Below are 144,179 nucleotides of genomic sequence, written 5' to 3'. Positions count from 1 at the left end.
CCTCTGTTTGGCATTCAAACCCTTTCAAAACCTAGCCCTCCACTACCTTTTCAATCTTCTTACCTCTTATTCCCCGTTATGAATGTTTCAGTCCAGTGACGCTGGACTCTGCTATTCCAAGAACACTCTATCTCTCAGCTCCTGGTATTTTCCCTGGCTGTCCACTACGCCTGAAATGCTCTACCTCCCCATTTCTACCTTTTGGCTTCCTCGGCTCTGTTCAAGTCCCAGTTAAAATCCCATCTTCTGCAAGAAACCTTTTCTAATCCACTTGATTCTAGTGCTTTCCCTTAATTATTTCCTATTTCTCCCACATGTAGAATTTTTATACATATGTGTTTGTTTGTTGTCTTCCCATTTGATTGTGAGCTACTTAAGGGTGGGAGCTATTTTTTTTTTTTGCCTCTTTTTGTATCCCTAGTGTTTAGCATAGTGCCTGGCACTTAGGAGATCCTTAATAAACGTTTATTTATTGATTGCCCTAGTCTATTAAATTGGCCTTCTAAATGATCTCTCTGCCTCAAGTTCCTCCCTGCCCCAATCCATCTTCCACACAGGTGCCAAACTTATTTTCCTAAAGTCCAGGTCTGACTACTCCTACCTCCATTCATTAGTTTCTTCTGATTCTCTATTATGTCTATGATCAAATATAAACTACTCCACTTGGCAGCTGAAGTCCTTTAAAAACTGTACCTATCTTATTTTACCAGCTTTCTTATGCATCACTTCCTTCCACACAATATGGTCAAGTCAGATTGGCCTTCTCACTATTGCTCACATATATGACTCTCTTTGAACCGGCTGCTCCCTAAGACTAGAATGTTTTCCCTCCTGGAATCCCAGGTTTTCTTTGCTCAAGTGCCTCCTTCTGCATGTGGCTTCTCCTACTCCCCCAGCTGAAGTACCTTCCCCTTAGAGATGACTTTGTATACATATACCTTTTCCGTATATTGATCAAGTTGTATCACCAGATGACCTTACTCTCCCTAAAAAGTGAAATTTAGTGAATATCACCACCAAACAACAACAGTGCATATGTGTGTATGTATGTGTATATAGATATACATACATATATTATATATATATACTACTTAGGGGTAGGGGTATGTGTGTATATATATGTGTATGTATGTATGTATGTATGTGTGTGTGTGTGTGTGTGTGTGTGTGTGTGTGTGTGTATGTTACTTGATGTCAGGAACCACGTTGTTTTTATCTTTGTGTTCCCACTTTGTTGATTGGTTGTTTGGTTGTTTGGCTGGTGATGGATTGGTTGAAAGAGAAGGGGGTAATACATGGCAGGGTGGCCCACATGTTGGCATTGGCTTGATGAACTGTTTCAGCCAACCAAAGTATATTAAGATCAAGACTGAGGTGAACTTGTTTTTCATATTATTTAATCTACTTGCTGCTTCTATTATGCACTGCAAAGTCTTCGAGGTCTTTAAGAGATGTGCAAAAATCATAGGCTGAGTGTGCTGTCACAATCAGACATACCTGGTTCATTCTTTTGATTGTATATTTAAGTATTTAAGCAGGTCATTAAGGGAGATAGTCAGGGATAGTCTATAGTCTGCAGTAGGTCATAAAACTAAGGAATCATTGTAGGCCATTTGCTGCTTTTTATGGAAAAAGTGGAGAAAGGGGGTAACATATAAGATATAAAATACAGTTTTTAACATATCGATTCTTTACTGGTCTCAATGAGCCCCCAGACATTCCACCTTCTTTTCCAAATGCCATTTCACATTTTGAGCAAAGAGATAGTATTTGGCATACATGATGGAGGATGGCTCAGACCAATTCAGCATTCTAGACAAGATCCTAGGAATAGATAAGGATATATACCAAGGACAGACCACTAGACCCTGCTCAGTATATCTTAAAATACCAAATTCACAAATCCTCAAAAAACTGTATACTCATTGCTCCCAACATAATCTGATATCCATATTGGCCATACCATGTAGGAGAAACCATCTTCCACTTCCCACCTTTCCATATCTTGACCAAATTGTATCACTAGATAGACCTAGCGGTCAAATTTAGTGAATATCAATACTAATACCAATGGGTCCATCAGGTTAAGTAGGGGATACTAGACCACAAAGGTAACCACATTCAGAATTATATAGTTATGTCAGAAATGCAATTCTCTGGCTTGCCTTCTCTACTGATCTGGCCTGTTGGAATTAATACCTCCAGAATTAGATTTATTGCATTATCATATAACCTATAGTAGAGCAACTTCTCTGCCTTAACCATAATAAAAATATCACAATAGTCCCAACTTTGAGGAATGAGGGTGGGGGGATGTAAGAGAGAGGCAGTCTGCTTCAGAATCCAACTGGGGGTTATGAATGGAAATGATACAGAGCTTTTTTTTTTTTTTACAGCAGTATTAGGAGCTAAATGTCATCTTTTCCAAATCCCACATAAGAGCTAGATTCTGTCCATTGCCTTCTCCTTCTCAACCAGTTCACAGAATTACTGAGAATAGTGGTTTATGTTCAGGATGAGTATTTCATAATATTTTCCCACTCTAACTTCATAGAAGTTTGGTCTCGGGTTACTTCACTGATCCAGACCAAAGTGGGTGCTCATCAATTATTTCAATTACCATTAGGGCAGCACAGATTTTATTGAATACTCTCCCTGGACTAGAACTGAGTCCATAAAGATCACAGAAGAGCCCATGTCAATCATAGCTCAGATCTGCTGTATCCCTGGGTCTGACAATTCAATCTTAGATGTCAGAAATAAATAGGATATGGGAAAAAAAATAATGTGAAGTTTAGTGGGTTTGTGATAAGTAGGAAGTACTCTTTGCCATACACCTGGCAATGGTGGCAAGCAGATCATTTCATGGATGGCTCCCTACCTGGGTACAATTCCTGGGTGGTAGGAGCATTATGAGCCCAATACTTCTTAGACGACATTGGCTCCTTCTTCCCCACAATTCAACAGGCTCTTGACAGACTCCACCACAAAGTTGACCTGAGCAAAGACAAGAAAACGTGTACACATTGCTTCAATAGTGTAGGAAGGTTGACAACCACATCCAACTAGGATAGTTCATGGTGAATGAGTGGGACCATTTCATCCAAAAATCAGTCCATCAGAACAGATCCTCTAGCAACTCCAATGGAAATGTTAATTCTTGAGCACCTCGGATCTAAGGAAGAAAGCATTTCCTTGGGCTTCTAAAAATCCCTTTACAGATTTCCAACAGAAAGACATTTTCTATTAAGTAAACAGCCAATAAGCAGATAGCTTATCAAACTTGGAACGATGCAACAAAAGCCACCTTGACCCAAGCCATGTAGAGTCCCTAAGAGTGGAAGCCCGTGAATAACTAGTAATGAGCCAGGAAACCTGGAGGCTGTCTACTCACCTGGTAAAAGAAGCTGGGGGATCACAGAGCTACTAGTGGGTATAGTCTCCCCAGGTACAGTGAATTGCTGTGATAGCTCTGAGGTCTTTGGAGTCCTCTACTGGAGATGAAAGTCATTATAGATTAGCAAACAGCTTCCCCCATGGTCAAGCCATGACTTGGGGAAAAGAGTTTACACACCTATCATATAATACTTAGGTATTCCCCACTCCACCCTTCAAGAGATTAGAACAATCAACTGACCTAAGGAAAACCCTGGGAATCTGGGAAAAGAGGGGCAGTTTCCAAACTGGAAGTGTAAACCAGAAATCAAACTGTGTCAGGAACTGGAGTTTTTCAGCAACACAAAAGTCCAAGGGATGGAGGCTGAACCAACAAACTAGGGAACTGGGGAAAGGTTAAGTAAATGGAGGCTAGAACACATATTTGAAACCCTACAGAAATGAAGAAGCATGCTACTAGATGTGCAGGCAGCATGATTGTTTTTCTGACATATTTTGCCTTTCTGAGGCTCCCAGAGGTTTTGACCTTTTAGGGATGTAGCATACATTTCCTGCTCCCACATTTTTTCAAGGTGTGAGCATGGATGGCCTATGGATACTCCTGGTATACACCCTGAATCAGTCACATCAGAAAAACTGTTGGCCCAAATACCCTTTTTCCTCTAAGTCACCATCTTTCACTTGTCAGACTCCTGACACTGGATCCCTGAAGTTTTGAAATATTCATATGGTTTGACCCTAACTTTCTAGTGGGCATTCAGTGCAGTATAAGGTCTATTAGCAATATGTTCTAGAATTTACATGAGCCAATTTTGCTGGGAGCCAAGTTTTATGTATTTTCTTTCTACCTCTCCATACTACTCAGATCTTGGCTTACAGGGCATGGTACAGTGGGAAAAAAGTGATGGATTTGTTTATGGTCTGCAAGCTGGGGTTTAAATTCTGTTTCGGCCACTTTTGCTGTATTTGTAAATTTGAATAAAATCATTTAACATCTTTACATCTCAGTTTCCCCATCTGTAAAATTGGGGACCTCTCAGGTCCCTTCTAGCTCTAGATCTATAGTCCTATTTCTGTATAAACTGTTGATAATATGGGATAGAAAATTAAAAGCCATTCCATTTATGAACAGGGATTCTTAGAACTTTAGTTTCTTTTAAAAAAAATTGGTGTTAACATGCTGAAGTGAAGAGTAAGTATTCAAATATTTCTACTGGAAGATGGCAATGCAAACTGAAAAACAAAGAGTTCAAATAGTTGTCTACTCTAAGGCATACCCCAGTGTAATTAATAGCTACAGAAAAAAACCTCCTAATGTTAAGTTCAATGTGCTCTCCACAAGCCTGTGTTCCCTCTGAAAAGTCCTAATGTACTTTTTCTTTCTCATGCACTGCACATCTTTCTTGTGTTCATTGGAATTCTAAATCATGTCAGTCCTATCACATGTAAAACATCTGATCTTCAGATCTCAGCCCCTCCAGCTGCTCTGAACTTTTCCTGGTAACTGTGACATTACATACAGCAGCTCTTTTGGTACAATTGTGAATAATTCTCCTGGAAATCCCTCCATAGACTAAATGCCAAGTTTAAAGCTCTAATCCCCAGAGCTCAGTTCAGAGCAAGTATATTCATCTGTAAAAAGCATGTTTTGTAATTGCTGCAGGTTTTGTTCTTCCAAGTGCCTTGTTCAACTTGAGGAAACACATTTTGGTGGTACCCTTAGCTAATCCAAGGCTGGGATATTCTGTTTATTCAGCCACCTATGAAAACAAGCATCTCACCTTGGTGAAATAATTGAATACTAAATCGCTTTAAATATGTTCTATGCAAAGTGAGGCATTATGAAAGTGTGGGGTCAGGTATGGTTCTAATAAAGGATATTGGCTTCTTCCAAGAGGCTTGCTTACAAATTTGATATATGTCCTCATGTTCCACAGCAAGGCTTCTCAATTCTGGAAATCACTCTAGCACATTCCCTATATCTCAAGTGGCAGTGACCTTATAATTTTTTTTTTCAAACACTGAGTTGAGCCCAGTGCAGGGATTTCATGATTATGCCAAGATGCCTGTGTGAGGAGCAAAGCTGCCCAATTTTAAATATCTCTTTGAGGGTGAAAGCAGCTGTGATCTGCATCAATCAATCAAGAAACGTTTCATAAACATCTACTATGTTTCAGGTACTGTGATAGGCACTGCGGAGAGACAAAAAATGAACAGTCCCTCCCCTTAAACAGATGACATTCTGTTTGGAAGACAATATGACCAAATATAGGTAGCACCATCCATCTCCTTCCACCCCCACCCCATTACTTTCTGGGCTACTTTACCAACTCTGTGCTCTCAAGTTTACAAGTTGAGTCCCTAGGGACACTCTGTGTTTTCAAAGGTATACTGTCTGCAGTCACTTTTCTAAAAGTAAAGCTCACACACTTCTACCAGAGGACTTGACACTGACTGAGTCAGTCAGTAGAGTCAATTTGTTCATAGCAAAGGCATTTACTAAGATAGTATAATTAAAAAAAATAGTAACTTCACAAGATTCCCCTTTAGAAACGTGGGATATATCTCCCACAAATACACATAACATTTATGGGTAGAAAGCTCAATAGTAATGAGTAACACGAGTAACCAAGACAACTCACAACTGTGGTACTACAAGGCACTGATGTTCTTTTTCACCTAGTAGAATCCTTAAAGCTCCCTTACAAAAAAAAAATATATATATATACACGAAAGAAAAAGAAAATTATTACAAGGGAACCAGGGCTGGGTGAGGGGAAGCAATAGCAGCTGTGGGGCTCAGGAAAGGCTTCATGTAAAAGGTGGGGCTTAAGCTGAGCTTTGAAGAAAACTGCAGATTTAAAAGGTGGAGATAAGAAGGAGTACATTCCTGGCATGCCTCAGCAAAGGCGTGAGGATGGAAGATGGAGTGCTGTGTGTGAAGAGCAGCAAGTCCAGATTGGCTGTACATGGAATAATATATAACAAGACTGGAAGGGTAAGCTATATGGACAGAGGGAGATGCCTTCCTTCATCTCCTGCTCCTTTCCCCTGAATCCTTCCCTTCATTTCCATCCGTTAGCATGACAATGTCCAAAAGGGATGAACCATGTACTTTTAAAAATAAATTTCATTTTAAGGATGTTCTTTGTTTGAGTACTTCCTTTAGTATAAATAAATAGTATTACCTTCAAAATTCCTAGCAGTACTGATTCAGCCCATAAATTCAATCCTGATGCAACACAAAGAAGGGGAAGAAGAAAACTACCTTCTTGTTGGTACATCTACAACGTGAGCAAGAGAGGCACAATCACCAAAAAAAAAGTCATGAAGGGGATAAATCCAAATACCAAAATGTGGTTCCATGGCCCAGTTTGGGAATGAAAACTCTAGAACAGAATGGCCAGAAGAGATCAACTAGTCCAATGCTCTCACTTTTCAAATCGGGAAACTAAGGCCCCAAAAGGATACTGTGACTTGTCCAAGGTCACACAAGTAGTTCATTTCACTGGTCACCAGTTCTTGAGTTGTTCAAAGATAAAGTAAAGAGTGCCCAGGAAACTCTCCATTATTCAGCACATCACCCAAGGAAATGGAGTAATTTCAGCTAATATGTGTGGTTTCAATTCTAAATATAGCCTCTTTATTTCTCAGTGAATTGAGCTCTTAGTGATCAGCATCTCCTATAAATTCTATAAAGGGAGATGTAGTACTCTGATTGCCAATGAATGTTCTCGATTAAAAACTTATGGGAAGGATATCATGGTAAAATGGAAGGTGGTTAAAAAAAGTTAGGGCTCCTTGGGGAAAAGAGAACATCTGTCTCTTTTCCTATATCAACCACGGCAAGGGTAGGAAAAAAATGAAAGGATGTGAAAGGTTAGAATACTGGAGACATGGTTTCTAGATCAACTCTGTTTTGATTGTCTCATTTCCTATCTTTCTCATTCTCCAAGAAGGAGTGATTCTCTTTTAATGTCTTCTATCATATGCACAGATATAATACAATAACCTGAAAAAATTAAGGTATACAGTGCTCAAAGGATTCAAAGACCCTTTTGTTTTAAATCTGAAATCTGCAGGGAAAAAAAAGGTGATATAAGTTTGACAGTGAAGTTCAGAGAGTGGACTTCTAAGTAGAATTCTAAGATTAGAGTAACACAAGGTGACAAACTCTATCCAATCCAAAATCATCAATGCCCCAAAAAAGAGTTTAGAAAAGAAGAAAATTTGATAAAGGAAACACAAAGATGGTTAGTAGAGTGGAAAAGGCCTGGACGTGGAGTCAGAACACTTGGGTTCAAATTCCAACTTTATCTCTTAATCTCTCTGGGCCTTAATTCTCTCATCTATAAAATGAAAGAATAGAAGTAGATGTCCCTTTCATGTCTACATAGATCTATGACCTTATGTATAGGTATTCATAAAGGTGATATGGTTATTTTAATCAGACATATTAGACAGGCAAATTATAAGCTGTATATGAAACCAAAATTCATATATACTTTAAATTTCTGTGCTTCACTATCACCACTATCTTTTGTGATTCAGCATTAGATTCTGCTTTCAGAAGTGTGTTGTGTGCCACTGAGGAATTTTATAAGCTATATTCTTGATCCTGACAATCCCTGGGATCTTCTGAAGAATGTCAATTTGATGAGAAGGCAATGATTTTAAAGTCTTACCACAACTCTAATGGAGTTAATAAAGCTTCACAAGGACTCTATAAGCAATTTGTTTACACAATATTTTGGCATACTTGAAGGGTCTGTGGTTTTTGTCAGTGAGAGAAATGAGAATTCCCTCCACCGCCAGCACATCATGAACTAGCTATAACTTAGGAGAAATATCCTAGGAATTGAGGCATTCAGAAGTTAATTGATTTGCTCATGGTTACATAGCTAATAAGTATCAGAGGCAGTATTTGAATCTAGATCTTTCTGATTACACTCTTTTCATCATGCACACTGCCTCTATATTTTAGTATGTTATTAATAAAAGTTGTAAAGAAGGTGCCAACCTGTATTAGTAGAGGATGTGTCCTCATCTGGAAATTCCTTATATAAATCAAATCACAGGTCAGTTCCTAACCCTGTTCATACTAATAAAAATAATATTCACTAAACAAACTTAAGGTAGGCAGTAACCAGTCTCATTCATGATAGATGCCCCTCTTGGCTCTGAAGGTAACCGAGTATATGAGTAAAAAGTTAATACCTATCACCGAGGAAAACATAAGTATTTATCTAATAAGGTCCCTCAATGGAAAGTTTGTCTTTTTTTGTCTTTGATGCAGTTATAAAATAATTGCAAAGTACGACATAGATCTGAAGATATTCAAATATCTATAGTCACTGCCCTTTAATTGTAGTACTCACTGCCTATGCTTCTTTGTACTCCTCATAATTATACAAATATAAGAAGGAGCTGTGATTTTGTTAGCAGAAAAAAACTCCTGGGTTGGAAATATCCTTCGCCCAGCAGAACACAACCAGCCTATGACTTCTATGCTCCTTTCTCAGGGATTTCAATGATTTGTCCAAGGACACAGGACAAGTGTCAGAGGAAAGACTTGAACGCCTAGCACTCCATCCACTGTACCACATTGCCTTTCTTTTTCTTTATACAACACTTTTCCTTCACTCAAGACTTTCTTAGAGTAAAATATGGTAATAATGCATAGCTCACTTTATGATCCCTATAACAAAGAACCCTATGAGATATGGAGTACATGTATTGTTACCCTTATGCTACAGATGGATAAACTAAGTCTCACAGAGGCTGAAGTCATTTGCCCAAGGGCATACAGATAGTAAATTGCAGAGCCATAATGAGAATCCAAATATCCTGATTCCAAGTCTGGTGTTCTTTGACTATCTTTTTGTACCCCCAGCACTTGGCACAGTGCCTGGCACATAGTGTTTAATAAATTTGTATTGATTGACATTAATTGACTTTTCTTTTTATACATCTATCCTGTCTTCCAATATAGACTGAAAGCTCTCTGAGGGAAGGAATACAGTAAAGCATGCTGAGAGATTGCATTCTATAGCGGAAATGGGTAGGGTTGTAAAGTCAGAGTACCAATCTCAAATTCCAACTCTACTGCACACTATCTGGAGATAGTTTGGGACCTCGGACAAGTTATTTAAGCCATCTTAGCTTCTTCATCTGTAAATGAGGGAGTTAGACGAGATGGTTTCCAAGGTCCCTTCCACATGTAGAAATGAAGTCTTTGAGTCAGGAGTTCTCAACCTTTTTCTTGTCCTGGCCCCTTTTGGCAGCCTGGCGAAACCTCTCTGATCCCTACTCAGAATGTTTTTAAATGCATAAAATGCACAGAATGACAAAGGAAATAAATAATGTTAAAATAACAGTTGTAAATATATGTTTAAAAACATATTCATAGACTCTAGATGCTGGCTAGGTGGCTCAGTGGATAAAGCTCTGGCCCTGGAGTCAGGTAAACTTCAGTCCATATATGGCCTCAGTTGGTTACTTGCTATGTGACCCTGGGCAAGTCACTTAACTCTGTTTGTCTCAGTTTCCTTGTTTGTAAAATGAGCTGGTGAAAGAAACAGTAAACCACTTTAGTATCTTTGCCAAGAAAACCCCAAATGGGGTCACAAAGGGCTGGACACAACTGAAACAACTGAACAACAATAACAACAGACTCTAATTAAGAACTCTTGATCCATGATTCATGAGCCTATGACTTTGAACACATCACCTAACTTCTCTGGGCTTCAATCTGGTCATCTCTAAATGAAGGAGTAGAACTAAATGATCTCTGAGGTCCCTTCCAGCTTGAAATCTATCACTGATGAATAAATGTTTGTTTCTGGCAGTGTTCTTTCTGGACATGTCTAGTTATGGCCAGATAGCTAACATGGAAATCTGCTGGCCTCCTCTTGTAAAAATACTCCCTTTTTAATGGGGCCATGGAGTGAGTCAGAGTCACTTTTGTCTGCTTCAGGAGATGTGTCGATTAAATGGCCACCTCCTGGCTGATTATCATTATGTTGTACCTGGGAGGAAAGTGTCCTTCACTTAATCTATTGTGGAACCTTTTCCATTACAACTCATTAAAATTTTCCATGGTCACTAGCTTAGAAACACAGCACCCTCATGAAACACTACTTTTTTGTTCATATAGATCTTAAAGGTTTATAAATCACTTTACATGTCATTTCATTTCATCTTTACAGCAATCCTGTGAAGTAGGTACTATTATTATCTCCATTTTATACACAAGGAAACTGAGGCTGAAAGGTGAAATGATTTGCCCACACAAAGCTAAGAAAATTTCTGAGACAGGATTTAAACTCGTCTTCTTAACTCTGAGCCCAACATTTTATCTACTATGCCACCTAGCTGCCACACTATATAATTAGTAATTGCTGTTGTTGGTTAAAATTTTAAAAAAAATAAAAATAGTCAAATAATTATATATCATATTTTCTAAGGATATTCTTAAACAATATAACAAAAAGCAATGTATAGTATCTTTCTCAAGTTCCAAACCCCATTTAAACATTAGACACATAGTTTCTCTCAAATTGAAAGCCTAGCAAACAAGACAAAACAATAAATGAAGAGATTTTAAAAGCTGAATATAATATGAAGTTCTAGTAGTAGATAGAAGTAAAACCCTACTGTCAGGAAGACCTGAGTCTATATCTTGCCTCTGATACATACTAGCTGCATGGCCATGAGCAAATCACTTAATCTCTCAGTGTCCCAGGCAACTCTTTTACTATAAATTACAAAAAAAAAAAAGTCTGCACCAGTGGATGGACTTTCCGCACTGAAAGTTCCCTGTACCAATGAAATCACAGGTTGAGAGGACAAAAAAAAATTTAGTTCTCTAGATAAGCCATGCTAAGTATATAGTCTATTTCTAGATCCTGTTTTGTTTTTGGCTTTCTAGTAGTATTAGGTCTACCTTATGCCTATGTGATACCTTAAAAAGATTTAAGACATTTGACTGTCTCTAAAGACAATGGTGTTTAATAAATGACTTAAAAGACAATGCCCACATATGGTGATTTCCCATTCACTGAATTTTTTCCATGAGGAGGGTGTTATTGGTCTAATTTACCATATAGCACTGCAGGTCTAGTTCTCAAAATTTCTGGAACATGTATTAGGTAGTTAGATTATTCCAGTAAATTTCAAAAAACTATGGTCCAGAACTGGTTCTCTAAAGAAGTGCTTGCTGCTTTTTCAAACCTGCTCCACACCCCACCAAGTAACTTTGAAGTTTACACAGGTCATGATAAAATGAATAAAAAGGAAAAAGAAATTAGTTGACAAAAGCACTTTGTGTAATTCTGTTCAAACGCTTATCCATCTAGCAACTTCAGATGTTTTTGTGCCCTGTACAAAAGTCTTTTGTTAAGTTTCCAACTCTTGAGCTAACAGTCATGACTCCACTCAAGTCTTAAAATTATAAACCAATATGCCATCTGTTGATATGACTCTAAACAATAAGGCGTTGCCTTGTGTAGAACCTGGCATTCATATGCATAAATGCAGGAAAAGTAGGACTTTTGCATTCATATTTAATGTTCAACAGGGTGGTTGGATTGGGTTTTGTTTTGTTTTGTTCTGGTATAGACTTCTGAACACATTCATAATGCAGTTTGCTTAATATGTTACAAAATCCTTATTCCAAGACACTTATACCCAACTGAAAGATGGAATAGCAAGTCAGTTGAAAAATCCTTATCTTTATTAGCACATACTCCAAATGCAAACAGTGTAGAGTTCATTTTGCTAACCTCTGAAACCAAGCTCAACTTCTCACAGCCAATATTATTCCACTTAAGGGTGGAATTTTTTAAACTAGGAACTATTTCATCTAATTTTGTATTCACAGCACACAATAAATCTGTTGTTTGCTGGGTCAGAACTCCACTACACCCAGATTCCTCAGACTTATTCATTATGATATAGCTGGAAGCAAAGCTGTTCATACTCTAGTGAGGGTCAAACCAGTCATTGGAAGGTTTCATCAAGTTAAGCAATTTAAATTGTTAGTTTATACTCTAAAACCAAGAACAGGATTCAAAACACCTCAACTGTAAGTACAAAATCTAGTATACTGGAGAGTTTCAATATTCAGGTTCAAATCCTGGCTCTGCTCCATAAGTAGAATGAAACTATGGAACTTTTAGTTAAGTTGCTTAACCTTTTGGGGCTTCAGTGTCCATATCTGTAAACTGAAGGAGTTGATCAAGATGACCTTCAAAGTTCCTTTTTGCTCTAAATCTTTGATGCCAAATTACAATTCAGTGTTCGGAAGGATCCTTAATTTCATCAGTATGGGCTCTTGTTTCACTGAGGCAACTCATACTCCCTCTACCAATCAAGCAACAAATATTTATTTAGCACCTCTAATGAAGTAGACACTGGTTTCTCTGATTCCATTCAAGCTCCATTTAAGATCTCTCCTTCTACAAGAAGCCTTTTCATGAACCCCTGTAATTCTAGTACCCACTCTTTGTTGATTGTTCAAGTTTATCCTGCACATAGCTTGGTTATAAAAAGTTATTTGTGTTGTCTCCCCCATTAGACTGTAACCTACTTGAGAGCACTGTCTGTCTTTTAGTTTTCTTTGTTGCTGAGGATACAAAAATGAACATGAAATAGTACCTGTCTTCAAGAAGATTACAGTCTAGTTGAGGTAGACAGCACATAGATATCTAGATAAGTACAACCTCTAATGGCCACCCCCTCTACCTCATATACTCAGATTGAGTCCTTAGGGATATGGCAGGCTCAAGGCACATGGATCCATACTCCTAAAACCATGGCTGACAAGCTCCCACTGATAAGCTCACCTTTGATAGCCAGCAAATAGACACAATTTGCTCACAACAAAAGCATTTATTCAGAAGGCATTATAAGAATGATCATAGCAAAACATTTCCCTCATAAACCTGAGATGTTCTCCTATAATCATGCACAGCGTTAGTGGAAAGAGCAGGCACACACTCAGAATATACTATTAGAGAAGCATATACTTATGGGACGCATATGGCCAAGGCCCTCATACTTCCAGCACTGGAAGACCCCAGTGTCCTTTGCCTTCTGTTGGTGTTACCAGACTGCTTGTGTTAGCATCTATTTAGTTTTTCCACTTACAATGTGGTACAATATGCTCATGCCAGCCATGTGCTTCTCCAGTAAGATTTGTGTAATATTTGACTTCAATTTTTTGGAGCCTATGGTGTTCCATTACTCAGAACCCTACAACAACATCACTACAAGAACATTGATTTTAAAATATCTGGAGGCGGGTAGTATGATTCATCATTAGTCCTTTGGGATTGTCTTGGATTGTTGTACTGCTGAGAATAGCTAAGTCATTCACAATTCTTCATTGAACAATATTGTTGTTACTGTGTGCAATGTTCCCCTGATTGTGTTCACTTCACTATGCATCAGTTCATGTAAGTCTTTCCAGGTTTTTCTGAAATCATTCTACTTGTCATGTCTTATAACACAATCATATTCCATTACAATCATATACCACAGCTTGTTTAGCCATTCCCCAGTTGATGGGCATCCCTTCAATTTCCAATTCTTAGCCTCCTCAAAATGAACTGCTATAAATATTTTTGTACAGATAAATGACTAATATGGAAATGTTTTACATAATTGCATATATATAACCTATATCTGATTGCTCACCATCTCAGGAAGGGGGGAAAGAAGGAAGGAGGGAGGGACAGATTTTGGAACTCAAAACTTTAAATAAAAACGTTATAAAATTGAAAAAAAATACAACATGGTAACAGAAAAAAAAATATCAACCTTTGTTTCTGGGAGAAGTTTGGGTCAGTCAGTCAACAAAGAAGATGACATTATTAAGCACTTTTTAAGTGCCAGACATTGTACTAAGCTCTGGAAATACAAAGAAAAACAAAAACACAGTTCCTGCCCTCAAGCTAGTCACATTTTAATATGCAAAACATTTGACACATATATGTTTACAATATAAATGGAAGGCAATCTCAGAGTTGAGGTTACTAGCAATGGAAGGAACCTGGAAAGGCCTCCTGTAGGACAACGTAATTTCCTAAAGGCAATCTAGCCCACTCTTCTCCTGTTCAGTTCTTGGCACAATTCACTGTCCATTAGCATTGTTTGTCCCATATACGTATACAGACAAACTGTGGATTGTCCATACAACTAACTATATCATAGTCTAGATATTAAGTATTCTTCATACATAGTCTTCCTTATATTGATTATTTAGGTTCAGTTCAAGTCACTTCAATAATCATTTAAGTACCTACTATGTGCTGGCCACTAGAGATACAAAGACAAAAATGAAACAGCCTCTGCTCTAAAGAAGCTTACATTCTTGTTGTTGTTGCTTCTGCATGTATGTACACATACATACATTTTTGTATGCAGTCAGTGAGGGAATTTGTTTTGCTCAACTTTGCATATTTGTTACAAGGAATTTTTTTTCTTTTCTCTTTTTTTTTTCCAATGGAGTGGGACTTAAGAGGGAGAGAAAATGGATTTCAATTGATTTATTTTTATTTTTAAATAGAAATATGGGTAGGTATAAATGTGGAATTTGCATACACTTTCAAATGTGGTCATTAGGTTCTTAGTTTTACCTAGTTGTTTGACTTTGTTACAAGAGAACTCTGATAGATGGGAATAGTCAGTAAAAGTTTGTAATGTAAAAACAAAATATATTAATATGACTTTAAAAAAGAGAAATAAAATATTTTGGAGGAAACACACAGGTTTATGTAAGAAGGGAGAGTAAAAGAGGAAGTTATCAGTTCTGTTCCAGACAAATTAAATCTGAGACATTGACAGGACATCCATGTGAAGATATTTTCCAGGCTAAACAATCCCCAGTTGCTTCAGAACCGAATCTCATCATCCTCATAGTCTTCCCTTGGACTCTTTTTTGTCATTGTAACCCTTGACTCAAAAGGTTGCCTCAATTGTATAAGACTTCCTGTACTCATTGGTGGACACTGATTATTCAGTGCCCTGAGCCTGAGTGAGGGATGGGTAGAGTTGGTGAGAATGAGAGGGATGAGAGATTCCAACTATTCTGGCTTTTAGTATTGAGAAAAAAGATATGTGATTCCAACCTCTCTTCAGGTCCATGAAAAGAGAAGGACTCTGGGAAGAAGCAGACACGTAGAAAAGCTGGCAATTACTATCATGTCCCTAACTCTAGCTTACTACACTAGGGATTTGGGGTAATTTCCCCCTGGTTGAAATCGAAGACTCTTTCCCTTGGGATAGCTCAGGGAAATGCTCATTGGAAGGCCTCCTTCACTTTGTTTTGACTGGCATATATACTCTCCCATGTATATTTTCTGATTTTTGTTTCTTGGGGGCTTGGGGGGGTTTTTTGGTGAGGCAATGGGGTTAAGTGACTTGCCCAAGGTCAAGCTAGCTGATTTTTGTTTTGCTAGCAACTTGGATAAATGGGTTTATTTGCTATTTGCTATATGTAATCATTGTAGAACTGACATTTGGTGGGAAGTCAAGCCTTGTTAGATAAATAGACAGACAGACAGACCAATAGATAGATAGATAGATAGATAGATAGATAGATAGATAGATAGATAGATATAGATAGATAGGTAGGTAGATAGATAGATAGATAGATAGATAGATAGATAGATAGATAGATAGATAGGTAGATAGGTAGATAGATAGATAGATAGATAGGATAATTATTCTTGTTAAATAATAGTGATCAGGAGCTTAGCTTGAATCTAAAAATTACTTCCTCTAGACAAATATCATTTTAGCTACTTACCTCTTCTTCTCTGAAGATAGCAGAGGGGCTAGCCTCTGGCCCCAACCTCATGCTTCCCCTCTCAAAGTATTCCTTGGAGAAGGGTTAGGGGAGACTAAGGAGATATTTATTCTTGCCTCCCTGGGCCACATCTAGACAGAACCATGTGAATACACAAAACCTACATGGGCAAAAATAACAGTATCTCGAAGCCACCATACCATATATTATTCTAAAGGGGGATGCCCAGAAGCAATTACAGAAATCTACTCAAGTTTAACACTGTGTTCTATACATTATCCTCCTTCCCTTTCCCCCAAGGTTGGTTATATCATGTATTCATATTGATCTTGGAGTTAACTAAAACCCCCATTTCAAAATGTAATGCCATCAAGTTAAGTAAATTTCATCTTATGTTCATATAAATTTTTTTAAAAATGAAATTGAACTGTTAAATGCATGTCATTAGTCTCAGCCTAACATTTCTGCTGAGTCAATATAATTTTGATTCTTGACTTTCTGATCCAACTATTACCTAATTTTCTCAGTTTTGTGTAATCAGCAAATTTGATAAGCTCATACTCATCCAAGTCACTGATGAAAATGTTGAACTGGAAAGAGCCAACTGGAAAAGGAATCGACACTTTTCAGCAGGGTGATAGATACATTAATCAACACTGAAATATAGTTGTTCAGTCAATAAGAAATCACCTTACTATACTGTTACTCTCATTTCTCCACTTAAGCCATATGGATATCATGAGATAATTCTGCAAATATCTTGGTGAAATCAAGATTATGCTGTGTCTCTGGCATTCCTCTACCTGCTCTGAAAAAGATACTCAAAAGGAATGAAAGGCACTAAAAAATAAGTTACTCATTATGTAGTAATAAATAATGTAACCATAACCAAAACCGAAAGAAATAAAGGTTAGAAAGACTTATTCTTTGTAAACTAATGCTGGCTACCAGAGCTCACCCATTTGGGGAGATAGCCTAATATAGCAGAAAGAGTGCTAGAATTGGAGAAAGAGGATCTGGTTCAAATTTTATCCCCACTTCTTGCTAGTTGTATGCAAGTCATCTCACCCGCCTATGCCTCAGTTTCTTCAACTTTAAAATGAGGAAAGGGATAGATTGATGATCTCCAAGGACCCTCCCAACTCCAAATCTGTGATCCTTTTCTGAGTGGTCACAAAATAATAAATTGATCAGTAAGCATTTATTATATGCCTATTATTACCAGGTACTACGCTATGTTTAGGAGTAGAAACCCAAAGACTGTGACATTTCCTGCTTTCAAGAAGTTTACATTCTAACAGAAAAGCCAACAAGAACATATGTAAGTAGACACAGGAAAAAAAAAATATATATATATATACATATATAAAGTGAATAAATAGAAGATGGCAGTTAGAAGGTGGGAGTTGGGGTGTTAGAAGTTGTGGAAATCAGGAAAGGCTTCATGTGGAAGGTGTTGCTTGAGTTTCATCTTGAAGGAAGAAAAAAAATTCTGTAAAAAAGAGTGCATCCCAGGCATGGGGAATAGTTAGTACAATGGCATAAAGATAGGAGATGTATTCCTATATATGAGAAAGGGAGAGGAGACCAGTTTGGCTGGATCACAGAGTGAGGGAAAGGGAATAATATATAATGAAACTGAAAGATAGGTTGGGGTTAGATTGTAAAGTGCTTTAACAGCTAAATAGATATGTTTATGTTTGATCCTAGAGATAACAGGGAATCACTGAAGTGTATTGAATAAGTAAGGGACATGAGTAGATCTATGCTTAAGGAAAATCACCTTGGCAATTGTGTGGAGGATGGACTGGAGTGGGCCACTGATTTAATTATTACTTCTAGAATTTTGGTAGGCATTGATATGAAAGAGTAGAGAGAGTGGGAATGTTGGGAAAACAATATGCTGGAGAAGATGGGAAGGGATGAGATCAGGAGCAATCAGAAAAGCCACTTTATCATCACAGATTAGAGAGAAGGAAAAGATAATGAGGGATGTGAAATGAGGAAGAAGGGAAAAGAAGTTCTTGTCAAATGGCCTCGATTTTTTTTCACTGACATTAGACAAAGCCCTCAGCTGAGAGAGGGGAAGTAGGGGTAGAGTGGGAGGCTTGATGAGAAAAAAAGGTATGGAATAACTGTTGTGATGAGTGGGGTTATGAATCAATTAGGAATGAGAAGTACCTCTCTCTGCTTCAGTTTCTTCATCTATAAAACAAGGGGGTTGAATTCCATGGCCACTAAGGTCCCTTTAAGCTCTCAATCTATGGTGTTATAACATTATGATTGCCTTCCTGAAGTGAGTGCCCAGTTGAAATTAGCTAGCTTAAACTTATTGTTCAATCTTTTGTTGAGTTTCTCACATTTTGAAATACCATCATATTCCAGAGTTATTTTAGTTTTCAATTTGCCTGTACTTGTTCTTTTCATTTATTTTTCTTGACTTATTACTGTAGCTAATACCTCTGAGTTATTTTGAATGATAATGGTCGGGGTGTACTTCTTTGCTCCAAAATTGAAGTATATATTTTATTGATGGCTTTTTCTGTATCTACCAAAATAATCAAATGGATTTCACTATTTTAATTATTGATATAATTTATTAAGTGAATTATTTTCCAAATGGTGAATGATCATTTCATTTTTAGTTTAAGTTCAATTTAGGTGTAATGAATAATTTTTCATCTTGTTATATTCTACTTAGCAATATTTTTGTATCAATGCTCATTAATAAAATTGGTCTATAATTCTTTTTCTTTGCCTTATACTTCCTAGTTCAAGTAGAAGGATCAAATTTGTTCTATAGAAAGAACAGTACAGAATATTACTATATTCTATTTTGGAAATAAGTTTACATAGTGTAGGGATTATTTGTTCTATAAATATGTTTGTGGAATTCACACATGAATCCGGTCTTTGTGGATTTTTTTTTTGTATTATGTGGCTGTTCATTAATGATCTGTTCAATTTCTTGTCCTGAAATTGGTTTATTTACACAATTTTCTATTTTATCAATCTGAGTATCATAGATTTATCAATATTCACCTATTTCATTTAAATGTTCAAGTTTACTGGCATATAGCTGGGCATAATAGTTTCTGCTAATTTATTTAGCAAAAGAATTGGACTATTTAGCATGAGATTCTTCATCTCCCTTACTCCATAAAACCCCTATAAATTTTAAGTGATCCTCTTCTTTACTGCTATCAGTGAAAAAAGGGCACCATTATCCTTGCCAAAGCCAATCCCTTTACTTATTCCCTACATCCCTTCTTACCTTCTCCTCCTCTATGAGTTTTACCCATTGACCATATTCTTTGTGTGTCTGTTGTTTCTCTGTCTCTCCTCTTTCTTTCTCTAATATCCTAGATTTTTCTCTTTCTCTCCCATGTGTTGATAGTTATTAATTATTGTCAATTCTACCCATGCACCACATTTTTTGCTGTTAATCTATTTTCTCCACTCATGTGGTGATAATCATCTTTTCACCTATAGCCCATAATAGCTTCCTAATCGGTCTATCTTCTTATAATTTCTCCTAATCTGTTCTTCACAAAGCTGCCAAAAATAATCTACCAAAGGTAAAGCTCTATTGTCCTATAAGAAATGATGAAAGGGATGGTTTCAGAAAAAACAAACCTGGGAAGATATACGAATTTATGAAAAGTGAAGTGAGCAGAAGTAGGAGAAGAGTCTACACAAAAATAGCAATATTGCAAACAATAATCTACTGTGAGCAACTTGGCTCCTCTGAACACATAATGATACATGATAATTCCAAAGGTTTCATTTTTTAAAATCCCATCCACCTCCAGAGAGAGAACTGATGGACTATGAGTATAGATTGAAACATATTTTTCTTTATTTATTTTTCTTGCTTTGTCTCAATGAGGTTAATGAGAAAATGTTTTGCATGACTTCATATGTATCATGGGTATTGTATTTCTTGCCTTCTCAATGGGTGGGGAAGAAAGGGGAGGGAGGGAGGGAATTTGGATCTGAAAAAAAAAATTAAGAGATTTTTTTTTAAATAAAAAAACAAAAATGCAGATCTGGTAATAACAAGCAAATAAACAAACACAAAATTTTCAGTGGTTCTTTGTGGTTTCTAGGGAGTCTTAACCAGGAGTCCATGAATTTGGTTGGGTTTTTTTTATTTTAATAATTGTTTTTCAATATAATTGGTTTCCTTTGCAATCCTTTGAATTTTTATGCATTTTAAAACATTATTCTGAGGAGTACCTAAGTTTCACCAGAGTGCCAAAGAAATCTATGACACAAAAAAGTCTAAGGAATTTATATATTATACAGGAGCAGGGATTCTTAGCCTACAAAGATAATTAAAAGCAAGATAGGCTCATTTCATACTATATGAAATTTCATACTACATGAAAACTAGACCTCTATCTCTCAGAATCAGTGTCTTCCTTCATGGCTCAACATGTCAATCTTAACTTCTCTAAAAAGTGTTAACTTCCCCTTCAGTTGGTCCTTTTAGCCTTCTCAAGTTAGCTTCTTTTATATGTATGTGTGTAGACACATAGTTGAGACTCCACAAGGCATGGACAAGAAGCCAACTGCACTGCTCAAGTCTAGCATCCAGGGAAGCTACCTCAGCTCTTATGGGATTCATTTCTTCAAAGACATAATCAGCTTAGCTAACATAGCTCAGATTTTACCTTCTAGACTAACTCAGGCCCTGAGCCATAAACATCAGATCCTAACGTCCATTTTCAAAACCAGAAACTGGACCCCAGCTCTTAGAGATGATTTGACTAAGTCTGTATCAGTGAAGGTGTGAGCCCCAGGAAAAGTTACCACATCCCCTATAGCTAGCGAACACCCAACTCTTATTATTTCAAACCCAATGATAGTGAATTCCTGAATTTCCTATACTAAGATGACCTGTTTCTCTTGCCACCACTTCCCATTCCTATGCCCATCTGCCTCTGACATATTCCTCCCATGTCTCAATCCATCCCTACTTTCCAGCCATCACACCCTCTAGAATCCCCATTTGACCATTAATGAATATTCCTTCTTAAACCTCTTCCCCTCTTGATCTTTCCTCCACTACTATTAGCTAACAACCTCTCCTTCTGTGAGGTTCACACGATCTAGATATATCCCCTGATTCAGTTCTGGGTAGCAGTTTCTCTACCAAGTCAAGGTCATTCTCCCTCCTTTCTCAAGGAGTTCAGAAGCTGACTAATGGCCTGATTCTGGCTTGCCCAGTCCCTGCCTTTATATGACTGAACCTCAACATATACATTGGTGTTCACATAAACATCCTGGCTTCTCAATTCCTCAATATACTCAATTACTACTATTCCACATAATCTCAGCTAAAAATAGTCCTTCCATTCCTTGGTACTGATTTAGGTCTTCTATCCTCTTCTGTCTTCACTTTCCTTCCTTCCCAATTATGATGATACAGTTAATCAGCTTGAGGTTACCCCTCCTTTACTCTTGAAGTCCTTGTCCCCTTGTCTTGTCCTGGTTCATACTTTGCCAAAAGTTGACCCTGGCTGGCAAAAATGATGAAAGGGGTGGCTTCAGAGAAATCTGGGAAGATATATATGAACTGATATAAAAGGAACAGAACTAGAAGAGCCATCTATATAATGGCCATACTATTATAAAGAAAAAGAACTTTGAAAGACTTTAGAACTCTGATTAATGCAATAACAAACCATTATTCCAAAGGCACAAAGATGAAGCCTGCTACTCACCTCCTGCCAGAGAGGTGATGGATGTAAAATATAGAATTAAGCATACATCTTTGGACATGACCTAAATAAAAAATTTGTTTTGCTTGACTGGGCATACTCATTATGATTATTTTCTTTTTTTCTTTTTTATATCTAAAATTGTTCAATGTGAGGTAATTGGAGGGAGAAAAAAATGCATGCTTGAATATTAAAGATAAATAAAATCAACATAGTCTGGTGAATAAAAAACAACAACAACTCTGGATCACTTTGACTCTATGACTCTTTTCCTCACACTGATGAAATGCTGAACAGTGCTAGAATATGTCCTATAACTATCTTGACAGGGCCCCCTATGAATTCATGTTATCTAATTTCATTTGAGCTTGTAGAGTGCTATCCTTGTATTTCTCTCTAACTGATTCACAGAATATTATAGCATAAAATGTTTAATTATTGCTTATTTCTTGAGAGTTTTGATTTCTCCCCTAATTTTCATCCTTGGTTTTTTCAAATTTTGCATTACTCTTTCAAACCATTCTGTCATTTTTGGTTTTGTCTGTGTTGCTATTGTTCTGCTTTCATTTGGGGGAATTCCATCCATCTTATTGCCTTGCTTTCCCTTTCAATAAATAAGTTTGTTTTCTTTCCTTTATTCCATACTATTTATTTATTTGTTTGTTTGTTTGTTTATTTATTCTTTAGGCAATTGGGGTTAACTGACTTGCCCAGGGTCACAAAGCTAGTAAGTTTCAAGTGTTTGGTCTGAGGCCGGATTTGAACTCAGGTCCTCCTGACTTCAGGGCTGGTGCTCTATCCACTGCACCACCTACTGCCTCCCACACTATTTATTGTGTTGTATTCTTTTCTAGATTGTTTATTTTTCCTAATCCATCTAACTCTCAGTTTAAATGAATGGAGATTGTTATAACTAATCTTTCTCTCAGCTTTCACATAAGCTGCTTCTTTTCTTTTGTTTCAGATAATGCTGTATCATGGTACATACTGTTGGGTTCCTCCTACATAAACTGGTGGCCACTTTCTCTTCCTTGACCTTGTCTCTGGGGCTGGGCAATTTCATTGAACTCACATTAAAGTGTGGATTAGTCTAGTATGGTGGTATCTGGCTTAATCAATGTGGTGTGCAGGGCAGAGCCAAGATGTCACAATGAAGGCTGAAGCTCAGTTAACTATCCCAGAATTTCCTTCCAAAGAATTTTAAAATAAAAACCTCCAATTGAATTCTCAAGTGGCAGAGCTAAGAAAAGGTCAGAGTGAAACATTTTTCCAGCTCAAGACAACTTAGGAGGTTGGCAGGAGAGTTGGGAGCTGATACAGAATACAGTCAGCAACACCAGTAGTGAGCCCTGGAAGTGCCTGTGACAGTGGCAGCAGTAGCAGCAGCTGCGGGAACTTTCAGAGCAGAGAGAGTAAGGGGGGGAGGGAGTGGACAACTGTTCAGAAAGAAATTACAGGGGACCCTTTCCACTGGGTGCAGGACCCAGTTGCATTGCCCAGGGTGAAGAGGAGCACCAGTGCTTGCCACTGCAGGGGAGCAGATCCTTGTCACGAGTCCAGCCTGGAAAAGAGCACAGACCCTCACAAGAAAGCAAGGGTCCTGGTAGGGTCGAAAGAAGCATTAGTATTAACTGCTTCAGGGGAGCAGGAGCTTTTCCTGTGTAAATACCAGTGGCTGGCTAGGAAAGGAGCGAACATATCTCTCCTTGAATCACACCACCTTAGAAGAACCAAAACCTTATAGACCCCACTTTGAACTAGCCTGAAAACAGCAGCACAAAAATCCTGAAGCTTGGGACAGTGTCCCCTCCACCTTGGCAGCAAAACCTAACTTTATTTAATATAAAGTTAAAAGTTAAGAAATAGTCTGGGGGAAATGAATAAACAACAAAAAATAATCTGAACACAAAATCTACTATGAAGAAAGGGAAGATCAAGATACAAACTTAGAAGAAGATGACATTCATGTCAAAACAACTGTAAGCAGTCTTAAAGGAAAAAAATAGTAAATTGGACACAACATCATCAAGAATTCATGGAAGAGATCAAAAAGAATTTTAAAAATCAGATAAGAGAGAAAGAGGAAAAATTAGGAAAAGAAATGAGATTGATGCAAGAAAATTATGAAAAGAGAGCCAACAGCCTAGTAAGAGGCACAAAAATACTGAAGAAATTAACATCTTCAAAAGCAGAATTGAACAAATGATAAAAGAGGTACAAAAATTCACTGAAGAAAATAACTGCTTAAAAAGCAGAATTAGCCAGATGGAAAAAAGAGGAACAAAAGCTCACTGAATAAAATAATTCCTTAAAAATTAGAATTAAGCAACCAGAAGCTAACAACTCCATGAGACATCAAGAAACAATCAAACAAAGCCAAAAATAGAAGAAAACATAAAATATCTCTTCAGAAAAACGACTTAGAAAATAGATCAAGGAGAGATTCTTTTTTTAATTTTATTATTATTTTTTTTAGGCAATTGGGGTTTAGTGACTTTCCCAGGGTTACACAGCTAGTAAGTGTCAAGTGTTTGGTCTGAGGCCAGATTTGAATTCAGGTCCTCTTGAATCCAAGTCTGGTGTGCTATCCACTGTGCCATCTGATTGCCCCAAAAGATTCTTTAAGAATAAAAGAAAAATGTAAAACATCTCATCAGAAAAATAACTTAGAAAATAGATCAAGGAGCGATTCTTTAAGAATTATTGGCCTACCAGAAACTCATGCTGGAAAAAAGAAGAGCCTAGACATCATATTTCAAAAAATTATCAAAGAAAACTACCTCAATATATCATAGATGCAAAGAATAAAATAGAAATTGAAAGACTGCAATGATCACCTCCTGAAAGAGATCTCAAAATTTAAAAATCCCAGGAATATTATAACCAATTCACAGCTCCCAGGTCAAGGAAAAAATATTGAAAGCAGCCAGAAACAATTCAAATATCCTGGAGCCATACTTGGAATCACACAAGATTTATCAACTTCCATGTTAAAGGAGCAGAGGGCTTGGAATAAGATATTTCAGAAGGCAAAGGAGCTAAGATTACAACCAAGAACAACCTACCAAGCAAAACTGAGTACAATCATCCAGGGAGGAAAATGGACATATAATGAAATAAAGAACTTTCAAGCATTCCTGATGAAAAGACCAGAGCTGAATAAACAATTTGACATTCAAATTTAAGACCCTAGAGAAGCATAAAATGGTAAACATGAAAGAAAAATCATAAGGGAATTATTATGGTTAAACTATTTACATTCCTAAATGGGATGATGATACTTGTAACTGCTAAGAACTTTATCATTATTAAGGCAGTTAGAAGGAATATAAGTAGACAAAGGGCACAGACATAAGCTAAGATGGGATTATCTAAAAAAATTAAGGGGTGAGAAAAAGGGATGTATTGTAAGAAGGGGAAAGGGAAAGGAAGAATGGGGAAAATTATTTCACATAAAAGAAGCATGTAAGGAAGAGCTTTTACAGTGAAGGGGAAAATGGGGGGATACAGGTGGTAAATGATTGAACCTCACTCTCATTGAAATTAGTTCAAAGAGAGAATAACATACACACTTGGTTATAGAAATCTATCTTACCCAACAGAGAAGAAGGAGAGGAAGGGGATAAGAGAAGGTGGAAGCTGATAGAAGGGAGGGAAGATAAATGGAGGCAGTGGGAAGAAGTGAAACAGACTTTTGAGGAGTGACTGGGTAAAATGAGAAAATGAGAGAGTGAGAAAGAGAGAGAGAGAGAGAGAGAGAGAGAGAGAGAAGGGGGGAAATAGGATGGAAAGAAATACACAATTAGTAATATAACTGTGGATGTGAATGAGATGAATTTACTCATAAAATGGAAAAAGATAGAAGAATAGAAACCAGAATGCAACAGTATGTTGTTTACAAGAAACATACTTGAAAGAGAAAGCCACACATTGAGTAAAAATAAGAGACTAGAACAGAATCTATTATGCTTCAGATGAAGTAAAAAAAAAAAAGGCAGGGGCAGCTATCATGTCTCAGACAAAGCAAAAGCAAAGATAGACTTAATTAAAAGAGATAAGCAGAGAAACTACATTTTGCTAAAATATACCATTTATAATAAAGTAATATCAATACTAAACATAAATGCATCAAATGACATAGCATTCAAATTTTTAAGGGGAAAATGAAGTTAGTTACAGAAGGAAATGTACAGTAAAAGTATACTAGTGAAAGACTTCAACTTTCCCTTCTCAGGACTAAATAGGTCTAACCATAAAATAAATAAGAAGTTAAGGAGATGAATAGAATTTTAGAAAAGTTAGATACAATAGACCTGTGGAGAAGACTGATTGGGAATAGAAAGGAATATGCCTTTTTTCTCAGTTGTACATGGTATTTTCACAAAAAATTGGTATTAGGACATAAAAATCTCATAAATGCTGAAAAGCAGAAATATTAAATGCATCCTTTTCCGATTGTAATGGGATAAAAATTATATTCAATAAAGGGCTGTGGTAGCAAAGATTAAACGTTAATTGGAAACTAAGCAATCTAATTCTAAAGAATGCGTGGATCAAAGAACAAATCACAGAAATAATAAATAATTTTATTGAAGAGAAGGAGAACAATAAGACAACATACCAATATTTGTGGGATGTTGAAAAAGCAGTACTTAAGGTAATTTTATATCTCTAAAATTTTACATCAATGAAATAGAGAGGAGCAGATCAATAGATTGGGTACACAATTGGAAAAAAAACTAGAAAAAAATTTTAAATCCCCAATTAAACACCAAATTGGAAATCCTGAAAATCAAAGGAGATATTAATAAAATTGAATGTAAAAAAAACCCCACTGAACTAATAAACAAAAGCAGGAGCTAGTTTTATGAGGAAAACAAAAACAAGCAATAAAATAGATAGATAGACCACTGGTTAATTTGATTTAAAAAAAGAAAGAAGAAAACAAAATTAGCAGTATCAAAACTGAAAAGGGTAAATGTACCACCAATGAAGATAAAATCAAAACAATTATAAAGAGTCATTTTGCCCAATTATATGCCAATAAATTTGACAATCTAAATGAGATAGATATTTACAAAAATATAAATATAAATTGTCCAGATTAACAGAAAAAGAAATCAAATTTTTAAAATAATCTTAGAAAAAAAATTGAACTAGCCATCAATGAGCTAACTCCCTAAGAAAAATCCCCAGAACAAAATGCATTCACAAGTGAATTCTACCAAACATTTAAAAACCAAGTAATTCCAATACTGTATAAATTATTTAGGAAAATAGACAAAGGAGTCTACCAAATTCCTTTTATCACATACACAGATACACGGTGCTGATACCTGAAACAGAAGAGCAAAAACAAAGAAAGAAAAATGTAGACCAATTTCCCTAATGAATATTGATGCAAAAAATTTTAAACATAATACTGGCAAGGAGATTATAGCAATATATCACAAATGTCATACACTATGACCAGGTGGGATTTATACCAGGAATGCAAGGTTGGTTCAATATTAAAAAAAAAATCAGCATAATTAACCATATCAATAACAGCAACAACAAAAATCATATGATAATATCAATGGATTTAGAAAAAGCCTTTGACAATATACAATACGAATTCCTATTAAAAACACTAGAAAGTATAGGCATCAATAGAACCTTTTTAAAAATGATAAGTAATATCTAAGACCAGCAGCAAGCATTACCTATAATTAGGTTAGACTTGAAAACTTCCCACAAAGATCAGGAATGAAGCGCAGATGTCCATTATCAATCACTATTATTCACTATTGTACTAAAAATATTAGCTATAAGGGGCAGTTAGGTGGTGCAATTGATAGATCACTGGCCCTGGAGTCAGGAAGAGTTAAGTTCAAATCTGGCCTCAGACATTTGCTAGCTGTGTGACCCTAGACAAGTCACTTAACCCCAATTGCCTCCACCCACACACAAAAAGAAACAGCTACCGCAATAAGACAAGGAAGAAAGAGATACTGAAGGAATAAAAATAGGCAATGAGGAAACAAAAGTATCACTCTTTCCAGATGATATGATAAAATGCATAGAGAACCCTAGAGAATCAACTAAAGAACTAGTAGAAACAATTGACAACTTCAGCAAAATTACAGGATACAAACTAAACCCACAGAAATCATCAACACTTCTACATAGTACCAACAAAACCTAGCAGCAAGAGACAGAAGGAGAAATTCCATTTAAAATAACTGCAGACAACATAAAATACTTGGGAGTCTACCTGCCAAGACAAACTCAGGAACTATATGAACAAATAAAAACAGTTCTAAACAATTAATTATTCATGGGTAAGCTGAGCCAATGCAATAAAAATAACAATTCTACTTAAGTTAATTTACTTATTTAGTGCCATACCAATAAAATTACCAAAGAATTATTTTATAGAGAGAGAAAAAAATAATAAAGTTCATCTGAAAGAACCAAAGGTAAAGAATATCAAGGGAATTAATGTGAAAAACATTAGAAGGAAGGCAGCATAACAGTACTAGATTTAAAACTATATTATAAAGCAGTAATTATCCAAAAAAAACTGGCATTGACTAAGAAATAGAGTGGTGGATCAGTGGAATAGATTAGGTACACAATACACAGTAGTAAATGACCTTAGTAATCTAGTGTTTGATAAACCCACAGATGCAAACTTTTGATGTAAGAAGTCACTATTGACAAAAATTTCAAGGAAAACTGGAAAGCAGTTTGTCAGAAACTAGGCGTGGGTGAACATCTCACACCGTATATAAAGATAAGGTCAAAATGGATAAATGATTTAGATGTAAAGGGTGATATTATAAGCAAATTGGGGAGCACAGAAAATTTTATCTGTCAGAGAAGATTTATGATCAAACAAGAGATAGAGAGCACCACAACACGTAAAATGGATAATTTTTATTGTATTAAATTAAAAAGGGTTTACACAAAGCCAATGCAGTTGATTAGAAAGAAAACAGAGTTCAGGGAGCCAAGATGGCGGAGTGAAAAGGTAGTTGCTCTCACTCTCCCCTATCAACCTCTGAAAACCCAGAAAATATCACCCCAGACAAAAACCCTGGAACAGCTGAACCAGAAGAAAGACGGGGAGCAGCAGTACAGCAGCCCAGCAAACGGCTCTCCCAGTGCCTGAGCAAAAATCAGGGAGGCAGAACTACAAGGGGCCCCAGGCAGATAAGTCCCCTTCAATGTTCATCTGAAAGGAGCTGAAGAAAGCAACCTAAAGTCTTCCTAAAGCCCAGGCCTTGCTGGTTCCAGCCCAACACCAAGTGAGCTGTCAGAGACCTGCAGCCTCCAATTGTGAAGAAATCCTGAATCCCAGGTGGTAGAGCAGGCAAACACCAACACCTGGACCTTCCAGTGCCCAGTGGGGGGGGGGGGGAAAGAGGGCAACCGGTGGAAACCAGCTCAGAAAACCACCAGGTGGCACAGCACTCTACCACAAAGGAATCTCCCAGTGCATTAGCAGAAACGAGGGAGACAACACTGCAGGGGACCCCAGGCTGATAAACACCCTGCAGCACCCATCTAAAAAGAGCTGAAGAAAGCTAAAGGAAAGGAAAAACAGGCAACCTAGAATTGCCTGAAAATTCCAGCCTTGCTGATTCCAGCCCAACACGAGGTAAGTTGCCAGAAACCTACAGCCTCCAATTGCCAACTTAAGAGGCCCCAGCACACAAAGCCAGTGACCAAGACCTAGGCTCCCAACACAAGAAGCTTGGGTCAGTGCCCTCTGTTCCCCAGCAGGAGAGCTCAATCTCTTTAAAGGCCAGGGAATAAAGAAACACCATGAGTAAAAAGAAACATACCATAGATTCATATTATGAGAAGAGTGAAGATCAAGACAGAAATTCTGAAGAGGACAACATTGTCAACAAACCCACATCTGCAACATCAAAAGGAAATGTGAACTGGTCTGAAGCCCAAAAAGCCTTCTTAGAAGAGCTCAAGATGGAGTCTAATAGTCAAATGAGAGAGGTAGAAGAGTCCTTCAAAAATACAATTGGCCAATTGGAAAAAAAGTACACTGAAGAAAACAAGTCCCTAAAAAACAGTACACTGAAGAAAACAAATCCCTTAAAAATACAATTGGCCAATTGAAGAAGGAAGTACAAAAACTAACAGAAGAGTACACTGAGAAACAAGTCCCAAAAAAACACAATTGGCCAATTGAAGAAGGAAGTACAAAAACTAACAGAAGAGGGGCAGCCAGGTGGCGCAGTGGATAGAGCACCAGCCCTGAAGTCAGGAAGACCTGAGTTCAAATCTGGTCTCAGACCAAACACTTGACACTAGCTGTGTGAACCTGGGCAAGTCACTTAACTTCAATTGCCTAATCAAAAAAATACTAACAGAAGAAAACAATCTGTTAAAAACTAGAATTGGACAAATGGAAACTGATGTCTCTATGAGAGAGCAAGAATCAGTCAAACAGAAACAAAAAAATGAAAAAATAGATGAAAACAAAATACCTCATTGTAAAACAACCGACCTGGAAAATCATCAGGAGAGACAATTTAAAAATTATTGGACTACCTGAAAATCATGATGAAAAAAAGAGCCTGGACAGTATCTTTCAGGAAATCATAAAGGAAAACTGCCCGAAGTCCTAGAACCAGAAGGGAAAAATTAACCATAGAAAGAATCACTATCACCACCTGAAAGAGATCCCAAATTGACAACCAAGGAATATAATAGCAAAATTCCAAAATTACCAGATGAAAGAGAAGGTGCTGCAAGCAGCCAGAAAGAAACAATTTAAATATCATGGAACCACAGTCAGGATTACACAGGACCTTGCAGCTTCTACATTAAAAGACGCAGGGCATGGAACATGATATTCCTAAGGCAAAGGAGCTTGGAATGCAGCCAAGGATCAATTACCCAGCAAAAAAGCATCATTTTTCAAGGGAGGAGTGGATATTCAACAAAATAGGAGACTTCCAAACTTTCCTGATAAAAAGACCAGAGCTCAACAAAAAATTTGATCTTCAAGTACAGGACTCAAGAAGGACTTAAAAAGGTAAATGGGACAGAAGATACAATATGTTGTTAATAAGGGGGGGCTGTTTAAACCCCTACAAGGGAATATGACACTTGCAACCCTTGAGAACTGTATTGTTATTACACCTTGTTAAAGGAGTATACATAAAGAGGGTGGATATTAGTTGACTTTGATGTAATGATAAAAAAAAATCTAATCAAGTGGGTTAAATGGATCCAAATAAGTGGATCAATCTGATCTTAGAAAATGTACTGAGAAAGGAGGAGGCAGACAAGGGTAAATTACATTACAGGAAAAGACACAAAATCCTATTACAGCAGAGGGAAAGAAGGAGGGGAGCATTGTTTGAACCTTACTCTCATCAGATTTGGCTCAAGAAGGGCATAACATAATCAGTTAGGTATAGAAATCTAACTTGCCCTATAGGCAGTAGGAGGGAAAAGGGGAAAGAAAAGGGAGGGAAAAAAAAGGGGGAAAGAAGGGAGGGAAAAGCAGTAAGACTAAAGGGGAAGAAAAGGGAAAGGGATAATAAAAGGGAAGGGACTGAAGGAGGCTGGTCAAAAGCAAAACACTAGTGAAGGGGGAAAGGAAAAAGGAGAAAGAAAAGCATAAAGGGGGAAAGGATGGAGAAAAAGACACAGATAGTAATCATAACTGTGAATGTGAATGGGATGAACTCTCCCAAAAAGGAAACAATTGCAGAATGGATTAAAAACCATAATCCTACAATATGTTGTTTACAGGAAACACATTTGAAAAAGAGTGACACATACAGGGTAAAGGTAAAAGGCTGGAGCAGAATATATTATGTCAGCTGAAGAAAAAAGCAGGGTAGCAATCCTGATCTCAGACAAAGCAAAAGCAAAAATAGATCTAATCAAAAGAGATAAGGAAGGAAACTACATCCTGCTAAAAGGCACCATAGACAATGAAGTAATATCATTACTAAACATATATGCACCAAATGGTATAGCATCCAAATTCTTAGAGAAATTCAGGGAGTTACAGGAAGAAATAGACAGCAAAACTATACTAGTGGGGGACCTGAACCTCCCCCTCTGCACTAGATAAATCTAACCACAAAATAAACAAGAAAGAAGTTAAGGAGGTGAATAGAACATTAGAAAAGTTAGGTATGATAGACCTCTGGAGAAAACTGAATGGGGATAGAAAGGAATATACTTTTTTCTCGCAGTACATGGCACATACACAAAAATTGACCATGTACTAGGGCATAAAAACCTCACAATCCAATGCAGAAAGGCAGAAATATTAAATGCATCCTTTTCAGATCATGATGCAATAAAAATTATATGTAATAAAGGGCCATGGAAAGATAGACTAAAAAATAATTGGAAACTAAATAATCTAATCCTAAAAAACGATTGGGTCAAACAACAAATCATAGAAACAATCAATAATTTCATTCAAGAGAATGACAATAATGAGACAACATACCAAAACTATGGGATGCAGCGAAAGCAGTTCTTAGGGGAAGTTTTATATCTCTAAATGCTTGCATAAATAAAATAGAAAAAGAAGAGATTAATGAATTGGGCATACAACTAAAAAAACTAGAAAAAGAACAAATTAAAAATCCTCAACTAAACACCAAATTAGAAATATTGAAAACCAAAGGAAAAATTAATAAAATTGAAATTAAGAAAACTATTGAACTAATAAATAAAACTAAGAGCTGGTTTTATGAAAAAACCAATAAAATAGAAAACCTTTGGTTAATTTAATTAAAAAAAAGAAAGAAGAAAACCAAATTACTAGTATCAAGAATGAAAAGGGTGAAGCTACCACCAAGGAAGAGGAAATTAAAACAATAATTAGGAATTATTTTGCCCAACTATATGCCAACAAATTTGACAATCTTAGTGAAATGGATACATATTTACAAAAATATAAATTGCCCAGATTAACCGAAGAGGAAGTAAAATACTTAAATAACCCCATCTCAGAAAAAGAAATTGAACAAGCCATTGATGAACTCCCTAGGAAAAAATCTCCAGGGCCAGATGGATTTACATGCAATTCTATCAAACATTTAAAGAACAATTAATTCCAATACTATATAGACTATTTGGGAAAATAGGTGAAGAAGGAGTCTTACCAAATTCTTTTTATGATACAAATATGGTGTTGATACCTAAACCAGGAAGAGTCAAAATAGAGAAAGAAAATTATAGACCAATTTCTCTAATGAATATAGATGCAAAAATTTTAAACAAAATACTAGCAATAGATTGCAGCAACTTATCACAAGAATAATACACTATGACCAGGTAGGATTTATACCAGGAATGCAGGGTTGGTTCAATATTAGGAAAACTATCAGCATCATTGAGCATATCAACACAAAACCAACAGAAACCACATGATCATCTCAATAGATGCAGAAAAAGCTTTTGATAAAATACAACACCCATTCCTATTAAAAACACTAGAAAGCATAGGTATAAATGGAGTCTTCCTTAATAAAAAAATAATATATCTATATCTAAAACCTTCAGCAAGCATTATATGTAATGGGGACAGGCTAGAAGCATTTCCAATAAGATCGGGGGTGAAACAAGGATGTCCATTATCACCACTGTTATTCAATATTGTACTGGAAACTTAGCTTTAGCAATAAGAGAAGAAAAAGAAATTGAAGGCATTAGAATAGGCAAAGAAGAAACAAAGCTATCACTCTTTGCAGATGACATGATGATATACTTAGAGAATCCTAGAGAATCAAGTAAAAAACTACTTGAAATAATAAACAACTTTAGCAAAGTTGCAGGCTATAAAATAAACCCACATAAATCATCAGCATTTCTATATATTACCAACAAAGCCCAACAGCAAGAGATAGAAAGAGAAATCCCATTTAAACTTACTGTAGACATTATAAAATATTTAGGAGTCTACCTCCAAACAAACCCAGGAACTCTATGAACACAATTACAAAACACTTTTCACACAAATAAAATCAGATCTAAATAATTGGAAAAACATCAGTTGCTCATGGGTAGGCCGAGCTAATATAATAAAAATGACAATCCTACCTAAGCTAATTTACTTATTCAGTGCCATACCAATCAAACTACCAAAAAATTATTTTATAGAGTTAGAAAAAAATAATAACAAGATTCATTTGGAAGAACAAAAGGTCCAGAATATCAAAGGAACTAATAAAAAAATGCAGGGGAAGATGGCCTAGCAATTCCAGATCTTAAACTGTATTATAAAGCAGCAATCATCAAAACTGGTTGGTACTGGTTAAGAAATAGGAGGTGGATCAGTGGAATAGGTTAAATATGCAAGACACAGTAGTCAATGACTCAATAGATCTATTATTTGATAAACCCAAAGACCCCAGCTTCTGGGATAAGAACCCAGTCTTTGAAAAAAACTGCTGGGAAAACTGGAAAAGAGTATGGTAGAAATTAGACATAGACCCAAATTTCACACCATATACCAAAATAAAGTCAAAATGGGTTCATAACTTAGATATAAAGGTTGATACTATAAGTAAACTGGGAGAACAAGGAATAGTTTACCTATCCGATCTATGGAGAACAGAAAAATTCATGACCAAACAGGAGATAGAGAACATTATGAAAAGAAAAATGGGCAATTTTAATTACATTAAATTGAAAAGGTTTTGCACAAACAAAGCCAATGCAGCTAAGACTAAAAGGAAGATAGAAAATTGGGAAAGAATTTTTACAACCAGTCTCTCTGATAAAGGCCTCATTTCTAAAATATATAGAGAATTAAGACAAATTTATAAGAATACAAGCCATTCCCCAATTGATAAATGGTCAAAGGATATAAACAGGCAGTTCTCAGATGAAGAAATTAAAGCCATCTATAGTCATATGAAAAAATGCTCTAAATCGTTATTGATTAGAGAAATGCAAATCAAAACAATGCTGAGATACCACACCATACCTACCAGATTGGGCAACAAGACAAAACAGGAAAATGATAAATGTTGGAGAAGATGTGGGAAAATTGGAACACTAATGCATTGTTGGTGGAGTTGTGAAATGATCCAACCATTTTGGAGAACAATTTTGGAACTGTGCCCAAAGGGCTATAAAAATGTGCATACCCTTTGATCCAGGGCTATATCCCAAAGAGATGACACAAAGGGAAAAGGACCCACATATACAAAAATATTCGTAGCAGCTTTTTTTGTGGTGGCAAAGAATTGGAAATTGAGAGGATGCCCATCAATTGGGGAATGGCTGAGCAAGTTGTGGTATAGGAATGCAATGGAATACTATTGTGCTATAAGAAATGATGAACAGGCTGACTTCAAAAAAACCTGGAAAAACTTATATGGTCTGATGCTAAGTGAAGTGAGCAGAACCAAGAGGATTTTGTACACAATAACAGCCACGTTGTGCGATGACTAATATTGTTAAACTTAACCCTTCTCAGCATTACAAGGATCTAAGACATCTCCAGGGGCCTCATGATAGAAAATGCTATTCCCATCCAAAGAAAAAACTATGGAAGTTGAATCGCTATCATTTTTTTCTCCTTCTATTGAGTTTTGTTTCCTCTTTCTGATGGTTCCTCCCATTGGTTTTAATTTTTACTTAAAACTTCACCAATGTGAAAATATATAGGAATGTAAATGTATAGCCTATATCAGATTGTGCACCATCTTGGGGAGGGTAGAGGGGAGGAAGGGGGAGAAAAATTTTAAACTCAAAAGCATATGGAAGTGATTGTTGATAAATCAAAATAAATAAATAAAATTTTAAAAAATGGGAAAAAAGGAAAAGAAAGAAAACAGGAAAGGGGGAAAATTTTTTATTGCATGTTTCTTTGATAAAGGTCTCATTTCTTAAATATATAGAGAATTGAGTCAAATTTATAAAAAAAAATGAGTCATTCCTCAGTCGATAAATGGCCAAAGTACATGAACAGGTAGTTTTCAGATGAAGAAATTAAAGCTATCTATAGTAATATAAAAATGATCTAAATTATTATTGATTAGAGAAATGCTAATTAAAATAACTCTTTAATACCACCTCACATTTATCAGAATGGCTAATATATATGGCTAATAACAGAAAAGGAAAATGACAAATGCTGAAGGGAATGTGGAAAAATTGGGACAGTGTTGCATTGTTGATGGAATTGTGAACTAACTCGTCCAACCATTCTGGAGAACAATTTGGAACTATGCCCAAATAGCAATAAAACTGTGCATACTCTTTGACCCAGTAATACTATTACTAGGTCTACATCTCCAAAAGATCAAAGGAAAAGGAAAAGAACCTATAAGTACAAAAATATTAAACACAGTTCTTTTTGGTGGTGGCAAAGTTTTAGAAATTGAGAGAATGCATATCAATTGGAGAATGGTTGAACAGATTGTGGTATATGATTGCGATGGAATTTTTTTGCAATTTAGTCATTTTTCAGTTGTGTCTAACTCTTCCTGACCACATTTAGAGCTTTCTTGGCAAAGATGCTGGATGGTTTGCCATTTCTTTCTCCAGCTCATTTTATAGATGGGGAAACTGAGGCAAATAGGGTTAACTGACTTGCCCAGGGTTACACAGCTAGTAAGTGTCTGAGCCCAGATTTGAACTCATGAAGATGAGTCTTCCTGACTCCAGGTCACCACTCTAACCACCACACCATCTAGCTGCTCTAGTGATGGAATACTCTTGTGCTATAAAAAATGATGAACAGAATGGTTTCAGAAAAACTTGGGAAGACATATGAATTCATGCAAAGTAAGTGAGCAGAACCAGAACATTGTACACATTAACAGCAATATTGTATAATAATTAATTGTGAATTATGTAGCTAATCTGATCATTACCATGATCTAAGACAGTTCCAAAAGACTTATGATGAAAAATGCTATTCACCTCCAGAGAAAGAACTGATAAAATCTGAGTGCAGATTGAACTTTTTTTAACTTTATTTTTCTTGAAGTTTTTTTTTTACCATATGGCTAATATGGAAATACATTTTACATGATTTCAAATGTATAATTGATATCACATTTCTTGCCTTCTCAATGAATGGGGGAGGTGTGGGAAGGAGGGAAAGAATTCAGAACTTAAATTTTTTTTTAAGGCAGATAAAAATAAATATTTAAAAAAAAAAGCAATAAAAAAAGAATCCTTAAAACATTATTTTGTTGTGGAAACTCCTTGATGAAATGACTCTCACTGCTACACCTGGGCTTACAACCTCTCCATCAGTCTTAAAGACAGTCTTCTATACGGTATAGTTTTATAACTTTCTCTGTATTACTGAGCCTATCTTTCCAGTTGCTTGTTTTCTCAGTCATGAGGGCTAGGCTAATTCAATGTTTTCTTCTCATTTATAGGGAAAAAGAACTGTAAGGATGGGTCACTGTTGATGGCAAACTTCGAACAGATTTGCAAATGCAGCTACAGAAAGGTCAAAGGATGACAGATAAGATGGTTTCAAGAAATCATAAGAGCAGATAGGAGTATTGTTAGCAATGTGGTCATCTGCTTTTGCTTTGTTTTGTTTTTCAGTAGGAATTTACTAATAAAGAAATGCTCTTGTATCCTTTTTTTTATTTTTAATATTAAAGTCACACATCCACTTTGAATTTATCATGAAATATGATGTAACATATTGGTCTAAGACTAATTTTTGCCACATTGCTTTTCATTTTTCCCAGTAGTTCTTATTAAATAGTGAGTTCTTTCCTAAGCAATTTGTTTTCAAGTCTATCAAATGCTAGGGCATAGTTTCATTATTTTTTATTTTCCTAATTTACTCCTGTGATCAAACTTCTTTATTCTTAACCAATACCAAATAGTTTTGATGACTGCTAACTTATAGTTTGAATTCTGGAAGTATTATTCTCCTTTCATTTCTGTATTTTGTCCTTATTTCCTTTGATAATCTAGATCTTCTGTTCTTCCAATAAATTTGTTATTATTTTTAACCAAGCTCTGTAAAGTATACCTTTGATAGTGTGATTGGCATGGCATTAAAGTAATGAATTAACTTTGGTAGTATTGTTATTTTTATTCTATTGGCATAGTCCAGCCATGAGCACTGAATATTCCTCCAGTTATTTGAGTCATTCTTAATTGCTTTATGAAACACTTTGTAATTGAATATCTATATCTATATATCTATATATATATATAGATATATATCTATATATATAGATATATATCTATACATATATATCTATATATATAGATATATATAGATATATATATTATGTGTTTTGGCACATACACTGCCAAATATCATATCTTAAAGCTATTTTAAATGAGATTTCCCTATTATCACCTCTTATGATTCATTGACATAAAGTATTGAGTTTTTAGGGTTTATTTTTTAGTCTGAAATTTTGCTGAAGCTACTGTCTCAACTAGTATCTCTGAGAGTTTATTAAAATTCTGTAAGTAAGCCATCATGTCAGCAGCAAATGGGAATAGTTTTAACTCTTCCTTGTTGCCTCTCTTTACATCTTTAGATTCTCTTGTATTCTTGCTATTGCTAACATTTGTAGAACTACTTCAAAACAAAATCATACAAAGACTGGCATGCTTGCTTTACTCTTGCATTTATTAGGAAATCTTCTAGTATATTTCCATTGTATATGATGTTTGCTTCTGTTTTTAGGTAGAACATTTTTTATGTTAACAAAGATCTTTCTTTGTCTGTACAAAGTGTTAACAAAAGTCAGTGTAGTTCCAAGCTATTAAAGCTTTGTACTTTTTTGTTCCTTATAAGCAACAGATTGTGGGGTTTCGTTTTTTAATCTAATCTCATTTTATTTTATTGGATTATGTAATGCATTCACACTTAAAGTTATTAGAGTTGTCTAAAAATTTTTTTTTGATGATTTTTGGTTTTCTTTCCTCTTTGCTTATATTTTCTTCCTCTGATTATTTTTAATTAACCCACTTTAAAGCAATCCTATACTTAACAGACTCTATTTCCTTTTCCCTTCCTCCCACCTTCCCATTCTGTCAATCCTTTCCTAATTTTTGGAGTTTTACTTATTGATGTCTTTTCCTTTCTTCCTTTTATTTAGTTATCTAATTCTTCCCCGTTTTCCCCCTCCTAGTTAAGTGATTTAAATAAAAATTTCCCATTCTACACTTCTCTTCTTTTTTTCTACACCTTTTTCTGAAGATTTCTTTACCTTGTTCTAAATCTCTATTTTTAACTTTTATTCTTTGATTCAAGGTTGTTGTACTCATTTATTCCTTCTTTAATGTCTTTGCTTTCCTCATGGAATTAATTCTCCTGACTTCTAATGTGCCAAGTTTGAGTTCCTTCTTCTAAACAATTTCTACATTATTTTCTTATGGATTTTGTTCCCTCATTCCCTCCTCTTTTTATCAGTTGTGCTTCTCTCCTAGAAGTATCAGATTCTGAGGGAGGTAATGAGGATGGAATCATTGCTCCATGGTAGAAAGATCCCTGTGTCCTAAATGGTGTGGTCCAATTCTACCTCCTGCTTTCCTTATGATCATTTTTGTTTCTCATTTGCAATACAATCTCTTCCCTCATTTTATGCTTTCCTACTCTTATGGATGCCAATTATCTCCCAACAGTGATGATATCCCCTTCTCCTGAGGCAGGGCGTTGTCCATGGTGTCACAACATTCCCCTAAAGGAAGTAGTCTCCCTGTGCACCAACTTCCCTGTAATTTAGACCCATTATAAGGTCCTCATCTCCCATTACAGAATATATCTCTCCCTTCATGGGACTGTTCTTTAGTGGCACCCTCTCCACAATTAAATCAAGATTTCTCCCTTTCTCCATTCTAATCCTTCCCCTTTGCCACCTCACCAGTTCTGCTGCGTCTCCTTTTCTAGCTCAGAGACTACAGGAGTTATTTTCCTATTCTTTACCACACATTCCCCTCTGTCCTCTATTTCCCCTCTCCCATTTTGTCTCAGATTACAGGGTTTGGCCCAGGCACAGGTTCCCCACCCTGGCCCAGGGTTTAGGCCATTTCAGACCAGGTCCAACATCACTTCTCTTATTTCTTCAAGTTCTACTTTCATCTTTATCCCTTTGTGTTCTTTTAAAAAGAATAACCCCACAAGTAGCTTTCCCTTTCTAGGCTTTTTTTTTCTTTGAAGAGTCTCTAGAGATGGGGTAATTTTATTACTTTTGTTTTCCTTGTGTGTTTCTGTGGTTTAGGATATTTGCACGTAGGATAATATGCTTAGTCTATTTTTTTCTAGGAGCACTTCAACTGCCTTTCTTTCACTGAAGTCCATTTTTTTTTTCCCATTGATGATTGGCCTCAGAATTATAGGGAATATTGTCTTGGTTTGCTCCTTTGACTTTTGCAGTTACTGGTTGGTGAAGAATAAACTTATGTTAATTGAATTTCCTTTACTTTATATCTGAAGGATGCTTGCACAATTTTTTGTCCTTGGAATTGTTAAATTTACCCAGTTTCTCAGAAATGGAAACATAGGGTTCTCCTTTTCTGTTCCCACCCCCATGTAACCTGTGGATTGCGGTTTAATTGGTGATTTATTTTTATATTCAGAAGTTCTGGACGGTTTTGTTTTGGGTTTTTTTTTTTGCATTATAGCATTTAGGTTTTGACTCCTCATGTTCTTTGTGAGACCTATGATCCTGAAGTTGTCTTTATATATACTATCTTTGAGATCTATGTGTTTTACTTGCCTAGAAATCGTGTTTATTGTTATTACTTGTTGCTTTTCCTCTTCTAGATTGTCCACCACTTCAATGCATTTGTATTCTCAATCTGTTGTTTTCTAGTCTCTTTGGACTTGCCGCTGTAGATTCAAGTTTTTCTATTCACTAATTATTTCATGTCTGCTATACAGAACATAAATCCTACTATTTATTCTAATCTAAATTTTTCTCTCAAAGTTCTGGTTAGTCTCTTAAACCATTCTGGAGAATATTGCTATGGTTCTACGCTCACTTGGAAATCTACAATATTGTTTTATTGGGTATTTGTTCTATTTCCTTTGTCTTGCAATATTTTAGAAATACTTGCAATCTTTTAAATGTTCTGGCAGTCTTTTTTCCCTTTTAAGTATCTTCCCTACTGATTTATCACCTTGTGCTCTAGGTTCTTAACTGAATTTTCTTCCTCTTCAAATAATCGGTATTTTTAATATTTTTGCCTTATGTTGCCATCACTCACTTTACCACTCCTCTTTTGTTGGTGGATTTACTCCTTGAGGCTGAACCTAAAAGCTGCCTCAACCTCTTCTCCATATTGGAGAATTCACTTTTCTTCATCCTCAATCCCTGCTTCAATTAATTTCTGGGTAGAACTGATCTCAGCTACATATTGGTCCCTTTCCTTAAATGCCTCCACGTACAAAGCTCACTTGCTAGACCTCTCCCCTATTAACCTCAATTCTTTAGTTCTTTAGCTGGGTTGAGTCCATTTTGCTGTTTTCCATAAGTTTGGGGATATTCTTAACAGTTTCTACCATCTTGGAATTCCTTGGTATAAGAGTACTACAGGCTGGACAAAGCCATCCATCTCAGGCAGAAAGTGGTTCTGGCCTTCTATATTTTCCCTTTCTCCACAGGTGAATGGGCAAAATTGAGGTCTGCTGATTATTCCAAAACAATGCTGGGATAAGGGCAAGAGTGGTATGTGCAAGCAAAGACAATAGCAGTTGGGAAAGTTTTGAGTTGGTTTCAGATCCCAGGCTGGTGGGTAGAGTTACTTTCCTTTACAGATTAAGGTGGCTGGTGGAGGACAGCTGCTCCTCTCTCAGCTCTGCTCCCGACTCTCTGGATTCCTTCACCATGCCACAGCAGCCTGGAATATCCTTCCATCCCCATAGTCTTTTCCTCTGACTGGTGAGCTCATTCTTGAATTTCCATTTAAGTGCCCAAGTCAGCCATGCTTAGTCCTTCAGTCCTCTCCCAGTTCCACTCCTGACTCAGGACTTCACCAGGTCCTCAGGAAGATGCCTAATCCTCTTCACTCCCACTGCCTTTAAAGCTCTTTTTCAGGTGGTGTCTTCAGCTATTTGAATATAATCTCCCTGAGGGCAGGGGAAGTCTTTTTTTGCTTTAAAGTCTTTGAGCCAGCATTTATCATAGTACTTGGCACAGTGTTAAGTACTTCACAAAATATCTATCAATCTATTGCCATTATGAGGACTTCCTTCCTTATCAATGAAGTGGCAATTTTTAATCTTAGAAAATTGTCCTGTCACTGAGTGGGCCCAGTGACTTCCTCAAAGTCATACAACCACTATGTTTCAGAGGTAGGACTCAAATCTAGGTTTTCCTGACTCCAATGCTGGCTTCCTATCCACTACACCATGCCGCTTCTCATAAACTATATAATTATTATTCCAAACTGAATAAGGACTCTAATAAAATAAGAGGATATAAAAATTTCTTAAGCTCATTTCGTCTTTTAGCTAGAAGGAAAATTTGCATTTTACAACACAAGCAGCAACCAGGTATGGCACACAAGCCAAACATGCTTTTAATATTCATGGTACTCTTCACAAGATGAACTAGTTTTTTTGTGGCAGCATTCCCCTCATCCCCACCCCAGAACTCACACAGAAAATCACCCATTTACAATGCCTGTGTTGTGGTTTCTCCTGTGCTGCTTTATCTTAACCCTGTCCTCCTCTACCTGCTCATCCACCAAAACTCAGGAAGTTTTGTAATAGAAATGTTGACAATCCTCATTCACACTGGCACAAATGGAAACCCCAAATCTCCAACCTTTCCACACAGGAAACAAGCAAAAATTTGCTTACCTTCTTTTGTATTTAGTTTAAGCTGTTTCCTGATAAAAGTATTACTTCCTTTTATTTGTGTTCAGGTTAAGTTTTTCAAGCTTTCAGGGACTCCTGGTTCTACCACATGATGAACAAATTTGTGGTCACACTAACTATATATTCCTAATTTTGAGGTTTCAAGCACTATCTTACTAAGTATAAATTCTAGTAAGAGGAAATAGAATTCACTTTATTTTTTATAACTTACCTACAAGCATAGAAAATGATACTTTGAATAGGTAATCACCTGAAAAACTATCTTATTTATCATTCTTAATGCATGGTAATACCAATTTATAAATACAGTTAGTATTTCTCAGAGAAAAAACTTAATAAAAATACTCAACACACTGGTGTGAATCAAGATTTAACTTTTTATTGAACTGCTTTACATATTTACTGTGTTTCTGTGTGTTTGAGGGTAGTTTTTTTTTGTTTGTTTGTTTTTGGTATAGCAGAACATGAAATTATTAGTGAGTTGTAGCTACATTTCTTTCCAAAACAAGTTAATTCTAACAAAGTGTGTTATTTAGTCCATTCTTCCATGTATGTATGACTTCTGTAGTTTCTTCCTTTTTACTTAGTCCAGAATCTTGACCAAGATGGCAAAATTTTTTAAATTAAACCTATTTAAATTCAGACAAAGAAAACAGTCTATAATAAGGCTAACAAACATTGTTTTTTAGATATAAATTTGTTCAGATGAACCAGGCACAGAAAAGTTTGTATACACAATATGCAAAGCCATTTATCAACCCTCTTCCAAACTAGTCATCTTATACATCCATAATTAAACATTCATTCTGGAAATTTTTAACACATAGAGAAACTGATAATCTCTCAGACTTCAAAAAGGCTTAAAAGGCAGTGGGGCTCCCAACTGCACTGGAGAACCGTAATTATTTTAACTTCAGCTATGTGAGATAGTATTTCTCCTTCTTCCTTTCCACTGTGTTCAAAGCTTTAAATAACAGTGAAGAACAAGCTACTGCAGGGCAACCTAGAATATTCTCAGGGAAAACAGGTGCTGTGGTGAAGCATTAGTATCCAAAACCTCAGCTTCATTACTTAATGTACCCCTGTATGTGGCCATCATCAAACTTTGCACATTAGTAGATTGAGAGATAGTTAGGGTCCCTATTTCAAACATATCAATTTTGTGGTAAAAATAAGCATACCAAGAAACATTTGGCAAATTTTTCTAAACTAATAATCACAAATTCTCAAATGGAAGATTTTTAATGTGTTACTTTTTATATTTTCATTACTTATCCTTTCCTTTACTTGCAAATTTGACTTAAAGTAAATAATTCTACTTAAACTTAACATGGTTAACTGTTTACCATACATTTTTTTCTGAATTACTAAAAACACAATTCTGAAATCTCCTTTTGATTATGCATTATACTTAAAATCACTGCTATGGACAAATTAAATTCTTCTCTTATTACAGGATGAACTGTTGATGTTATGAGAATTCTTTCCCTCAGCCTATTTTCTACTATAAAGGTTAAGTGTATGAAGTATGCATATCTAATCTGTGATAGATCAGTATCCATGCTTGTTCCACATAGGTACGGCAACTGGTCCCTGAGGCGCCCTTTCAACAATGACGAACTCATCAGGGTTGCCATATGCCTCATAGTGGATCAACAAGTCTTGTATTGCACGTTCCTCAACCTAAACAGGAAAAAAAGGGGAAAAAATTAAATTCTTAAGCTAAAGATTGTAGAGATCAAGTAGAAAGATAGATATTGCTAACTCTGTAATAATGACTTTTTAAAAAATGGGAGTGCTAAAACAAACTTTAGCCTATAAGCTTTTTGAGGACCAGCTGTATCTAGTTTGTCTCTTTTCTTCATATTACCTTGCATATAACAATCACTTGGTGAATTAAGTTGAAACTGCTTTTGTTAGAGAAAAAGAAAAACTTCCTCACAATTTAAAGTTTCTAAATTATATATTCCAAATGCCCTCCCATTAATATTTACACTAGGGGACCATTTAGTTTTGTTCTTATGTGTTTTTAACACTTCTAATCTGGCAGATTGATCTAAGGGACTGCTTCTGCCTACAAAATAATAATTTCCTGAAGAGTTAATGGTAAGCTTTGAGTTGTTCCCTCACCTGGATCAGGGCCAATGGTTTTTCTCGAATCCTGTTAAGAGCTGCCTCTTGCTGCAGCTCTTCTTCCACAATAGCTGCAAAAGTGACAGGAGCATTCACAGGAGGGGCAGTCAGTGATGAGGACAGCCAAGGACTACAAGAGAAAAACTGTCGTGAATTTTCATTTATCATTCAAAGCAAAGTCATAAAATAGTTCTTCAGGGACAGGCAATTTGACACAGATCTTACAGCCAGGGAAACCTGAGTTCAAGTCCTCCACCTGACACATACTGCTTGTGTGACCCTGGGGAACTGACTTAACCTCTCAGTGCATTTGAGAATTCTAAGACTCTAAGCTATAATGAAGGTGCTAATGACCTAAACTGGAAAAGGGAGTTTTCACATCCAGTATTTCCCAATACCAATGAAATCACAGGTCATAATAGTGATGATGATGATGATGATGATAACAAAAGCAGCTAGTGTTTACATAGCATTCTAAGGTTTGCAGGGCAGCTAGGGGGTGCAATGGATACAGAGTGCCAGGCCCAGAATCAGGAAGACTCATCTTTGTGAGTTCAAACCTGGCCTCAGATACTCAGATAGCTATGTGATCCTGAGCAAGTCACTTAACCCTGTTTACCTCAGTTCCTCATCTGTAAGATGAATTGGAGAAGGAAATGACAAACTACTCCAATATCTTTGCCAAGAAAATCCCAAATGGGGTAATGAACAATCAGACACAATTGAAAAACAACTGAACTAAGGCTTGTAAAGCAAACAGGTCCAGCCCCTAGCCTCATGTTATATACTACTCTTTATCAGTGTTTTATTAATACTAATACATTTTAGCTATTTTCACAAAATAAACAAGTTGGCACAGAATTTTTTTTAAACAGCTTTAAAAGTGATGAGGTAGGAGACAGGAAAAAGGAGGACTAAGTGGCGACTATCATTCTATTCATGACTAAATAGGAATGGGATACAAGGGTATCAGCCAGGAACAGGAACTTAAGAGAAATCATGAAACGAGACAGTATTCCTCAAGTCATACAATTGCCTTTTTTCATCCCCTCCTTCTATTAAAACCCCTTTGCTATGGTTAGTTAGCATCCCAACTTTGGAGGATCTAAAAAAGCAGTTAGAACCAGTTAATTCAACCTTACTTTGGACTCTCTAGCAGTGGCAAATCTGAAGTATGGTCACTTTCTGGTCCTGGGTTACTTCGTGTTGAATACCTACGAAACAAATACCAAAAGCAATTATAAAAATAATCTGGCACTGAATACTGACAAATAATTAGTAGAAATTCTAAGTCAACGAGAAAGGGAACAGATCACTAAAATAAGCTCCAGAGAATCAAAGATCTATAGTTAAAATATTATGTATTCCACCCTCTCATTTCATAAAGAAACAGAAGCTCGATATATTAAATAGAATGACATGTCTAATATACAGTTATGTACATAACAACTACCAGTGAGATGCGCTTTATACTATACAATCCTGATTTCTCACTGAAATCTGAGTGAGAAAGCCAACAAAAGAACATATGTACATTCATGTCACCTATAAATGTAAAATTATTATCGAAGGCCCTGTAGAAAACAATTATAGTCTTAAAGCACTGAAAGGTACTGAAAATCAGAAAATTTTTTTTGTTTTCTTATTAATACTATTCATACGCATAGTAATATATTACATTTCTATTTCATTGTCTCATCATGTGATGAAGAGACACTTAGTTCTTAGCATCATAGATATGGGACTGGAAGAGACCTTCAAGGTCATTTGGCACAACTTCTTCATTTTACAGATGAGAAAATTAAGGCCCCAAAAAGTTAAATGACTTGTTTATGATCACATAGGTACTAAGTGGTAGAGAATCTTCTGCCTCCAAATGTTTTTTCTTTTGCACTAAACTGCTACCAAGATAATAACCAAAGAAATGAAAGCTATGGCAGGTTCTTTAATAATGATAATGATGCTAATAATATTAATAGCAAGTATTTACATCACTTTCAGGTTTACAAAGCATTTTATATAATTTATTTCATTTGTTCCTCACAATAATCTTGGGAGGTAGGTGCTATTATTATCTTCCTTTTGCAGCAGACAGAAGTTAAGTTACATGCTCAATGATTTAACCAGTAAGTGTCTGAGACCGGATTTGAACTTAAATCTTCCTGACTCTAAAGTCCCATCCTCCACCCACTGCACCACTTAGCTGCTTCCAACTGGAAATGTTTCCAAGTACAAGTATAGTAAAGCACTGTGTGTCTGTTCTTTGAGGACCAACCTAAGTTCAGAAAAATTCATTACCATCAGGTAACTTTTTAAAAACCATCTATTAATTCTGAGATAGAGGGGATGCAGCCTATATTAATAGAGAGAACACCCACCCTGATGAAATCACAAGTCTTTAAAAGCAATGAAATTATTCACAAGGCTACTTTTATTTCAGTGATCTGGTATGTCCTCCATTGACTCAGATCACAATCCTTTCACGCTCTCTCATCTGGTTTTGCTCATGTTTCCTAAGTTCTCTATATAGTATGGTTTCAGTAATATTCTATTTTCAATATGTTGTTGTTCAGTTGTGCCTAATTCTTTGTGATCCTATTTGAGGTTTTCCTGGCAAAGATATTGAAGTGGTTTGAGATTTCCTTCTCCAGCTCATTTTACAGATGAAGAAACTGAGGTAAACAGGGTTAAGTATTTGCCCAGGATCACATAGCCTGAGGCCAGATTTGAAGTATGGAAAAGAAGTCCTCCTGACACCAGGCCTTGCACTCTTATCCACTATACCACCTACTGTCCCATTCTCAATATAGTAGTTTAAATAGGATGGTTTCCCAACCCTATTTACTTTTTAGTCATGTTCCAGTTTGTCTATGTCCCTACTAAGATATAGAGAATCAAAATTAATTCAGTATACCAGAAGTGATCTGACCAGTGCAGAAGCAGAAGGGACTGCCATTTCCCTTCCTCTGGATACACACACACACACACACGCACACGCACGCACGCACACACATATAACTACACCACATTCTGGACCCACTGAATAAAAAGGTCAACTAAAACCTTAGGTTTTTTTTTTAAATAAAATACTGTTGGGTCACTTTCCTACCACATGAGACCACTGCCAACTAATGCCACTGGTTATCAGTTAATCTGCCAAAATGGTATGTTACTCTCAAAGGGATACTAGAATGTTACCAAACCAATTATAATTACCTAAAAAGTCCAACCACTAGCTTAGCTAAAAGGCAGAAAAGTTCACTGCAAAAAGGTTGCCCACTCAAAGAATTTTTTTTCCAAAATCCTGGAAACTATCTACTCAGGCACAAAGTTTAAAATCAACATTTATTAAATCTTGGGTCTTTTAGAACATTGAAGTAATATGAATCATTATGCTTAGGATCTAATATTAATAAAAATAGTTGCCTCAAATGCTGATAATCTCCTTAAAGTTCTAGTCTTTTAAAAACAAAAGTCAAAAAAAAAGAAAGGTTAATAGACAAAATTTTAAAGTACATAACCCGGTTTTTCTTCAAATTGATTCACACTGTAATAAAACTTAAGGCCTAGATTTTAGAAATTAGCAACTAATTAACTATAAACAAAGAAATTAGAACTGGTATAATCAAATGACTTTTTACTTTTTCCTCTCTAGTGGCCATTACTAATTAGAAACTCAAAAATCATTATGTTCTCTCAGAGATTGTAAAAATGAGTGTCAATTCAAGTGTGTGTGGGGGGGCATATAAGTTAGTAAATAGCCTGAGGCAGAAATGCATAACTGTTTTTACTAAAAGTTTAAGCATGATTCCATATTTTATAGACATGAAAAATTAAGATATATATTACATCTATCAAGTAGATTCTAAGCTGAAGAATATCTTAACATAAATGTCAGATAGAAAAACTTGTGCAAATGAGAGTGCTGAAGGTTTCATAAAGTTTTATAAACTAAAAATTTATAAGAATAAACAGAGGTCGCAAATGACTCTAAAATACACAAGAACACAGTGCTATTCTTAAAACTATTTACTAGTCTTGAAAAAGCATGTTTTCTACAATGATCAGGAATTCAGGTCATTTGTGGAATTTCCTGAGATGCCTTTTAAAAAGGGAAAAAATGAATTCTATTATTTATTATGTTACCTCATTTTCAACTAATCACCCACTACTTCCCTGCTCAAACCCTCTACACTTCAGCCTGAATGATTTACTCCCTTGTCAACCAAATATGCCATAAGCATTTCTTTATCCATGCTTTTTCTTTTTGCTGACCTGGAATACTTTCCAGCCTCCTCTCCATTTCTTTAAGTCATTCTCTTTCTTTTCAGCCCAAATGAATTACCTATAAAACAATCATCTGGCAGCACTTACCACATGACCTTTGGGCTATCTTTGGTATCACTGCCATATAATTAAATACAAGGTCTGCACTCAATAATTTTTAATTTATGTTTTAAGTATTGTAGTGATATTTAACTTATTTATGTTTTCTTTTCCCAGACAATAAATGCTTTTAGAATAAGGATCCTCGATTATACTTTTTTTGGTACATTTTATAGGGTTCTAGCACAATATTTTGCACACAGCAAGTATTCAAAAAATATTTCTTAAATGCGTCAGTATTCTATTTCACATATTAAGGTCATGATTAAGGTCACATTAAGGTCAATTAGACCCATTTTTGTCAATATGCTGTTGTTCAATTGTGTCTGACTCTTCACGACCCCCCCATCAGTTTTCTTGGCAAAGATACTGGACTTCTCCAGCTCATTTTACAGAAGAGAAAACTGAGGCAATAGGGTTAAGTGACTTGCCCAGGGTCACACAGCTAGCAAGTGTCTGAAGCCAGATTTGAACTCATGAAGAAGAGTCTTCCTGACTCTAGGCCTGGCACTCTATGCACTGAACCATCTAATTGCTCCCTCTGTCAATATATTTGACGAAATAAAAGAAAACAAAACAAAATAATCCAGCCTGTATTTTAATAATATTCTTCCTGCTATTCCTGCATCTATGTATACCATACAGCTGTTTAAAACAACTCACAGTTATTGAATACCCAACAGATATGTAATATTGTATTAGGTTCTACTACAACAGCACAGAGTATAAAATTATTTTCTAAAGTTGGAAAAGCTATTAAATAAGTATTCATGTAAAAGTAAATAATAAGTAGCCTTAAAACTATAGTATATTCTAGTTATCAATTATAGAACAAGTATTCTGTCCCAGTTCCATTTAAATTAAAATTCTTGGGTGTAATGTTATTTATTCAATTAAGAAAACGTCCAGGGATAGTATTTAAAACAATATAAACGTTTAAGCCAAAGTAAAATATAAACAGTAATTTATATGCGACATTAAAATCTGTTCTGAGAAATACAATATTCACCATAAGCCATCATGAAAGCTTATTTCTTATATCAGCAATGCAATTCTAACATTAAAAAGCATGAATTTTTTGGTGCATAAACAATATAACACAGAGAAACCATTTTCCTTGCACTGGATGGGATCACACAGTTTTAAATGCAATTCGATTATGTCTGAGACACTTGTGGTAAAGTATGAGGAGGGATGAGAGACGTGGGGAGATCCAAAAGAAATCAGACCTAAATATTTAAAATCTTAAAGAATTAAAAGCTTTAAGTTTTTTAGGGGTTTTTTTGCCTAAAAGAGAGGAAACTAAAGTTAAGTGCACCTTTCACAGAGTAAACACTCAAGTGTTTACTGATTTGATTGTACCATGACTACTAAATGGTTATTATATTCATTTATAACTCTAAGAGTTCTCCATTTTAAGAAAGATTTAAGTGATATGTAAGAAAGTATTAGGTGAAATTTGTACAACATTAATAATACATTACAGAAGAAGCAAAATTTCACTTCCCCAGAAGTCTCTAAAAAACAAAAAAGTAAAATAGAGCTATGGCATTATGAGTGGATTTGATGACTTCTAGAGGTCCTTCCAGATGCAAGGGATATAGTGGACATGAAATCAAAGTAATTTGGCTTCTCTGAGCCTCAGTTTCCTCATTCATAAAGATCTAGGTGGCCTCTAAGGTCCCTAGAGCTAGAACTTAATAAATGCACACATTTTATTAACAAGCTCAAGAACTCTCAATATTTCAAGTCATTGTTAAAAAAAAAAAGTTTCTCCATAGCATAAAATGGACATACTATCAGCTATGCAAGCAAAATATTTATTTGAGGGCACCTGAGATTTCAAAAATAGATAAACATTATGGCTTAAGATACTTTAGTGAACCTAATCAACAATCACTTATTAAGAGTCTTTGTGTCAAGCACTAAGGATATAAAGACAAAAATAAAACAATCTCTATCCCTCAAAAGCACTGAGGAGACAACAGGTACAACATACCATATAAGTATATACAAAATAAATCCAAGATAATTTGTGGGGGCACACACTAACAAACAGAGAGATCAAGAGAAACCCCCTGTAAGAGGGGGCAGTTAAGCCATGCTTTAAAGGAAACTGGAAATTCTAAGAAAGCTAAGCATGAAGTTCCTTTGATGCATGGCAGATACCCTCTACAAAAGCACAAAGATGGGAGATGAAGTCTCCTGAGTGAGAAACAGCAAGAAAGCCCGTTTAACTGAAAAGCAAAATACGTGAGAGGGAGTAATGCATAATAAAGGCTAGAAAGGTATGTTGGACCCACATTTTAAATACCAAATAGAGGAGCTTACATTATGTTTGTTCAACTATGCTTTTTGGAAGACATAATTTGAAAGACAAATATTAAAATGTTCTATTTACTTGGACAACCAATAAAACTCAGCCTTCAACAGCTGTGCTTCGAAAACTAGCCACTTCAGTGCTTCTCTAGGATTCGGTTTTCTCATTGTAAAATAAATACGTCAGAATATATGTTGTCTGAGGTCCCTTCTAGTTTGAAATATTATAAATATGAATAAGACTGGATTACTAAAATATCTTCTATTTATTACAAATGTTACCTATGTGTCAAAACAAAGCTGTATTCTATTGTACTCTACTATGGGAAAACTTGACTAGAAATGTTACTTTTGACTATAGAGACGTTATCCTTCTACATATATTCATTCTTTAAAACTTCACACATGAAATGTCTGAAGACAAAATTCAACAGTGAGAATGAGGAGGGAAAAAAGAAAACAGTTGAGGATTGTTTTCAGACAGAATTTTCTTAAAAATTAGCAGGAAAATGTTCATTTTTAGAAGAATAGGCTCATCTCACTCTCAAATATAACATTTTCAAAGACGTGAAAGCTCTTTAAAATACTGCAGAAGACAGAAAAAAATTCCTGAGTGGAAAATGCAAATCATTATTCTATTACCTTACAGACTTTAAAGCTTGAGAATCTTCAATTCCTTTAAAGCAAACTTTTTTGACGTGATTTCTTGGCGTGTGATTTGTAACAGATTTTTTTTCTTCGAGTAAAAGATCCCGGAATGACTTGGATGAAGTTGAATTGAGAGATGTCCTATGAGAGAAGGTACATCAATATGTTTAATGTTTAAAACTGCTTCAGTGAAAACACAGGGGATTATGTTTCAACAATATGCAGAATGTGAACATTCATGTTAATAATGAAATTTCATAGTTATGTGTTTTTTAAAAGGTGATTCAGTGATCTTGTATTAAATAATTAATTCAAAGGAATATCATAATTTCTAAAAAGTCAGTGAGTCAGTAAGCATTTTATTAAACACCTACTAAGTTCTAGGTACTGGGGTCACAAAGAAATGAAAAAAAAAAAGAGAGCTAAACATCATATTTAGGGATATAAAAGGATTAGGAGACCAAATGTAAAGAAAAACTAAAGCAATAGGAAAGCTATTCAGCAAAATCTCCAGTAAGTCTGAATTCAGTATTTGTATAACTCTGTCTTTGGAAGAAGGGGGAAAAAAGATTTTTATGACTAAAGTCAGGAACAAATGAATATAAGCAACAAGAGCCAAAGACTACAGCAGATGCATTTTGATAAGTTATTTCACCACAATGAAGATGTGTAAGCAGATAATCACATACATGCATGCACATGTCATATGTGCATATATTATATAGAATTACATATATAACTTATGTATACACATATATAGCCAATACAGCCTTTCATTTTTTCCTTTGCTGTCTTATTTTTTTTTTGTTTCTCAAAATATACATTTGTCAAGTTCTATAAAATACACTTTTGATAGTTTGGTATAGCATTAAAATTGTAAACTGGGTTTGGTAATACTGTCTTCAATACTTTTTAAAAGCATTAGTATGCCTTTTGAAAGGGACTGAAATAGTACCGAATAAGTGATGTTTACAATGACTTTAAGTTATCAAGAGTCAACTTACATTCAGTATATTCTGTACAAGAAGTCAGATATATACATTTTTAAAATAATTTTCATGAAGAGCAGTTATAATTTAGAAAACTACTATAAAAAATGAATCACTCTAAGAGTTCCACATAAGTCAATTTTATTGTAGTTATCAGCATTTATCAAATACAAAAAACCAACTTCTATTTATCTAACAAGCACTTCATTTTATCAACGAGGGTACGAAAAGTTTTGAGTTCACAGACAGTATTTAAACAAAAAAACTAACTTACTTTGCCTGAAAGGAAAGCGACCGTGTATTTATAGGAAAATCTGAAGTGATGAAAGGAACTGATTACGACCAGTTTACCCTCTCATTTCCTCAGACCTATACTAAAGAAATTCTTTACTGCTCTGCACGTGTGCTGGATTGATATTCTGTATAACTTAGTTACATAGTTATAACCTTAGTTATAACCTTCTCTACTCTATATTTCTTAGTATTATCTACCTTCTTGTCCTTTCTTAGAGCCCCTTGCTATACAGGATGTCCCTAAAGTCTTAGTGAAGTTTTACATAAGCTTAAAGAGGCACTAAGACTTTAGGGACACTTCATATAGTCAAAAATGAAGAGACTACAAATGCAGAATGCGTTCTATGATAATTTCAGCTTTTTTTTTACTAGAATTTTTATTTAGGAGACAGAATAAAAAGTTACCTAAATAAAGAGCATTTTATAAATGTTAACCACATAAATACCTAAAACGTGAAATTCATACTTTGAAGAAACCAGTCATGATGGACTAAGTCATGAACTAAGGTTAAATTCATAAAGTACTTGAAAAGTTTTACAAAAGAAATCCTCTGAAGTACCAATTCCCTTTTGATTAGTTTTATGATTAAGTGAAAGTGAGGCATGGATTTCCACCTAATTCCAACATAATCGCCAAACCACACACCCACATAAGAAAAAAATATAAAAGAGGTAAAAGTAAGAAAAATAATGAAAATGATAATAAGCTATACTTGTCTTGTACATTATCATTTAAGTACACTGAGTCAATATGTGATCAACAGTCAAGTCACATCACACTTTCATTGAATAAAGAAAGCCTTTAAAGAACATATGGCATTTCAGGAGGTCTTTGAAGGAAAAATAACCAGCTCCATGGTAAGTACTAAGAAGGTTGCCCTAAACAAAGAGAATTGAATCTATGAAAATCCAGTGTTTAAACAGCGAAGAACTGAAATGATTTGTCTGAAAGGCTTAGAACTAGATTTGTCAACTGATACAAAAATGTGTTTGGCTCTTTATTCTTAAATTGTCCTCTTTCTTAAGTAGTCTGGGACAGCCTGATCAATAGCTCTGAAACCATGAATTTAGATAATAGTTCACAGTTATCCAAAGCTTTAAGGTTTATAAAGCATTTTACATACATTATTTTACTTGATTCCCAAAACAACCCTGGTAGATAGGCAGTATTACAGATAGATGAGACACAAAGTACTTTGAAGAGACTGTGTAGATAATACTATTTTTGAAGCAGTTTGTGGAAAAAAAAGGTTTAGTAGTTGTTTTAGATTGATGAGACATTGTTTAAGTGAAGGCATAATGATTAATGAAAAGAGAAAACAATGCACCTTAATAAGTAAAATGCAGGCTGACATGCAGCTTATAAGGACTTCTCTATCCCATTTTAAAGTCCTTTTTTCTAGTGTCCAAAAAAAAAATATTACAAAACTATTTCTCACCTAAGATATCTAATCTATCCTGATATTCTATTAATGAGTTGAAGAGTTCAGAAGCCCAAACAGGATTAAGTAGGCAACCAGATGTCCTAGCTTTTGGTTAAAGTTCTTACACAAAAAAAAGAAGGAAAGGTGGCCAAAAAGCCAAATCTGACAATTTGATCACAGATAGAAGCATGTGTGCCAGCTCCAGCTACCAACTAAGTCTGACCTCCAAAATTATAGGTACATAATAGATTATATATTTCCAATCTGTTCCTTTAAATACCAATGGCCCTTACTCTTGCTACTCAGTTTCAACTACCCTTTTCTTTGCTACTAACAGAAAAGAACAACTGCTGCCAGCCTGTGAATCAGGAAATTTTATTTCTGAACATGTAATTTTTCCTCTGCATTTCTTTTTCTACTGTGAAATCTGGGTATCTTAATTAATAAACAATGTGGAAATTATTGCTTGTCTACGCTTTAAATGCTCTGTTTAAAAAACAATCTAAAAACCCCTAAGGAAAACGTAGAACATTATCCTAATATCTGGGGAGTGATAAGATCTCTTAAAGTACATCTGATACAAATTTTATCTGCCTCCAAAGAACCTAACTTTACTTTTATGTTATCCTTAAATCTTCACAGACAAAACAAACAAACAAAAACAAAAAACTGGAAGTTTCTTTTGGCAGAAAAAGATAAGCAGGGTGTAAAGCATACTGTGTCTTTAGTTAATCAGGAGTAAGTGCCAGTAGTTTCTCCACCCTTTTGGCAAATATCACTGCCAGTAAAGCTGCTGAATTTCCAAGACAAGTGTCTCATTTCCATGGAGTACAAAAATTTCATAGCTGTGTGCATAAAAGACTCTATTGCCAAATTTCTCCTAACGGTATTTTGGGGATTTGTGGTCAATGATGATATTGCTCTTTACTTTTATATAGAACTACTCTTGGTAGTCTCAAATTAATAAGAGAACACAATACATGTTTGCAATACTCACAAAATGCCTCAAATCTCACTAGTGGTCTCTAAGAGTTATCTATAAATTACCTTACTCTCCCCATTTTAGGTACTCCTGCACTTAGCTGTCAAAGTAATCTTCCTAAAGGATACGTCTAACCATGTCATCCTCTTAATTCAATATATTACAGTGGTTCTCTATTACCTCCAGGATTAAATATAAGATCCTGCTTGGCTTTTAAAGCCCTTCAATAAGCTGGTCTTCTCATGTTTAACTCCTCAGCATACACTCTGCAATCCAGTAACACTGATCTTGCTGTTCCTCACAAGACACTCCATCTCCTAACTGAACATTTTCACTGGCTGTCTCACATGTTTAGAATTCTTTCTCTCCTCCTGTCTCCTCACTTTCTTAACTTTTCACATCTCAGCTAAAATCTCATCTTCATCCCAGGGCCTTTCTCTTGAGATAATCTCCAATTTATTGTGTATGCAAGTTTGTGTGTGTGTGTGTGTGTGTGTGTATGCATGCGCGGCATGTGTGTGTATTATTTGTATATATTTGTTTGCATGCATGCTGTCTTCTCCATTAGATTGTGAGCTCTTTGAAAGCTGGGATTGTTTTTGCCTTTCTTTGTAATCCCTGAACTTAGCACATGACCTATAGTAGGTGCTAAGTAATAATTGTTGTCTTGACTTAAGAAATAAATGTTAAGTTAGTTCAATTTTTCTTTCATCAATCATGAAAGCATTCTCACTGATACTTTACTTTTCTAACTCTTGGGCTACCACTATTTTCCATCTTAGCAGCCAAAGGAACTTTATGGAAGAACATTTATAGGCATGTGTAACCATACAAAAATTAAAAAGAACTCCATTCCCTAGCAAAAGTGGCACTAGAATTTTCACTTAGACAAAAAGGCTAGATATAAAAAAAATGACAAATTCCACAATGATAGATAATACAGAAGAACATCTTGAAAGAATACCGTTTCCTCTTTTAAAAAAAGGTATTTATATCTTAAATACCAACTTGTAAGAATAAAAGAGAGATGTCAAGCTCACTGCTCCCAATGTTGCTCTATTCAGATTAAAATGTAATTGGAAACAGTTAACAAAATACATAAAATATAACACAGAAAATATTAATTTGTGGTTTTCCAAAATAAATAAAAACCTACCTTAGTATATATCACAACACACATTACTTTTTAAACTAAAACATCAAAATAGTTGGACATTTATCTTCTACATAGATGCAAAATAACTCAGAATACTTCAGTGTGGTAACCATTAACTTTTATTCCATGGCATGGTACCTGGCACACAGTGTGTACTTAATAAAGCCCATTCATTTATTCACTTAAAAAATCCTGCTGAAGCAACAATCATCAACAATAGTTGGTACTGATTTAAAAATTGAGAAGTATGTGAGTGGAACAGAATAAGCAAGGAAGAATCAGAAATAATTAAACTCAATAACCCAGTGTTTGACAAATTCACAAACACAAATTATATAGGAAAGAATTTTCTTATAAACTACTGGAAAAACTGGGAAGCTATCTGGCAGAAATCAGACCCAGTCCAATCAGCATCTTATACCACATTCCACAGTAAATTCAAAATGGATGTGACCTGAATATTTAAGATCATATAACCATAAAAAAGTTAGAAAAGAAACCGATCATATATCTTTCACAGTTATGAGCAGGAGATGAATTCTCAACCAAATAATGAATACAGATAATTACAAAAGATAAAATGTTTAAGTTTGATTATGAAACTGAAAAGCTTTTGCATACACAAAATTAACATATCAAGGACAAGAGAAGTATTCAATTGGGGAAAAAAAAACTTTGTTTCAATTAATTGGTAAGAATTTGATATCCAAAATATGTAAGCAACAAGCTGAAATATCTAAGGCCAAAAACCATTCCCCAATAGGTCAAAGGATATGAGTAGTTCTCAAGAGAATTATAAACTATTAACAAGAATATGAAAGAATGCTCCAAATCACTAATAAGAGAAATGCAAATTAAAACAACCTTGAGGTTTCACTTCACCACTAGCAAACTGGCAAATAACAAAAGACAGAACTAGTCAGTGTTGGAGGTTTTGTGGAGAGACAGGCACACTAGAACATTGATATGCCATTCATTTTTGCAAATAAAGTAATTAAAATATCCATACCCTTTGACCCAGTATGAGGCATATACCCCAGGAAGTTCAATGACAAAAAGAAAGGCTCCCTATATATACTAAAAGCTTTTTAACAGCAGTTTCTGTTAAAAAGTTCTGGGAATGAAGTAGATGTCTCATCAACTGAGGAACGGCAAAATCAGTTGTGGTACATGAAGGTAACAAAATATTGCTATAAGAAGTGATGAATAGTATGAATACAGAGAAGCAAGAAAAGACTGATCATGGAATGAAGTAAAGTAAGCAGAACCAAGAAAACAATATACCAAGTGATTCCAACAATATCAAGAAGTGCACACCAACAGAAATTAAATGTTGGGAAATTATCAACAAGAAGCTTGGTTCCAAAGATACAATAAGACATCTCTCCTCATTCTTCTCAAAAATAGGAGTTCAAGTTCACAGGTATAAAACATTGACTACAAGGTCAGATTTTTTCAGTGTATTGATTAGTTTTCTTGAATTTTTCTCTCCATCCATCCATCCATCCATCCATCCATCCATCTCTTTCCTTCCTTCTCTGTACCCTTCCTTCCTTCAGGAAGGTAGGTGGTACAGTGGATAGTGTACTAACAACAGAGTCAGGAAGAACTGATTCAAATCCAGCCTCTGACACTTGACATGTGATCCTGGGCAAGTCACTTACCTGCTGTTTGCCTCAGTTTCGTGGGGATGTATCATGAAGACAATAACAGCTACTTCCTAAGGCTGTTGTATAGATAATTTTTGTAAAGAACTTTGCGCATCTTAAAGCATTATATACATTTTATATGTGTGTATATACATACACATAGTATATATATTTTTTACACACACACATAATATGTATACACACACAGGTAAAATGTAGACTATGTAAAACCCAAAACTATCAACAAAAATCTATTAAAAAAATTAAAAACTCACATATATGTGAGAAATTATTATTAATAACCAATATCTTGGGGAGATTCAGAGCTCCTCCCCTTCTTCCAAAGTCCTGACTTTAAGTCCAGTTTTTGCAAGGAATTTAATTAATCTAGAGTGGGAAAGCCCATTATGTTCTACTCAGGCCTGCATGGGGTATACAATCTTTGAACTGATAGCCTAAAGTTATGGGTGGTCTAGTATAGAGATACTTTCCCTATCCAAGACATATTCAGCCCTTTATTTTAATATAGCCCACCTCCAATCATGTTAACCAATTAGATGTGATTGCTGTTTGATGGACCACCTACTGTTTTGAAGGGCATATAAAAACTGAGTGGGCTGCCATGATTGTCTTTCGTCTAAGAGGCACAGCCAAACGACCACTGTTTATTAATAACCTGCTGGCCTTATTAATAAAATGATTAAATTACTCAGAATCTATGTCCCTTGAACCTTTTCAAACATCACATGCGAAAACACAGTAGTGTATTAAATTTACACATCCTTCTGAATCTGATTAAAATGCTAACATTAAGGTAATTAAACCCCATTGTTTGATGTTTATACAACTTGCCCCCAAACCAATTTTCTAGTTTATTATAAATTACTCCTCTTTTGAAGCCCTTTATTTCAATCCAACTGGGCTTCCTGATGTTCTTCACTCATGACATATCATCTCTCCCATGTCTGAAACAGCCTCTTCATCAACAACTCTTAGAATCTCTCATTTCCTTCAAAGGCCAGTTCAAATACCACTTGCTTAGGAGCAGCTACTTCACCTCCATTACTTTAAAATCTATTTGGTTTATGCTTAAAATGTGTGCATATTGTCTCTTCCTTTACAATAAAGGGCAGAGACTGCTTCATTTTTGTCTTAATTTCCCCAGAACCTAGCACAATGGCTAACACACAGTAGGTACTTAATAAGTGCTTACTAATTGGACTCCAACTCCCATCACTAGAAGTTTTCAAATCTCTACTGACAAAATAAAACACATATAAAATTACTAATCTCCTTAATTATCTATTTTTTGAAAACTGAAAATATAGAGGATGAATTTCAATCATAGTGACATACTAACATACGAAAAGATTAAAATAGTATAACTTAATAAACACTATTTAAATAAATGAGAAAACTGCCTTGCAAAAAGATATATAGAAGTGCTTATTTTAATGTAAAAGAACATACCAGGCATTCTCTGGTTTTGTGGCTTTTGCAGATGTAGAAGGAGTGGTCACAACTGTAGTTTCCACATTATTCATTCCTGGGTTGCTCTCCTTGGCAGCCATGGCAATCATTTTTCTTTGCTTTTGAGAAAGCTTAATCCCATGAGAAGTGGTTTTGCTACAAATCAAATCAAATGCCACAAAAAAAAAGTTATTTCTGATATTTAAAAGAGGCTGAACAGGATCACTAGAATTCTAGTCTAGTTTGGCAAGATTTTACTGATGTAAAATTAAAATGCCGAAGATACAGTGAAGATAAAAATATTCTAGAGGATTAAAAAGTAACTATATAGGATCTCTATTACTAATTCTTCTATACCTTTAGATATGAAGGTGATTTGCTATTCACAATCATTGAATCTTTAGTATCTCTGATTAAACAAATTAAAATGCTGATTTTAAAGGAAAGGTATATGTTATATTAATCAGGATATGGACTAAAACCATCAACTCAACTCAGTCAAGACAGCATACAAAAACAGCCACGAGGAAATCATTTCATATATGCTGAATAACTTAGAATAAGCTACAGAATAAAGGTCAGAAAAAGGAAAAGACAAACCAGCTGATCTTCCTAACTTTGACTGATTCAAATTTGATTGATAACAAATATGTTAGAATTCTCATTTTCTACACTATAAAGCATACGAAGGAAAATAACAGCTGAACTGTTAATCAAATGACTAAATAAAGAAGGCTAAAGATCACAGTAACTAGATGCAGCCAATTACATTAATATTATGACCACATTTAAAAAAAGAAAAAAACTACTTTGATTTTCTTAAAGAGAGCACTGCAAATAGGTAGAGTTCTGGGCTTGCAGTCAGGAAAGTCTAGTTTCCAAACCTCCCTGACTACTGCTAACTATTTGAGGCCAAAAAAGTCACTTGACCTCCACATGCTTCAACAAACCTTTAAGGCTTATCCTTAAGCCACAGATCTGCCCTAATTAACAAGTTCCCACACCCTATATGGATAAAATAAGAGATCACACACAGGCTCATTGATTTAAAATTAGAAGGGGTATGAAAAGTCATCTAACCCAGTCCTTCTTTTGTGCTTCTGTACAACAGCTATTAATCAATGATGTTAAAAATGTCATAATACCATGTTTCCTTAAGGAATGAAAAATTTTAAAAATTCAAAATATTTCTAATTATAAAATATAAATGAAAATTATAAAAATGTATTTATCATTATATAAATCCAAAGCATTGCCTTTTCTGTGACATTTTCTTCCTTTATTTACATTGTTTCCTAACTGACCTTGAATTTGTCTTTGGTGTAGTTTCACATTTTTGCATATTTTCTTCAATTTCCATGATGGTTCTAAGATCCATGGCAGGAGGGCTGACCGGGCTGAATGACATAAAAAAGGTTACCTTTCAAGACATTCATTTTCACTTACATTCCAGTTTCTAACCTTCACAGAAATTGTCTAAATCATATATAAGATCGGTAATCAGATATATAATTTATGTCTACTTCCTCAATTATGGGAAACCTCAAATAGAATGTTTCAGATAAAACCTTTCTTTATATATGTATATATAAATAACACAACAAAAATACTTTCAAAGTCATTACCATGTTAAATGACATAATTAAAATGTAACTTATTTTTTAAATGGTAGTTAAGGAAAGAAAAGATTGCTAAGTTTTCTTGGTCAAATGGCATGCCACACAAGAATTCACATTAAATTTTTATTGGTTAAGATAAAAGAGGACCTTGAAGAGCATTCTCTTTCTTTTCCACTTTAAGTTTTAATAAGTAGAAATTATTTACATTAATGTAAAACACATAAAAAGAATAACATTAAGTAAAAAGGGACCCTTAAATAAAGAAACTAGAATGTTCTCTCAATGGTAGTCAAAATCTACTATAGACAGTTGCTAGATAAGAGAAAACTATTTGAACTACCTTTACATATTCAGAATCTGGGAAATCCCCTATATATCTCTTGGCAAGCAATGTAACAACACTATATTTTTGTTTTATTTGGCATGCCTTCTTGTTTAAAAAAAAAGTCATTGTTATTATCAACTAATATTCCTATAAGTACTTAAGAACTATTCATAAGCTACAGATGTGTCAGCATCATTGTATGGGAGAAAATGTCCTAGACTTAGAGAAGAACTGGGTTCAAATCTCTGAAGAACTGGATCAAACCTCTAACTATAGCATACCAGAAAAGTCATTTAACCTCTTTGAGTCTGTTTCCAAATCTGCAAAATGAGGATAATACTTATACTACCTAGCATACAAAGTTGGAAGGAGCATACTTTGTAAACTTTCAAATGTTTTATAAATGTGAGGAAGAATGATTAATGTTCCTCTTTAGAAAAACATTTACATTTAATTCCAAGAAATATTTATTTCAGAGATATTTCAGAGATATATTTTACACAGTGGATTTCAAGGCATTTGGGCTTGAAATCCTTGAAACACAAAGAACTCCTGACTTGAAGACAAACTATTACAAGGATTTTCTTAAATTCTGGCATTTAGAATTAGAATAGTTTTCCAAATCTTGTCTATATATTATACATGCCCCTATTTGTTTCTCAAAACTATGAAGAATTTTAAGAGTTAATCAACAGCCTACTTTAGTGCTCATGCCAAAGCTCCTTTACTTTGTCATTCTGTTCTTTGTTCCAACAAGCAAATGTGGCTGAAATTACAATTTTTGTACAAGGACACCACAGAAAAAATGTGCAATCAGCTTCTCAAAAGCTTCATGAATTTGGTAGGGCTTTTAAAATACTACAAAATCTCTTCGAGAGCCATTTGGTTCCCAAATCTCTAATTCCAAAATGAAAATGAAGTAACTAATATACAAATGCATATGGTGATATCAAATTCTAATCTATTTAAATAAACCATTTTATTAAGGTGACAATCTTTTATTAATTTTGTGAGATTTCAAAATGGATAACAGATTTCTGTATTATTCTTCATGTTTAAAGATGTAGGTTTTTAATTGATATTATATTATCTGTTAAATATAGTATGTTTCAAGAAAATAAGCAATATTCATATGCCATATATCACATATTATAATAAATGTATGATATTCTAGAGCAAGAATCCTTAACCTAGGGTCTGTGAATTTAATATTTTAATAACTATATTCTAATATAACTGGTTCCCTTTGCAAAATTCTTTGTTATAACAGTTTCTCTCAGGGAGGAAAAATTTCTCGGGGAAAATTCAAAGTGATGTAAAAATAAGAGATCAATAAAATGATACATGTCTTTATGTGTACTTATTTGTATAGATCTATTTCTCTATATATCATGGGTATAGTATTAAAACTGTAAGTGGAGACAGGCCCGACAATAAACAACTCAGTACTAATAACACAAAATCTAATAATGCACCAAGTGGCTTAAGGCACACTGTCAAAACCGGTCCTCCACATCCTCTCTGAACCTTCCTTCCTTAAGAGGAACTGTGGCTACATTCTAAAGGTTGATGACAAATTATCTGGGAAACAGAACAGCACAGAGAAGGGAAGAATAAAAGGAAAACAATTAAGAAGAATTTTAAGTACTGCCAACAGATAAATGGCAACAGTAGCTAGATGTGAATTCAAAGATGAAGAGTACCTATACAAAGTTAAGTTTTGTCCAGGTACTAGGAAAACTCAAGTTAATAAGTGCATAAAGGGGGCAAAAAATAATCATAAAGTGGAACATTCAGGACTAATAACTGAATGACAACGAGAGAGAGGTAGTAAAGTACCTATGAGAATCACAGAAACAGGAGAGTAGAAAACGGCTTAAAATGATGTATACATCATTAGGCAACTGTCTAAACTTTAAAACTATAAGATGCTGTGTAGGTGCCAAGCTACAGTTCTTCACCAGGAGCTCCCTACATCCCTACATAGTGAAATCACAGATTTAATATATGTGCATGTCATAAATAGACTATGTGTAATATACATATATGAAGGCATGTATACACACTTGTATATATGTACATACCTGTGTGTGCATGTACGTATACAAAATATATTTGGATGCTAAGTGGGAATCTCTGGCTAGTATTATGGGGTGTCAATAAATACTCAAGGATGCTTACTGCTTTTACTCTGGCTGGCCCTCTGTGGTACACAGTAAATCCATAATGTGGGGAAAAAATTCTCAGAGGTAAAAATACAAACCTATTAAAGAGATTTACAGCAAATCAGGAAATAAAATTATCAGAAACTGGCTATTCTGGAAAATTTCCTATTAAGTTATATGTGCCAAATTAACAAACACATCAAAAGCATCCCACCTGAAAGAGCTGGCAACCCAATTAGAAGAGCTTGCACAGTTGATTCGATTACTGGGAATGGACTGTGGAACAGACATTTTCAGTGCTGGTGATTCTTCATATGGTTTTACATATTCACTAGGATGCATCAGGTATGCACCATTAACACATGTTTTAATTTTCATCACCTAAAATTTTTTTAAAAAAGTAAAACAGCAAAATCTCTAAAACCAGTTCATTATATCTCCTAGAAAATCTAGCTGATTTAACCTACTTAAGACATTCAATTATATCAAACCTAGTTAGCACACTGCTCTGCATTATTCAATACCATTAGGTAAATAAGTATGCTTGCATGTAAAATTCCTTGTAAGCATTAAATATAAAACTAATTACATGAAGAACTATTCAGATAAACTCTGGAAACAAAAAACTAAATATTGATGATTTTAGCATTAGAAGAATACAAACTGCTATGTGTAAATTTGCTAACAATATTTACTCATTAAGAATTTAGAATCCCCAATATTATGTAACACTGATACTCCAACACAAATCTTACATGCCTGTATGTCAAGTTGGCTATGACTTTGAAGAGATTTTCATTTACATGACAGTTTCATAATGCTCTCAATTGCGTTCTAAATCTCAGAAGTATTCCAACCACTGTAGATCCCAGAAATGAATCACAGGGAAAGCTACATCTAGAACTACACCAAGGGTTCTTTTTTGTGCCCAATCTCTTTGTGTTGAATTTTGCTTCTATTTTCCTTACTTTTGCTACAAATGTACCACTTGGAAAAATTTCCAAATATGATTAATTTTTGTCCAAGTAAAATGTTAATTAGCTGAGTTACAGATTAATTGTTTTTCCCAAAATAGTCAAGGAAACTGTTGGTTACTCAGTGCAAGAATTTAAATCAATGTTTTATTTTGAAATATGGAGTGAATTTTATAAAAATCACAAATCCTAAAAACAGTAATCATTGGGAAAAAATATACAAGTAGCAACAGTATACAAGTATAAGAAAAATACTGTACATATAAAAACATATAAACCATTCTTGCTACCAGTTACAACTTCATTTAAGTCAGCTAAGAGTTGGCTTTAAAGCTATTAGGATAATGGGATAGGTAAGACAGCTAAATTATATATCCACAAATATTTTGGGGCAAACATGAATACAAAACAGAACAAAAAAAAATCTGTAGTCAATTAAAAAACAAACCTCAATCTTGTCTGGATGAATTCCTGTTGTGAAATCAGGAGACTGCAAGTCTCTAGGACTACCTATTCCAGCATAACTACCTTCAGAGTCAGATGTCAGTAGTTCTGGAAGAGATTCTGTAGAGTTGGTTTTATCCAATTTTACCAAGCCTATGGTTTAAAATTTAAAAATATATTTTTAAAAAGGTAAAAATGCATAAAGTTATATTATGTATAAAGCATTTAAATGTGAAGTTCTATTGATCACAATTAATAATTTTAACCAAATCCATTATAATAAAATTCACATGCTTTCCTGAATTTCAGTGATACATGAAATTTAGATCAAAGGATTTGAAATGTTTTGTTTTGGAAGCATACAAGAAACACCAACCAGTTACTATTTCCCTTAGAAACATGTTATTTTTTCCAGCTTCCTAGCTAGTTCAAAACAAATGTTACGACAATATTCAGGGAGGCTTATCATTGGGTTGACCACATGGCAATGAGTTTTAGGGGCACAGTCACTCTTGAAGACTATCTACTAAGTCACCGAGGGGTTGTAGAGTTAGAAGAAGGAACGCTTACAACTACAAAATCACAGATGCTTAAAGTATTGAAGAAGTAAAATTTAGTATTTATTATTGCACTAAATAATGTACTCATTATTACACTAACAGAGAATAATGAATCTTCTATCTATTATAGCTTAAGACTCACCCATGGCAACCTTGAAAGCATCACTGCTACAACTGGAACTATGTTGCAACATCTCTGCTCCTGCATGTCCAAAATACATATGATAAAGGTAATATCATTTTTAAATCTATTGAATTTTTAAAATAATTTTTCAATAGTTTTGAAAGCTGCTCTATCATTTTTATTCTACAGAGTGGTACTATGTTTTATATATCAAGAACTTACTCCACAATAATGATAAGACAATTTAAAAGGAAAGTGATAAAAAAGGCTTACTACTCACCTGTGGAAGGAGAGTTCTGAATAATATCTGAAAGGTTATAACCCCCAGAGCTGTCTGAACGCTTTCGTGGCTTCTTTTTTGCTTTTGTTTTGGCCTTTTTGAAGAAAGCTTCTCTAACAAAAAACAAGCATCAAATGTCTTTAAATATAAAAGAAAACCTAAATCAGAGAAATCTAGAGTAAGTAAAATAGTTATGATCCTACAGTTTTACAAAGGTAATGTACTTAACCATGCTGTAGAATTCAGGCAAATGTGAAACAAACACAAGGACCAAACTTCTAGTCCTAACGGGCTATGTGATTCTGGGCTAATTACTTTGTGTCACACTTACTCTGTTTGCAAAATGAGGATAATAATTACCACATATAACCCAGACTTATTTCTATGAAACTGAGGAAATGCATGCAAAAATATTTTGCAAAGTTAAAAATACAATACAGATGCAAGATGTATTCCTCCTCTTCTGTATACAGAGTTAAATACTGCTATTTAGAATCACTGTATCATGCATACAACTAAATTGGAGCACATAATATTTTATGTCATTAGTCTCTCAATGCAAGATTAGACAGTAATGCTATCTCTGGTCCAATCCTAATAAAAAAGGGAAAAGATATTGATAGGCAATGCAACTAACTGAGCCATATCTATTTTCTATCATTTGTTACAAAATGACATGACATGAAAAGGAAAAATAAAACTGGTTAAAAAATACAGAAAAACATGAAAAGACATATGAACTGATGCAAAATGAAGTAAAACCAGGAAGGAAAAACACACACAGTGACTACAAAAAAGTAAATAGAAAGAAAATCAAGGCAACTGCAGGAAGGTTGGGATGAATCAATATATCTAAACAAATATATACACTACAAATCTATGCTGGAAAGAATACAAAGAAGGGAAAATTCTAAAAGAATGGACAAATCAAAGACAATATTTTCACCACCCAAAAAAGATGCTTGATAAAAAATCAGTAACTATTTTTCCATATATCTACTTTCTAAGATTCAAAGGTCTTTATGAGAATGATTACTGCACGAATTGAAAATATACTAGAAAATGAGAAGTAAAAAAAATAGGCTTTTACAAATTATTCTCTCAGACTATGTTTACATTAACACAAACTAATACAGAGAACAGAAAATACTACTGTGCTACTTTATTAAATCTTGATTTTTAAAAATCAATTCTGATTGTCAAATATGAAGTGAAGCATAAAATAGAGAGCCACATGTTCAATTAATCAATCAGTTAATCAACAAGCCTTTATTAGGCACAAACTACATGTCAGGCCCAGTGCTAAGCCCCAGGGATACAAAAGTAGGCAAAAATGCAAAAACAGTTGTACCCTCAAGGAGCTCATATACTAATGGGAGAGACAACCTGTAAACAAATAGGTTACGATATACGATAGACCTAGAGCAGAAGAAAGATATCAACAGAACGACATTATCAAACATATCAAACGAACCACATTTCAAGGAGGAAAAAAAGGCAAAAATAATGACGCTTACTGGTGTTCCATATTCATTTCTCCTTTCAAAAAAACATCAGCATCTTCTGCCTCCAAATAGCTGATATCTGGACCATCTTGATACGGTGTTATTACCCTTCTATCCATTGCTGGTATCTGTAGCATAACAGAGATGTTACACAATTCTTTTAAGAAAATCTCTACCTTTTTCTATATACAGATAGATCTTTAACTCTTATCAAATTACATTTATTACAAAATGTACTGAAATTAACAGGAAAATTCTGGGATGCCACAAACAAGTGGTCCACATTTCAAGCATAAGGGAAAAATTGTAATTAAAATACTAGTCAAATATAAATTATAATTAAAATACTAGTCAAATATAAATTTATAGGCCTAACATTCCATAAGACAGAAGAATGAAACTCCAAACTTTCCTGACATACTTATTCTCTAGTCCAGGTAAAAGAATGTTTTTACCTAATTCTTAGGGTTTAGTTGAACCTTAATTTCTTCATTTTCTTGTAATAACAAAGGATTATCTTTAAAACTATTAACTTCCACTCATTTAAAAATCAGAGTGCAATTCATTTTTTCCTTCAATGTTATATCTTCATTTCTTTATATATATATGTTCTGATGAGAGTCTAGTAGGGAGTACTGTCAGTGAAAAAACTTTCACTTCTTCATATAAAAGTGTACTAAGTATAGGAATTATTCAGAAAAAATTATAAAACTCACTAATAGACTGCTTTAGTTTTTTGTTTTTAGTTTTTTATATTTTTGCTCATCTTTACTACAATATAAACCTTACCATTTTTCTGTAGAACACAGAAAGATCCTTCAAAACATCATCACTTAGAACATCCAGTGTCCTATAAAATAAGATGGACAATTTATCTTAAGATTCATTTAATATGACATCCCTCTGTGGCCAAACCAAACCTAAAGAATTGGTTATTTTTATGTAGGCAATGATCTTGAATCAAAAATAAAACAGCTCATACTACAGAGTTGAAAAGTACTTTATCTGTTGTAATTAAATGGCAAGTAAGAACCATAAAGTTATAAAACATGACTTTAATATATTTATGTATTTATAACTTACTATCATTTAAAGAATTCCATCCCCATCTAGGTAAAACTCAATGACAGTGAAGTATTAAAGAAAAAGAGGCTAAGCATATATGCCCACATATGAGCAAACTAGAAACAAAAATTCTGACAGTTATTTTTTTTTCCTGAAGCCATCTTACACAAGTACAGTTATAGTACCTCCCAGTTTCCACCTCCCTGCTGATGTGAGTTGTGCAAATTGGAACCAATATTTCTGAGGATCCAGTTTGCCTGTAGTCATGAATTCATGCAAAGTTTAATTTGAAAAAAAAAAGTATGAGGATCAACTTAAAGATAATTGTCACAAAGAGAAAACATTAATAATTATTCTGCATTTTAAAATGCAATGCAAAAAAATGCTATCCAATATGGTAATGATCATAAAATTTAAATATCTAAACAAGCAAAGCATATGTGTGCATGTGTAAACGTGCACTCGCATGTGCACGCACACACGCACACATTTATTAAACTCTATGGGAGGATATTTGCATCAAAACAAGACATCAGAGACAACAACTGATGTCATGTAAAAGAGGGCTGGCTCTAGGGTAATAAGTGATAGACAAAGGCTCTAACACTGAAAGGATCACCAACTACACAAATTTAGGAAAATCACTTAATTTCTCTGAATTTTGTCATTTATAAAACTAGGATTAGGGGGAAAAGGTGGCACAGTAGGCAGAAAGCCAGCCTGGGGTTAGCAAAGATCTGGGATCAAGTCTTGCTTTAAAGATAATAACTACTTGACACCAAGCAAGGAACTTAATGTTTCCCCTCTCTCGGGGACTTTCCTATTTACTCTTAAGGGCCCCATCACTTCTGATTACCTAAACTGGAAATTTCAGTGTCATTCTCAATTCCTCACTTAAATTCAACCCACGTAGCCAATCTATTACCAGATCTCATTTTTCTCTTCACAACATCTCTTGGATGTGTCTCCTCCTCTCCTCCAACACAGCTACTTACCCTCCTGCAGGCCCTCCTGCAGGCCCTCATTACCTTATGCCTGGACTACTGCAGTCCTCTTCTGGCTGCTCTCCCTTCATTAATTTTCTTCCCACATCCAATCCATTCTCCACTCAAATGTCAGTGATTTCCCTAAAGCCCAAGTCTTATCATGTCAAACACTCCCCCACTGTGTCCCCATTCATTGAACTCCAATGGCTCCACATTACCTCCAAGATTAAATATAAAATCCTCTGTTTCATTTTTAAACTCCTTTATAAACAGGACTCTTTCTACCTTTCTAGTCTTATACTTTTCTCCACATATTTTACAATCCTTCCATAGTGGCCTTCTTACTGTTTCTCTCACACAACACTCCATTCTCTTAACTTCATGCCTCTGCTCTTTATACTGTAGGCCTGGAATACTTTCCCTTTTCACCTCTACCTCCTGGCTTCCCTGAAGACTCAATTCAAATCCCATCTTCCACATGAATCCTAGTCACTACTTCCTTTCTACCCCCCTCAACACACATACTATTAGGGCCTTCCATCTGAGATCAGCTTTCTTTTACATTTGGATATATCTCATATGCATGGGCTTTTGAATTCTGTCTCCCCCACTGCACTTTGAGAGGCAGAGACTTGAGCTGGTGTCTTTCCTTGTAATTCTCAGCTCTTAACACAATCCCTGGCACACAGTAAGCTCTTAATAAATGTTTGTTGACTGTTGATGTTCTCAGTGTACCAGTCATCTCTCTAAGAATATATATTGTAGATGATTTTTCTAATCTGTACTGGTAGAAATATCTATGCAACAAATTCCCTATGCTAATGAAATCACAGATATAGACTTTAAAAAAAAGGCTAACTGCTACTTATTCTATGAACTCTACTATGAACAGGTGGTTATGAGGCTCTAGTAAGAAAAATTATATAAAAAGGCTTTCTACAGCACCTTAAACATCAGTTATTATTGCTACTTTTAACTCCCAAATTAACTAGACCCTGAGATCAATAATATTTAAAATTATTCTATTAACATTTTTACCATTATATGTAAATATCTATGTAACAAGTTACAGAATTCATTTACCAAACCTACCTTGCTTCAAGTAAAGCTGCCATATTTAGCCCCATAAACTGTAAACAAGACAGTTTCAATTGCTCAGCATTATACATTACTGCAAACTCCAATGTCACAGCATTCTTTAGAGTAACTGCAAAAGAAGATAGTTATTAAAATTAGATAAACTGTTATTTCAAGGAATAAAATGCACTTAATTCCAAGGATTTCGGAATTTCTGAGCTCAGAACAATAAAAAGTAGGATCAAGCTTGCTCTCAAAGAAAACAAATATAGCGATAGATACACAATATGGTTTTTACCCAACTTTGCCACAAATTCAAGAGACATACAAACTGAAACGTTTAAAGGGAAAACAAATAAATAAGAAAAACAATCATATAGAATATTAACAAGTTATTTTAAGAGTAGTACAGAAAATTTTTTGAAAATCTTTTGCCTACCAAATATATCAGAATAATTTTAAGTTTGGGAGGTTTTAATTTTAGCATAAATGTTAATAGTATGTTGCTCTTAATGACTAATGTAACAATGTAGTTTCCTAAAATCCTCCCCCACAAATTGAAGGAATAATTTTGCATTTACAGTATGTAGTTTTTTTGGAACAGTTTTAAATTATTTGATTTTACATGATCACATAAAAATGACTGTTTTATACTAATATGCTATATTATTACTTACAGAAAAAATGAATACTAAAATAAAAGCTTTCCTCTCTAGAATTATAGTCAATGAATGGCCACTGGGTTTCAATAGAGCAGAAGCTCCTATGGAGTATGATGATCTTGGAAATCTTTAAATTGTCAACATTCACAACCTAGTTCTAACAATTTTTAATGTAGTTTGAAGCTGAATTACAGTTCTTAAAAGGCACCGTATGCAACCTCAAAATGAATGCAGACTTAAAAATTAACTTATACACTATCTACAACTTGAGAGAATTATCTATTTCTCCTACTCAGTCTCATTCTCACCAACTCATTTAACTCAGTCATCTTACAATTGGTTCTTCTGTTGTTCTACACACACACACACACACACACACAGAGTCATTTTTCAGGCAGGAAAAGTAATAGTATTTTACAATGAAAACATCATGCTTAACTATATAAAACAGCTTCATATGGAATAGTAAGTTAAAACAGGAAGTTAACAAATATATAAGCAGTTACTGTCTTTTTAATGCATTTTAATAAGAAACAAGTCTTCTGCTGCATGATGTCTACGATAGAAAAACACTACATTAGACATCTGATGACTTTTTTACAAGGCATATACATATTAGGATAAACTTTATTTTTGACATTGCTGTACATTTCATTCACAAACTTAAAAATACATATAAATACATTATTTGATTTTTGTCCAGAAAAGATTTTTTTTTGTTACCAGCTGTTTTCCCTAAGGGTTTTGTCATGATGTCATTGATTTTATGGTCACACCAACTCATGGAATTTGAAAAATGTTACTAGGGTATTTTGACCTGAGTTTTTTAATAAGCATTGACTAGAACTATCCTAATAGCCAACTCCACATGGCAATACAGTATGCCTGTAAAATTTACATATCATATGTATACATACACAAAAACACACAGGCATAAACACAAAAAGACACACTGAAATTAAATCATGGGTTCGTTTTAAATTTACAATTGGAAGGGCCCTTAGAGGTAATCTAGTTGAATTACCTCATTTACTGGAGGAGGAGACTGAGGTCCTGGCACACAGCAGGCATTTAATAAAAGCTTATAGATTGTTACTTGCCCCCAAGTTCATAGAAGTGTCACCCATGTGACTGGAAACAAGGCAAAAGGCTAAGAAAAATGTAGTAGTTCTCACAACTACCAGTAGAGAAAGTCAGCATTTGGTAAATTCTGAACAGGACAATGTTTCCGTCAAATCCAGACTACAGCAGAGCCAGGTTTCAGTTGTCCAAAATCTTTGCATCAAATATTTGATAAAGTTATGATATTCAAGTTACACAGTAAATTAGCATGAAAAAGGCCAGGTGCCACTCCCCAATTGTTAAGTGGTCAAAGGATATGAATAAAGATCTCAAAAAAGCTGGAAACTAAAAACCAGATAAAACATTGTTTCAAATCATTAATAGAACTACAAATTAAAAACTCTAAAGTTTCAACTCAACCATTAAATTAAGATGAAAAGAAAAACAGAAATAGTCAATGTTGAAGTGGCTGTAGCATGGAAGCTTTGTGAAATACTGTTGGCATACCGTGAGTTGTTCCAACTATTTTAGAAAACTATTTTAAATTAAGCAACACAAGGAAATCTGAGAGTATATAGCAAAACAAAAGTTAGATTGAAACTAAAAATTTGCCGAGGCTAACATATTCTGTGTCTTAGAATATAAACTCCTAGAGGGCAGGGACTATGTATAGATACTACATATGCAATAACTACTTGAATGCTTTCTGAATGTGAAATTCTGACTGAATGACTTCAATTATAAATGTATATTATGAACATTTTATTTAAATAATATGCAATATATTCATTTAAATCCAATGGTATATAATACATCAAGCCAATCTTTAATGCCAATGCTAAATTAAAAAAAAATTTGAAGAATTGAAGTTACCCCCAAGAGTGTGTGTTCATAGATGCTCATGTATACTCCTATAAGTTTAAGGACTTACTGGAATATGAAGACATGACTATAAAGTAATGAAACCCCATTTCTTTTTTTTTTTAACTTTTTTGGCTGGGTAATGGGGTTAAGTAACTTGCCCAGGGTCACACAGCTAGTAAGTGTTATGTGTCTGAGGCCACATTTGAACTCAGGTCCTCCTAAATCCAGGGCTGGTACTCTATCCACTGCACCACCTAGCTGCCTCCACGAAACCCCATTTCTACAAGACACACTAGAAAACTCTTCTGATTATTTTCTAAATATATCAGGTAAAAATTAGTTTATAATTACATGCTAGTTTCAGAAAACAGCTCAAGATAAAGCAAAAAATCAAGCAAAATAAAATATTTATACCCTTTGGACACAAACCCAATGGAAAGCAAAGATAGAAAGTTCTTATAAATGCCAAAATATTCATAGCAGCACTTTTTGTGATAACAAATAACTATAAACAAAATGAGGGTGGGAATACTGATTAGGAAATGGCTAAACAAATGGTGGCACACTGATGTAAACTAAACATTTAATGGCTACAATGTGAATGGAAAGAACAAAACTAGACAAGAGTAGTCCCAATTAAGAGTTGAGAAAATGTACCTTCCTCCTTTTGTTCAAGATGGAGGACTATGAGGAAGCAATGTCAAATATGCTATCAGATACTATGTATAGTTGATTTCATTTTATGAATAAGTTTGTTTTTTTTTAATCTGTTATAAAGAAAGGTTCAGTAGGTAGGGGACATAGAAGAATGGGTCTATCAGATTGATTTAAAAGCAAAAGGAAATAAAACAAACAACAAAAAAATGAAATTTATGCCAGGGCTTCAGACAAATCATTAAAAAAAGATAACATAGAAGATACAACTAGGCTTAGTGGTTACCAGCTAAAATATAGGCTCACTGGCATAGAGTGGTTCTAGTTGATCACCTTTCCAACATGTCAATGGGCATTGTATAGAAAAGCATAGCAAGAAAGGTTTGCCTAACATTGGAAAACATAAAACTGACTTGAAAAATAAATCATCAGCTTTGATGTTAGCCAGAGAAATTATAATTAATATCCTACATAAAAAATTACAAAGACTTTAGAGTGACCTGAGACTCCACAAAAAAGGAATAAAGTTGAAGCAGCCCACTTTGGTGTACTGAAAATGGTTTGCTGTTGTTGTTGTTGTTGTTGTTGTTGTTGTTGAGTTGTGTTCAACACCTGATGATCCTGTGGACCATACTGCCCATTGGGGTTTTCTTGGCGAAGATGTTGGAGTGGTTTGCCATTTCCTTTTCCAGTGGATTAAAGCAAAAAATAGGCTAAATAACTTGCCCAGGGTCACACAGGTAGTAAATTTCTGAGGTCAAATCTGAATTCAGGTCTTCCTGACTCCAGGCCCAACACTCTGTCCACTGAGCCACCTAGCTGCCTCCATAAAAATGTGACCAAGGTTAAAAGCTTATGTGATAATGGGCAGATCACTTAACCAACAAATGGGGTTATTTATACTGCACACCTGACAGGACTGCTATGAGGTTCACACTTTGCAAATCTTAAAGATCTATGTAAAATGTGAATTATCATTATCTCATTTTTTTTAAAAATTAGATCTATGATTTCACTGATACAAGGAATTTACAGTGAGGAAACTCGCTCTACCAAACAATGCAGATAGGGCACTTGTTCTGCTACTTATAATATCAGAATTTTCTGGTGAGAGTTGCACTAAGGGATAAAGTGGTTTATCCAGGGGAAAAAGTCAGTATTTGTTAAAGACAGAATTCAAACCCAGGTTTTCTGACTCCAAAGCCAGCTTTCTTATCCACATGCTGCTTCTGTAGCAAGAACTATCTCCCTAGAAGCTAAAAAAAAAAAATAGCTTGAACCAACTTGAAAACTTATTAACAGTACCACATAGGAAAAATACTCACGTTTTTCTGTTATTGCTACTTCACAGATTTCTTTCAATCGAATTATTAGTAGTTGATCGCCACCACAAGAACATTACAAACAAATTCCACACTTTGAGAGTCTAAATATTAAAGGAAAAAATTTTGATCATGTTATTAAAACAACATTTTAAGCTATCTAGAAAGGAAGGAAACAAACCAAAAGACTAAATATTAAGTCACCAAATACAGAAAACTAGTATATGGTATTCTGAGAAAAAAAACATTCTAAAGGTTCTTGTGGCATATGAGACAATAATGATGCTGTTTGTTTATAAGTTTTAAAAGGACATCTTATTCTGGGTTGATTAACATTTTAACGACCGGTACAAGTATACTAAAATACCTTGGCATATAACAATAATGCCCAAAGAAATCTAATTCTAGCTAATACCAGTAGTCCTGCTACTGAGATGCTGAATTAGTTTCCCATAGGTCCAACCTAGTTATCTCTCATACAAGTAAACATAATAAGGTCTATAGAGGCACAAAGTTGTTCAAAACAGCTTTTACTATTCCAGGACCACAGGAGACATTCTAACATACAATTCCTACATTGCACTCTTTGTTTTCTGATGAAGGAAATGTACTTGTGCCACTCATGTATACAATGATCTTTATGCATTCTTCCATTTGAATATGGTTGTCTATAACGTTTTCTGAATCAATCTTCAATTATCTGTACCCATGGACAGTGGCAATCAATAACAAACAATGAAAAACATCTAATATCTAAGAATCATCTTTGGGACACATCACATAAATATTTTACAGCAGACTTTCTTGTTCAAAATTTGCTTAAACTAAAAATCAACATTAGTACATATTTTCTGAGTACATAACAGGTGAGGGGTGGTGGGAGGACAGAAAGGAAGGAAGTCTGAGAATATATAGCATAAAAAAAGTAAGTTAGATTGAGACTAGAAATTTACTGAGGCTAATATATTCTGTATCTTAGAATATAAACTTCTACAGGGCAACGACTATGTATATATACTCCATATGCACTTTACTTAAATGCTTTCTGAATGTGAAATTCTGGCTAAATGACTAACTATAAATGTGTATTAGAGCATTATATTTAAATAATAAATATTTTCATTTAAATCCAATTGTATATAATGTCTAATGTCATGCCATTCTTTAGCACCAATTTCAAATTAAAAATATATTGAAGAATTTAAGTTACCTTACCCTGAGAGTTCACACATGCTAATGTATACTCCTGTAAGTTTAGGGATTTACTAGAATGTAGAGACAGGACTATAAAGTTAACGAGATCCCATTTCTACAAGATGCACTAAAAAACTCTTGATTATTTCCTAAACACATCAAGTAAAAATTAGTTTATAATTATTCTGTTTCCAGGAGACAGCTCAGCTATAAATATTATTTGCTATACCTATATGCTTAAATTGCTGCCAAAAAAAAAAACAACCCCTAAAGTTTCCTTAAAGAGTGCTTCTGTGCAGACACCAATGGCTACTCACAACCTTTTATCAAAAGCAGAGAAAAATGTTATTCACACCACTTTGGAGAGCAATTTGGAACTATGCCCAAAGGGCTATAAAAATGTGCGTACCCTTTGACCCAGCAATAGCACTTCTAGGGCTGTATCCCAAAGAGATCAGACAAATGAGAAAAGGACCCACATGTACAAAAATATTTATAGCATCTCTTTCTGTGGTGGCAAAGAATTGGAAATTGAGGGGATGCCCATCAATTGGGGAATGGCTGAACAAGTTGTGGTATATGAATGTAATGGAATACTATTGTGCTATAAGAAATGATGAACAGGCAGACTTCAGAAAACCCTGGAAAGATCTGTATGGACTGATGCTGAGTGAAGTGAGCAGAACCAGGAGAACGTTGTACACAGCAGCCACGCTGTGCGAGGACTGACTTTGACAGACTTAGCCTTTCTCAGCAATGCAAGGATCTAAGACAAATTCAAAGGTCTCATGACGGAAAATGCTATCCACATCCAAAGAAAAGAACTATGGAGTTTGAATGCAGATGGAAGCATACTATTTGCTATTTTTTTCCTTCTGCTTTGTTTTGTTTCCTCTTTCTGGTGGTTCCTCCTATTGGTTCTAATTCTTCCTTACAACATCGCTAATGTGAAAATATGTTTAATAAGAATGTATATGTATAATCTATATTAGACTGCGGGCCATCTTGGTTGGGGGGAGGGAAGGAGGTGGAGAAACATTTAAAACTCAAAAGCTTTATGGAACTGATTGTTGATAAATCAAAAGAAATTAATTTAAAAAAAAGAAAAAAATTTTATTCACACCAAGAAAGTTATTAATTAAAACCTAGGTACAAGATGACATATCAAGTTATTGGTTTTAAATTAAACAATCACTAAGTATTAGAATTGACATTATAAGTTTATAAGTTAATATATCTGCTTAGCAAGAGGGAAAATGAAACTCATAAAATTCCACTGCAGAATTAACTTCAGCAATCAGACTAGTACATGTAAAATTTATTACTGTAGGATTTCATTAATTGACTAAAATTGTACTACAATTCTGTCTCAGGTAAGTCTTTTTATTCTAGTCTAGTTATTCAACAACTATAGCTCAACTACTTCTACTAAGACAGTGAATACTGTATACAATCCTCTCTCTATCCTTCAACAATTCAAAACAAACATTTCATAAGCGCCTACTACATGTGAGGCACTGAGGGTACAAAGACAAAAACAAAACAGTCACTGCCTCTACTAGGCAATTCTTACAGTGAACCTGTATTGACAGGGAGTTTCCTCAGCCAGGAATTCCAGCCTGTGCTAGAACTCAGTATTGTAGAGGTGAAAATAATAAACACTATTGTGAATAATAACAGTAACAATTGTTATTACTATTATTTAGCACTTTATAGTTTCAAAGTGCTTTACAGATACTACCGCATTTTGTCTTTTTTTTCCCTCTGCTTCATCAATGCTAGCCCTATTTCCTAGCTCAATTCCCAGGGACTCAACCTATTTCAATTACCTATTCAAATCCTTATCAGAGCCACTTCTAATAAAACAAATGTCTTTTGCTAATACCATAACTCTATACTATGTTCCCAAGATAAACATAACACAAACTGGTTCCAGATAAATATACCTAAAATTATACATTTTGAGTTGCAAGGGACCCCAGAGGTCATATAGTCCAAAACTTTCTCATTTTACAAATGAGGAAAACAGGCTCAGAGAAATTTTTCAGTGGTTTTAAGTAGAAGAGGACCTCAGTCCATGTTCATTCTGTGGTATTTCTACTATATCTTTTGTGGTGGGTAAAAGATGAAATGACTGAGGAAACAAAGGTTTGAGCTTCAGAGCATGTTGATTTATTAAGTAATGCAGGATAATGCAACAAATCAGGACTAGTTGCCTTCCTCAGCTTTGGAGCTGGATCCCGAATATAGGAGGAGACAGACTTTAATACATTAAAAACAATTAATCAAATAAGTCTAGTTAATCAAAAGGAAACAATACAATATTAAGTAATTTGATCTTTAATTGGATGAAAGGTTAGGGACTTTCCAGGATGGGAGAGGGAGAGTAAACAGGTGCAGTTCCCTGAATTCATAAAAAGATGTATCCCACAGCTACTATAAATATTTTTGTACATATGGGTCCTTTTCTCATTTGTATGATCTCTTTGGGATACATCTTTTCACAGTACTGCCAAGATAGGATTATAATTCTATAGATTTTTTTGTACTGTCTACAACTCAAAAAGGCATATTCAGTTATTTCAAAGTATGGAAGCTTGATTGTTTCCTAGATTCCTACACTTAAAAGAATTCAGTGCTGTCAGGACCAAAGTATTCAATGCATACATACACAGCAAGGAAGAAGAAGTGGAGGCACTAGGTTTTTAAAAACAGCATCCCTCTGACATAACTGAAATCGATACATATCCCAATAAGCCATATATTGAACACAAACTAGCATTATCTAGGTTGTATTTTGGGGCAGCTAGATAACAGTAACAGGCTTGGAGTCAGGAAGACTCATCTTTGTGGGTTCAAATCTGGCTTCAGACACTTACTAGCTGTGTGACCCATGGCAAGTCACTTAACCCTGTTTCTCTCAGGTTTCTCTTCTGTAAAAACAGTTGGAGAAGGAAACAACAAACCACTCCAGTATCTCTGCCAAGAAAACCCCAAATAGGGTTACGAGGAGTCAGACCCAACTAAAAAAAGACAGGATAACAACAATATTGCATTTTTATTTATTTTGTTAAACATCATCTAATTACATTTTAATCTGGTCTGGAGAGTCTGCTGCAAGTTTGACAGTTCAGTTGTAAACAGTTATGTACACAGTCCATTTAGGAATCATCATAAGATCATAACTTTCAATCTGGATAGAAACTCAGGGGTCATCTAATTCATCCACTTTATTTTACAGATAATGAAACTAAGGTCCTCTGAATTTAAGCGACTAACCCAAGATCACACAGCATTAAGTGGTGGAGCAAGCCAGTAGGGTGGATAGAACTTGCTTGAAAAGGGTTATTTCAAAACAGATGTTTAACATGATTTTATAGTGCTGAGCTTAAACAGAAGCCTTAGAACTAAAGGAACTGAGGAGATTAGGACAGCAAGTGGTTAATTGTGGGAATTAAGTGGACCATACTGATTCCATTTTGTGACTCAATTTTGGAGTTAGTTTGGTTGCCTTTCTATTTCATTAATGGTCTAATCCAATTTCTGTCTTGTTAGAAAACTTGATATTCAATTGCGAGAATTGTGAGATAATCTTATTGACCTGTTTGAACATAGTCCTGCATGGCTGGGAAGTTGGATCTCTACCTGATGCTTAGAGACCTTTAACTAAGGACCTAAGTCATGCTGACCAGAAACTCAGATCCAAAGATTTAATGCAAGGAGTTTTGTCCCAATTATACATCTTAAGCAACCCATACGTTTTATCTGAAAACTGAAGCCACATGACTAATCAGTTATTGTTGCCATGTTCCTTTGATTGTTTACAGACACTTCGGGGGGGGGGGGGTGGGATACATCTTTTTCTGAATTCAGGGAACTGCACCTGTTTACTCTCCCTCTCCCAACTTGGAAAGTCCCTAACCTTTCATCCAATTAAAATCAAATTACTTAATATTGTATTGTTTCCTTTTGATTAACTAGACTTATTTGATTAATTGTTTTTAATGTATTAAAGTCTGTCTCCTCCTATATTCAGGATCCAGCGCCAAAGCTGAGGAAGGCAACTAGTCCTGATTTGTTGCATTACCCTGCATTACTTAATAAATCAACATGCTCTGAAGCTCAAACCTTTGCTTCCTCAGTCATTTCATCTTTTACCCACCACAAAACAGAATCACTTCAGACACTAACTTTACTCCCTTACCATTACAGGGCTAACTAAAATAATTAAAAATCATACAGAAGTACCTCAGGAAAAGAGACATACTCCCTATAGCCTAAAGAACAGAAATCTTAAAAGGAGGAAACTGTTAATTAAATGTTTGCATATAATCAGATGAGATAATATGAAGAAAAAACATTTTAAGCTAAAAAATATTACATAAATGTAAGTCACCTGTTTATAAATTAATAAATGTTGAACTTAATTACTAAATTAAAAAGATAGTTAAAATTACCATAATATCTTATCTGAAAAACATTACAATTAACTTAGTAGTTAAATGTCTTGTTTTACTATACATTTTCCATTAAATAGATACACACATTAAATTCTGCAAGATGGATGAGTTCTAGGTTTGCAGATGATTTACAAATAGTGGCTAAATGGATATTCTCCTAAAATAAAGAATATGAACTATCACAGCAGAAATTTCATCACTCTTTCTGTTTAAAAGAGGAGATCTGTTATATAGCAAATCCTGACCTCATAATTCTAAAAGATAATTTGGTATTCTGTGAACTCTTCAAGATCTCAGTCTGGGACAAATCCTTACAAATGATTAAAATATGACAATTATTGAAGGGACCCTAAAAACTATCAAGGGGCCATAACTTCTAAAAGGTTCCCTTTGTCTTTTCATGTCTTATCCAGATTTTAAGTCTCTAGAAAAAAGCTTTTTCATCTTGTTGCATTTTGCAATCCTATGAAGCAATGAAGAGTCACATAAGGGTCACAGTGCAAACGTTTCTAAATTCTAGCTCAGTCCAAATGTTTCCAAATTCTAGCTCAGTCCAAATGTTTCCAAATTCTAGTTCAGTCCTTGGCCCTTGTTCTTACAATGCTATGCTAAATTTACAGATAAATGTGGGCAGAAAATCAAGAAATAAATCAAATACTTCAGAGAGATGGTTGAGTAGGTACTAAACTATTTTGGGAATTCTCTGACTTTACCATGTCTTTACATCAGGTAGCTTCTTCCCCTCTTCTTCTTCTCTCACTTCCCTCCCCCTTTCAGCTTCCTTTTGTGTTTTGTCTTCCTCCAATAGACTGTAAGCTCTTTGAAGACAAGGACTGCACGGTCCTTTTTCATATTGGTATCTCTAGTATTTAAAGTGCCTGGCACATACTAGGAACTTAATAAATGTTTAATGACTATTTACTGAGGTACTAGTTATCACATTTACCTTGGCTGCTCAGATGTTAAAAATTCATATTGTTCTGGAAAAATTACAAAATCTTCTGACATAATAGCCAATAATATTCCTGTATCTTCATTAAAACAGTTGAAACACTTAACTGAAAGCTTATCTCATATTAATTCAGTTGAAAATTACATGAATACTAACTTCAGTAAATTGTTTCTCCATTTTGTTAATACCTTTTATTGCAGGGGCTTCATCAGTATAAAGGTAATCCAAGATAACTTGTAGTACATCAGAACGTATTGGCATTTCCAGAGCAGCACAACTGGAAGCCTAAATAAAGTTTGATATATATGTGTATATATATATATATATATATATATATATATATATATATATATATATGTATATATATTTACATATGTATATGCACACACATACACACCACATATGTGTTGTAAACTGATTTAAAGCATAGACAGACATCACAAATTTCTTCAAACAGAGAATCAGGTTTAACACATAACAGTATAGAAATTATTTCTAAACATATTCAAACAAACACCAAAGAATAAGAAAATATTACTTTTTATAAATCAGCATACAGCATGAAAGAGAAACAAAGGAAATAATACACTATCCACAAACAAGATGGTACTGACAAAGAGTTGAGTATATCCAAATAATAATTAACAAATTTTAATTGCACTGTTTTTACCACCAATTTTATGTTCTAAAAGTTACTATTTTTCATATGCTCATTTTGTTGGTGGAATTCAACAAAAATTCATATTAAATGAATAAAAACTTATGCAAAAGTAAAATAGCTGAGCGATATGTCTGAGAAATATTTCAAAAGCTAGTGTGTCAAGTATTTTCATTAGGTCACACACAGCTCACATTAAAGAAAATAATTTTCAAAATACTTAAAAATCAACGCTTCAAAATAAAACCATATTTTCTATAAGATTAGATTAACAAACACACCAAGCTATAAGCTAGTGGATTAGAATACAATAACATAGTAGTTACAAAAGATTGAATTACTGAAGAGGATATGTATATTGTTAAACTTCTTAAAAGTTCAGCACCTTAAAAGTTTAATTTACCAGAGAAAGTTTGGATGATCAGTTTATATAGACACAGAGACATAGGTATAGATAGATATAAATTAATTTCTAGGTATGATTAAAGAATGAATATTAACATGACATATATGTTTCTACTTAAAAACATACCTCAATCCATGAGCTACTCAGCATGCTATGAAAATATTCTGGAAGGGAAAAACAGAAAAACTAATTTAATCTAGACAAGTAAAGTATGCTAGTAGATAAATTATGAAACTGTATATATACATACCAAGCCTAGCACAAAGTACACATCTGTGACAGGGGAATTCTTTCCCATCCACTGACTTCATGGTCACATCACAAAGAAATGAACTGTAAAACAAAATACATATCTGAAGCAAATGCCATTTCTTTGCTTGAAAAAATAAAGCCATTTCTTCATAATAAAAAGTTAAATCTTTACTAGTTTCAAAAACAGTATTTATTTAGCACTAAGAACGTGCCAGGCAGTTTAACCATCAAATAGAACATAAGAAAAATTGGTAGAAAAATATTTGTGACAACTTTTTTTTCTAGTGGCAAAGAACTGGAAACTAAGATGGTGCCAATTGGGAATAGCTGGACAAAGCATGGTATGTGAATGTGGTATAAATGATGAAATACTGTTGTTCAGTAGGAAACAATAAAAGAAATAGTTTCAGAGATATCTGGATATATTTGTATCAAACAAAGCAGAATGAAGTGAGCAGAAGCAGAAGAACTTATACAATAATACTAATGTAAAAATAAATATTAAAAACTTAAGAACTTTATTCAGTGCCATCAACAACCATGATTTCATAGGACTGATAATGAAGAATGCTATACACCTCCTGAAAGACAGGCAATGGACCTGATGTAGGATGAAAGAGAGATTTTTGGACAGAGATACTATGGGAATTTATTTTGTTTGAACGTGTTTATTTCTTACAATAGTTTTTTTTCTTTTTTTAATGAGGGAAAGGTAGAAGAGAAAAAAGAGAAATGTTTAAGAGCTTAATAAATGCTTGTTGACTTAACTGAAAAAATACCCCAAAAAATATGTATAGTTACATGTAACATATCACAGACACTTGATATTTGGGCTCAGACACTAGCTGTGTGACCCTGGGCAAGTCACTTAACCCTTTTTGCCTCAGTTCCTCATCTGTAAAATGAGCTGAAGAAGGAAATGACAAACCACTCTACTATCTTTGCCAAAAAGCCCCAAATAGGGCATGAAGAACTGGATACAACTGAAACAACTGAACAACAATATGGTCATAGCAAATGAGTAAGATGTAAATTAAAATATGTAGACATACCAAAAAAAAAAAAACACCAAACACATTGTAATTGTTTCTTTCAAAAAAGAGTTTGTCTTTCTAGACAAGTTAGTATGCATATATCCTTAAGAATCAATCCTTTTCAAGAATAACATACTCATCATACTACTAAAGTTATTTACATTCCAGCATAACAGGAAGGAATAAAAGGGAGGGAGGGAGGGAAAGAGGAAAAGAGAAAGTAATGGAGGGACAGAGGGAAGAAAAAAGGGAGAAAAGGGAAGGAAGAAGGATCCCCTCCATCAATAAAGTTCTTCTATCTTATATAGTTTCCTGTACTGCACCAACTGCTACACACCTCCCCCATATTCCCAAGAAAGATGACTGGTAACAGATAAAAGGAAGGAACAGGTAAGGTACCCCAAAGTGAAGTCTAAGCCCATTTCCTAATCTGAATAACAAAAACAAGCATAGAAGGAAAAAAAAACCCTTCAATTTTCCAACTTACCATTGTTTCTGATTTAGTTTTGGTTTATTTCCAGTTTCTGTTGTAACAACAACATTGATTTTTCCGTTTTCAAATTTGACTCCATTCAGCCTACAAAATAAACAAAAATGCCCACTTAGTATAAAAATTCCATTCTGCCACCTAAAAAATTTCTAGGTAGCATATTTTCTAAACATTAGGAAAAGATAAGATATATTCTTGTCATACAAGTTTAAGGAGTATTTTGCTTTAGGGGGCTGCATAATATGACCTAATTTTATAGTCTTTCAAAACTTAGGGACAATCAGTTCTAATCCTGTCATGACACAAGATCCTAGGAAAATCACTTAAATTTTCTACACTTTTTGTTTCTTCATCAGTAAAGACAGTCAGAAGACAGGTCCAAATGTCACAGGGACACGTGATATAAATATACATATACAAGGTCAACCCACAGAGTCTAAGGAGAAAATAAATATAAGAACAGTTTTTCTCAACAATTCCAAATTTGTAGCTTATTGCTCACCTGATTCTTTCCTAAATTCAACACCACTGCAGAATTTAGTTAAGTAACATATGATAAGTCGACTGCAATATACCATTATAAGAGTAGATCCCAGAAATAAAGAACAATAGAGCTACAATAGTAAAGAAGGGCTAAATACATTTGTTAAAAGAACACTTAGCATTGCTTCTCTGCCAATAAATAATTTTGAATTTCTGGTCACTACTGGTAACTAACAATTTCTATTTCAGAATATTTCCAGTCATAAGAATGACTTATAAAATAACAATGACTTAGGAGTCAGGAGACTAAGGTTCTAGGCCTAGCATTGCCATTGGTGAGTTATGGAGCTCAGTTAAACCAATCGCTCAGTAATTCAAGTTCTTTATCTATAAAAGAAGGTTGGGGGGCAGCTAGGTGGCACAGTGGATAGAGCACCGGCCCTGAATTCAGGAAGACCGGAGTCCAAACCCAGCCTCAGACCAAACACTTGACGCTTACTAGCTGTGTGACCCCGACGCAAGTCACTTAACCCCAACTGCCTTTAAAAAAAAAAAAGTGGGCCTGGATAACCTCCGAGATTCCTTCCAGCTCTCCAGCCTATGACTTAAGAACCCATCACTCTACATGCACACAAGTACAAAACTTAGGCTCTTCCCTCAAGAAGTTTACAGTCTAATTTGAGATCCATTATTAAGGCATATGAAAAACAATTAAACTCTATGACCAAATTTTGTTTCAGTAATTACTGCCCATTATGAACAATGGCACAGAATTCTAGGGAATTATTAGCAGGAAAAAATAGGTTTTTTTGTTTTTGGTGATTTTTTTATTAATTTATTTTGATTTAGCAACAATCATTTCCATAAGCTTTTGAGTTTTAAATTTTTCTCCCCATCCCTCCCCAAGACAGCACACAATCTGAAATAGGTTATACATATACATTCCTAATAAACATTTTCATATTAGTGATGTTGTAAGGAAGAAATAGAACCAACAGAAGGAACCACCAGAAAGAGGAAACAAAACACAACAGAAAGAAAAAAAAAAACAGCAAATAGTATGCTTCCATCTGCATTCAAACTCCATAGTTCTTTCTTTGGATGTGGATTGCATTTTCCATCATGAGGCCTTTGGAGATGTCTTAGATCCTTGTATTGGCGAGAAGGGTTAAGTCTATCAATATTAGTCATTGCACAACGCGGCTGTTACTGTGTACAACGTTCTCCTGGTTCTGCTCACTTCACTCAGCATCAGACCATACATGTCTTTCCAGGTTTTTCTGAAGTCTACCTGTTCATCGTTTCTTACAGCACAACAGTATTCTATTACATCCATATACCACAACTTGTTCAGCCATTCCCCAATTGATGGGCATCCTCTCAATTTCCAATTCTTTGCCACCGCAGAAAGAACTGCTATAAATATTTTTGTACATGTGGGACCTTTTCCCATCTATATGATCTCTTTGGAATACAGCCCTAGAAGTGCTATTGCTGGATCAAAGGGTATGCACATTTTTATGCCCTCTTGGACATAGTTCCAAATTGCTCTCCAAAATGGTTGGATCATTTCACAATTCCACCAACAATGCATTAGTGTTCCAATTTTCCCACATCTTCTCCAACATTTATCATTTTCCTGTTTTGTCATCTTGGCTAATCTGATAGGTATGATGTGGTACCTCAGAGTGTTTTGATTTGCACTTCTCTAATCAATAGTGATTTAGAGCATTCTTTCATATGACTATAGATGGCTTTAATTTCTTCATCTGAGAACTGCCTGTTCATATCCTTTGACCATTTATCAATTGGGGAATGACTTATATTCTTAGAAATTTGACTTAATTCCCTATATATTTTAGAAATGAGGACATTATCAGAGACACTGGTTGTAAAAATTCTTTCCCAATTTTCTACTTTCCTTCTAATCTTGATTGCATTGGCTTTGTTTGTGCAAAAACTTCAATTTAATGCAATCAAAGTTATCCATCTTGCATTTTGTAATGTTCTCTCTCTCTTGTTTGTTCATGAATTCTTCAGGAAAAAATATTTTGCATGCTAGCAATTTTATTTTGTGTACTGCATTTTATGATTTCATGGTTACTGTGTTAGGAAAAGTGCATATTATCGGAATTAATGTTTTGTTACAAAAGTTGTATGCAGGGGGGCAGCAAGGTGGCACAGGGGATGGAGCACTGGCCCTGGATTCAGGAGGACCCAAGTTCAAATCCGGCCTCAGACACATAACAATTACTAGCTGTATGACCCTGGGCAAGTCACTTAACCCCACTGCCCAGCCCAAAAAAAAAAAAGTTGTATGAAGAAAAGCATATTTTCAACAAAACAAAAGATTAGTTTTTCATGGTTGGAGAAACTTAACCCCCTATTTCCCATAGATTCAATGTATCAACATTCACATTTTTTCACTTTTACACCATTTTCAAGGAATATTACCCTGTGAAAGTTAAGGACTGACTGTTTTTATATGGCATATGGTAACTTTCTGTTAACCAGATCATTAAAACAAGCATTTCCTTTACATTCTAGAAAACAGAATTTACTTTACTAAGATGCTAATTACAAAAGACTCAATTTCAGAAACAAACTCACAACACAGCTAAGTTTCAAGAAGATAGAAAGGCCCAGGAAAAATGCAAACTACCTCACCCACCACTCTTCCTGTAGTGATATACGTGATTACCACAAATCTATCTAAAAAATATCAAAGAAATAGACATGAAACCATAGAGAAAGGGAATATAAACACTCTGTTATCAGATTTTTTAAAAAACATCTATAATAGCTAGAAAAGCACATACATAATCTCAAAAGAAAAACAAAATGGAAGGGGAGGAGCAGAGAAGAAAGGAAAAGAATGGGAAGAGAATGGAAGTTAGTTAGGAAAATCAAATGTTACCATACCTACTACTCAAACTGCTGACATCAAATTTCTTTGCAACACTTTGCAACATCTTTACAGGATTCACAGCTTCACCCACACTTTTGCCCTTTTTAGAAGGCTTCATTTTATTTTTTTGTCTTTCATTGACTGTGTGGACTTGATTACTTCGATAAACTTCCAGGGCTGACTTCTGATTACTATCTTCATGAAAACTCATTTTATCAAAGCTGGAAATCAGAGTATCTTGATAGTCTTCTGGCTTTTCCTTATACACCATTTTAGGTTTATAGCCATGAGTTAAAAAATCACAAGTGTCTGTGTAGATGAATTGTAGAAGGTAAGCAAATAAATCAGGGTGAACCTTCTCTATAACGAAGAGATCACATCCTACAGCATCTTCATCTTTGCGATAAACATCTGGACAATCGACAGAAATACCATCTGAAGTGAATAACTTCCTGAAAAACTCTGATCGCATAGCCAAAATATACTTGTGCACAGGGAAAGTTTTATTGCCAACTTGAAATGTCACATCATGGGTATTGTCCATCTCATCTGTTTCCTCCAACAGTGTGCCAAAATCTTCCGCAAAAGATGATGAGGACACAGTTGGAATTTCATAAAGGCTAATAAACAAAAGAGAACAATCATTTTAAGAGTATGACAAATGAAATTCCAGCACTTTTCATACTGGAAAATTTATATCAATTGTATTAAATTCAGGGATCTTCTAAATCATCATTTCCTAGAATACTATGGTTCCCAATTTTGACCACTATACCACTCAATTTTTCTTTATTTTAAAATGTTCTATATTCTTGGGTTTTTTGTCCTCAATTTTTTTCTTTCAAAATAAAGAGACAAATATGAAGTTCTCTGAAAGTAGTATTGACCATTACAACAGAAAAATTCTAGAAATAAAATTTTGAAAGAGTATTTGACAAGTTCCCCTCAGAAAAAGGCAAAACAAAAATTAAGTTACATTTTTCATCCAGTGTCTTCTTTGGTATAGGGCTCTCCCAGCGAGAAAATTCCCTTTACCAATGCAGATCAACAACTGTTCTGCAGCTTACAGTCTTGCTTGGGCACTGAGAGGTTAAGTGAGATAAACTAGCAAAAGCTAGTATGTTAGATACTCCTAGCTACAAGGTTGGTTTCCAATTCAGGTGGCCATGCTGCCACAAGAAGCAATTTAAAATATACTCTAAACATCAGTAAAAGCACAGGACAAAATAGTACACCTGTCACACAACCTATGCATTGTCTCAGATTTTTTTTTAATTTTACAAGGAGAGAAAAAACAACTCCTGCCTTCAAAGGCATTCCTAAAGTATAGAAGATTGGGATTTCCCAATCCAAGTTACTGGAAGCATTAATCAGTAACTTAGGAAAGTAGCCAGTAGAAACGATTCTGCCAAGGAGTACAAATATAAGACCTCAGGCATGCATGTATACGTATATCTGTATGTGCATGCATGTGTGTGATATAGAACACACAATGCACACGTGCATATAAATATATGTGTGTATACACAATACACATATACACAGACATAAAACACATACACATATATAGTCACATATACATATTTGTTGCAGGCTGACTGTACATATGCATATATGTGTTCGTATACATTTATATATGTATACACACATACAAACAAAATCAACCTGTAATCATATCACCCTAGCACTGCCCTTCTCTCAGCTTCATCCAAATTCCACCCCAATTTATGTTCCCCAATAAGCAGCACAACACCATTTTCTGACATCTTTTCCCTTAAGATTGTCTCTGATGTTCATTTTAACTTTTCAGTATCTACATAAAAATGATTAGAGTACATGCGATACAGAATGATAGTGTGAAACACTTTCCTAGGAATGACTGCCTTTGCCATTTTAAGCACTGAAATCTCCCTATCTGGAAGACCTAAGTGCCATGAACTTTTTGCAAATTTTATAAGATATTTATGCTCAGATTTCTGGATCCAAATATAGCTGTGGTTTTATGAAAAGCACACTGGATATCAGAAGCCAGAGCTTTTCTTCAGGGTGATGTGACTTTGACCAAGTGACTTACCCTCCTTGAATGTGTTTCCTCATTTCTATAATGAGGATACTAACATTTATTTTCTATTTCACACTGTTGTGCCAGAGGAATCATAGGACTTCAAGCTGGAATGAAGTTTCAAGGTCACCTATGGCAAACATTTCCATTGTGCAGATAAGGAAATCAGAACCCAGGGATGTTGAGTGACTTATGAAGATCACAGTGCTAATAAAGAGCAGATGTAGGATTCAAACTTCCAAATCACAATTCAATCAGAGAGAGAGCATACATAAAGAATTTAGTAACCAAAGAACGCTAAAGAATTATAAATTTAAAGTACCAGAGGCACATAAGTACCCCAGGTATTTAAATTCTACTGCAATATTTTTTAAAATGCCCTTTTCTCTTAGACCATAAACAAGTCCCAGAATTGTATTTGCTATTCAACAGCAAAGTCCATCCATGAGTGTTCTTTATCTTTATGGCCGATAAAATTCTGTTTCTGTATAACCTCTACAGTACGTAGTCACTCAGGAAATTCAGTTTTAATGAGAAAGTTACGTATAAAAGGGGAAAATACTATCTTCCTCTCCATGAAGAAAACTAAAAGAGAAATAAAACTTTAAATATCACATCTACCTTGTCTTAGGGTCTGATTGCAAAACTGCAAAGTTACTTCCGCTTGGATCCGTGCTAATACTGACAGCTCTGTGGACAAAAGTAAGTTTCATAAGCCGAATTCTCTCATACACACTACTTGTGTCACAGACACAAGATCCATCTGATGAGGAATTATGGAGGTTTGATATAACTTCTGTTAAAAACAAAAACAACAACAACAAAATTAAATATCCACTGATTAATGTTTCAATAAAACAAAATAAGAACAGAAAAACTTTTTTTTAGAAAAACAGAGCTATATGGTAGCCACATCTTCTGTACAGTACATATAAAGCGTCCTACTGAGACTTTTATTTCTGTCTTTACCCCTAGCACCTAACATGATGACAGGCACATAAGAGATGCTTAATAAAGGTCTAATGAACTAAACATGACACTCCAAAGATCTATGAATTCATTCCTATGGGTATTCTATTTAATCAATCAATTAAGTAATGGGGATACAAAAGCAAAATTGAAATAGTCCTGGCCCTCAGGGAGCTTACGTTCTTTGGAGGATCAGTAAGTTCACATATATGTAAACACAAAATAGATATAAGCTGATCAATTTAGGGGAACAGCTCTGATAGCTAAAGGAATCTGAAAATGCTTCATGGCAATTACAGTGCTTGAGCTAAGGCTTGAAAGAAACTAGAAATCCTAAGTAATTAGAAGAGTCATTCATTCCATGCATGAGGGATAGCCAGTGCAAAGGCACAGAGAAACAGAATTGAATTCTATGTGGAGAAACAGTTAAAAGGCCACTCTGGCTGGAATGCAGACTGTGTGAAAGAGAGTAATGTCTAGTAAATGTGGAAAGATAGGTTGAGGCTAGCTTATGATGCCCAGAGTTTGTATTTGCTCAGAGATAAAAGGAAATCACTGAAGTTTCTTAAGGAAGTGACATATCAAACTTGAATCTGAGAAAAATCACTCTGGCAGCTGTGTGGAACACAGGTGGAATGGAGAGGCCTGAGGCAAAAAAAAAATCATTTAGAAGACTATTCTAATAGCTAGGCAAGAGGTGATGAGGACCTGAACTAGGGTAGTCATGTGTATAGAGAAGGGGACAGAAAAAGATTGTTCTGGAGTTAGAAACAACAAAATCTGGCAACTGATTGGATGTGTAGGGCAAGAGACAGTGAATAGTTGGAAATTACACCAATGTGGTCAACCAAGAGATCACATTCTCTCCATGCCTTAGCGGATTATGTTCATTAGTTGCTGTGATGAAAAACATTATTAGGATGATGGCCAACCTTTGTAGGATAAGCTTCTTGGAACCTAGGTAGGTCTTAGATAACAGACATGTAGTCCATTGTAGGGTCCACACTGATTTCACCTCCTCAGCCATGTATGCCACTGGTATAATATTTTTCATACATCTTACTTTAAAGTTCAAAAATATATACACATTCAGCCTTAGAACATCTCCATTTCAGAGAGCTAAATAAAAAAATATAATTTTCCTCTGCTGTTTTTAAAAATTAAATTTTATTTTCCCCCCAATTAACAAGCATCTGCTCGCCATCTTGTCACCCCCTCCCCCACTGGGAAAAAAAATTAAAAGAAAACCCATGCAACCAATACACATAGTCAAGCAAAGTACATCCTCACATTGGCCGTGTCTTAAAATACACATCTCATTTTGCATATCTAGTCCATCACCTGTCAAGAGATGGGCAGAATTCTAAATTACTGGTCCTCTGGAATCACGGTTGATCATTGCATTGATCGGTTAAGCCTTTCAAAATTTTTCATTTTTACAATGTTGCTATAATATAAATTGCTCCACTCATTCTGCTCTCTTCACTCCGCATCAGTTCAAAGTGAAATTTGAGCCAGTGTCCACCTTCCCTACTCCTTCCTTGTGACTGTATATATTTCTACTTGTGTCCCCAGCATGTATGAGGTAAGTTCTCTCCTTGCCCCATTCCAACCCTTTTCTTCCCTAGCGCACCATTTCCCCCCTCCCCCTGCATTTCCTTTCTTCTAAGCTCATCAAAACAACAAAAATCATTCCCAGACTCTCCAAGTTATTTAACTCCCTCCTAGGAACCCTGTTGGTATTATTGTTTTTAACGGAATGTTTATATCCTCCCCCCACTAGAATGCAAACACTTCATTCTTATAATCTTTTTTTCTAACAGCTTGCTTGTATTTACCTTTTTATGTTTTTCTTTACTCCTGTGTTTGTAGTTCAAAGTTTCTACTCAGCTCCAATCTTTTCACCAGGATTGCTTGATAGTCCTCTATTTCATTAAAAATCCATTTTCCCTCATGTAAGATTTTCTCAGTTTTGCTTGGTAAGTTATTCTTTGTTTTAAGCCTGTGTCTTTTGCCTTTTGGAATATTGTATTCCATGCTGTCCACTCCTTTAAAGTGGAAGCTGCTAAATTTTAAGTGGAAGCTGCTAAATCTTCTGTAACTCTTATGTAATTGTGGTTCTTCAGTACTTGAATTCTTTCATTCTGGTTGCTTGCAGCATTTTTTTTTCTTTGACTTGAAAGCTTTAATTTTTGGCTATGATATCCCTGGGAACTTTCACTTTGGGGTTTTTTTCAGGAGGTGACTAATGGATTCTTTCTATTTTCACTTTGTTCTCTAGTTCTCAGAAATCTAGGCAATTTTCATTCAAGGTTTCTTGAAGTATGATAGCCAATTTTTTTCTTTGTTTTGGTTTTTATTTTTTTGTCGTGACTTCAAGGTGGTCCAATAATTCTTAAATTCTCTCTCTTTGATGTGTTTTCCAAGTCAGTTGTTTTTTGATATGAAGCACCTTACATTTTCTTCTATTTTTTTCAACCTTTTTGCTTTATTATTTCTTGTAGTCTCATGGAATCATTAAATTGTTTGATCCATGCTAATTTTCAAGCAGACAACTGTTACTTGGATTAGGTTTTATATCTCTTGGGCAAAGCTTTTAATTCTTTTTCCAACACTCATCTCCATAGTTCTCATTTCTTTTCCAACTCCTCTCATTTCATTTAAAATATCTATTTTAAATGCATTTTTTCATTCTTATACGATTTCTTTTAAAACTTCTAATTGATCTTTTGGTAAAGCTGTGTTTTTGCTTTGAGGATTTGCTTGTAGGTGTTTTGGAATAATTCTTCTTTTGAGTTTGTGTCCCAGGCATCCCTGGCCTGACAATAATTCTTAATCATTTTTCACTTAGTCATTCTTCCAGCAATCTGTTCTGGGCAACCAGTACTGCTGCCCTGAGTGAAATCATCTAGGAGAACCCCCATGCAGTGTTAATGAAGGCTGGGTCCACAATATGCTCTGGGTGATGCTTGAGGTTCTAAGTCCATATTCTAGGCCTCAAGCTGCTGTCCTGGACAAGGGGCTGAGTACAAAATCAGAAGATAAACTCTGGGAGTACTATATTGTCCAAATATATCAAGACTCTGAGCAATGAGTTCATGATTCTAGGGATCCTATTCCATAGTTCCTGGCTTAGTTATATGTGTGTAAGTCAAATCTGTGATCTTGAGCTAGGAAGATGACCCTCTGTAGTCTTTCCTTTGATTTCCCATTCACTATTTGGTTTGGTGGTCTTCTTAGATCATTGCTGGAGTAGCTGTGGTAGAGCTTGGCTGTATTACTTTCTCTTATTTCACCATCTTGGCTGCGACCACTGGTATAATCTTTGAAAAACCAGAGTCACCTCCATGCCATATTAAGATATTAAACCAAGACTTCAGTAGAACAATACAAAATAATAATAAAGGCAAAACTACATATGGCATTTTGGCAGGTCAACTATGCCTGATCACAAACTGCAGAATGCTATAGATAATTCCAAATAACTTATAGCAAAATATAATTCACACTTAGTTTTGAAATCTAAGCAATGCCCTATTTACCAACATCTACTTCACTAAAAAAAAAAAAACCTCAAAAAAGGTGGTGACCAGAGGAATTCTTTATCCTTTTCTAATGCCCTAATTTCCCCTCACCATCTCTCTTCAGATGCTACAACACTGTACCAGCCTGTCTCTTTCCCCCACTCTGATACCAGTCTTTCCATCTTGAATCAAATCAAGAATAGAGTGGGGTTTGAGGAGGCAGGACTGATTGTGGCCAGTAGTGAACATGGCAGCTGCATTTCCTTTATCCTTTCTACTGCTATTCCCCTTAACCCCAGTAGCAGCCCCAAGTATATTCCACTCCATCTTCTGATCCCCCATTTAGAGGCCCCATGAGATAAATTAAATGTCCTGAATAGCCTGAGCCCTATTAACTCAGAAACTAATCTTCTCTCAGTCTTTTCTGTACAAGTACCCACAATTTAATTCTTATTTGTGACTGCTTCTTTTAGAGATTTGTTAATTACCCCACTTACAAACTGAATAAAGTCATTAGAAAATGTTAAAAGTGTAGTATGTGACACTTCCTAAAACAGCCCAGGGAAAGTGAAATAAATATACCAATTTCTAAGCCTTGTAGATAATTGATGAGGAAATATGCCAGAATACCAAGGACTCCTTCTGATGGGAAGCCCTAACCACACTACCCCTTTCCCCACAAACTGACATCCCAGTTTGTGTTCCTCACCACCACCACCTCTCCCCAAACACACAGCAGGTCCTTCTCTATTGAAACATTTTTCCCAAACTTCAGGAACCAGCACCAGTAACTTGGTGTTGGCACAGTCCTGCTCTCATATTTGGATAGAGCTAAAGGAAGAATGAATCCTTTATTCCATTGGAAAAGAAGGAAGATGTGTATCTGACCTGCTGAATGCATTTTCCCCCAGAAACATTATTCACAAGGTAGTTAGCTACTATGCTTTAGTTACATTATTTGTTAATAAAGAAGTTTTGTGCCAGTCAGCTTGGGAACCTAACTTCCTAACATTGATTCCATGGGAAAATGAGCTCTAAATACAAAACAATTTAAAAATCAACTTTTGAAACACAACCCATTTTCTTAAAGATTACATGTATATTGTATGACTTTTTCAAGGGTGCTGATTAGCTCACTTTTATATTTTGAGGATAATCTTAAAATTAGTTTGTATTTCCTAACATACATACATTAACTGATAAGACCAAAAAACAATGTATAAAATAATACTGGCATGACAAGTCACCCTAGATTTATTAAATATATTTAATGACTAGCTACCATACAGCTTTTAATGTATAGCTAATTAAAAGCATTCTGCAGATAACTAATAAAGTTGCTAATTTACAAAGCAATTGCGAATTGACAAAATTATAAAGTAATTTTTATTTTCAATTACCATCTTTCAGTTGAATTTTATAAACAAAACCTAGCTCTACCTTTTCCATAATAAACTAAGTATTAATAAAAAATGTTAAAAACAATTGTTTAGTTTTTTAAAAGAAAACTTCTGTTCTTCAAACAATCTGATCTTGAAAAGCATTATGAGAATGAAAGGCAATGTTATTGCTCTGATCTACAGAATTTCATAATATTCAAGTACTGGTAAAATTGTACTCTCCTTTTGACTTTCCCTGTAGCCAGAGAACAAAATAGCAAAAAAAAAATATATATAACTTCATGGGCTCCTGGTATGTTACAATAAGCAAATAAATTGCTTGAGAAAATTAAGACGCATTGCATATACAAAAAGGTAACAAAATGAACAATTTCACTAAAAAGGGAAAATAAGGGAAGAAAGTAAAAAAACTACGTGAAAAACAAGAGACACATATTTTCATGTAAAATAGATTCTTTACACATAAACTGACCTTTCTTTTCAGTATTCTTTTTTCCTTCTTCAAGCCATTTCCCTGTAAATCCTTCACCCTCTTGGGTAACAAACAGTATTTCATTCCTATTTAAAGCAATATCAGACATGAAGACCTGGCGACCATAAGCCCATCGACACTGTTTCATGTAGCTGCTAACTGATTTCCAGCAAAATACCTAGAATAAAACCAAAATTCAATTGAAAAAAAATACATCTGATCAATCAAAATCTACATGTTACTGGAATTAAAGAAAACATCTTTGAAAAACTTTAACTAGAACATTCAAATTTTCATTTTAGCATAAAGGGAATACAAATGGAAGGAAGCAAAGAAGGAAGGAGAAAAGGAAGAAAGAAGAGAGGGAAGAAGAAAGTGAGAGAGGGAGGGAGAGGACAGAAAGAGGCTTCTGGACTTCATCTCATCATGATCACTCACCATCCATCTCAGCTCTAGTATCCATAGGTGTGATGACTTCAAAGACTTTTTGTGATAAAAGCAGTCTGAGAACCAGACCACAAGCTAGCAAAAGTAAGGAAGTGTGCCCCCAGGCTAAGAAAAAATTTTGCCTCTGTGACACCTATGTCTAGGCAGAGATCATAGTCATTTCTCCCAGACAATTTATCAGGCCATCAGCAATGCCCAAGATTCTCTTTGTCTTAGCAAGCAAATGATTTTGAGCCAGAGCACAAAATAAGCAAAGAAGGCAAGGTTCTCAAATCACCCAGCCCTCATTCCAGCCTTCATCAGGTTCACTTGTCGGCAGCAAAACTTGGAAAGGTTTCCATCTATGCTTACATTATCAATACTGGAAGGGCTGTGGGAAAACAGAACACTAAAGTATTGTTGGTGGAGTACTGAAGTGGTCCAACAACTCTGGAAAACAACTTGGATTTATGGAAGAACAGTTATTAAACTTAACCTACTGATTCCACTCCTGGGCATATGCCACAAGGTCAAAGACAGAAATAAAGATCCTAAATATCACCAAATATTCATTATAGTACTTTTTGTAGTTGCAAAAATAATTGGAAACAAATTAGATATCCATTAACTGAGCAGTTAGGCAAAACAGTAGATAGAATTCCAGGGTGGAGTCAAAAAGACAAATCTTCCTGAGTTCAAATCTGGCTTCAAGATACCTACTAGCTGTGTGACCAACCTCAGGCAAGTCACTTAACCCTGTTTGCCTCAGTTTCCTCATCTGTAAAATGAGCTGGAGAAGGAAAAGACAAACCACTCCAGCATCTTTGCCAAGAAAATCCCAAATGGGGTCACAAAGAGTCAGACATGACTGAAATGACTGAACAACTTATTAACTAGAGAATAACTGAACAGTTGTACATGACTATATTGGAACACTAGTAAGTCATAAGAAACAATGGATATGAAGAATTCAAACAACATAGGAAGACAATAAGTTGATTTAAGAGAAGTAGAAACAGGTGGACAATGGACACAATGACTATAATAAGCTAATTAATAAACTTTATGTACCTGCTGTGTTTAAGCACTGCTAGGAATACAGGATAATAGAAATACCAAAATAAAAAAGTCTCTGTCCTCAAGGAGTTGGCATTTTATCGAGAGTTAAAACATGTACCTAAATAAATACATTCAAGGTAATCTGTGAAAGGGAGGAAGTACGGGGTGATGACCAGAAAATAATTCATGTGGCTCTTGACCTGAGCTTTGAAGGAAACCATGGATTCTCAGAGAATGGAATACATTACAAGACTAGAGGATAGGCTAGGTAAAGGCCTAAGAACACACACTACGAAAGGGCAGTCAAAATTGCCAATCTTGGTCCCAGAGAATAAACAATGAAACACATTCATTTTTGTTCTCTTAGTACAACAGTGAGTGAAACAACAGTAGTAAGATGTTGCACGCACTATTTGTCATGTCATTTTGTCAGTTGTTTTTGCTTAACTGTTTTTCTTTGTAAAAGGGAGAGTTCTATGAGGGGCTCAGGGTGGGGTGTGGGATACATTGACAAATGCCTCTGATGTAAACAACCCCAACTACAAATACATTATTTTAAAAGTAAATGGGACAAAAAAGAGGAACAGGACTAATTTATCAGGTCTTTTTAAAAAATGCCAAATGGCATGTAAGAATCTTGCTCTAATAGGACTATATTTATTCTTGGATTTCCTTTACACCTTCTTTTATATCCCACTTTCAGATAACAGGATATGTTTTATCATGGTAGAAAACAATTTAGCTGGCATAACACAAAGTAGCCAAAACATTGTATTTTTCCCCCTTTTATGAGACTGACATTTAATAACAAAAGTATTTGTAATTCAGGGATTCTTAAAATTGGGTTTATAAACTTGGTTTTTAAAAAATATTTTGGAAATTATTTCAATGTAATTGGTTTTCTTTGTAATCCTATATATTTTATCCATTCAAAAATATTATTCTAAGAAGGGGTTGAAAAGGTTCACTAGACCATTGAAGGGGACCATGTGACAAAAAAAAGGTTAAAACCTCTTGTTATAATTAGGTATAATCTTTTTTTCTAACATCTATGAGTGATAATAGACCACATGCCAAAAGGAAGAGAGAAATATAAAGTAAAAAAAAGGAATATGCATAGAGATAACAGGAACTGTACTCTCCATGCTAATCAGTTTCTAAAACACAATCTGTGGAGATCTAAAGAGAAAACAATCAACTCATTTGTGCTAATGGGGGGGGGGAGAAAATTATGGTTAAATGCAGCACTAAGTGGAGAAAACCCTCCCCTAAATGTATGAAAATATAAGCTAAAGAAACAGCATCCATTGGACATAAAAAAGGGATTAGAGTGCCACCTACTGTCCAAAGTAGACACCTAAAGTAGTTTAAAAAATTGCAATTAACTACATTAAACGTGTTCATTCAAATATTCCATCATTTAAATGCAAAAAATAAAGCTAATCTCTCTAATACTTTTGCTTTTCTTGAAACTTTATTACAATCTCTAAGTTAACAGGGAATTTCAGACCAAATTATTAGGAATTCATCTTTGGAATGCAACCAGTGACATATTAATGTATGCATGACATTATCACACTTGGCTAACTCAAGGGGGGAAGTTTACATAACTATATAACAAATTCTGAAAAAGTGGTGAAAAGGAAAGGTTAGATGTTATAATCTTACTCCCATACCACAAAGCTATTATAGAAAAAACTAATCTAGTCCCAGAAGATAAAAGAGGCAACTTTTTAAAAAATCAGCTTTTACACAATATACCTAGGTGGCACAGTGGGTAGAATGCCAGGCCTGGAGTCAGGAAAACCCAAGTTCAAATACTGCCTCAGACACTTAGTAGCTGTGTGACCCTGGACAAGTCATTTAACCTCAGTCTTCCTCAGTTTTCTCATTTATAAAAATGGGGATTATAATACCTACCTCCCAGAGTTTCTGTGAGGACAAAATTAGATAAGATAATAACACACAACACAGTGTGTGGCACACAGTAAGTGTTATATAAATGTTAGTACACCTGACCTATGGATAGCTGCACAAGGGCTAAACATTTTTCTGAGCTGAAGTGAGGACCTCAGAGTTCTACTACAGAAAAAAAAAAGCACCTTTTCTCCCATACATTACTACATGGAAGAGATAAGAGTTTAATTTATCTGCTTATAGTCCAGGTTTTTATTCAGACTTCCTCTCCAGATCTTTTGGTAATTTCAGCTTTTCTCTCAGCAGCTAATACAGTATCTGGCACACAAAGAAGGTACTTAATGTTTATGGACTGACATTGTTTATTGTTGCTCTCTTACTGTACTGAGTAATAAGAAAACCTTTGAAAACTAAGTCCTGGACCCAGGTAAGGTTTAATAGGCGGCATTTTATTATTGGTTTAACATCACAGAGACCTGTCTATTCCTAGAATGGAAGACCACAAAAAAGAATTATGCCAAGAGTCAGTATAAAGAAAATGGGCATTTTTAAGTTATATTCCAGAGTGCTTTATATAGTCAATCAGAGCTAGGTGATCAATAAACATTTGCTAATTGAACTCATTCTTCTCAAGTTAGGTCTCTAGATGTACTCTAAATGTATATAGTCCAAATGTAATTCCACAGGCAAGCGTAAAACACCTCTAATTTAAATGCTATTTTAGTTTATTCCTGACTCTTCTCTCCTTCCCATTACTGGAAATAACTTACAACATTAGTCTGAAAGTATTTTGAACTTTGACTTCATAGGGTTCATTTGAATACAAAACTGAAAAAGAGAGTTGAGTATATACCTAAAACATGCCAGTAGGTGGAGCCATAAGATTAGCACTTCATTTAAAATGCCAAACTGTGAAAATAGACGATGATGATCCTAAAATGTGCCTAAGTTCCATCACTGGAGGAAAAAAGGCTATATGAAATTACAGAACAAATTATTCTCCAGTAACTATAAGTTTCTCAGTGCCATTCATGTAAAATATAACTGTGTGAATAGATAGGAGTATATGTATGTATCTATGCATGTATGTATGTATGTATGTATGTATGTATGTATGCACACGGGCACATGTATGCAGGCATGTTATATATTTATCAAAATGGCATTCCCTGTACTGGTTCAGAAACATTTTAGCTCAGAGAACAAAAGTCAATATTCTGTCTATTTAAAAGAAAACACAGATATTTTTCCTGCTTTCCTTGCACTAATTCTAAGGGACTAACTTGAATTCTATACACAAAAGAGAGCAGGGTATAATGAACAGAGCTGGCTTTAGGTCCTTCCCCTGACACATAACGGCTGACACTGGGAATGTTACTTAACCATTCAGTGTTCTAGGTCAGTGATGTCAAACACCCAGCTCAAGTGTGCCTGAGATTAAAATATAACTGGGAAATATTTAACAAAATAAAACATATACATCATTACATTTTAAAACTAAGTCACGTGGGGGCAGCTAGGTAGTGCAGTGGATAGAGCACCGGCCCTGAATTCAGAAGGACCTGAGTTCAAATTCGGCCTCAAATACTGTATTAGCTGCTGAGAGAAAAGCTGAAATTACCAAAAGATCTGGAGAGGAAGTCTGAATAAAAACCTGGACTATAAGCAGATAAATTAAACTCTTATCTCTTCCATGTAGTAATGTATGGGAGAAAAGGTGCTTTTTTTTTTCTGTAGTAGAACTCTGAGGTCCTCACTTCAGCTCAGAAAAATGTTTAGCCCTTGTGCATCTATCCATAGGTCAGGTATACTAACATTTATATAACACTTACTGTGTGCCACACACTGTGTTGTGTGTTATTATCTTATCTAATTTTGTCCTCACAGAAACTCTGGGAAGTAGGTATTATAATCCCCATTTTTATAAATGAGAAAACTGAGGAAGACTGAGGTTAAATGACTTGTCCAGGGTCACACACAACCACTTACTAGCTGTGTGACCCCGGGCAAGTCACTTAACTCCATTGCCTAGCCAAAAAAAAAAAAAAACTAAGTCACGTGTAGCCTTCAAGGATCCTTATGTACGGATTAGTGGTCCTCATTTCTATGAGTTTGATTTCACTGCTCTAGATAACTAAAATATAAATCTTAGAGAAGATTCTGACAGAGAAGGTATGAATCTGTAGTTTCTTCATCTGAAGGTTCTTTATGTCAATAAAATCACAGGTCTAGTTCCTGTATTTATTTCCTATCGATACATTTGTACCTCTAGATGCATTTATATGCCTGTTTGCACATACTGCTCTGGCAGGCCTCAACAACCCAGTAACACTGAGTAAAAATCTAAGAATGGCCTGTATGCCTTTCATCAGAAGACCAGCTTAGCTAAGGTCAGAAAGGCTCAGCAAAAGGTTAACTACCAAGTGATACATTTGTTAGGCTAGCACACCTAATGAAGACCTTTTGCTAAGCTATGGAGGTGTCACAATCGACACTGGTGAAAGAAATATCCATGTCTATGAAATCAAGAAAGTTGTGAAGTATTGAAATAAATGTATTTACTAAATCAAGAATAAAAAGTAAAGAGAAAAAAAAAGTCATAACACCATAGATGTAGAGCTGGAAAGGACCTAAGAACATACCTAGTGCAATTTCCCTCACTTTCTGGATAAGGAAACAATCCAGAAAGACTAAGGGATTTATTCAAATGTACACTGGCAGAAAGTAACAAAGAAAAGATTCAAACCCAGGTCCCTTGACTTCAAATCTTGCATTCTTTTTACCACAACAAACTGCCTTCAAATTTTTGTTGGGTTTTTTTCTTTGCCTAGAGCTACCAATTTATAATTTTTGCATTTAAAAAGGCATGTTAAATTCTGTTTTACATTTATGAAATTCATTCTGATTTAGCCAAGGCTTCAATATGGCTTTCAGGGAATCACACTCAAAATGTCTACCATTATTTCCATTCTATAAGACAGCAAAGAGGCTATTTTAAATTAGAATTTAACAAAGTAGTACTATCCGAGTAATATAATAGCACTAGCAAAAGTTTATCTAGTTGTAATCATAGTTCCCCTTCAAATATCATCCCCTAATTATGCAATATTAAATTCCAAAGTAATTTAGGGAAACAAAATTATTTTTTAAAAACCAAATACACACACATCTAGATATCTTTATTTATCCTTATATATGTCTAATTACAAAAGAAACTACATATATATACTTACTCTCCCAGCTTCATCCAGTGCAAGAATACAAATTTTTTGACCCCCATTTTCTTTCAGATGCTGAGGATCAACTTTATATTCCATATGTCCCCCAGACACAAGAACCTTTTTCAAGTTGAGTTGCCTAAATAAATAGAAGAGTAATAGGTTAGCATTCCCCACAAACGAAAATGCTTAATTTTAAAGAACAACCCAGTACAGCAGCAGCAGAAGCAAACTTAAATGACACAAAACTGTGAAGTGATCAAAGTTTGGCTTAGTTATACCCAGCATCCCCTTTCTAAGCCTGATCCTCCTTCTACTGTGCTTTCACCCACCTTATTTGGGCCCTCAATAAGCAGCCAATGTTTTCCTATTCTCTTTCCCTAATGCTCTACTAAAATCTTAATAAATTAATATATTCCTTCACACTACAGTATAAAAGACTGATAGAGCTTAAAATATTGATTCTCCAAAAATTATTTGCATTTCAACAAAGAAAAAGCCAAATTAATAAAACTATGAAGTACTATATGTTCTAGTATCATTCCACAAGAAGTATTTTTTGAATAGCTAGAACCATCCTGGTGCCTTTGATATCATATACTTCTTCATAAGGTTAGTTTTGAAAAGAGCTAACTAAAATAAAACATCTCTATTGCTGAATTAACTCATCTGTTATCCTTATACTTCTGTGCTTTTCCAGCTACACAGTATCTCAGTGATGCAAACAACTATGAACACAGTTTTTAGGTTCAAAAGACAAAACGATCTGCCTAATATGCTAAAGCAAATTTGTCTCCTTTGTATGAATTAGTCTTTTTTGCTAACTGAAACTTTTACTCTGCAACACTCTTCTGTATTAAAGATCTTTTGTATTAAAGATCTAGATACAACCTGTATTTAGGAAGCAATGCAAACAAGGATATCTCTACAAGTATTCAGCTACACAGTATGATTTGAGGGATAAAGGATAGACTCTTTACCCTAAAATGTCTCCCCATCTGTTACTGTGCCTGAAATTCAACAATTAATGATCCATTCTTTGTGGCCTCAAAGACATGCCTATCAAAGGGTAAAAATCCTATGGAGGTATTTGACCAAAACTGTATGAGAACACGAAACAAGTTATTAGGCACCTTGGAAGAGGGAGTAGGAAGGTGGTAAAAAAACAAAAAATCCTTTACTTACTTCATAATTTTATTGCCATTTTTGAACATATGATACTAGAAATATAAAGACATAAAGACACAGCACGGAATAGTGGATAGAGGGCTAGCCTCAGAGTAGAGAACACCCAGGCTGAAGTCCTATCTCCAACATATATTAGCTATGTGATTGTGGAAAACTCACCTACCCTATCAGACACCCAGGCAACTCTCTAAAATCTCAAGTTACAAAAGAGTTGCCAATCTTCATCAGGAGGCATTTATACACAGTGCCTTACCACGATGAAACCAAAGGTCCAGACCGAAACAAAATCAAAAAAACTTTCAGTAGTCTAGTGTATACTTTATATCCATAAAGAATTCAGGAAATATAACTAATAAGCCTACATATCTGAGGGCAATGAAAATGGCACAGCCCTAAGAAAGGCACAATGGATACCACAGGCCTACATATAGAGACTGAAGTGGTGGGCATATAGAGGAAAACTGGAATAATTTCTGACACAAGTATACCAACTCTGTTACATTCTCTTGTCCATTAGATCTACATTTTCTCTGAGGAGAGGAAGAAAAAGACAAGAGTGGTGTGAAGGGACATCTAGCACAGATTCTGAGCCTCAGGATATCAAAAGTACTAATGAGCCATGTGTGCAGGAACTCAAAGTTTGGTAGACATGTTTGCTCTGCCTCTGGAATGTTTTTTGAGTATACATATCCCATGTCATTTTGGGAGGTTTTGAGGTTGGCACCTCTTGTGAGCTTCTTCGAGCTCCTAGGAACTCATTCGCCATATCAGTCACCTATGTAAGGGATCCTGAGTCTCAAGAAGCAATAAGCACAAGATGCCTTGCTCCAAAGGCATCAAATCTATCACAGAAGTAAAGTTTCAGTGGGCATCAGGAGAGTAGGGAGACTACCCTAAAGGGGCTCTGGATTTTGGCTGACATTCCTGTGGGGAAAAAAAATGGAGAGATGTAGGCTAGAATTCAATGACCCAAGAGCAGTCATTAATGATTTGATATTCATTTGGAAGATCTTCAGTGTAGTCTCCCAGGACTCTGCTAGGTTTGCCCTGTGCTACTTAATATTTTTACAATGATTTCATTTAAGGAAATAGGCTAGGAGAGATAGATAATACATAAGATAACAGTCAGAATTTAGACTTTGTTTATCAGGATAGAACACTGGGCCAAATCCAGTAAAATAGAATTTAAAAGGGACAAATGTAAAGTTTTACACCTGGGCTCAAAAAACTCAACTTTACAAGTAAATATCTGGGGATTTTAATGCACTACAGCGTAATATAAGGCAATAACATGATATGGAAGCCAAAAAGGCTTAATACGATCTTAGGACACATTGAGAGAGACATTACTTCCTGGAATAAGAAGGTAACAGTGCCTCTATACTTTACCTTGGTCAAATCCTATCTAAAGTATTATATTCAATTCTGTGCACCAGTGTGGAAAGGACAATGTTAAGTTAGAGAGTATCCAAAGAACAGCAATAAGGAGGGAAGGATTTAAGCTCAACCTATATGAGAATCTGATGAAAGAAATGGGTGACAATAACCAGTATGGAAAAGACTTAAGGAAGAAATGATACCTGCCAAGTATTTGAAAGACTTTAACATAGAAGTGAGATGAAACTTGTTCTACTTTTCCCCAAAGGGTAGATATAACTCACCTCTGTCTATCTTAGCCATACAGCTGTACGCTCCACATTTCTCTCTACTATTCCATTCCACTGTTTCCTCTGGAAGTCCCATTCTACTGCTGATAAACTTCCCTTCATTCTAAGTTTCTTCTTTTTTATATGCTTGACATTTTCTTGTGTTAATGAAAAATCAGGGGGATATTGTATCCCTGGCAATCATCTCAATCATTTACTATGTGCTAGGCACTGTACTAGCTTCTGGGTTCCTGCTCTCAATGCACTGTAGTACTGAATGTTCCTTCTCTCCTGACCTCTCTCACTGAGTCAGGGTATCCTCAACTCCCACTCCAAGCTGTACCTTTGCAGGTGGCATTCAGCAAACAATCAACTCTTGCGCTTTGCTCCACCTGCTTGAACAGGGCCCTATTCCAGGCACACTGTTCATTCCCACATATTCTTCACTGCTTCTCAAGCAATGGAAAAATCCATAGTTTCTATGACTCCAAACAAATCTAAGTAAAAACCAGTTGTGAAAACAAATAATCTGTATTAGTGCAAGACAGAAAACACACTATTTAGGCATGAATCACGAGGGTGAAAGAAATCACACAAGATCATAACATAAAACTGGAAGGGACCTAAGAGGCCATCTAGTACAATTCTCCCATTTTACAGATGAGGAAATGGAAGCCCAAGAAGGTAAAATACCTTACTCAAGGTCAAATAGCAAATAAGTATCAGATTTAGGTTTTGAATACAGATTCTCAGACTCAAAAGCTGGTGTTCTTACTTGCCTGACAAGTCAACAAACAGTATACCTCTACCATAAAAAATTAAGAATGATATGGAAATGCATAAATAAGAAAACAATGCAACATTCCAAAAGTTGTAGCCAAAAACAAGAATATCAAAGGCAAAGACTATCCCATTGATGACATTCACCTTCTTGTTCTTAAAATGCCCATTATCCACAACAAGACACTAAAAATAACAAAAACCAGTAGCTGGATATCTGACTTTTCTGCTATTCATCACCCTAGGACAAACGAAACCCAGAAGTATTCACATGCCACATAAAAAAAGAAGTAGCTATGACCAGGACAGCAGGTTCTAAACAGCTAGCTAGAAACAAGTTAAAGAGTGGAGGGGATGGAGTGGGCTTAGTAACAGAAAAGAATAGAGTTTATAAGAAATATATCCCACTTTAAGGAAAAAGTGTTTGGAGTCAGAGACAAAGGAGACTAGAATTTGCTGCTGAGGAAGAAGGGGAATGAGATTTAGGGAAACAAGGCTTAAATATGCCACTCTGGAAAATGGAATATTATTAGCAACCAAATACTGCTTTGATAGATATTGCCTGAAATGGAAGCAATGGGGTCACATGTCAGAGACAAATGCTGCCAAAATATAAGTAACTGACAAACCTGGCCTTGGATAAACCACCAAACTATTCTGAGAGGAATTTCCTTGTCTTTAAAAAGAGGAAATTGAGTTACAACGATCTCTAATATTCTTAAATTCTACGCTCCTATGAATATCATTAATGTTATCTATAAATGGAAAAAATTATTCACCATCTATACCCAAAGAGGCAATCTACATAAGCATCATATCCATGTATATGTGTGTGCATATGTATGTGTACATATATATGCATATTTTTGTGTGTATATATGTGTGTATGTGTACATATATACATATATATACATATATGTATATATACATATATATATATATATATGTGCTCTTTCAATATCAAATTTTAAAATTCCAATTCCTAAAGCCATAGAGACAAATGAAATAAAAAACTATTTTTTAAACAGGTAAACACATACTTTGAAGCCATCTTCTTGCACTGATAATCAGCAAGTAAATAAATATCTCCTTTTTTTGTAACACACACTGTGGCACCATCACTTGCAGCAACCAAGGACACAGTGACATCTTTATGATGCAGAGCTGAGACTTGCCGAGGAGCCGTTACACACTTTTCTCCATTGGGATCTAGTAAATAACCTACAGAGGATTGAACAAATCAAGTGTATTACAAAATATCATTTTCGAAGGTTTAGAACTATTTCAAATTTAAATTTCATGTATTATTAATAAAAGTCTCTCACCTAATTGTCCACCATTTAGTCCCATAGTATAAACAGCTTCTTTAGTCCACAGTACGGTATGGAACCTGCCTGCAGCCACTCCAATAATTGTTCTCCCTTTCAGATTTTTTGCCTGAATCTATACATAAAAACATAGGATATCTGTGGCAAGTATGTGTTCATTGTTATCTAGCATTTAAGAATGGATAAAATGATTCAAGAATGGAGTTCTCTGGCTAATTCATTTAAAAAGTAGCTGAATGGAAAATTAAGGTTCACTTGACAAGTTCATTTAACAAGCTCACTTAACAACATTCTGTAACAAGAAAAAAATATGATGTCCTTATCTCAAAATTGGATTCCCTTCAATAAGTCTAAATTTTAACATTTATCAGTTTACTTTAGCAATCTGTAACAAGAAAAAAATTATAATGCCCTTATCTAGAAATTTGCTTCCTTTCAATAAATCTGAACTTTAATATTTCATCTGCAGTCAAACTCATAAGCTTTCATTTTATTCAACATATTTACAAAGGTTTGTTATATGAGCAAAATCTAGTAAAATCATATAATTATACAGTATCTACAAAATGGTCAACTGTCCTGTGTCCTAAGCTTCTTTTGCTAATAGAGGCTATTTAAGCAACAGAACACTAAATACACACTAGAACACTAGACTACAATTTGGAGGTTTGTAGGTCTAGAAAGCATTTGATCATTAACAGATCCCATTTACCGATCTATCTGCTACTAATAATAATGCTAATGACATTTATCTAGCACTTGAAAGTATACTACATATAATCTCATTTGAGCCTTTTTGATACACAATACAATAAATATTTATTAAGCACCTACTATGTTCCAAGCACTATAATAAGAGCTGGATATCAAATAAGGGGGGAAAAAAGTCGCTGCCCTAAAGGAATTTACACACATGCCTCATAAAATCCTCATCTTGCAGATGAAGAAACTGAAACTCAGTGAAATTAAGTAACTTGCCATGGTTTTTAACCCAGGTCTTCTTGACTCTGAATATAGCAATCTAGTAAGACATCCTCTCTCGATTTAAAAAATAAATAAAAACAAAGTCACATGTAGTACCAACTTTGAAATCAAACACAGGAAAAGATGAGTACACAAATTTGATATGTAATATAGTATAAATTTTTAATATCTGTTAATATTTATGTGCAGATGATATACTGATTAACAACACTGAAAAGAAAAATAAGCTACTATCCTCATATCTTTGATATTTTTAGTCATTATGGTTGAAAACTAAGGATATTTTACCTGTCTTGGTACACTGCACCTAGCTGGTGGAGGAATAATACCCAACTGATGAAAAGTATTTAGACCGAAAGTATAAACACCTCCTTCATCGGTTAAAACAACAGTATGATCCTTAGCAGCTGCCACTTGGGAGCAGTTATGACCAATTAGTCCTTCTACCAGCCTAGGGACCTAAAATATAAAGGATTATTAAACTTATTATCATACATTTATTCTAGTAAATAGTTTTTTTTAAATTCTAGAAAAAATTATTCTAATAAAAAATGAAATAACTACAGGTGCTATAGTCCAAAATGAAATCCATAAATTGGTCATTTCTCTACAAAATAAATGCTCCCTTTCCTCAAGGGAGATACCAGTTTGCAAACGAATGGGTACTTGTTTCTTTAGGACAAAATCATGCAAGCTACTTAAATGAAAACAATTCAACAAATATTTACTAAGCACTTAGTATGTGGCTAGTATTATCTATATTAATTTTGCTAAGAACAAAGGGAGGTCTCTAGCCAAAATGTTCATTGGTGTGTGAAAACAATGTACATCACATCACTAATAATGTTTATAAGTGCCTTTTCAAGCACAGTCACCAGTCAGAGCTCAAAAGATACTGACATACCCACTGACCCTGGACTAACATCCCCACAAAAATCTTGACTCAAGAAAATATAAACAGAAGCAGTGTAAAACCCTGGAAGACTATAGATAGTTTGTTTTTTAATGTCACCTTTCCTTTTACTTAACAACATCTTCTAATAGATGGTACAATATGCCAAAGGGAAGATGTTTTTCAAATGACTTTGAAGGAAAAAATTTTAATTTTGAAAAATAAGAAATAAATTTATGTAATCCCATTGACTTAAACTCATTGGCCATGAAATTAGGCAGCAAAAGAATAAAATTTGAGGTTTTATAAGGAAACAGTACTCTAAATTCCTAAACCACAACCCTTGACAAAGAAATTTAATACTATAAAATAAAACCTTATTTAACTGGAATATTTAGGGATTGTGGTAATCTTGTTAACTCTGGGTTAAACAAAAACTTATTTTTGTTTCAAATTCTTGCTGAAAATGTAAGATGTATACCATTTTGTTCGATCAGTCATAATAAACCTAATTTTCTTAGATTAATAAGGATTTATAATGTTATTTTTCATCATCATTTTGAATACATGCTTTTAAACTGTAGTTAATTTGTTTTAGTGCATTCCTGATATTATTTGTACATGTTATGCTATTTTCCTAAACATGGATATCCTGAAAATTAACATTTCCAGTTAATCAAGGTCTTATAAAACTGAACAAATTATGCATTACAATTGTTTTTCAAAATACCAGGCATGTTTGCTCATCTCCATGACCTAGGCGTCCTCCTTGACCATGACCACAGGTGTAAATTTGCCCTTTCTGAGACAGAAAAACTGAATGAAATGTACAAAGTACCACCTATAGAAGGGAAAAAAAAGAATTTTATTAAATATCCTATAAATATAACATGGTTTCTAGTTATAATTATATTCAAATTCAAAAATATTAAAGATAAAGAACTAGGCACTAGCTTACAAAAGAGACTGAGTGATGGGAACTTAAAATCCTTAATCAACAAGCTTTTACTAACCACCTACTGGGCACACAAAGAAAAAAGTATATAATACCTGTCACCTAGGAACTTACATTCTATAAGGGAAAACAACTCATACACATATAAATACATACAAAGTACAGAAGCTGAGGGAAAGGTCTCCAGTAGGAAGTGATACAAGCTAAGCTTTGAAAGGAGCTAGGGATTCTAAAAGGCAGCAGTGAGCAGGGAGCATATTCTAGGCTTTGAGGACAGTGTATTCAAAGGCACAGTGCTTGGCACATATTATATGCTTAATAAATGCTTTTTCATTCCTTCATGGATATATGAGATGACATGCAGTATGTGAAAAACAGAAAGAAGGTTAAGAGGAGCAATGTACAATAAGCTTTGAAAAGTAGGCTGGAACCAGACTGTGAAAAGTTTTAAAAGCCAACAAGAAGAGTTTGTATGTAATCCAAGAGGCAATAAAGGGACACTGGCACTTTTTCAACAGAGGGATAACACCATCAGATCTATTCTTTAGAAATATGATTTTGGGGGCAGCTAGATAGCACAGTGGATAGAGCACCAGCCCTAAAGTCAGGAGGGCCTGAGTTCAAATCTGGCCTAAGACCAAACACTTGACACTTACTAGCTGTGTAACCCTGAGCAAGTCACTTAAACCCAACGGCCTTTAAAAAGAGAGAGAGAGAGAGAGAAAAAAAAAAAGAAATATGATTTTGGCGGCTATGGCCAGGAGTGAGGTGAGGGGAAAAACTTGAGACACAGGGAGACCAATTGGGAAGTCATTGTATTAGTCCAGGTGAAGATGCTAAGATCTAAATTAGGATGGTGGCCATGCAAATGGAATGAAGGGGACATTATTTCAGAAATGTTGTAGAGGCAGAATGAACAGGACTGGTAAATGACTGGATGTGGTAAGTGAGGGGGGACAAGCCCTTAAAGGGCATGAAGAAAACTGCATCACTTAACCACTCTAGAACCAAACTCTTTCCAAGATTAAAACAATACTGAAAAGCTAGACACAGAAGAACTATGCAAGCTTAGTCTATAATTCTCAGATCAAAACTTGACACCCATAAGTGGCCCTCCCTCTTCCAAAGTAAACTAGGCTAGTCTTTAAACAAGATACCAAAGGGATCTATAACAAACATTTGTGTATCTAACATCTTGTAAAGTGGTAACAAATGTCTGCATGGCTAAACAAAGAGAAAAATACAGGCTAAAACAAAGAAAAGTTCTAGACATATGCATGCGAGGGGGAAAAAAGAGGCAATAATAATTCCTATGCAGTTTCAAAAATATATGTACAAAACCTTAAGAATAGAAGCAGGTTTCTTTTGCTCTGTGTTGCTGTTGCTTCAAGTTTTGAAAAGGGCAGTTTTATTTTTTTCTTTATTCTGTCTTGGAGAACTTGGAAAGTATTTCTCCCCAACCTATCCCCTTCTGTCTCTGTGATTTTCTATGAAAGTTGAAAAACTCTGTTGTTTTCTGCCTAACCAAGAATTCCAACATATTCCATCAATTCTATCCTCAAAACACCTTCATTTGATCCATTCATCTCCACTAGTTATTATTCCATATTTCTCCTCCCTGTAGTGACTAACCTCCTTAAGAGGATGATTTACCGTCTATGACTCCACTTTCTTTCCTCTCACTCTCTTAACATTCTACAGTCTGGCTTTTTGACCTCTTTATTATTCAACCAAAACTGCTCCTTCTCTAAAGTTAGCAATGATCTCTTAGTTGCAAAATCTGACAGCCTTTTCTCAAATATCACCCTGCACTTCTCTGCACCATCTGACACTGTCAATCTCCTTGATGCTCTCTTCTCCCTAGGTTTCCATGATACTACTCTAAACCAGTTCTCTTCCTACCTGTAGTCTGACTGTTCCTTCTCAGTCTCTTTTGCTGACTCTTCATCCAGGTCACACCTCCTAAAAGGGGTGTCTCCCAGGCATCTAGTCTACTACACTTTGTGATCTCATCAGCTTACACAGACTGAATTATCATCTCTATATTGATGATTCTCAAATCTATTTATCTAGCCCTAACCTTTCTTAACCTCCAGATTCCCATCTCCAATTGCCTATTAGACATCTCAAACTAAATGTGCCATAGACAATTTAACATGTTCAAAACTGAATTGATTATCTTTCCCCTGGAATTCTTCCCTCTTCCAAATATCCCTTTTACTGTCAAGGGTTCAGAAATAAGTGTATTCTGGACTCCCCACTCTCTCTTATTTCTCATATTAAATCTGCTGATTTTACTTTCATAATGACTCTCAAATATACCTCCTCTCCTGACACTGCCACCTCCCTAGTACAGGCCTTATCACCTCACATCTGGATTACTGCAACAGCCTTTTGATTCATCTTCCTGACTCAAGTCTCTCCCTATTCCAGTTCATCCTCCAGTCAGCTGTCAAAAGTGATCTTCCTAAAGTATAAGTCATGTTTCCTTCCCCTCCCCCCTCAACAAACTCCAGTGGCTCCCTATCATCTCCAGGATCAAATATAAAATTTTCTGCTTAGCATTCAGAATCCTTCATAACCTAATCCCTTCCTTACCTTTCCAGTTTTCTTAATTCTTATTCACCTCATACCCTACAATCCTTGCTGTTCTTCAAACAATACATTCTATCTCCCAACTCGAAGCATTTTCCCTGATTGTCCCCTATGCCTAGAACTCTCTCCATTCTCATCTTCACCTCCTGGCTTCCTACAGGTACCAGCTTACATACTAGCTTCACAGGCTCAATGACTAATTTGCCCAAATAAAAGGAAATATAGTCGAGTTCTTGCTAAAAAAGAATATATTAATATAGATCTGATTTCTTTATGAAAACATATTACTCAGCTGTTCAACATTAATCTAAATAAAAACCTAAATTATCAAACAGATTTTAGCTGTTGCTTTTTAGGATTCCAGAAGTATTAAATGTTATACTACAAAATACCTGCTTGATATAAATTCCAGTTCTGGAGAACAGATCCACCAGCTCAGGATGATGCTTACTATTTTGGCTTCCATGACCCAGGGTAAAATTTATGTTATTTCCCCAAGTGTAGACATCTGTAGGATCTAAGATGAAAATAAGTGTTCATTTTACTTTTCTATTTTCAAACAATAAAAGCTTACTTTTATTAACATTGATAATTGTAAGCATATTTAACTTCACTAATTTAAACATGTAAAACAAAACTAAAAGTGGAGAATACGACCATATTTGTAACTATGTTTTCAACTTATTTGAATTATGAGATTATTAAGATCATCTGTGACCATATTGTTCCAAACTTAGTCAATGCGGAATTCAATACTAGCTACTAAGGAAATCTTCACTTTCAATAGTTTTTCTTTCATAAATGTGAAACTATACTGGGATTAATATTAGGGCATTATAGTCTGAGTTTGTAATATAAATCTTTAGTCTCAATTTGTGATAGAATTATGTCTGTTTTTTATATCTGTTTCATTTGCAGGGATTGACTTTTATATCCTACATGGTGGTAGTATCCACAATAGTGAAAATATTTTAGCTATCAAAGCAACTATAGCTCAGTGCTAGAGGTTAGGGGTAAAATGGGGAAAGTGGTATCCTTATTTTCATTTTTTTTGGGGGCAGCTTTCATTCAGTTCCTTCCCTATTTATCAGATGAAAAGCATACAACTTCTTTTCCCCTTGATCACTCCCAAAGCAAGAAGAAAACAAATTACACTGGCATGAGGGTCCATACTGGTAGGTGGAGCCATGTTCATTCTTTCTATACCTTCTCCCCTTTTATGCTAAACTCTTTATTAGTCACATCAATTGCTACTTTTCTCCCCAAGACCAGATCTCACTCTCTTGACCCCCAGTGTCTCTAAATGTCTAAAAAGTAACAAATACAGAAAGGAACAAAGTGTCAAAAAACCACAACTAAGAGTAATTCTTGTAGATGCTCATTAAAACCAGCTTATTAGAACAAATACACATTTTCATGAGCATATTTCTAGGAATAAAAAGTCACCAACAGGTCCCCAATAATATACTTGTCTGGATCTCAATTTCCTCATCTGAAAAATGAGAAAGAGAGTCAACCAGATAACCTTTCAGGTCTCTTCCAGCTCTAAATCTATGAAACTATGAAGAACATGTGTTCATAAGAATATATCTTACCAGTATTCTTGAATACTACATGGGCTGGTCTGTCCTTCATTACAAGATCCAAAGCTGATAAACCTTCTTTATCCTGGATATACAAACTAACACCATGCTAAAGGGGGTAAAAATCTTATATCAGAGGATTACCTATAATCAATTTTTTATTCCTTACATAGAAAAGAAGGCAGAATAGCAATTTTGTCCATAAAATACAAATGAAAATAAAGGATTCTTTACTTCATACATTTAAAATAAATAACATTTACAAGACCTAAGAAAAATTAAAATAACTAATGTCAATTCTATTAAACTGATCCAAATTTATTAAGTGCCTAGTGCATGCAACGGACTGGCTCACACAACAAAAATACAACAGCTTATGCTCTAAAAGATTAAGATCCAGTTAGTTATTCCAAACTTAACATATTTTTGACAAGCAAAAAAAAAACTCAAGAAATTTTTATATAAGATATAACAGTTCAAAAACATCTATAAAACTAGGCATAATATCCAACCATCTTTCTGGACCATAGCCAAAAACCAAGAAAGTAAGCAAAAAAGGATTCTGACCAGTCAAAATAGATGTGATAAAGTCCATGTCCTAAAATAATATGCACTTTGCTCAAATAAAAGCCCATGAAGCCCTCACTTGGAGGCTTCAAGAAGCTTCAGGAAATTCAATATGGTAACACATCATGGAGCTCTGATTTCCTCAATGTGCCTACTCTTACCACAAATGCAGAGCATTTTTAAAATCTAGAAGAGTCTTTAAGAGTTGCTAAGGCTGAAATTTAATCACCAACAATCAACCTGGTGAAGAGCTTCTCATGACTTTGCTAAGCTGCTCCTCTCTCTATAGCAGACAGCCTTCAAGACATCTGAGCCACCTCCATGATACAATGAGGCATTAGAGCAGGACTTTGGTGATGGTAATTAGCAGCTATTCATTCTTAATATGCAGAGATTCTAACAAGGATCAAAGGCTGTCTAGTTTTCAAAATCATCAAAAACAAGAATTAGCAAATCAGGATATTGTGGGGGAAAGACTGTTCCAGGAAAGCAAGCAGAAAGTGAGAAGCTATAGGAGACACTGAGGGAAGTTATAGAAAAAATTACAAAAATCAAACACAAGAATTCAGAAAGCACAACAATATAGGCCAATTAGTTTAGGTACCAAAAGCTCTTCACATCCCAATAAGACCCAAGGGTATAACTGTAATACAACATAGTAAAAATAACCACTGTTTGTAATGATAACCCTTAGTCTTCAACATGAAGAGTGGGCTACACACAATACCTCCTCTACGGAAACAAGAAATAAGATGAACACATTTTTACTTATTTTAAGTTCCTGCAGACAGTCCTAACAATTATACTGACAAATGTACTGACATGGAAGCCAATTTTCACAAAAATTACTTTTAAAAACTTTAACATTATAACATAAACAATGTGAAACATGAATAAAAATTTTAAAAAAATTTACTATTTAAATGTTCCAAGACTAGTTGTAAACTAAGTTTGCTAGTTGATCTCAATCAACTAAATTAAGTGAGGAAAGTAGCAATTATGGAATAAATATCTAGCATAAAGGTATAACTGAATGGACCACTAAACAAAAAACATTCAATTCTAACTAGTCTCAATTTAAGAACTGTTTCTACTTATTTTAACATTTCATTTAAAAGCTACTGTTAACTCTTAAAAAAAAAAGTCTACTTCATGTTTGTTTTTTTAAAATTGTGATTTGGTGGAGTTGTACAGTGATCCAACCATTCTGGAGAGCAATTTGGAACTATGCCCAAAGGGCAATAAAACTGGGCATATTCTTTGACCCAGCAATACCACTTCTAGGTCTATATCCCAAAAAGATCATAATAACGGGGAAAGGACCCACATGTACAAAAATATTTATAGCAGCTCTTCTTGTGGTGGCAAAGAATTGGAAATTGAGGGGATGCCCATCAACTGGAGAATGGCTGAACAAGTTGTGGTATCTGAATGTAACAGAATACTATTGTGCTATAAGAAAGGGTGAGCAGGAGGCCTTCAGAAAGACCTATATGAAGTGATGCTGAGTGAAATGAGCAGAACCAGGAGAACACTGTACACAGTAACAACCACACTGTGTGATGACCCTCTTTGATAGACTTAGCTCTTCTCAGCAATGCAAGGATCTAAGACAACTCCAAAAAATTCACAATGGAAAATGCTATCCATATCCAGAGAAAAAACTATGGAGTCTCAATGCAGACAGAAGCATAAGATTTGCTCTCCTTTTCTTTTGTTGTTTTATTTCTTCTTTCTTGTGGTCCCTCCCATTAGTTCTAATTCTTCTTTACATCATAACTAATGTGAAAATATGCTTAATATGAATGTATAAGTAGCGCCTGTATCAGCTTGCACACTGTCTTGCGGAGGAAGAGAGAGGGGGGAAGAAAATTTAAAACTCAGCACCGGCCCTGAAGTCAGGAAGACCTGAGTTCAAATCTGGCCTCAGACCAAACACTTGACACCTATTAGCTGTGTGACCCTGGGCAATTCACTTAACCCCATCTGCCTTAAAAAAAAAAAAAAGAAAGAAGGAAAAGAAAGAAGAAAGAAAGAAAGAAAAAAGAAAATTTAAAACTCAAAATCTTATAGAAGTGAATGCTGAAAACTAAAAATAAATTATTATTTAAAAGATTGTCATTTGTTCAATTCACGCAAAATTTGGTCAAAAAAAGCACAAAAGATATAGAGAAACTACAGAAAAGTTGTGTTGTTTAGTCATGTCCAACTTTTTATGATCCTGTAGGTTTTCTTGGCAAAAATAATGGAAAGGTTTGCCATTTCCTTCTCTAGTGGATTAAGGCAAACAGAGGTTAAGTGACTAGCTAGGTAGTGTCTAAGGCTAAATCTGAACTCAGGTCTTTCTGACTCCAGGCCCAGCACTCTATCTACTAAGCCACCTGGATGCCTACAGAAAAATATAAAAGAATACAAGTTAGAAATTAAGAATAAAATCCAACAAGTACTTATTAAGCATGTATATGTGTGTGTGTGTGTATATATATATGTGTATGTATATATGCTTAGATAGACAGATAGATGAAAAAGGCAATGGGTATACAAACCCCAAAAACAAAAGAGTCCCTTCCTTCAAGAAGATTGAGTTGAATCAGAGTAGAAGAAAAGTGGGCACAAGAGGAACAAAAAATAAGTAGAAAATATACTATGATAAGAGTAACAGAAAAATCCAGATGAAGTAAGGCTGTGTTGTCAAACCCAAATACAAATGAATCTGAGGCCCACATAATGACCTAGAAAACCAAATTAACATTATCTTTATTGTATTTTTATTTATTTGGTTATTATTCATTTCCCAATTACATTTTAATCTGGAAAAAGCCTCACTCTAGAGCTCTGTGGGCCCTAGTTTTGAGTCTGACACCACCACTCTAAGAAAACCTAAAGAAAAGAACAATTTCAGCCATGGAAATAAGGTTGGGGAAGGCTTTTGGAGAGGGCTTCATGGATGTGGTCTTATTACTTCCTTTAAGAAAGAAAAACATTTCTACAAGAGCAAGGATAAGGGCATGTGGTGGTCAATACATGTTTTTTGTTTTCATTCTTGTTTTTTAAGCAATTAGGGTTAAGTGACTTAACCAGGGTCACACAGCTAGTAAGTGTCAAGTGTTTGGTCTGAGGCCAGATTTGAACTCAGGTCCTCCTGACTTCAGAGCCAATGCTCTATCCACTGCACCACCTAGCTGCCCCTTCAATACATGTTGACAGCAAAGTTGGCAAAATAACTGAGGAATACCTAGTAATCTATTTTGACTGGAACAAAAGACTTCATAAGGGAAGTGATTAAAAAATAAATGTATAAAGCTAAAAAGGAGAATCTCAAATGCTCCACTAAGGAGTTTGTACTCCTTACAATAGGGGCAATACAACAGGGAGTTTGTACTCCTGACAAGAGGGAGCCACTGAAGGTTTCTGACATGGATCTGGGAAAACAATGGGCACAGGAAAGCCAGGTACAAAACCATAGTAGACCAGATGAGAAGTGATAAAGGCCTAAACCAGAATGGTAGCAGTTTAAGTAGAGAGAAGAGGACGATCTGGAAAGATACTGTGGAGGCAAACTTGATGGGACTTGGCAACACAAGAAACTTCAAAAGTAAGAGAACAACTTCTTTGGAAGAATTGAGTCCTTGAAGGAAAAGGACTGAAACATTCAGGATTGGAAGGAGGGTGGAAAGAGTCAAATATGATGTTTAGATCTAAACTGAGCTTCTTAAAAAAAATAATAATAATTTTGGCAACAGGATATAACAGAGGACAGTAGGTTCAAGGAAAAGTCAAAGATGACTCAAATTTTTAAGCCTGGGCGATGAGTGTAGTGTTGTCACAAACAGAATTAGGAAAGCTGGGAAGAGGGGCAATTTTAAGTGGCTATGGAGAATGTAAGGGTAAAGGTGAATTCTCTTTTTGATATGTTAAGTGATGATGAGACAGCCAAGCGGAAATATCCTGCAGCCTGTCTAGAGTTCAGAGGTATCCTTTTCTATAACACCTCCTCAAATAAACATACAAAATTCTCTTAAGTTGTGAATAAAGTTATTTCAAAGTTAAAAAGGATTTTAGGCTATTAGTGTATGTACACATGTATGTATATGTGCATGTATCACACATATACACACACGATATATGGGAAAATCTCATTTAACGCTCTTTGTTCTGAAAACTGGTTTGTAAAAAGTAGTTTGTATAGGAAAATGATTACAATTTTCCAATAAGGAACATTTTCTATTTTTTTTTAACCTAACCTATAATGGCATTATTAACATCATTCAGAAATTTTTATTTTTATAGAGGAAGAATGCAAAAATTTTATTATCTTGACATAGATGTTGTGATGAGAATTCATATTCTACAAGGACCAATCCTTGGCTGAAACTCTCAACTGCAGAGAGATTTGCTAAAACTCAAGTAAGAAATTAATATGTATTTATGTCTCTGTACAAAATAGCATCCACTGAAAACAAACTCTGAAATTGATAGCATAAGAATTTCCCAATATCTAATTATGGTTATATATTTCTTATTTTAAAATAGGTCAAGCCTAAACTCAAGCCCATTCTGCTTTTTCCTTATATAAACTACAAATACTTTTTTTTAAACAATTGAGAGGCAACTTTTACTGATACTATACCGAGGTTCTCAAGGTATAAAACACCATATTTAACAATCTTCATATGGAAAATTCACCCTGAAATATCTCAGTTACTCCCAACTCCTGCCTAATACTACCTACCTACCAACTCATACAAGTAAGCTCATGTATTCACCACAGAAAACTCTCCAAGTAGGAAATAATTCAACAGCAGGCATATACCTAGACATCCTCAATGTGTAAGCAAAGCAATTAGCCTTGGTCTTTCCCCTTCTCCGAAGAGAATTTTCCTTTTTGTGGCCTGGGGAACCCAAATCATACATCTAAGAAACAATTTGATGATCAATAAAATAATACTATTTATCTCATAAGGTTGTTTTTAAGCTTTTGAGTGCTATAAAAATGTGAGTTATTCAAGACCTATAAACTGTGACTACCAATTTTAATTGTGTTCATTCTTAAACACATAGTTTTATTCTTAAACATTTCTTTTTACTGCCTTACTGTCAAATACAATGGAAACAACAGTGATTTTAAAACATAAGAGCTATTCTGTTCTAAGATATCTTTTAGTATTTATCAATAATTTATTTTGATATAAAAATGTGTACATTTTAGAATTATTCTTTTTATATAACCAATGATCTATAAATAAAAAGTTACTTAAAATATCAGTGCTATAATTACTGAAAATTGGATCAAGATATATAACAATTAGTATTTTTTAAAATAATTCTAATACAAATTAGGGCACTAACCTTCAAGAGTGACCAAACACAATCAATATGTCCATAAAAAATGCTTCTATGCAAAGCTGTCCATCCCGACTCCTTGTCTCTCACCAACAGATCCACTCCTTTCGTCTCTGCAAGCCAATCCAACACTCCTTTCTTTCCACATGATGAAACAAGATGAAGAACATTCCTTCCAAAGGCATCCTTGATAGTTGCAGCATTGTAACAGTAAGTAGAAAGAAAGGCCTTAATCTGGCCTTCACTCCCCCTTGTTACTACAGAAAGGATATCCAAAGCATGCTTCAGGGATCGACACTTCAAAGTACAGTCTGGCATAGAAGAACTCATCCTACTCTTTTTCACAGTTTATTCTTTCTTCAAAATCAATTCATTAAAACTAATCTTATTTATTTTTATTTAAGTTAAAAAGGAAGACAGCCAAAGCATCAATATGCTTTTTAGGTTGAACTATGCTGGGGATAGATGGTTTTTCCAGAATTCAAATTCATTTCTCCAAGACAATAATACAAAACTATGAATCTTTGTGCAATTTATTTTGGCACTTAAAAAATTTAAGTATAAATATCTATAAAGTTTATATCAAATGCATATTATTAAAATAAAAAATTCTCCACTGTTCACAAATTATTCCAGGAGTCAAGCACCAAGGGGGAGTGGGGAGGGGAAATCCCCCTCCACACTGTCTAAAATCCTTTCAAATATCCATAATTGCAAGGGAGACCTGTAAGAGAAGAACAAGAATATGAAGTATAAATTTTTTAAAATATTAAATTTATTAAATTATCAATAAAAGTATTGTTAAAAATTGTAAAATATCAGCCTTAAGTTAGCAGTTTCAAGGAAAGTTATAGTATTATTTTCTCTAATGGTTTATTTGTCTTACGTAGTTTTGACCTTAAAGAGACAAAGGTAAACAAATTAAGATGCTCTTATTCAACAGCCATGCTAGGGATCACTCCAACCTCAGCAGCCACTATAAAGGAAGCTGTCATCCAAAGTAGAATGTGAATAGCCAGTGTACACATAGAGGTGGATCCTTCTTTTTGCTAATTTGAACTTTTGTGTTACTACTTCTAGAAGGTAAACTCTCATTAACTGAATTGTTACAAAGTCAAATTCTACTCAACAAAGCTATTTCCATGTCACAGAATCTCAACTATATAATTTTAAAACATGGGAAATACTATTTACTACCCATCTGAAATGCTATGATGTCACAAGATAACATTCTTCAAATCCCTCACTCTATGTAGAAATTCTAATACCTAACATATAAAGCGTAAAGAATCAAAAACAGTTTAATCACTATTATACTCAGCATAGTGTTATTTACCTTTCCTTCAGTAAACTCTACCCTTTTCTCAATGTTTTTGCCTTATACCTGAAGTTCAGATTATACACTAATGATTAGACCACTTCAAATGCCCACTAAGAGTTTTTTAAAGGTTTATCAATAATATTAATCACAAATTACTACCTCAAAGAAATTCCAAGTATTTGAATACCTACATTAAGTCAGTTATGCTTCATACCCAAAACATTCATTCATTTTGCCTCACTCCAAAAAGCAACTTTAGCATTGAAAGCGTATGTTCAGGGAAGAGACCAAACACACATAACCACCACACCTGTGAAATAATTTCCTATACTCATTGGTAAAAGAACTAAAATATTTTAGATCTGTATTTTCACTGCCCCTCACCCCCAGCAGTTAAAAATGAGAAAATTCCTTAAGAATCTCTCCATTTCAAACACTAAAATATATATATGGAATAGCGGACAAGGCAATATACTGGGGATCAGAAGACTTGGCTTCTAGTCTCATTTCTACCACTCAACAGCTGTATCACCTTAGACAAGTCATTTGTCCTCTTGCGAGTTTCAGTTTCCTAATCTTCAAATAAGAGAGTTAGATGATGATTCATAAGATTCATTAGGGCTCCTCTCTTCCTTTAAGATGCAGCTCTGACACAATCTTCTGTAGAAGCCTTTGTTGATTTCCCCCAGCTGTTAATGTCCTCCCTCCCACAGTATCTTTTATTTAACCCTCTGTATCTGTGCATATGCATTTATTAACTTTATATGTACATGAATATCTGTTATATCTTTATACACACACACACACACACACACACACACACACACACACACACACACTTGCTATTTCCCCCACTAGAATATATAAACTCATTTTAAGTAGAGATCACTTCATTCTTTGTACTTTGGCCCATAGCAGATACTTAATAATTACTGGATGACTGAGTGATATAAGTTTGAAAAAAGTCCCTGACTCCATAACTGTACAATTCCTAAAATTAATATATCCAATACCATGGGTATAAAACATTTGTAAGGTTCAGCTCAACTTTAAAGTTTAGATTTCAAATGGGAAAAGTATGTCAGCATCCAGACAATAATGAGTTTAAAAAAAAAAAGCTGCAAGCTCTTAAATTTTTAACACTAGCATTTAACTTTTTTAAGTAAATAGCTAGAAAATGTACAAGGTTTATTTCATTTTGGCTAAGTTATAAAATACTCCAAAAGTCATTTTTGTAGCTTCAAAGAACCTCCAAGTAAAAATATTTACCAATAAATTAATTCATCATTATTGTATTAAAAACCAACAGGGCATATTTTCCTACTGTATTAATACATCTCAACATAAATATTCAAAAGATAATGAAATATTAAGTTGAAATACCATATAATAGGATCAGAGAGGCATTAATACTTTAATATGACCTGTATTAGTTCTGAACTAAAGTTCAGAATTGATGTCTCCATGTCAATATTTTAATATATTGATTTTCTCAGTCCTAAAATCCTTCTGACCTATGTTTGACAATTGATGCCATCGACCACAATCTTCTAGACAGACATTCTCTTCTGATTCTCCTGACCATTCTGCTGGCTCATCATCCATATCATACCCTTAAAACAGAGGGTGTTCTTCCCCTAAGCTAAGCAGCTTCCCTTCTTAGGCTCTCTGCTCTTCTTCCTCCACACACTTTCTCTTGGTAATGTCATTCCTTAGCTCCCATGGATTTAACTATCATATCCCAGATCAATATATCCAGTTCTGGTATTTCTCCTGAGCTTCAGTCCCACATCACCAACTTCTTATTATACATCTTAAACCATGTCCCAGAGTCATATTAATTTCCACATTTCCAACATTGAACTCATAATCTTTTCCCCTAAACCCTCCTTTTTTCTAAACTTTCATATTTTCTGTCAGACACTACCACCATCCTTCTAGTATCTCAGATTCATCAATTTAGCATTATGCTTGCCTCCTCACTCTCCCCTCCTACATATACCAATCAATAAACATTTACTAAACATCTGCTTTATGCCAGATACTGTGCTAAGCATATGCAATCAGCTGCCAATTTCTTCACAATATCACTCCTGTCCAACCCCTGCTCTCTACTTACCCAACTACCACCTTACTTCAGGCCCTCATCATCTCTAGCCTAGATTATTGCAAAGAATCCTATTTGGTCTCCCTCTCTATTCTAGGCCATCCTATACATTGCTGCCAAAGTATTTTTCCTAAAAAACTGACTTACCCATGTGACTCCCCTACTCAGATCAATTCTAGTTACATTCTATTGCCTCTAAGATCAAATATAAACTCTTCTGTTTAGCTTACACAACTTAGCTCCAACTTACCTTTCCAGCCTCACTGGACATTTCTTCTACTCCAGAACTCAGCAATCCAACCAAGCTAAGTTCAAATCCAGCTTCATATACTTACTGTGTGACCCTGGGCAAGTCACTTAATTTCTGTCTGTCTGAGCTTCAACTATAAAATGGGGATAACAGCACCACTCTCTCGGGATTGTTGTGAGGATCAGTCAGATAATACATTGTTTAATAAATGGTTATTCCTTCCCCTCTCTCCTCTCTGTTCCTCACACGTGACACTCCATCTTTCATCTCCTTGTTTTTGCACTGGCTGTCCCACAAGCTTGGAATGTATTTCCTCCTTACCTTCTCTTTAATGTCTCTTTATTTTCTTAAAGATGCAGCTCAATTACCAGCTTTTTAGTATGAAATCTTTCCTGATTTTTCCAACCACTAGTGCTTTCACTCCCAAATTACCTTGTATTTAACTACTTTGTATATACAGCCTTTTGTAATTTCATATTTTAATATGTACTTTTATATAAAATATACAAATTTTATATGTACATGTCTCCCTCTGCTTGCCAGCAGAGATAATTATAACCAAAGTGTCTAGTAAATGTGTTACATAAAAGACAATTAAATACTTGCTGATTGATTGAAAATTCAAATTGGTCTATTTACAACTTTATGCAAAAGCTAATTCTAAAAAATTTAATCTTAAATTTCTGGCTTTGTCCATTTTAAAAATAATAATACACAATTAAAGCCAGGGCTAAAGGACTCTACTACTTGCCACTAATCGCTTCAGACCTCGACTGGATTATCTCTAAATTCTCTTGGTAGCTCTAAATTCTATTATCCTATGACCCTCATCACATTTTTTTTCCCCTAAATGTAATAGCTCTTCATTCTTTGCACATATCCAGACTATCACTTATAGAGCCAGAACAAACCAATTTCTGAGTTCTATGATTAAGAATAGCTCTCTGATCTCCTGGAGCAAATTACTCATCAGGGATGACAATAGGCCAGATATACTCAACAAATGCAATACAAGCCTCTAAATAAATTTTCACAACAAACACATTTTGCAAATATCGACCTTCCCAAAGCAAATAAAATGGTAAAATACTAATTTTATTTACTGCCTGGATTGGGAGGAGAAAAAAAACCTCCAACATGATAAAAGTGTTCATTTAATTTGTTTTACTACTTGTATTTTAAAACAGAAAGAACTTTCTCTAAAAGATTTAACTACAGATCTTAACATTTATAAGCCGATAAAAATGTTTGATAATAATGTCCAAATATGACCTAATCATTAAGAAACTGATTTATTAAATTCAATGACTCCCCATGTAATAAAATCCTTGGTTTTTTCAAGCTAAATGATCCTCTAGCACCTCCTTCCCTGAACTTCGTGTCCTCTTGTCAGTAGAAAAAGCACAGCATAATATAAACTGTACTGGATAGTGAGTCAGAACCTGGCTTTAAATCATGACTCTGCTGCTTACTATCAATGTGACTTAGGGCAAATCATTTAACCTATCTGGCCCTGTTTCCTCATTCTTAAAATGAATTTAGACTAGAATAGATGATCTCTAAATTCAATTCAACCAATACTGCTCACACAAAGTGCATACATTCTACAAGGTGGAACAAAAGGTAAGCATAAGAAATACAAACTACAAACAAAGCAAATATAAAGTAATTTCAGAGGGAGGGAAACAGTAAGAGGAGGGGAGGCAGGTAAGAGGGAGTTTCAGGAAAACAGGAAGAGCTTTATGAAGGAGGTAGCACTTGAGCTGCAACTTGAAGAAGGACACTAGGGCTTCTAAGAGGCAGAAATGAGAAAACATGGAGGAGCTTATACAGAGGGATGGAGAATAGTAAATAGGTCTGTTTGGCAGAAACATAGGATACATGAGAGGGAGTAATGTGAAATCAGTCTAGGCCAGAGATGCTTCCCATTTTTTGTGTCATGGACCCCTTTGGCACTGTGGTAAAGCCTATGGACCATTTCTCAAAATGATCTTTTTCATGCAGAAAATATGTTAGAATGGAAACCAATGAAAAAACACAGTGAAAATAAAGATATATGTAGATATAGATATATTTTTTTTCCATCCAAGTTCACAGAGACCCTGAAATCTATCTATGGAACTTTTAGGGATCCACAGACCACAGGTAAAGAACTGATCCAGAAGGATAGATTAAAACCATATTCTGAAGAGCTTTACATATCAAAGAGGATTTTATATTTTATCCTATAACTGGAAATTGCTGAAGTTCTTCAGCAGAGGAGTGTTATGAATAGACCTGTGCTGCAGGAATATCAATTTGGAAGTCATACAGAAGATAAAGTGGAGGGAGTATGAGACATGAGACAGGAAGAACAACTAGGAAGCTATGAAATAGTCTAGGCAAAGATGATGGAGGTCTGAAACAGGAGGATTCTAAATGACCATACTCACTTAATTTCCAAATCTGATTGTTTTTTCTCATTCCTCATCCTTCTTGACTTTTCTTCTATATTTAATATTGCTGACTACCCCTACCTCCTGGATACTTACCCTTCTGACTTTTCATGACATTATCCTATCTTGGCTCTCCTCCTACCTGATTTCTCCTTTTTGGTCTTCTTTACTGGCTCATCATCCACATAACTTCCAACTGTGGATATTCTTTCAAGGCTCTGTCCTGGCCCCTCTTTTTTTCTCTCCCTACATGACTGGTTCTTAACCTTCTGGTCATGTAATGAAATGTGTAAAATAAGCTATATAGATTACAAAACCAATTATGCTCAAATATAGTTATGAAAATATTTTTAAAACAATTCACAAATTCTAGATTAAGAACCCCTATTCTACACTGTATCTCAATGCCTGTTCAGTTCCCATAGGTTTAATTATCACCTCTATGAAGGTGACTCAAAGATCTATAGACATAGCCCTAATCCCTAAGCTTCAGTCCGACATCACAAACAGCTTTTTGGACACCTTCAATGGATTGTCCCATATAAAACTCAACAGGTCAAAACTGAACTCATCTTTCTCCACTAACCTACTCCCCCCTCCAAATTTCCCTGCTAGTGTCAAAGGCATCACCATTCTTTTAGTATCTCAAGGCTGGTAACCTTGATATGTACTCTCATTCTCTCTTCCCTCTCCTTCACCCTATATGCCCAATCAGCTGCCAAATCTTGACATTTCTATCTTCACAACATTTCTCACGTACATCTTTTCATACAGCTAGCACATTACTTAAAGCTTTCATCACTTCTGGCCTGAAATACTGCAACAGCCTCCCAACTGGTCGTCTTATTTCAAGTCAGCCTACTCCAATCCATCCTCCACATAGCTTCCAAAAATCACAGATCTGACTCCCCTTACTCAAACTCTAGTGGCTCCCTATTGATTTTTGGATAAAATATAAATGTTTTATCTTTTGACCTCTTCACAAAGTGGTCCCTTCTACCTTTCTGATCTTTTTATACTCTCTGATCTAGCAACACTGGCCTACTTGCCATTCCTTAAATATACCATCCCCCAACTCCATCCATGTCTTTTTACTAGCTAACTCTGCAAAGCTGACTCATCAAATACCTCTAACTTTAAGACACAGCTCAAAAATCACCATCTACATGAAGCCTTTCCTTCAAGAGCCAGCACCCTCCCTTCTGGGCCATCTTTTATTTAACTACTTTGCTTTGTATTCTCTTTATATTTCGTGTCTACATAGTTACATCTATTTGACTCCCCCATTAGCCAGTCAATACTTTAGAGTCTTTTTTTTAATATCAGGTACCAAGTTCAATTAATTATTTCTTCCCAATGTTTTTCAAAGTGTGTCTGTTCCTACCTTTCTATTTCTGCAGAAATCACCCTTCATTGCCTAAATGTATGCAATTTCAAGAGCCTTTTGTCTCCACATATCCAATGTCTTCCCACTACAATTCATTAAGCATATCAAGGCCAAATTAAACTACCTGATTTCCTTAAAACACTGCTTGATCTTATCACTTCTCTAAAACCTAAAATGATAGTCCAAACTCCTTAGCATAATACTTAAGGCATTACACAATGTGTTCTCAACCCAGTACCTTTTCCAACCCAATATCTTAATACACACATAGAAGAAACTTTCACTCTGGCCATGCCAGTTTACTGCCAGGATCCAGAACATGCCTTCCAGTTTTACTTCCAAGCCTTTATTTATTCCATGGTTCCTTGCCTGTAATGCTTTTCCTCACTCCTCTCCACCTAGTTAATTTGCATCCATATTTCAAAGCCCAACTCAAGTACTACCCTCCTTTATGAATCCTTCCCTGATCACTAGCAGTAATTTCCCCCTCTTCCAAAATTTCATCTCAGCAGTATACCTACATACATATATATTTATATGATATATTATAAATATAATACTTATATACTGTCTTGTGTCAAGTAAATTTAATCAAGGTAGACTGAGGTACTACCGACTCAGAGCAAGATTTTATTAACAGTTATGTGTTTAACTGTTTACAAAGTCAGTCACAGTGGCAACCTCAGCAAAGCCAACTCCTCCCCAAGGAGGGGATCCTCTTTATTAACACACAAAGAAGGGGTCTTCAGAAGTAAAGGTAAGAAAAAAAAAGGTGATGGCTTACAGGGTTGGGGCAAGAACATTACAATTAGCTATACTGAGAAAGATGGGCTGGCATTCAGGTAAGGCTAATTTCTGGACTAACAATTAAGGAATGTTAATTGTTTTATGGAACCCATCTGCATCTTGTAGTCTTTTCTAGAGACTCACAATTAGCAGACTTCCTACCAAGAGATAAAAAGATATAGAGACAAAAAAACATCCTTAACATAGACAGGAAAGGACTTGACAAATTTTTTGAGGATGGTAATTTTGTGGGGTCAGACATATATCCATATAAGTATCCCAGGGAATTCCATCATAATAGATAACTTTTCTATCAAACTAAATTTAGCTAAATTCTGGAGCTCAACTCAGGAATAGAAATGGGGCTTGAGTAATCATAAAAAATAGGGCAGTAATACAGAACAGCATCGATTACAGAGTGAAATCCATTATAAAATGATAGAGAAACAATTTAATTTCTTCAACTGTACTGGTATCTGTTTATGTGCTTGTCTTTTTTCTCCAAACAGACCCTAAATTCCCTAGGGTCTTAGCATCAGAAACTCTCATGTGGTTTTCTTCCCCCAACAGTCCCTAAGACTACACATCATGCATAGCAGGTACTAAATAAATGACAAATGATTACAAAAATGTTCCATAAATCCAAAATGTTACGTAGGTTTGTACCAGAGGCAACATGGTATAGGGGAAAGAGTGTTGGATTTAGAATCAGAGGACCTATACTCTGTGATTTTACTACCTTCAGTGACCTCAAACAAGTCATTTAATCTCTTAGGGCCTCCATTTCCTCATCTGTAAAATGAAGGGTTAATTAAATAAATGATGTCTAAGATCCCTTCAAGCTCTAAATCTATGATCCTCATCTATGAAATTAGTTAACTTAGATAATTTCTAAGGAGCCTTTCAGTTCTAACATTCTATGATTTTTAAATGAAATGATATCATGAATGAAATACTTAAATAACTAGCCAGAAACAAAAACAATCTTCTTACAGCACTAAAACTGTTATTCACATAAGGTTACAAAACTTATCCTTTATCACATTTTTTTTAAAAAGTTGTTCTGAGATTTTTCTCTCTATGATTTTATCAAAAGTTTCATTGCATTGTGGATAACAAATTTTTTCTAATCCTCAACCAGTACAATGTTGTTATTGTTGTTCAGTTATAATCGACTCTTTGTGACCTCATTTGGGATTTTCTTGGCAAAGATACTGGAGTGATTTGCCATTTCCTTCTCCATATTAATTTACAGATGAAGACACTGAGGCAAACAGAGTTAAGTGACTTGCCCAGGGTCACACAGCTAATGGCTGAGGCCTGATTTAAACTCGGTCTTCCTGACCTCAGGCCTGGAGCTCTATCCACTGTGCCACCTAACTGTCATACTAGGACAATACCTACACTCTAATTTGGATAATTTTTCCCAAGTTACTTTTAGAGGAAAACTTCATTGGATATGGCAGCTAAATTCCTCCATATAAAGAGTAATAAAATTTGACATTGATTCAAATTATTTTCAAAACAGAATACAGATTTATTTTCTAATTCTATATGTTCTGTCCTTAAAGCTTCGTACACTTTTCGAAATGTTTATTTTAACAACCCTATGAAAAGGGACATATACACAAGATAAGTAATTTCAACCAACTTCCAAACTGCTGGACGAATGTGATAAGCTTCTTTGCTCTTCAATGGAATGTGGTGCAAAGCCCAAAGTAGATTTTAGTTTCCAAGAAGTTTACAAAAAATTTAAAAAAAACTTTTAACTACAGTGAGAATAAAATAAAAATGTAAAACATTTGGGGCTTCAATACCAACAACAACAACAAATACTGAGGTATTTGAATTTGCACTCTATTCCACAGTAGGGCAGAAACAATATATGAATAAAGCAATGGTGGGTGAGTAATTCAACATAGTTAAGATTGGTGGTCTGGTATAAATGCACACCCTTTTATGCTGCCACTCAAATTTTTAAAAGTATTAATTTGTGGATTTAAAAAATGATACCTAAATACTTCCTCAACCTCTGCTCTGGGGAAGAAAGGAAAAAAAGGAACTTTAAAAGGAGATTGGTTCGAAAATAAGTGTAAAGTTCCCGTTTCCGCATTTCATCTGCTAAATTCAAGCACAAGGACATTCTATTTGTTTTCCCAAGAGTGGTCACTTCAAAAACAAAAACAAACCAAAAAAACTACAGCTCAATTGTCCAACCTTCAGAATTCGAGCCCTTGATTACAGGACCCTGACCACAACCATGTTTATACAGCGACATCATATGATAACCACGGTCTGGGTCTGTGGGGACACAGGAACCCCAGAACAAGTCAGGGCGTAGGGGTTGGGGGGCAGGTGGCCCAACCCAAAGGTCAGAGACTCAGGACAGAGCATCCACGGGGGAGGTGGTGCCACCACCACGTAACCCAAGTGACCATTCATCTGCGGAGGGCCTACCCAAGCCACCCTGGCCCGGTCCTCAGATAAACAGCCTTGGGCGGGGCCTAACACCGCCGCCCCCCCCACACACACACAACATACATACACACACATAACACCCACACTCGTACAAACACAGCTTGGCCTGGTGGGGAGGGGTGGACCTCCCTCCGGCTCGGGCTCGCCTCCCCGTCCCCTGGCCGCCTCTCACCAGTCGCTAGATAAAATAGCGCCGGCGGTCTCCACGGGGTCTGCACTCGGTGGACTTGGCACTCATCCTCAGTGACAACAGCAGGGGAACCCGAGGAACGCCAGCAGAGCCAGTTCCCAGTGCCTTGTCCGGAGGTTCCGGCAGTGGCCAACTGAGAAGACCCTCAAAGAGCAACCCGAGCCGACCAGGCGCTAGACCGGAGGAGGAGAGAGAGAGAGAGAGAGAGGCAGAGAGACAGCGTAAAGTGGGTGGAACCCACCCTGGAACAAGACGGGCGCCGATTGGCTGCGGCTCACAGATGCCTCCTGGGGATTGGCTGAGCTGTGGCCAGGGTTCCCCGGGGCCGCGGCCGTTTCCTTTACTCGGCGCTTCCCCCAAGTCCACTTCGTGCCCCTCCCCCATAGGACTTCCTGCTGCCTCTGACTGACCCTGAACCTGACCCCCGTCTCGAGGGTGGGAAGGACTTAGGGGAACACAATGCAAGTCGGGGCTGAAGGGGCCCTAGAGGGACCGGCTCCCTCGGGGGCCGCGAGCCCCGTGAGGTTGTGCCCTGGAGCAAGCCGCCCGGCTCCTCTGACGCAGCCCCGGCGTCGGCCACCTCCTCTCCCCACTAGCGGACCCGCAGGTGTGGGCTCCGAAAACCAAATCCGGGCCCGGGCGGGGGAGGGGGCGGGCGCCCACGTGGCGGGGGATTTGCTTCTTCCTCCCTCCCCCGAGCTGTTGCGCCACCTGAGCCCCGCTGCCGACTGCGCGCGGGTCACCCGAAGGCCACGGGCATCGTCTTCCTGCACTGTCACCGTGCCCGTCTCTGGGCACGGACACGCCACCTGGCTAAGCCATGTGTCATTCCTCGGTTTGACCTGTCAGACGTGGTGACCGCCTCCTTGGAGGCGGGTTTTGGACGCGGCCCTTCCATGCCCAGTGTGTTGCCACGTTAGGGTTTGCTGCTGCGCCCCGTCACGACAGCCAAGACCTAGAACTGGAAGGGACAGTCAGGGACCATATGGTCCAACCCCGCCTCATTTTGCAGATGAGGAAATTGAGGCCGTGGGAGATTATTTGACTTGGTCACAGTATTAGATACAGAATGTGTTCTTAATAATTGCCCAAGGTCACACGGAAAGGGTCAGAGGTGAAATATGAACCAAAGTCCTCCAACTCCAGCGTCCAGAGATAGGGCTTTGTCACATCACCCCCTGCTATTCAGGGTTTTGTTTCCGTTTTACTACCATCTGATGTTGAGGATTTGAGAAATGAGGAAAAATGACTAGGGATATTAATTTCCACATCTAGGCTTCCACCCATTTCTCCCCTTTTTTCTTTGCCCCCTTTTTTCTAATTATTTGGTTTCATTCAATACCTGAACTAGGGTGGTGACTGTGTGAAGTGACGGGACATATATATGAGGAAAAAAAGATAGTATGCAAAATGAAAGAGATAGGGATAATAATTTGATATTAAAGGAAAACTTTATGAATTGGCTGACACATAGATTCCAGAATTTGACTGATTGATTACCTACCTGTGCTTCCTTGGGGAAATCACTCTACCTTGCTGAGCTTCAGTTGCCTCTGTAAAATAAGAGTTTTGGAACAGTTTTATTCACTCTTTTCTAAGCCCTCTGCAATCTAACTTCTAACTTCATCACCTCATCATTCAACTGAAACTTTCTCCAAAATTACCAAGGATCTCTTACTTGCCAAATCGAATGGCCTTTTCTCAGTCCTCCTCATTTTTGATCTCTGCTACACTACCTTCTGAGTATTCTTTTCTCTATTTTGTTTGTTTGTTTTTATAGCATTGCTCTCTTTCCTGGTTCAACTACTATATGACCTCTCTTCAGTATTCTCCTAGACTGTTCCGGGCTCTCTTCTCTTCACTCTATTCTATATTATCTTGCTTGGTGATCTCATCAGCTTCCATGTATTAAATTATCATCTCTATGTAAATGATTCTGAGGTCTATATATCCAGCCCTAGTTTTTCCTCTTAGTTCTGTTCCTAAATTGCCAACTGCCTTTTGGACATCTCAAATTCAAGTCCAAAACAAATCATTATCGTTCCCCTCCAAATTCTCACCTCTTTCAAACCTTCCTACTACTGTCGAGGGAACCAGGCTCACAAACTTGAAGTCATCCTTAACTCCTCACTCACACTCACCCCATATATCCAATCTGCTCTAAAGGTTTGTCGTTTCTACCTTAACAACATTTCGCATATATGACCCTTTCTTTCCACTCACACAGGCACCATTCTAGTTCACAACCTCATCACCTCTAGCCTGGCCTATTTCATTAGCCTTCTAATTGGTCTGTAGTAAGTAACTCTTGTCCCCTTCCTATCTATCCTCAGATACCAAACTGATTTTTAAGCGTAGGTATGACTGTGTTATTCTCCGCTCAGTCAACTCCAGAGACTTTCTGTTACCTTCAGGATCAAATATAAAGTTCTCTGTTTGGTATTTAAAGATGTGCTCCTGCCTTCCTAGTCTTTTTACCCTTTACTACCCTCCACATGCCGTATAATCCAGCCACATTGGCCTATTTGCTGCTTCTTATACACAACATTACATATCCTGTCTTCTTGCTTTTGCTTTCCTTAACTTCCATGCCTGAAATTTACTCCCCCCCTGTTAATTTCCCTAGCTTCCTTCAAGACTTATCTCAAATCCAGTCTCTGCAGGAGGCTTTTCAAAAACCATCAACTACTAGTGCTTTCCCCTCTGAGACTGACTTCTATCTACTCTGTAATATTGTTTATGCATCTAGTTATTTTACATGCCTGCTCCATTAGAATGTGAGTTCCTTGAGGGCAGATACAGTTTTTGCCTTTCTTTGTATCTCCAGCATGCAACACAATGCCTGAAACATAGTAAGTAATATAATAAGTGCTTATTGGAAGGGAAGGAAATAAGCATTTATTAAGCACCTACTATGTGCCAAGCACTGTGCTAAGCACTTTCGAAATATCTCATTTATTTGATCCTCACAACAGCTCTTGTGAGGTAAGTGCTCTTGTTATTCCAATTTTACAGTTTTGAAACTAAGGCAGGCAGTTGTGATGTGCCTTACCTAAGGTCACAAAGCTAGTAATTGATGCTGGATTTGAACTCAGCTTCTTGACTAACTGAATATCTCAGTGCCTACTATATATGTAGGCACCATATTAGGCTTGGAGATTTTTAAGTTGCTGCCCTCAGAAAGTGTTCATTCTACTTATGACCTCTATAACCCATTGTAGCCCTAAATCTATAATTTTATGATAAAAGTAATAACTACTTTAAAGAAACTCTGCAATGCTAGTTGGCAATTAAGTGCATTGCATTCAATTCAATTAATAATTATTGAACTTCCTAGAACTAGATTAGGTTTGAAGGAGCTTACAGAAGTAGTAGGTGACCTAGATCCTCCACCAGAAGAGTTTACAGTCTTTTAGAAGAAATAAGATTTTAAACATTTGAGAAATAGCACTGTATATAATTCACAATAATACACATAGTATAGTAATTAATTCAGGATAATCATAAGCTAAAAATCCATGATGAAAGCAATTAAGTGGTCAAGAAAGGGGGACGTATACATAATACATAGAACTATCAGGTTACACTTTGAAGGAAGTAGAGCTTGAAATGGATCTTGACTGATTGGCCTTCCCTGAGGAATAGAAAGGAAGAGAGGATTCCAGATGGGGAAAATAATATAAGCAAAAAAAGAAAAAAGATGTAGTGTTACAGAAATTATCTAAGCCAAACAATCTAGCCAGGGAGAATATAGTTATAAAAGTGAGACAATCTTTTCCCTCGAGTTCCTTCTTGGGGGGCAGGGGGACATTAAGGAGTGGAAAGGGGGAGGAAGAACATATGTTTACAGATATGTGAATATAGGATATATAATAGTAACAATAAGCAACTATTGCTGGACCTAAACAGCTGAGAAACTATACATACCGCCTCTCCATACCCAACAGAATAGACACACTCAATCCGGGACAAAGGCATGCAGTCCAACTAGGTTCAGTCCTAGGGGAGCCTGGTATTACACCCTTAAGCTCATTAAACTCCAACCCAAGCACCCTGGATAAATTATTTAAAGCTTGGGTTTTAGTTCAAGTCTACATCTCCTCAGAAAGCAGAGAATTAAAAAGATTCTCAAAAATGTATAATATGAGTCAGGTATGAGATAAGCATTTATTTTCTATACACCCACAAAAAATGCTGAAAGTCACTAAAGACTGCACATTGGCAAAAGTACTTTAAAAAGTATTCAGTAACTTACTCTATACCTACAATCTCATGGGAAGCTGATACTTAAGCCTCATTAGAACATGAAGCAATTTGTGGGACCACTTGAATGGCCATAGCCACATTTTGCCTTATCTCTGTCTGAACAACTCCTAGTCATTGCTACTAGTCATCTCTGATGAAGAAACTCACCTTGCCACCAGTCAGCTAGACTGTCAGACCACTCAAACCCATGAGGTCATCTCCAAGCCTAGACTTGTCCATATGGAGATTGCTGCTCAGTCACCTACTCAGAAAAAGAAGGCTCAAAATCGATAATAAAAAGACCAAAAGCCCAGGTGCAAGCTTGTCCAGTGAGGTCCCACTATTCTAGCTGCTATGTAAAAAGTTACCTTCATGCCAGGGTATGAAAGGACCAAGTCATCCCCCAGCCCCTAAGGGGAAATCTCAGAGTTACATGATTCTATTTAGAGTGTTGAAGAAAGGAGAAAAAAAGTCACAAGGTGACTCTTTTTAACCAAGCCAGTACTTTGTCCTACTACTGTCATGAGGTAGGGGAGGACCACTCAGAGTTTTCTGTATCATACCAAAGTCAGGCAATAACATTTATTAAATACCTATTTGTGCCAGACACTGTGCTAAGCTCTCAGGATAGTAATACAAACAAAAAGAAAAACAGTCCTTATCCTCAAGAAGCTAGCAATCTAACTGGAAGACAACACACAACAAGAAGCTGAAAAGATGGAGAGGGCAGAATGCAGAAGATACCTGGTACAGGATCATGATAAAGTTCAAGGAACTCCACAAGTAGTATAGCTAGCAGAAATGTGACTGTATTTGGCCCCTCCTTAAGTGGAGGTTTTGGAGCTCATGAATTTGCCCTCAGATCAGAGAGATAGAGAGTAATAACAAAATGTGAATGCCAAGGTTGTTTTGATTTTTTAATATGATGAGATTTCCCAATGATGAGTTTATTGGGTTATGATGGCATCATGGAGAAGTTCAAAAGCAGTTAACTTGGTGGGAAATTAGAAGACTGTCCTTAGCAACCTCCTTAAATGGAGGCTTTGATGTTCATGGCTCTACCTTCAGAGAGTGATAAGCCTTTTCGGCACTGAGGTACCAAGTGGTCAGAAACATCCAGGAAATTCATTATCCCTACATTCTCTAAATCCCAGGCCAATCAGAACCAGGAAGTACAACTCTGAGCATACTCCATGGGATGGCACTGGTTACATCTTCATCATCATCATCATTATAATGTTTATTTAGCTCTTTAGTGGTTTACATAAATAATTCTCATTGGATAGCAAATGAAATACACAGTGCTTTGGAGGAAGTGACTGACAACTGGGGAAATCAGAAAAGTCCTCTTCAACAAAGTGGCAAGAGCTTAACCCTGAAGGAAACTAGGGGTTCTAAGAAGCAGAGAGGTTCTAAGGGCAGAAAAAAGAGAGCATTGCACTTATGAGGGACAGACTATATAGAATCCTGTGTACAGGGAATCGCAAGTGGGTTAGTTTGGAGTGAGATTATTCATCCTAGAATGATAGGTTGGAGTTGAATTGTAAAGAATTTTAAATGCCAAAGGAGGCTGTATTTGTATTAGAGACAAGTCCATAGAAAGTCACCAAAGCTTCTTTAGTAAGAGTTACATGGTGATACCTATACTTTAGGAATATCAATTTGGCATCTATGAAGAAGATGGATTGAAAAGGGGAGACACTGGCTGCAGAAAGACCAAAAGGCTATTGAAATACTCCAGTCCAAGAGATGATGATAACCTCACCCTGGATGGTTGTGGTGTGGCTAGAGAGAAGGAGGCAGATGTAATAGATATTAAAAATACAAGAATTAGAAACTGCTTAAATATAGAAATGAAAAGTAAATATCTACAATAAAATTTTCCCCCTCTTGAAAATATTTATCTGAATTTTCAGTTAACTGAAATTTTTACCAAATTTGTTCATCAATAACAATTTTTCATATTTAAGAATGATACCAAGGACCTACCATTCACACATAGGATATGCCCTTTAAATTGTTAAAATAGCCATTTCAGAAAGCCTTCTGTGGGGTAACAAAGATATTGGTATTAGAGTGTCCACATGGAGGTTGCTGCTCAGTCACCTACCCAGAAAAGAAAACAACACACAACAGGAAGCTAAAAAGATGGGGAGGGCAGAGTGTAGAAGGTACCTAGTGCAGGAGCATGACAGAGATCCAAAGGAGTCCACAAGCAGTGTAGCTAGATGGAAATTAGGAGTGAGATTTTAGAGCTCAGGGATCTGACCTCAGATCAGACAGACACAAGGTTGTTGTTTGTCATTCGTTCTTGAAGAAGACCATGACATCAGAAAGATGATGCCATGACTTGCAAGTGAATTGGATTTAAGTAAGGGAGGGCTGTGCAAAGTCACCAGCCTCACTCTCTCCTCCAGAGCTATCTGGGTCCAGTGGTAAGATAAAGACCAGGATGACTAAAGATGGCCCCTGGCAGAAGGTACTGATGAGATGTGAGTATCAAGGTTGATTTAATTTTGCAGGTTGACAAGTAGAAAGAAAGGAAAAAGTAGAGTTCAAGGATTGTGATTATAGATACCTATACTGCACCTCTACCTGATAATTTCAGGTAGAATCATAATTTCTTTGTAGATACTGGCACAGATATAGTCACAATTCAACTCAACAAATATTTATTGAGATCCTACGGTATGATGACTTGGATTAGGCACTGTGGGGAATATTAAAAAGCCTAAAAATAGAGGTGATAGCTGAGGTGTTTTAATAGATATAGAGAATGTAAGAGAGAAAAACATAACCCTATTTAACGCCAACACTTTGGGAGTGAGTGGGAGGAAAAAAGGGAGCCAGCAAGAGAGAAGGAAAATGATAGGAAAGGTAGGTAGGAGAACCTGAGAATTCTGTGTCATGGAAGCCAAGAAAATTGTTTCAAAGTTAGCAATGCCAAATGAAGCATAGAGGTGAAAGAGAGGAAGAAGAAAAAAAAACATTGGGTTCTACCACTTGGAAGACATTGTTGACTTTTGAGAAGATAATTCTGGTAGAGTGGCAGGAATGGAGACAATATTGCAGTGAATTGAAGAGTAGACAGGTAGAGTATACACATTTGTGAAACATAGCCATGGGTGGCCTCTGAGCTCTAAATCCATAATTCTATGAAAACGTGTTTCTCTGTAGGATGGGAAGGAAGACATGAACATATTTTTAGGTAGAAGGGAAGACACCAATTCAAAGACAGAAGCAATTGCTGATAGAACAAGTGAACCAGGGATGGAATTAAAGACAGTGCCCCTCAGTGGTATCACAGGCTGGATATATGCCCCAGAAAGACAGCAGATAAATTGTCTTAGTACCTTTCAACAGAGAGCTTCCAATCACCAGCACTCAACTCTTCTTCTCTGATAATTAATTTTCAAATTAACAAATCATCTGTAAGAGAAAATATAGTTCAATTTCTAGTCCAATATAATCCATATTATTCAATTTCATTTCATGAAATATATATAAATACTATGTGAAGCACACTATAGTAGGTGCTGGGGATTCAGAGGTGAAAAAGGATATAACTCCTGCTCTCAAGGAGATTACAATCTAATAGGTGATGAGACCTATACCAACATAATCATAATACAAGTAAAAATGTGATAAGTACATACCTTAATACATCTAAGATCTCTGATTTCACTAGTGTTGATAAAATGTAAACCCTGTATAACTTAACAGATGGTCTTTAAGTGTTTCTATTGATTTAAAAAAATAACTACCCTCCAACCAACCTGGTGATGAGCCACTGAACTTATCTAGACTGGTCCTCAGGTAAGAGTCATATAATCTGTTACTCAGCTTATGTACATAGGGAAGAGAAAGATCAAGAAGAATAAAGGACAACATAGGAAGGAAATGATCAGGAAGATTTGACTAGGTGGTACTTTTGAAAGAAGAGATGGATTTCAGCAGTCAAGGAAGTATATAGAAAAAATTGGTATGAGAAATAGCTAACACAAATGTCCAGAGATAGAAGAGTACAAGATGAAATCTTAAATGCAGAGAACAACAATGTCTGGCTGCAATATACTGTTCCATAGTAGGGCAAAGAAATAAACCACATCCACAAAGCAATTTCTAGGGTGTTATGTGGAAACAGGAATAGTTAGTTGTAATTTTTGTTCTATTATAAATATATACTCTTTTATGGAGTTGTTAAAATAATACATATTTTCAAAGATGTATGCAGCTTTCAAGAACATAATAGTAGAAGTAAATGTAGTAATAGTCTGTTTCAAAAACAATTTAGATAAATAGAGAACACATAAAGGGGATTAAAATGAAATAAGGCTATTAAAATAGTTTGTAAGAAGACTGTATCAAAGCAAGATTTGCCTTTCATATAGTAAGTTTTCATTATACATTTATTACATGAATTAAACTACATCTTCATAGACTGAAATTTTGAAAGGAATATGTAGGTAGTGGTATGTGGAATTGTTTGGCTCATGTCGGTTATGAATGTGCACATGGGTTTGTCTAGGTATAGCTTATGGAGGCAAGAATAGATATTTCTAACATATCTTCCTCCTATCCTTCTCTAAGGGACAGTGATTACTGCTAAGAAGGGAAGGAGATTGGGGCTAGAGGTTGGCCACTCTGCTTTTCTCAGAAAAAGGGAACACTGAACTAGAACTGTATCTGTCTGCTTCCTTAAATACTGTTAGTCTAGGCGAAGTAATTTTTAGGTTCAAGCTCCTGATCACTAGTCCTTAACTGGAAAGGAGGGCCAAACTATATATCCAAGGATTTACTTCCTTCCCACCAAATGCCAGTTCTACAATGAACACACACATAATAAAAAAAACCTATTTATCTCCAAGTCAATAGAAAAACAAATCAGAGAAAGTATACATATGAGACTATATACTACATAATACACAGAGGGAATGAGCTCTTCCTTTGAGAGTGTGATAACTAAGCTCAACCAGAAGAGAGTCCCAGAAAGGTTCTCACCCTTTCCCAAAAGGGGAAAATTCCCCAAAGTCTCTAGTGTAGCAAAATGGGAATAGTCACAATAGAGATTGCCCACTCCTATACATTTCAGCTTCTTCCCATAGTCTCTCCCTTCCTTTAGTGACCCAAAGAGAGCCACAGATGGTGCATATACTTCCTTGAAGCTGGAAGACCAAAGACCTGGATCTATTTTCTCTTCTGCTGTCATCAGTTCTGCCTGCCCCTTATGTAGGTACAGGGCATTCAGTAACCAGTCTCCATTAATGAGAAGAGGATCTCATACAATTGGCCATTTGAACTTGTAACCCTTAATGGTTACAAGTAGTAACCATCTTTCTAAGAAGAATTTAATTAAATAGTTTGACAATTAAAGTCTCTATAGCCACCCAACTAGAGGCTGTCGTACCTTAGGCTTCACCAGCAAAACTGTTCTACTTCTCAGATCTTGAGCTACAAAAATTCTCCTTTCTGATCGCTATCTACTATTCTTCAACCTCTTCCACTGCCTTGCATTTCCTAAACCTATTCTTTGTCCTCACCACGTCTGCTAGTCCCTCAGTCTCTACTTATTCTATGAATCTGTAGCTCCTTTTGTGGCTTCGCTTTTCTTGCATTCAGTATTGACTTTATAATTAAGCAGCTCAACAAAGCACTGCTCTCTAGTATTGCATCCCTCCCCCCAATCTCTTCTTCCACCATATATTCTACTTATACTTAACCCTAGCTAACAGCCAGCATCTATTCTGATTCCTAAGCCACTAAGAACTTCTGGTTGGAAATTCTAAGACGATGCTAACTGGATGCACTACACATTCATGTTATCTAAACTCAACTGGAACTTAAGAACTGTATATCCATCCTTTTTTTTTCCCTTTCTTTCTTTTTTTTAAAGCTCTGTCTTTTCATCATACTCCCCAAAATGGCTTTCTAAACCTTGACTTTCCTCAAACTCTCAATACTATTAGTACCTCCTTAGTAGAAGACCTTACCTTTTACTTTTGTAAAAAATACAATTATTCACTTATGTAAGCACATATTTTAACTATTTTTTCAAATAACAAGCATTAAATCCTCTCCTTATCTGGAAGAAAAAATAACAAGTAAAAAACCCAAGTAACAAATATGCACAGTCAAAAAAAAATTCTTTGTTGGCCACATCCAAAAATATGTCTCAACTCTGCATGATTAGTCCATCACTTCTCAGTCAGGAGGTAGGTTTTATTCTTCATTATCAGTCCTCTAGAATAATGATTGGTCACTACATTGATCAGAGTTCTTTAGGAACTTTGACCCACTTCATTTCTGACCTAGGCTGGCTTGTCCCATCTTCAGTAGCCTAGTGGGTCCCTTTGTTACTGGGGGCTTACCAAATTGGTGTCAGTCTTAGTGCAGACACCTAATCAGCTTACTCCATTGACTCTCAGAAATCCCAAGCTCAAAAGAACTGCCAATTTCAGCCTCTCTAGTAACATGAATTGGACATGCACCACCATGCCTAGTAGAAACAGCATGAAACTTTCAATAAACAGTGTTGCCTGTTTTCTGCCCTGGATGGGAATATATGCAGGGGAATTTGGAGGAGCTCAGATGCTAGGCATCTGAGTTTGAGATGAAACAGAAAAAAAGATTTAACTTCAGGTGGGGATCAGACTCATTCTGTAAGTTCAGCATCCTTCAGGAGGATTCAAAGACATGAGTTATATAATTGGGGTTTTTCTGGAATTCTGATGGGTACCTACAAAGGCAAATTTAGAATGGTGACACTAAAGCTACAGGGGAGATCAGAAAAGGCCTTAGCTAAGACATAGCATCTGAGGTGAGCTTTAGGAAACCAGGGATTCTAAGAGACAGAGATAAAGACAGAGGGCATTTCAAGCATGAGGACAAGTTGTACAAAAGCACAAAGATGGGAGATAGAATGTCCTATTACATAGGCCAATTTGGCTGGAACATAAAGGACATTGAGGGGAAAACCATAAACTGGATCAGATTATGAAAGGCTAGGGATGTTTGTGGTTGTATCAGAGAAGCAACAGGGAAGCACAGAAGCTTCTTGGGCAGGAGAATGGCATAGACCATTTGGAGGATGGATTGCAGAGGGAAGAGAGTTGAGGCAGGAAGACCATTTAGGAGGTTATTGTAATAGTCTGGTTGGGAACTTTTGAGGCCCAGAACTATGGTAATTGTATTAAGGATGGGAAAAAGAAAAAGAATGAGGGGTATGTGGAGGTAGAATTGAAAATGCACAAAGTGGCTATGCCTGGGAAAGGTCAGAAGTGAGCTTTACTAGGAAAGATATTCATTGGGAAAGGTGACCCTCACCCTCATATGAAAGAAATGAGGATGGTGCC

General features: G+C 35.5%; 1 protein-coding gene across 1 annotated transcript; it reads right to left on the bottom strand.

Moving 5' to 3' along the window:
• Nucleotides 1–43,102: 43,102 nt before the first annotated feature.
• On the bottom strand, nt 43,103–132,898 carry IBTK (inhibitor of Bruton tyrosine kinase). Its single transcript, XM_020969901.2, is given in 31 exon segments — nt 43,103–44,428; nt 44,876–45,008; nt 46,021–46,092; nt 52,226–52,372; nt 60,196–60,351; nt 61,500–61,592; nt 64,519–64,685; nt 65,727–65,875; nt 66,425–66,484; nt 66,687–66,799; nt 68,204–68,319; nt 68,981–69,041; nt 71,335–71,449; nt 75,887–75,946; nt 75,949–75,987; nt 82,678–82,774; nt 83,680–83,717; nt 83,804–83,886; nt 85,327–85,416; nt 88,735–89,340; nt 91,404–91,578; nt 97,148–97,325; nt 103,783–103,906; nt 108,422–108,602; nt 108,707–108,824; nt 109,982–110,152; nt 111,316–111,426; nt 114,528–114,652; nt 115,731–115,827; nt 121,635–122,352; nt 132,565–132,898. Coding segments are annotated over 30 exon segments (4,131 nt in total). The 5' UTR covers nt 121,959–122,352; nt 132,565–132,898; the 3' UTR covers nt 43,103–44,296.
• Nucleotides 132,899–144,179: the final 11,281 nt, after the last annotated feature.

This window comes from Phascolarctos cinereus, unplaced genomic scaffold (genome assembly GCF_003287225.1).
Source record: "Phascolarctos cinereus isolate Bilbo 61053 unplaced genomic scaffold, phaCin_HiC Scaffold_5;HRSCAF=322, whole genome shotgun sequence".
Taxonomy (NCBI): Eukaryota; Metazoa; Chordata; class Mammalia; order Diprotodontia; family Phascolarctidae; genus Phascolarctos; species Phascolarctos cinereus.
The sequence above is the reverse complement of the archived record's forward strand: the minus strand, read 5'-3'. Positions and strand labels throughout refer to the sequence as shown.